Source organism: Anopheles ziemanni, chromosome 2, assembly GCF_943734765.1.
Source record: "Anopheles ziemanni chromosome 2, idAnoZiCoDA_A2_x.2, whole genome shotgun sequence".
Taxonomy (NCBI): domain Eukaryota; kingdom Metazoa; phylum Arthropoda; class Insecta; order Diptera; family Culicidae; genus Anopheles; species Anopheles ziemanni.
In genome coordinates, this window is record NC_080705.1 from 32900482 (window position 1) to 33038238 (window position 137757).

Here is a 137757-nt window from a genome sequence, read left to right on the forward strand (position 1 = left end):
TTTAACATGAAGATGGACCCACAGGGGGAAAAATGTCATTGAAAGGACATTACCATTACAACCCAAGCAAAGAGAATAAACAGATAACAGGACATAGAATTATGTCCCAGTATCCTGTAATTTCTATTGAACTTCTTCCTGTTTTGAACCTTTTAGAAGCAACATAAAACATCACCAGCTTCGGAGAAGTAATCCCTCCTACACATGGGTTTAACGGTTTATCTCGTCAAGCCAGTTGAGCGGGGTTTTCAATGTTCTTGCTCAACTGTCGAATTATTAACACTTGAAGTAATATCCAAGCATTTTGAAGCGCATTCTTGTGATCTTCATAATTTGCTAATGGATGAATTTCCATCATTTTGCCTTCGATCAAGATCCAACATGCTGAAGTTTACAACCATGGAGACGATACAAAATTAAAAGACCGTACAGACATACAGAGTTTGATCGACAATGTTATGCTGCTGTCGTTTTCTTGCTCATCCTTTAAGTCCGGCTTTAAGAGCAACATTCACACGCCTTTGTAAACTATATTGGTCTTTGTACACTGTTCCGTAAAATGATGAGCTCGCCATCCCGGCCGGATCTTCCCTGATGAGCCGCTCTAATCTTCGAACCCTCGTCAGTCAACCCACGGCTTCTATCGTCAAAGACGTAATCGTCGTCGTCGTTGGTGTCTTAAAGAATCAGTAAAAAATGTGCATGTCAAAAAAAAAACATAATCGAATGGCTGATAAGAGGCCAACGACGCATGGTCAAAATGGTTTCAACGACCAATCCAGTAAATTTGTGGAAGAAAAAAAAAGTTGCAACGTGGACATGTGACGTAATATGCGAAGCGCCCACTGAGGCACTGGGACTGGGGCTCGCTCAAAAAGAGTAAAAATCTACTCCAAAACTCGAGTTGACAATATCGAAACTTGTCAGTCAACTTCACCCGATGTTGGGATTTGAGCAGCTTGCTTCGAAGAAACTGACTCGTTTCGAAGCAGAAGAAATGCGACCCCAAGGGACGTGCTCGAAATTAAAATCACCGACAGCAAAATCCGATGGAGAATCGGATGGATTCTAGCGTGATCAAGAATTCGACCGCTCGTTATGTGCTCGAGAATGTAATAATAAGGCTGTGGCTGTCGATTATCATTTTTGTGTCTTCCACCCGTTTTCTAGAGAAAAAATACATGTCGTTGGATTCGCTTTCTGTTTTATGTTTCGATTGTTATAATCATTTGTTGAATGTTTGCTTAACTTTCAATCTTTCAGGATTCAGGACATGTTGAATCATTTGTTGTATGTTTGCTTAATTTTCAATTTCTCAGGATTCAGGACGTGCCAGATTTATCGCTTAGAACTGTTTTATAAATTTTTGAATCGGTTATCGTATCGTAAAGATCCGCTTCTCCTAAACTAAGGTTCTTTTATTGAGTTTGAAAACTGAAAGTTATGTCGGGAAAAGAAAACATCGAAAGGAGAACAAAACAAAATCAGAATCCACTGAAGGAACCATTTGGAGATTCTTCACAGTTCACGCTTCAAAATAAACCAATTTATATCCATTATTGAATTATTATCCGTTTTAAAGCGATTTCGTTAATTAAATCAAAATTCACCAGCAACCGGGCGGACTCAGCGATACACTTTGCTTCTCCTGACTCTCGCGTTGCTGCAGTTGATAAACAAGTTCACACTGGAGGGATAAAGAAAAACAAAAAACCTTCAGCGGACCACTCGCGAAGAAATCGTGGGAACTACGGAAAGCAACTCCCACCAGGGCCTACACGCGCCCCAACGGAACAAACTTATCAGCCCGGGACCATCGGTTTCCATTTTCCTCACCGTTTTTTTTTTGCAATAGAAATTTTCACGAAAATTTAACATCAAAGTTCCTGGAAAGCACAGATTGGTGTGTTAGGGTTTTTTTGTCAAACAAAAATGACTACAAGTCTTAGCCCTGGATCCCGAGGGACAGACTGTGCCACAAAAGTTGCGCAAAAGTCTCCCTCACGTTCGGCGAAAGTGACTGACTGGAGTCGTTAGTTTAATCTTGGCGATTCTTGCTGTGCCGAAAAGTAAAATAAAAACCAGAGGGGAAGCGTATTTTGTTATTTTTTTTCTTGAATGTATCAAGAGAACGTTCTCATTTTTACTTGTGTAGGTTTATGTTGGTTTATTTAAAGGAATGTAGCAATCTCGTTTCGCATAACTCATTTACTTTCATTTTCACAGATAAGATGGAAGCGTTGAAGCATTTGATGTGCTTTGAGGATGTGTTTCAGTTAATCTTGCCTTCATTTGAGTCTTGTTAAATTTCTATTGCCTGCTTTTAAACAGAATGAGTCAACTGCTGCAGGGAGGTTTCATTTACACTTCCATGGTCATCTTTCAAGCTTTAAAAATAAAAAAGAGGAAAATGTATGGTAAAATGTGGAGCCGCTTTAGTGAAAAAGTTGACCATTTGATTGAGTTTTTTCATCCCCGGGAAGTCGTGAAGTAATTGCGACTGTTTAGATATTGTATATCATCATGTATTTCCTCGGTGCTCTATGTAACTTTACCGAACTTTGTCGTCAGGATCCGGTTCACAGGCTAGTAGAGCGTGAAGCGGAAACTTAAAAAAATTAAAAAGAAGTCCGAAATATGTTAGCTTTTTTATCTGTTTGATATCAAAACAGATTGAAAACAAAAATAAGGAAGCGGTGGTTTGTGAACACTATTGAATTATTCATGCAAATTCCCGTGATTATTCGCGAATTCACTCGACGGCTTGGGAGAGATTAAAACGACTTGTTTTCCTTGCTGTCAGTTTGGGTTTCTGCGAGATGGAAAGAAAATTTATTTTCGTGATTTACCTTAATCTTGCCGATCTTTTGTTCGAGTGGTTTGGACTGTCTGCTAAAAGTACCAGATTGAATACATATTAGAAAGCTCATCTTAATTTACTCTTCTTATATATAGTATTGTTGGGTGTTGGTACTAAACAACATGAAAATAAAAGTAGTATGTCAGGTAAAGTTTTTATGGTAAAGGTAAAGTAATTCTACGAATTATCAATCAACTTTTAAAGCCTTTAAAATTCTCAAAATTAAGGACACGTGATTTTTCTTCAAGCACAATCACAAGTAAAAGATTTCGGACTGTGAAGAAAATTCAGCGCCCTCTTGCACCTGCCCAACAACGGTCATGATTGGATCAAAGAGATGGTTCACTCAAAATCGTCCCTTTCTATGATATTTTTTCCACTAAAAGATGGCGACTGTTTCTGGCAGTGGTGCCAAAATACCCTTTTTCTACCACAAATGCGTTTTGGGGTTTGATTACAGCTTGTTGCTAAATAGAGCACGCTTCGTGGGGTGTTTTGTTATAGAAAAAAGAGAAAGAGGGTTTAATCCCTTGTGAGTGAGCGAACTTTTTTTTCTCTAGAAATAAGAACTAGAGGCCAGCGAGCTGAAGTCAGCAGTGCATAAATGATGAAATGTAAAATTCAAAGGATCCGGTTCCTATCCCTGGACGATATATCGAGGATCGTATTTGTGATACCGGTCATCGGATCTATCTGAGCTATTCTGCTTCTGCAAAGTCGAAAACGAGAACCCGGGTTTAATAACGACCACGTGTGGTCAATCTGGTTTGGAATGTTTAGCAAAGAGAACAATGTAGTTTTGTTTTCGAGGAAGAAATAGGCCCAATTCAATTCGACCAGTGGCTGATCCCAAAGTGATTACCATAATAGTTTATTTATGTTAAGCATTTTAAATAAAGGCTACTACGAATTCAACCAGCTTTCAGTCATTTTAAATGTTGAACTTTTACTTTCTCTGTAGGTTCGAATGATATTTTATCCTTCCTGATATGATTGAACTTAGCTTAAAACAATGCGAATGATGCGATAAGCGTGCAGCGTATCTCTTTAAATAAACCTTGAAGTTTGTTTAAACTCTTTCAAATACAGTCCTTCGCCAAAGACGAGTTTTTGCTCCCTTTCCTTTTGACTGTGTGCAAAGAAACTAATTGAATGTTCTTTCATTACATCCTTAATGAAAGCCTTTATCGTCCATTATTGTGTTTGAGTTTGTTTTTGCAGCTTTATTTATCGTCACTTTACGCATCTTTTATTATTTCTTCTTCACTTCATTTACCCTCAAGGGGTCGTAGCAGAATGGACCTTCGTTCGTTTGCGAGACAAAGCAGCGCTATTTTAATAACTCCCTTTTTTACACCCCAGCCCACGCTGGCAAAGGCAACCGGTTCGTTTGGCTACGACGCTTCGTTATTAGGGGTGATTCGACCGTTCAGTCCTCGAGGGACGACTAACGGTTATTATTTCCAGCTTCCAGTTGAGGTGTTTTTTTTCTTTTCTGGAAAGCTTTGGACTGGCTTAGAACAACAGGCTGACCCTTTTAAGGAGGAGCTTGGCCAACCCAAATCATCAGCTCGGAGAAGATCTGGTCTGGGATGTGAAAAGTCGGGTCTTCGGCTGGACGAGCTCAAGCGATGGGTCGTTAAGCAGCATGTTGACATAACATTGTTTCAATAATTCCTTTCATTTGCAATTGGAACGAAAAAGAGGAAATGCTTGATAAAATTGAGAGGAAGTTTTCATTTTTTGCACAATTAAGTGTCTCTGAGTTTATTTGAAGCCTTACGAAAAACAGCCTAGCAGGTCAACCGGCTCTAGCGCGGGTTTGGATAGAACAGCGTTCAAGTTAATCGAATAAGAAAAAAAAACTGGGTTCTACAGTTTCCAGCACTTTTCTGTCTGCGCAACGAGGGCCCTCAGTCGGCGGTAATATTGTGGCCGGGCGGACTCGAGACACGCGGCCGAATATTCGGCATGCCCCTTGCAGGCGTAGGTGAACTTTGCATAAAATTTATTCTCATGCTGCCTCGCCTTGTCCACCATGCGGTTCAGGCAGTCGGAGGAAAGCTGGGGAATATTCGCGTACGTTTGTGCTTGGATTACTGAATTCACAGATCTAATCCCGACGAGTTAATAACATTTCGTACGTTTACTTACCTTTACTTCCTTCTTAAGACAGCCGGCCTTCGTGAGGAGTGGATTTCGCAGAACGTTGCGTACGCCGTATTTAACGTAGGACTTGTACACGCTGTTCTTCGTTTTGTCCAGCCGAATTCTTTTGAAGTACTCCAACACATCTTTGGCGTGCTGGAATGTGGCATCGGTGGGGCTCACCTGAAAGAACCACAAAGAAAATGTGTAAATAAACAAGGTTAAACTTTTCACATGCTTTCTGACCTGCAAAAAACATATAATGACTGAAATAACCAAAACCAGGGTTATTTTAAAGTGCATTTTTATATGGGAAACAACGAAGCTATCAATGATGGGGTTGAGAAACACATGGTTGCATTTATACGAGGAATGCGTGCGTGATAACGAGTATTTTAGTTTGGTCAGCTGATTTAAAGAAATAATGCATGTATTCATAATGGGTTTTCTATGTTTTTGAGTAAACTTTTTCTGACTTTGATTGATTCAAGCCAATACAATCAACCATAAAACAATCATGATGACGGGTAGTCGTATCTGGTACAGTTTTATTTGTCTAAAGCAGGGATGTCAAACATACGGCCCGCAAGAACATCGGATCCGGCCCGCGACCTCTTTGAAGCAATACATCGAAAGTTTGGATCTTTTAGTATTAGCTTTTGTTTGAATAGCAAAATTTCTTTTGTTGAATTGAATGATTTGCAAGAGAACTGAACGAACGTCAATTGCAACAATTTCTGTAAGAAAGTGATACATAACTTTGATCCACATCACGCCGATATATTGCGGTTGACAAGAGCAAAGATTTCACACAGATTTTCGAGACAAGCGACTAAATAGTGTTCATGCAAAACAAACGTCATGAACTATAAGAGCATTCTAAATAAAATAACAGATGTGGAGCAATAATTTAGCTGTAATAATTACGCTCATTTACTTTTTTTAAATCTTTACCAAAATGCACAATAGTGTTAAAGAAAATTTATCTTTTACTGAAAGTTGTAAATTTTATAAGAAGTAATATAATATTTAAAAAATTTGAAGGTGTTAAACACGATTGACTGTTTGGATCAAACAACACTGATAAGAACATATTTTCATCAATCCAATCAATTTAACGTTTTGGCCCGCGAACCTATTTTGGGGCGAAATGTGGCCCGCGAGGTCAAACGAGTTTGACACCACTGGTCTAAAACCTACATTATCAATATGCAAGTGTCATTTTTAACTTAGTGCAAGATACAAAATGTTGATAATTTGTTCCAATGTATTAAATTACTCTTATTTGTTTAAAAAATGCTATTGAAACTATGCTATCAATAATACGCCATGGCATATCACTGTATAATTGTAATTTTGTTTGTTATTCCTTCATTACAACTATCTTCGCCTCAAGACTACAACTAATTGGCTTTCCGAAGGTGCTGGTCTTGGAGCTTGTCCATACGGTACGTGAAGCTCATGTTTTTTTGACCATGAGATCACTGGGAACACTGTGTCTCGTTACTTGCGGTCATGCCATATCTTCAGCATAACTATATAAAACGAACAAAATAAATCAACACCTAAAGCAACGAATAAATCGTTTCAAATTGAATATCTGATTTAGTGGAGTGGATCGATAAGATAGTAACAAAACATTTTCTCAAATAATCTTCCAACTGTCTTAGCCAGCCCCCAATAAATTTATGCCAAACATTTGCCATTCGTTTCATGATTTATTTATTACTTCAGATACAAGTGCACGCAACACGGTCCAATTAGGAAAAGGGTAATTCGAAATAAACAGCGACCCTTTTGCGCAGTCCTGTTCACCGTCTTCACCTGTCGTTCACTTGGCCTCCAAGCACTTTTCGGTCTCGCTACGAAGCTCCTCCAGACCGCTCAAATAGTTGGGCTTGGCCGTCTCCAAACACTCCACCGTGTACTGTTGGTCGCGGTTCTCGCAGCCATAGCTGAATCCGGCGTAGAATGTGCCCTCCAGGTCGTGCACTTTGGTCACCATCTGGTCGAGGCATGGCGTGGAAAGCTGACGAAGGGCGAAAAGTACCACAGAGGTAGCGGTAGGTTATTTAAGAACGGTAGACGAGATCATGGAGAAATCTTGGCGACGACTTACGTTAACGTCGTCCGACAAACCGAGCGCCTTCTTCACCAACGGCTCCCGCAGCTGCACCTGCACGCCGAACTTGGCGCTCTGAAGATAGAAGCTCTTTTTCGTCCAATCGAACTGGATTCTTCGGAACGCCTTGAGCAGCTCGCCCGCGTGTTTGTTTGTGGCACTGATAGGGGTGGTCTGTGATGACAAGAAAGGGAGACCGTTATCCCGGTGCTCCGATGAACACAGCAACCCGAATCCAACTCACCTGAAGCAGACAGATCATCCCGAAAGCAATTAGAATAAAGCTCGTTTTGGATGCCATCTTCATCATTTCACTATCTAGCTGAAGGTACGATTGATAGGACTCACCCCGGCAGGTGATATTTATAGTTCGTAGTTACACTAGAGTTTGTGCAGTTGTTTGTCCAACTGCTGCTCGTGTGGACATTTACGGCAGGAGAAAAATGATATCCAAACAGAAATTTCCTGTTTGCACAATCAGTGTGTCGCTTTGTTAGGCTCCGACACCGGTCGGGTAAACTTGAGGTGACTTTGATGAATATGGCAATGCATAACAACGAGCTCCGGAATGCAGTTGTCTGCGCCATGTCGGTCCACCCCGGGGGCAACGGGGGAAAATGTAAATAGAATTACAACTCCCATAATCAGTCCGTGCTCTGTTGTTTTGGAGACTCTGAGAATGCCCCCAGGGTAACTCCATGTATGCACAATGTTGGCCTTAGTTGTGAGTACGCTTCGTTACTGGCCGGGTGGCTCCTTGCCAGGAGAACATTGGAAGCGGATGCGGTTCCTTGCCATTTTTTATTCTCGTAAAAGTCGGACAGTTGGGTTCCGCTTCGAAACGCTTCAGTGCCTCCCTCCGCTCCCTTCCGCTCCATTCTCCCAGTGTCCCTAAGATCGAAAACAAATAATGGCAGGATGTCCTTCCCTCTGCGCCCCCGTCAACCTCCCCGGTGATCCGGGCGTGGAGGATCCTGGATCTAGGCAAGACTTAATGCCTTTTCAGACTCAAACGAATCATGAATAAATTTGTACTTTATTGTCGTTACGTGCGAACCCCTCCGGTTGAAGGGGGGGTTGTTTGGGTTTGGGTGGGCACTGGAGTCGCCTCCGAATTCCCTGGTCTCGTAAATCTGGAATAATTTCGCCTGCCACAATCGACATTGCGACTCGCCGACGCATTTGGTTTGCCCTCGTGCCACCTCAGAACGCTTCGTTGAACCCTTTTCAGTCCCATTTCCAGGCCGTTCGGCCTTACAACCGGAGGCCAAAACAATCGACTGGAAAAGGGTCACCGTGGCCCTTTTTGGCAACGTTCGAGTACTCTCCCCCTTCCTCCATCCACCCTGTAATATCGTGTCTTTCTCTGTCGATCGTCGGAACATGAATGCCCTCTGCACTTGACAAGCTTTAGTTCCTGTCTCATACCGTTGTCACATCTGTCACACGTTGACATTAGTGCAGGGTTGATGCAGAATGATGCATGCACAAGGTTGATATACTACAACCCTCCCTTTGTATAAATAAATGTGTACGCTTCGGTTAGCTATCTTTATTTCTACTGTGTTAATTCAAAATTATTGTCCCTCTTAACTGAACGTTCTCGATAGAACTCTAATGTGCTATAAATTCGTGGTACTTTCTCGGTGGTTGTCTAACTCGTTTGTTCGGATTTGAATTTCTGTTATCTGTCGAACCTGTATCTACTAATTCCGTTGAAGAAAGCCCTTCTATCTTTTTGAGATGAGCTGAGCTTCTCCTGTACTCATTACCGGTTTCCTTTGACTGGATGATCGTATCCCTGCCCATTTTACGGCGGACAATAAATTTTTCATTTCTGAACTCCGTCTCTAGTTTGTTGGTTTTCCTCATATTTTTGGCTAACACGTGATCACCTTCCTCGATCTGGCTTCTCTTCGCCCCGCGCCGTTTATCGGCATACTGCTTTCCCTTCTCTTTTACCAATGCGTCCCTATCTCTTACTTCCACATCTTCCTGAAAAGAGGAAATGGTGGGCAATTTACTTTTGATGCGTCGACCAAACATTATTTCTCCTGGAGATTTTCCGGTGGCCGGATGTTTGGTTGCATGATAAGTTAACAAATAATGGTACAATTCCTGTCTCCAGTCTCGTCCCAGTTCTTGCGATATACGCAGGCGTTTCAGAATCGAGCGGTTCTGACGCTCTACTTCCCCGTTCGATTGAGGCTAATAAGGTATCGTATTCATAAGTTTCGCACCATTCGCTTCGCAAAACTCTTTTAATTCAAGACAATCGCCACTAAACTGGGGTGCATTATCAGCTTTCATCGCTGCTGGGATTCCATACCGACTGAATATTATCGATAACTCTCTGATTATGTCACTGGTAGTTGTCGATTCCATTTCACACACTTCCATGAATCGACTGTAACAATCAATTACTACCAACAAGTGTTGTCCCTCTGGTAAGGGACCTAGAAAATCTAACGAAATTTTGTGTCATGGCGAAACGGGTAGTTGACTTCGCTGCAATGGCTCAGGAGATTCTGGTGCTCCTACAAGCATACAACCACGACAATTCTTTACAAATTGTTCCACCTGCGCATCCATTTTTGGCCACCAAACATGAGACCTCAGATGGTTTTTCATCATTGTAATTCCTGGGTGACCGTCATGAGCTGTAGTCAGTACCTTGTTCCTTAACGAATTTGGAACAATTATTCTGTCTCCACGTAAGAGCACTCCTTTCAATTCACATAACTCATTCGCTATCACCCGATAAGTTATCGTCAATTTCTCGATCTCTCCACATGCTAATAGTCCTAACACTTCTTGTATTTCTAGATCTGCCTTGCTTTCTTCCTTGATACTATGCCAAATCAACGCTGTGGAACTTGTCGCGTACATAACAACCTCTCGAACAAATATTTCTTCTGATGGGTCGAACGGTACTGCTTCTTGTACTGGTAGACGAGATAGCACATCAGCTACATTGCTTTTCCCTGACATGAAAATAATCTTGTAGTCAAACGCTTGTAGTCGTAGTACCCACCTCTCTATGCGTGCACACGGTTTTGATCGCGGTGAGAAAAGAAAACTCAGTGCCTTGCAGTCCGTAAATATGTCGAAAGATTTCCCCAGGAGGTAATATTGAAATCGCTCCACACCCCAAACAATTGCCAGTGCTTCTTTTTCCGTCTGGCAGTAACGGCGCTCTGTATCAGTTAATGCTTTAGAAGCAAAACTAATAACCCGATGATTGTCAGCTTCATCGAACTGAATAAGAGTGGCTCCTAAACCGTACGGACTGGCATCCGTGATTACTGCTGTTCGGTCCTCTACTCGATAGAAACCCAGGTTATCTATCTTTCCCATAGCTTCTTTTATATCATTGAAAGCTTTTGCATGTTCTTCAGTCCATTCAAATTTGATATCTTTATGGAGCAATCGGTGCAATGGTTCATCTAGGGTAGCAAGCATTGGAACAAACTTATTCAAATAGTTTGCCAGCCCTAGGAAACTACGCTCTTCCGCTTCATTTTTTTGGTTCTCGAAATGATTGGATAACTAGGATTTTGCTATTTGCAGGCCTAATTCCTTCTTGACTCAGCTTGTGTCCTAAGAACTCTAATTCAAAAAGGCGTAACTGACATTTCTTCCAATTCAACTCGATTCCCCGTTTTTTCAATCGACTTAGAACCTTTTCCAATCGGATATCGTGTTCCTGCAAATGTTGTCCTTCAATCAACACGTCATCCAGATACCAAACTGTTCCATCACAACCGGTTAGGGTCTCATCCATTGCTTTTTGGAATAGCTCTGGGGCTGTTACCAACCCAAATGGCAGACGCTTGAATCGGTACAAACCACGTCGTGTTATAAAAGTTGTCGCGTCTCTCGAATCTTCCTCTAACTCTATCTGCAGGAATGCTTCTTTGATATCTAACTTGCTCCACAACCTCCCACGTCCTAACTTGGCCAAGTAATCATCTACTGAAGGCATTGGATGATGTTCCCTTAAGACTGCTTCTTTAACTCTGCGCAGATCGAGACACAAACGAGGCTCCCCATTCGACTTCCCAACTAGGACCAGTGGTGATACCCACGTTGTTGGTCCTCTCTTAATCTCAATTATATCTCGTTTTAATAAATCGTCCAACTTACGGTCGACTGCGGCTTCCAATGGCACAGGAATTCGTCGCATCGGCTGATACACTGGGGCCATTTGCGGGTTCATCTGGATCTTAGCTTTTATGCCATTCATTTTCGGGAACGGACATCCTTGCACGTTGTTTATATTAATTCCAACTTTCAGCACCCCCAGCTGCTTAGCAGTCTTATCTCCTAATAAACAACGCTGTCCTCCGTCTACAACCAGAAACTCTGCTTGGATCCGTTGTTCTCCAACCGCAATCTCCGCTACGAATGCTCCTAGAATTTTGAGTGGGGTTTGGCTTCCAACCAGCATTTCCTAAGAAATTCCTCCAATCACACACTTTATGACATTCGATTCATTCCCCGAGTAGAACGCGTAGTAAACTTTTGGGTCAGGCTCATCAGAATCTGCTTTCACTTGTTTCGCGTTTGGTGATAACTCAATTGTTCGGATGCGCCTCTTTGAGCCTTTTTCCGTCGGCTGTTTTGGCTTCTGGCACATCTGTTCGAAATGACCCAATTGCAGTTTTGACATTCCTTTCCCCGAGCCGGGCAAACAGGTGAGGCGGCAAAATGTTCAAGCTTACCACAGTTGTAACAAGCGTTTATATTTCGCTTGGCATTTGCTTGTCTTGTTCCCGCCAGATATGTGTCTCTTGATCTAGAGTTCTCCTTCGAGCGTCCTTGCTCTATTTTAAAAACTTTTTCAGCAGGTGGTCCCGTTTTCATCTCCACTATTTGCTGATCCACACTTTGTTGTGCGATTCCTAAAGCCTCGATTTCTGAGAAAGGCAAATCTCTCAGCAAAATTCTGCGTCGGACTTCATTTGAGGAGCATCCTTCAACCACCGCATGGATTAAGTAGATGTCACGCAAGACGGAACATACCTCGGAACCATACCTCTCAAATCCACACTGAGACACTTGTTGCTTTAGCCGGATCAAAAAAATCCGCGAACCGTTCTCCTGATTTTTGCTTCATCAAACGAAGATTTTGTCGTTCTGTTGTGGCTTGATGATGAGGTGCGAAAAACTCGTCTAGTTTTTCTATCGCGTCATCATACCATTGTGGGTCCAACATCACTAACGGAACGTGATCAGTCTTTCAAGTTTCGGAACACACGTTGCAGTGCAGGTCCTCCGAGATGTAGGAGCTTGGCTCTCTTTTCCGACTGGCCGTGTATGTCGTACGCCGCGAAAAAGCACTCTAATGCTTCCTTCCATTCTTTCCATTCCATGGCAAGTTTGCCGGTTTCGATCCGGTCACACCGGAATGCTGGCACTGGCCTTGCGTCTTGCAAACACAACAAAACAACTTAATTTTCTGTGGGGAATATGACCAACTATTTTCCCCAATACCAATTCCAACCAATAATCCACGAATTCCTTTCTCCGGTCTCCATTCCACTTGGCAACCTCTGATTCTCACAATGATGCATGTTCTGCGAACGCATGCCGAATCGACTACTAACCTCAATTTCTCGCAATTCCACGCTTTCTGGAGAAACACTAAAGTTTCCGCCAATCGACTACTCCAGCATAGAGAATTCCGCTTTTGAATTCTCTCAATCTCCTCTTCTGTGGAAACACGTTCGTTTCCGCCGAAATTTACTAATACATGGAGAATTCAATCTTCAATTCTCGCGTTCATTCTGGAGAAACACTTAAGTTTCCGCCGTTCAACTACCCAAACATGGAGAATCTCACTTCCGAATTCTCGCGATCTCCTCTTCTGGGGAAACACGTTCGTTTCCGCCGAAATCTACTAATACATGGAGAATTCTATCTTCAATTCTCGCGATTATTCTGGAGAAACACTTAAGTTTCCGCCGATCAACTACCCAAACATGGAGAATCTCACTTCCGAATTCTCGCGATCTCCTCTTCTGGGGAAACACGCTTGTTTCCGCCGAAATCTACTAATACATAGAGAATTCTATCTTCAATTCTCGCGATTATTCTGGAGAAACACTTAAGTTTCCGCCGATCAACTACCCAAACATGGAGAATCTCACTTCCGAATTCTCGCGATCTCCTTTTCTGGGGAAACACGCTCGTTTCCGCCGAAATCTACTAATACATGGAGAATTCTATCTTCAATTCTCGCAATTGTTCTGGAGAAACACCAAAGTTTCCGCCAATCCTCCCCTCCAGCGACTGAATTCTTGCCTTCACGACTGTTCTGAGAATCGTTTGAATAGCTTCCAGCTCTCGAACAGAACAGTGGAGCACACCTTTTTTTACAATTCACAGCCACTTCTTTCCACTGCGCTTGAACAATGCTGCGCTTGAATTTATCTCTATTCGCGTTACCACTGTCATTTCCGTGATGCCATAGACAACTTTTCTCTCTGGCTACTTCTATATTATCGTATACCTTCATTTTTCTATTCTCACCTTTCCAAAATCCTCGTCGCCAGATTGTAATATCGTGTCTTTCTCTGTCGATCGTCGGAACATGAATGCCCTCTGCACTTGACAAGCTTTAGTTCCTGTCTCATACCGTTGTCACATCTGTCACACGTTGACATTAGTGCAGGGTTGATGCAGAATGATGCATGCACAAGGTTGATATACTACACACCCCAACACATTCCCTGCCACACACTGCTATGGACAACGGACTGTATGGATTATGGAGTACCCATATTGCCAGTTGACGCTGGATTGGTCGAACTCGAGAATATCCAAAACGGAATATCCACCGAAAATGTCTCCTGACTGGTTCCAGCTCAGTAATGTTTGGTACTGGACCGGAGCCGCAGAGAAGGGTGCCTGGTTTGGCGACGGAGTATGCGTTCAAAATTTGAATTTAATGCCATCTACGTGATACTGGCGCAAAAATCTTGACAATGGCCCATCTATCCAACCTACTTTCGGCGACGATCCACCCGGGTGTAATGAGCGATGTAATAATATTCAACGATGCCGAAACGGGTTGGCAAATCAGCACGAGCGTCAATGTCTTAATATGTTACGCAAATCGGAACACGTGACTGGAAAATAATGGTACTAAGTCGAATTTATAATTTGAGGTTGGGTGATATGGTTCCTTCGGATGGTTGCATCAAATGGTATATGTTTTAGGATAAAAAGATTCCTTTGAGACTCCTAAATCAAAACGACTTTTCTTGGGACAGCGTACCAAACTCCGATGAATCGTGGATCGCGTGAAGGTCGAAGTTTTACTAGAATTTCGCGACGTGCACCATTTCTTGCGCACGGTGGTTTTCGCCATCGCAACGGTATAAATCAAATATAAACTTCAAATTAACTTTTGATTCGCTGCAAACCACACACCGAGGGCGCAGAATGTAGCAAACCATCGGAGGGAAAACAATGAAATATGCGAAACTCCTAAACAATGATGCTGTGAGGCTGAAGCGAGATTGATGCCGGTAAAGCCACACATGTTGCACGAACTGTGGGACGGTTGTTGTGGGTGAAGCATATTCCCACGAACTCCCGGTCGTATCGCAACGCAAAGCGCCATGGAACTTTCCGTTGGATCATTTCTCTTCGAAAACCCACCTGAATCGTAAACGAAGGGAGCGTGAGAAGAAAGCGTAGGGGGTGGGGCAATCGTCCAAGGGGTTTTGATTTTTTTAGATCCCCTGATCTGCAAGTGTAACGAGTGGTACCATCAATCCGGCTCCTTCGGTAGCGAACCATCGTGCCACGCTGGGTAAGAGTATGATTTATGGCTCGAAATGTTTTGGGTATAAATTTTAATATTTTCCACTTCGTGAAGAGTTTTCCCGTGAATGACCGATCCCCCCGATTCCAAACGCACGTCCCATTCCTTCGACTTGGCGCTCTTGGTAGAAGTACCTCATTGTAATTATTCACACAAAGAAACGAAAAATGAAAACGGTGATGAAAAATCGGCCCCTCCAACACCAGCACGAATGAGAAAAGTTTCAATGAGAAAATATGGATCGTAAAACGTGGCATCGGAATTCGAATTCGGTTCACGGACTTGGGCTCGGTAAGGCGGGGATTCCGATCGGTTTCACGCCGTCGATGGATCTGCGGCGGGTGTTTGTTGTCCGGGGGTAAAATTAATGAGCTGTTGATTAGCTTTGAACCACCCGGGCTGATAAAATAATGGCCACAGCTTGCTGGTGGTTGGGGAAAATATATTTTCTATTTACGTCGAGCTCGTCCACCGAACGGCCAAGCGTTGAGACGAACTTTAGCGAAGAGTCCTCGACGTAAACAAGTTTTGAAGGTTTTTGTTCGAACGGTTTATTCTTCCCTCCTGACGAAAACAGCACCGTGGATGACCAGGAAAAAGAGCACCGCCGGAAAATGAATCCATTGTGCGCTTGAAGAAGCTCTTCAAGCTGAAGGTTCTTAAAATGTTGCTTTAATTCGATGCCTCGTCTCTAGTTTTACTTGGAAACAAAACAAAAGCAGTTTGAAAGAAATGGCGCGTTTAAGAATTCACTCCATGTCACACCAAATGAACAGAGCTTTAAGTCGTGACAATGGAAAAACATCCTTACCTTTTTCATTTCGAGAGAGGCTTTTCCTTCAATTCACGTTTCTCGTCAAGAGCCGCTGGATCTGGCATCGTTTGCCCATGCGTTTTGCTTCACAAACCCCGTAGTGCGTCAAGAGAGAAAAGCTTTTCCAGCTGGCCAACGTAAGAGGTCCCCACCCTTCATCGGTTGATACGCTTTCCGCAGTGTGTAGGATGCCTGCTGGCCCCTCGGGCCGTTGTTTGTCAATAGGTCCGACCCGATCCGGGAGCGTACACTGGAGCGTACATTTTGAATTCATAATTTGCTCCTGTTCCTTCGGGCTATTATGTTGGGCCAGGTGGCAGTGGGCCAGCTTTTCCGAGCGCACCGAGCAAAAGATGTGAATAATAAAAGGTGCTTCATGATGATTGTTATTCTTCCGGCCGAGTGCGTGCGAGGTCCGCTGGCCCGGGCCCGCCACCGGGGAGGAAGCTATGGGTGAGCTGAGATATAGGATTTTGAGGATCAGGTGCCATTGTCTGCGGTGTGCCGTGATTGGCCGGTTTTTATGCTCAATGTTCACCCGCGGAAAACATTTCCCATTCGAGAACGTTGCGAAAAACCGGTCGGTCAACGCGGATCAGCTGAAAGTGTCTGGACGATGGCGATAAAAATTGATAGCGCTCGGTAATGGAACGTTCGCTAACTTTTTAATGGAAAGGATGGGGATGGCCACGAACCATAATCGGCAATACTGTTATTGAACAATGTTCCTTACGAAACTTATGAGCGGTTTGCTTAAGAATTTCAATTGAAAACCAGTGGAAACGAGTTCATTGTTTTTCAACAAAGTTTCCTGTATTCATTGTTTTGTTTTATTTTAAAAATCTTTTAAATTAACATTTAAATTGTTTACTGTTCAACAAATGGATTTTCGTGTATGTCGTGTTAACATTCTATGATTGTTATTTGTTCAATTTCCCTCTAAAACACAATTTTAATATGAAATGTTCAAATTCAATCAATACATACACCAATCTATAGCACTGTTCCTCGTTTGACAACTAACCCGATAACAGTTTAAGAACCATTTTTAAAATAATATAATAGTTTTTCAAGTTAAACCAACTCATCTTCTTGGCTTTCATCGTTGAAAAATGTTGATATCGATGTTGATCTCATTTCCTGTGCTGCGTCAGAGCAGCGAAATAAAATTCAAATTCCTCGATGACGATAAATGTTGTGCGAGAATCAATTTTACAGCGTATTTCTGGTAGAAAAACCATCATAAATCATTGATCGGAAAGCTTACGTGGGTAGTGCCGATACGACCGGAAATTGGAAGGAACTGTATCGTACACCGGAACCATTCCGATTGCCGCTCGCAGTTTTTGTTATCTGTGGTTTAGATACAAGCTTCGATTTGAATATATTCGACTTTATTTTTATCAAAGTTTGTTTTTGGCATACAAACTAAGAAAATATTCTTTGCCGACATTTTCAGTACCGCACCGAGCAGAAACATGTTTTCAAATTGAAGTAAATAGGAAATTCAACTGTATGGGCCTCTTTAAGCAGCGTTTCTCCAAATCATGTCTCTTACTGTCCGAAATGATAGATGCTTCTACTCGAAAAAGCTCGTTGCTCGAACCGGCTCAATCCGGCAGTTGGGAAAACTATGGGCACTCAATCATAAAGGATTAGGGCGCATTTTCATGCTGCAGGCTGCTAGTGTCGACGAATTTGTCATCGACGGCTGAGGGATGGCATTGTCCCCATTGGCATTCCTTTGGTCGGTGAAGGCAAGCGATCGCCTGAAGCACCTAGAACAAGTTCCTCCGAAAAGCTAGGAACAATAGCTCCAAGGACCAGAGACGACGATATGACGTTGCCCTACTAAACGACCGTAGCGACTTCCGTCTAGCAGTGGGGAAAGGTTTTTGCTAATGATTAATTTTTCAAACTCCTCCCATCGAGAAACACAATTCTCCTGTCTATCCTCTCCCCGTGCCAGACCTTCTAGTTTGATCTTTGTCTTGCTTCTGTCGAACATTGTGCCCGACGGGAGGTTATTTGCCTCGGGAATTGGGCTTGCTTCGACGGCACACGAGTAGCACAAAATAAATGTCAGCTGCGGGAAGTAAATATCACGGCAGACTTCCTCAGAACATGTTCATTTGGTTTCGCAGAACCCGTCCCGTCGCCTGAGCAACGTCCATGACGAAGACTATCCCTGTGTCATTATGAGTTGCTTTGTAGTAACAGTGTATCGCTCACAGTGGATGCACTTTGAAGTGGCCAAAATTTATGAGTTACATTCGAAAGTAAGCAATATAGGTCCGTGTATCTTGGGATGAAAATAATTATTATATTTTATATTTTTAATCACAAAACAGGAAAGATAACTGTTGGCGAAGTTGTGTTCAGCGTTTTTATCGTTATAAAGCGTCAAAAGAATTATTCACACAGTTGAAATAATCAATGTTTAAAAAAGCTGTAAAAATGTTTGCTTGAAGTTTTTTCATGTTTTGTTCAAATGTTCAGAGCAACACTTGAAGTATTCTTAAATTTTAACCAATCTCTGCCGCAATCCTTATCCGTAGTTCAGCTAGCTATAACGGAAGATCAGCGGATTTCTTGGAAGACGAATTGCAAAACTTCTTCTAGTAAATTATGTTTTATGGACGCATATCTACAAACACGACCAAACCCCAAGGCAGAATTTCCTTCCGAGGTCTTTCCTCGTGTAGCGTACGTATGCTAAGGGTTTTGGTTGCATACTGCAAGCTTCCGGACAGCGTACATTTAGCTCGACGGCACAATGATAAATATGTCAGCAAACAACATATGAGCTGACGGTGCGCTTCCTCCATCCAGACTTGTCGCCCCCTGTGTTGGTCGTTACAGCATTTTCACACTCACACTAATGAAGTCGGAAACATTTTTCCACCATTACATAATTAGCTTTCCCGGCCGGGACGAGGAATCTTTCGAACGGTTTACATCCGACCGCCCCGTCTGCCCTGAGGGTGGCACACTTTGGTAAACTTGGGAAAAGCCAAAGTCAAGCCCAAAACCGTTCGGTGCCCGAGGTGCTTTCGACGAAACCTCCGAACGATGGCACTAAAATGGGCGTCAGGGCAAACATTTCAAACCCTACAACGGTGGATCGCGAAACTCGTTAAACAATTTTCTTCCACCTTTCCATCAATCGCTCCAGTTTGGCTTCGGTGGGCTTTCCCCTTCCCGTACGAATGCCATTTTCAGCGTGTGCATGAAAAATGCCGAAACAACGTCACTGCCTGGGCAATTCAAGCCACGGAATCGTTGGGGAGACTGTTTGCGAGACGTAAACCTCGTTTTGTTCCCGTTTAGCAGTAGCTTTCCTTTCGCTTCATGCCTCGTTGGATTTGGATCTTAGCAGGCTAAGAAACAGCCGTATGTTTAACGTTTCATTTTGCTTTCCTTTTTGGCAGATTCTCCGGTGCAAACCATTTTCCGGTTCTCCTTGCGGCATTAAATTATATTTCATTTTCCACTTCACCTCGTTGCTGCATTGTGCTTCCTCTCGGTCTTTTTCTTTATTTCCCTAATAACTCTCACCGCCCTTTGGCGTTTACAACCGCGCCACAACGTCATATTTTATATTTGGTATTCCATCCTTCTCGTCTTCTCATCTCGACCACGAAAACCCGTAAATGCGGACCGCCTACAAAAGTCAAGTAAATTCTTTGAACTTTGTCTGATGCCGGCTGGGAATGGGAGTTTTCCATCAGCGGTGCATTGTGATTTCTCCCAGGATTGGCTTGATGGCAAGCGGTGTGAAATGAAGCAGGCATCCGTCTTGCTCTCAAGGTTTACATTCAGTGAAGATGTAACCAGAAGCCAAAGTGCGTACGAGCGAAACCGGTACGACGTCAAGACTGGCCACTCTCCAACACGCTAGGATGATGATTTAAGGAGGAAATTTGAGCTCATTTAAAATTTTTAGACCGATAACGCCTAACTTTTTTCCCCATTATTTCTCCGGTGCCTCCTGAAAGACATCTCCGGACCTTTACCGTTATGAAAAAATAGAGAATTCCGCCTCATCGTCTCTTGGTCTCGGTTCCGGAGGAGTAAAGATTTTGATTGCGCAGCTTTTCTCCACATTTTTTTTTCACTTTCTCGCATTGCCCTTTTCATTCCATCCGGGGAAACAGCGGGTAGCGACAACGAATGGTCCAAATTATGAGGTATTACAAGGAAGCACCCATCATTCGGACGATCCTTGTTCCGTCTTTCCCTTCCCTTGACTGGTTCTATTGACCGGTGTGTAAGGGTGTGTGTTAAAATGAATCTACGCTACGTGCGCCATTGGCACTTTGGCGACCGGAACAGGACGAGTGGAAATGTTTAGCAGGAAAATCCTCCTTTACCTCCGTCGTGGAATGTGTTGAGTGCGTACGACCGGGGAAATTTGTGCGGTTGCCGGAAATCGATCGGCGAATCGGTTTTGCCGGGTTTGATGGGAAGAATTTGTATGTATCGTTAGGCTTTCTTTTTCTGACGTACTTTGGCATAGGTCTGCTGATGTCAGGAGGAAAAGTTTATGAATTGTCTTTCCATTCCATTTCACAGTGATTGTTTCTTTGAATTGAGGGTTTTCCAAAAACTCGTCGGAGGGTAGCCTGGAGATGTAATCATTAGATATTGATATGACATTTTGACATGTCTTGCATGAACGCTTGCATGTCAGGAAGTAAACCTGCAGGCCAAGTTTGCGCGTTCAGGTGAAAAATAATGCCCGAAATGGTTCGGAAAATATATGTCTTCTACATGGGAAAAGATATTTGAACAGTACCCAAATCATGCCTTTCCATCGAAAACGATATCTCATCCTTTGATACGCTTAGATCTGAATTTTCAGTTTCGGAAAACCCATCTGTCAGTAATTGCGAACTTTTCCAGTGTTGGATGAACTGCTTCGCATCTAAATTCGTTAAAGAACGTTCACCAACACACGCTTCAGTTTTCTCGTGTAGAGGCTGTGGTCTACTCTGACATGTTCTTAAAGTTCATCTACGAGTGGGAAAATAGAATACAACAGTCACATCTTGGTTGCTTTTTTGATCGCCAGTGGACTTTAGGTCTAATTTTGGCATCTGAAATCGATCAGAAAAGTTGAAAACGTATGTTTATTGCTGTGATTGTTGTGAAAGGTCAAAAAGATTAGGTTATGTGTGTTTGTTGTGAGATGCGTCTCATAAAACGAGTTGGAAATTCTTTTTGCATCAATCGTGGTGATAAGACTTGAAATACACTTTTTGTCCACCCATTTTCGAATCAACTCACAAACACTTTCTTAATACTCTAGCAACTACTTGATAACGATTGGCAAGAGACAGTAAGCATACGCTACACGAGTAAACAATGACGAAATCATCAATCAGACTGGTAATCACAATGCACCGTGTTTCACTCTCACCACCTTCTGCGTGCAATGGGGTGTTATCTTAGGTCGAGGACGTTCTTGTATTGGCCAGTGTGCTATGAGTGTGCTACAACGGCAATGACTGGCATAAACTCGGTCCAAACCCGCCACTATGACTTGACAATTTTCTGCTTTTAAGCGAGTCATGATTTCTAGGTTCTTCGAAGTCATGCTTTCGGCGTGTGGCTAAATCAAGAGTAAGATAAGATAACCGAGATATGCGCATTTGTAGATGTTTACCGAAGAGGAGCTTAAATCTGGGTCTACAGCGATAATGAATCTTAATTTTATTTATTTATATGATTAGGAAGGCAATAAAATTTAAGCAAAAATATCAAGGCGGAGTTTTGCGAAAGGCTGGCTTCCAATTCATAGCATACCGTTCTATCACTGGTGAAAATAATTTTCCAACTTAGATGTAGTACCATTTAAGAAGTAGTGATAATAGATCCAATGCGTACTAATATACACGCGATCTTATTATTTCCAAGCCGTTCATAAAAAGTGACTTAACCTCCTCCAAATACAACTTTTATTTCAATAGTCAGCAAAAGGCAATAGTTGGTTGGTAAAACACAATATATTTATTTATTTAACGTACAGAGAGAGAGAAAATAAAGTTTGAAATAATATGATAGATCATTTTTTATTACTTTTATCATTCAATAATTATAACTATATCAGTACAACAGTCGATAACAGCTACAAATGCATAAGTAATATCTTACAAATTTACGGTTAAAGGCAAGACATATCACACGAGCTTCACCAATACGTTCAGATTCGGCGCTCTACCTTCATCGGTAAACCGTCTTCCGGAGCGAGAGGAACTGTAGCTGCTGCGAATTTGATCTTCGATGGTATGCTGGGACGGAAGTTGTACTTGGAAAGCAGTAGTATGATACCAATCTTCGCCACCAGAACGCCTTGTCGGAGACCTGTAAATATAGAGTGCGATAAGACTTAGATATCAAGGATTATTTTAGGTGCATCAGGGATTTCTTACCGATGCAATTACGTGGCCCAGCACCGAAAGGATAGTATGCGTCTGGATCGTGGTTCATCGTTTCCTCATCGAAGCGTTCCGGAGAGTAAAGCTCTGGATCCGGGAAGTATTTCTCGTTCATGCTGATTCCGAGCAATGGAATGATCACCTGCATGCCTTTTCGAATGACGACGTCACTGTCTGGAACTCGATAGTCTTGAGTGCACTCGCGATTAAGAATCGGCAAACCGGGGTATTTCCGAAGCGTTTCCTTGACGCAATGATCGAGATACTTCATGCCTTTTATGTTTTCGTACGTAATTTCACCACCGTTGCGTTCGAGCATCTCATCGATTTCCAGTTGCAGTTTCGCCATCACTTCCGGATTGTGTGAGAGTTCGTGGAGCGTAAATGAAATGGTGGCGGTAGACGTTTCGGCTCCGGCAACGTAGAAGAGGAACACATTGGCCGCACACTGCTCGATTGTCATCTTTTCTCCATTGTTCTGTGCTTCCTGACGCAGATCAATCAACAGCTGGATGAAGTCCTTCCGGGTGATCTTGTTGTTTTCTCGATGGTGGATCTGGTACGTGATCAGCTCCATCACGAATTTGATCAGTTCCGGAGGCAGTGAGCTCAATCCGGTGATCTTCAACAAGGCCGGACAGATAAATACACCAGCTGAGCGAATGTTATTTACGAAGCTAACCTGCCCGTTGACACGACGTAGCGTAGTTCGGAAGGGGTCGTCCGAGTTTTCAATGCAGTTCGCTTCGAAACCAAAAAACACGGAAGCCACTATTTCCAGCACAAACCGTGACGTCACATCACGCATTTCGAGCACCGTTTCTCGCTCCACAAGCTTCTCCATCTGGTTCATCAGCTTCTTGCCCACGTCCAGAAACGTCGGCATCATGTTGCGCAATTGCCCCGACGTGAAGGTCGGCGTGAGACGTGCACGCAGGTTCTTCCAGCGCTGGCCGGGTAGGGCGAACAGATTGGACGACAGTGGGTCACGCTCTTCGTTACAGTAGACGCCTCGATCGTGGAAGTACTGGAAATCGTTGAGCATTATCCGCTTGGCAAGATGTGGATCCCGGATGAGGATGGCCGGACGGAAGAACAAATATACACCGACCAACCTTTCGGTGGACCGAAGGTACAGGTTGTTGATGGCGATACCAAACGATTCCTTCTTCTCTGCCAGGGTGCGAAGGTTCCCGAACGGTATCTCAGGTTTGAGGTTTGGCAGTCCATTTCGATCCCAATACGAGTAGATGTATTTGAGGCCGAGGAAAAGCACTACCGCGACGAGACCGAGTGTGTAAACGAACATGTTATCACCGTTGATGCACGAGAAACACAAATTAGCACTGGATGTTTTGAAACGTCAGAATCTGGCAAGGTTGTTCTTGGCTTGCCAGAACAGGAATAAACTCAAGCGACGCCGGGCTCAACCTTTTATTGAATCTGACCAAATCATGGTGTGCGCGAACGAAAACCGGTTCGCTGATTATTTTGACACAGACCAGCACGCAATGGTTCCAGTTTGAACAACATCTGGAGGTGAGTGTGAAGCCATCGAAATTATCTCTATCTCGATGTGTACGTTCGTATACTTGCGGCACGTGGTGCTCTCTGGAATATTCCTTGATTCTTTTTTAGAATCTTCAATAACCGGTATCTGGGAGGAATAGCATTTGTTTTGAAACAGTTTTCTATTTTGAAGTAAGGAACTATTTGTTAAATATAACTCATTTCACTGACAGGTGCACCAGTACTTTAGTCATCTTTTCGGCGATCAAACGTTGACTGAATAATATTACTGCAGAGCAGCAGACGCGTTTAGCTCCATGTTTTGCCAATAAAGAATTGCAAGAATGCAATGAAGACACAGCACATCGTGTTAGAAGTTCGCATAAGTTGGCCATTAAACTGGCAGCGATAAAAGAAAGCGGGCAGTGAATTTTTGAAAGACAATTTGACAACTCTGTAGCGGGAAACGTAAGATAATATCTTGGCTAACCATGGCTTTCGCATGTTTAGCATACGAAATTGTGTTTGCATTGCTCAGATCGCAAATGTTAAAAATGATGACCGTTTAATTATATGCGATAAACCAACAATGGTAGTAAATTTGAAGTACGTCCAGAGACGCTGCTGCACACTTTGTTTCTAATTAGATATGCATAAAAGGCATTAGTAAAAGTCAAGTAAAGTCAAAGATAATTTTAACGTATCACATAAAATTGTTATATACAAATATTGTTTACTGCTGACTCCGATGAATTAACCGTTCGGCTAGCAATCCAAGGAATTAGATGCATCGATTATTGTCCCAGATTTTAACATTATCTGTTTTATTGTACATACGCTGTTCGTTGAAACCCTTTCAATTTCATCTTGCTTATAGACATTATAGTTTCTATTAACTAACGTTTCAAGATAGCAATTTCATATAAGACAACCTTAGTAACCATTCCTCCACCCGCTATATCACAGATTATTTCATTTTATCCTCCCGTAACTCGATCCTCATCGGAAGCCCACCTTTGGGAGCAAGCGAAATGGATACCGCTTCAAAAAGCACTTTCTGGGGATTTGTTGCGTGGAAGTTAAACTTGGAAAGCATAAGTGCTAGAGCTATTTTCGACAACAGAATACCCTGCCGAAGACCTGAGGATGAAAAGGAGATTTGTAATTGGTTTTTAATTTTTTCAGAGGTTTGAATTTTATAATCATACCAATGCAATTACGTGGTCCTACTCCGAAGGGATAATAAGCGTCTGAATCATGGTTTATCGTACTCTCATCGAACCGTTCTGGGGAGTACAGCTCTGGATCCGGGAAGTATTTCTCGTTCATACTTATTGCGAGCAAAGGAATAACCATTTGCATTCCTTTTCGAATGACAACATCACTATCTGGAACTCGATAGTCTTGAGTGCACTCGCGATTGAGGATCGGCAAACCGGGATATTTCCGAAGCGTTTCCTTGATGCACAGATCGAGATACTTCAGCTCCATGATGTTTTCGTACGTGATCTTACCGCCATGGCGCTCCAGTGTCTCATCGATCTCTTGCCTAGCCTTTGCCATCACTTCCGGATTGTGGGTGAACTCATGGAGTGTGTATGAGATCACCCCGGTGGAGGTGTCCACTCCTGCGGCGTAGAACAGAAACACATTGGCCGCACACTGCTCAATCGACATCGGCTCTTCGCCCTTGCTTCCGGCTTCACGGCGCAGATCGATTAGCAGCTGGATGAAGTCTTTGCGGCTAGTCTGGGTCTGTTCGCGTTGGTTAAGATGGTACGCGACTACGTCGGTCGCAAACTTGTGCATCGTAGGCGGCAATGAATTAAGTCCCGTCAATTTCAACAACCCCGGGCAGATGAACACGGCCGCATTTCGAATATTGTTCACGAAACTGTCCGGATTGTTAAGATCGCGAAGGGCATCGCGAAACGGATCATCGGGGTTGCGGATGCAATTCGCTTCGAAGCCGAAGAAAACGGACGCGATCACGTCCAGCACGTAGCGTGCGCTGATGTCACGCATGTCGACGATTTTTCCCTCCCCAACTAGCTCCTCCAGATAGCACTGCAGTTTACTGCTTACGTCCAAGAACGTCGGCATCATGTGGCGCAGTTGTCCTGAGGTGAATGTGGGGGTCAGCTTTCCCCGCAGCTGTTTCCATTTCTGCCCAGGCAATGCAAACAGGTGTGCCGACATGGGATCTTTCTGCTCGTCACAGAAGACACCACGATCGTGGAAGTGCTGGAAGTCGGTCCCCATTATCCGCTTCGCCAGGTGAGGATCACGGATAAGGATGGCCGGGCGGAAGAACAGATACACACCGACAAGCTGACCCGTTGTCCTCTGGTACAGTTCGTTTACCGCCACCCCGAATGATTCCTTTTTCTCCGCGAGCTTTCGGAGGTTGCCGAACGGAATTTCTGGTTTCAGGTTCGGCAGGCCATGACGATCCCAATAGGAGTAAACGTACCGTAGGCCGAGGAAAATAACCACCGCAAATAGGCCGAGCGTATAGACAAACATGTTGTCAGCCTGACAAACGATCGCTTATTACTTGCCGAACAACTAATCACCGGGTGTCCACTACAACGTCTGGCACCGTTCGAGTAAAACAAACCTTGAAAACGATTTCGGGCTCCTTTTATAGACATCTCTGCAGTGGTTTTGAACGAGAGAAGGGGAACTGTGTCAGTGTTTAAGAAATTACTTCACATTTCTTGTCATTGACTTCCCGCTTTCAAGAAGTTTATCTCTCACTGTCAAGGTTCTGTGCATGTCGATGCGGGATGGACCTGCGAAGAGCAGGCTGGCACACTATTTGATTAGCGGCGATGCAATCACGCGAATGGAAACTCCCCCTACGGAGCACCAACACATCGGAACACAAATATATGGGTTGTAAACAATCGCTTTCGGAAGTAACAATTTTGAAATTTTGTTCCGCCCTATATTTATTTCCTCCGTCATCAGAGATTAACCCATAACTGACCAAAACTATGTCAATGCGAGACTCGCGGAGATAAGGCGTGAAGACGTAATGTTCAATGGCTTTATCAACTGTTTTGTTTATTTTTGTAAATGTATATTAAGATTAAAATCATGAGTAGCATTTGGGTGACAAATCTTCATCAGAACGAATTATTAAAAAAAAAAATTTTTTTACCTTTTGACCTGTTCTGGTAGATCTAGTGTAGTAAAGCTTTACGCTTTAATATCGTATCACCACCACTACATTCATCACCCTAATGAAACAAAGTCCCGCAACGTATTTGTTCACAGGTTACATTTATCATTTTGTTATTGTTGATTCTAACTTAAAACAACAAGTCATTGGAGAGGAGTGCATCAAGTCACGTGGCTGTAAACCATTTTAATGCGATGATGGTTTAACATGTTTTCAATATCTCTAAGTTAAGTGGCTTCAATTAATTAGTTAAATATTCTTTTTGAGAACATAGGGTGCTCAGACAAATTATCAACAAAGCCTCATTCAGAATTCTCTTTCAAATCAATATGGCTTATCCGAGAATTAATTAACATATTACTATACCTTATTGGCTTGTCCTAAATTGGCAGAACGTTAACAAACGCAACATTTTTGTTGAGATGAAAAGGAGGAAATTTAAAAAAAATTCACATTTGCAGCATGGTTGCACACAGTGCAGTTCTTAAACTAATCTTGAAGTAACATGAAGGTCTATATTCCATTCTTTGAAACTCTTTGTCCATGCTGCATCTGAGCCGTGGTTTTACACTTTTTCAGTGTCGAATCAACTATTTCGATTCATATTTTCGATGTGTTAAACATCAAAACAAAAAGGTTCGTCCGTGGTAGTGGCTAACTTTCGAACACAATGAGGAATTCAATTATTTGAAATTTATAACAGACTCAACAGAAGAAAGCGTCTATTATTTGTTGTTGTTGTGTGTTGAAGGTTATTAGAAAAGATTGGATTATTTTGGCCTGTTATTAGAAGAAGATCTTAAATATTCTTTCGGAATCAATCCTGGTAATAGAGCCTCAATGGTTTTAAATCAATCAATTTTATGGAAAATGCAGTAACATTCAATGAGTGAATTATAATAAACGCACACTTTGCAAAAAGTTTAACAACACACCACAACACAACAACAAGTGACAGGAAACAGTAAGCAAACAATGTTGCCTTGAAATTCCGGAGTAGATAGGAAAATAAAGAAATTATAAGCTGGAGTGGGAATTGCAGTTGCTTTATTCCTACTATCTTCGGTGCAATCGAGGTACAATGGATCAAAATTTAGGTCTCGGGCATTCGAGATAAGACACTCAGGATGATGGCGTTGTTTAATCTCTTCTGAAACACATTATTTATTTTTTAAATAAAACCCAACTGAATGCTTCTACAATACAAAAATATCTTTTAAAGATTTTTTTGGGGTCCGCGACAGTTGAGCGGTAGCGCCGGTTAGAAAATCGGCCCATGAGCACCGGGGCTCACTGTACGAGAGGACTGACTATCCACGTACACATAGGGTAGAAAAAGTCTCGTAACCCCTTAACGGGGCAGGCATGACAAACAAGGTCGTTACGCCAAGAAGAAGAAGAATAAGAAGATCTTTTAAAGATTATAATATGGATAATTTGATTTAAGAAGTGTGTTAATCGCAATGGTATGAACTATACAATGGAATACATTTCAAACATTACTAATATTCACCCATTGCCAGTTGTTTATCATGTTATATTAGAAATTATGTTGTATTTATCCATTACATCATATCAAACATATGATCCACAGTATACATATCACACGAGCTTCAACAGTATGCTCAATACCGCCGCTTTACCTTCATCGGCAAGCCTCCATCTGGTGCTAGAGAAACTGTAGCTGCTGCGAATTTCACCTTTGATGGAATACTGGGTTGGAAGTTGTACTTGGAAAGCAGTAGTATGATACCAATCTTCGCCACCAGAACGCCTTGTCGGAGACCTTTATATATATTTAACGATAGAATGGTACTCTTTTAGATATCAACGGGAGCCAAAGCCGTGTGTTAAAGGCTTCTTACCGATGCAATTATGCGGCCCGGTTCCAAACGGGTAGTATGCGTCTGGATCGTGGTTCATCGTACTCTCATCGAAGCGTTCCGGGGAGTAAAGCTCTGGATCCGGGAAGTATTTCTCGTTCATGCTGATTCCGAGCAATGGAATGATCACCTGCATGCCTTTTCGAATGACGACGTCACTGTCTGGAACTCGATAGTCTTGAGTGCACTCGCGATTGAGGATCGGCAAACTGGGATACTTCCGAAGCGTTTCCTTGATACACAGGTCGAGATACTTCATGCCTTTTATGTTTTCGTACGTAATTTCACCAGAATTGCTTTCCAGCATCTCATCGATTTCCTGCTGAAGTTTCGCCATCACTTCCGGATTGTGTGAGAGTTCGTGGAGTGTAAACGAAATGGTGCCGGTGGATGACTCTGCTCCGGCAAAGTAAAACATGAACACATTGGCCGCACACTGCTCGATTGTCATATGTTCCGTGTTATCTTTTGCTTCGCGACGCAGATCAATCAACAGCTGGATGAAGTCCTTCCGAGTGATCTTGTTCCGTTCCCGATGGTCGATTTGATACTTAACCAAGTCCGTAACGAATTTGATCAGTGCAGGAGAGAGCGCACTCAATCCGGTGATCTTCAACAAGGCCGGACAGATAAATACACCCGCCGAGCGAATGTTATTTAAAAAACCTTTACTATTGGCACAACGTAAATTTATTCGGAAGGGATCATCCGAGTTTTCAATGCAGTCCGCTTCAAACCCGAAGTAAACGGAAGCCACTATTTCCAGCACGAATCGTGACGTTATGGTACGCATTTCGAGCACCGTTTCACGCTCCACAAGCTTCTCCATCTGGTTCATCAGCTTCTTGCCCACGTCCAGAAACGTTGGCATCATGTTGCGCAATTGCCCCGACGTGAAGGTCGGCGTGAGACGCGCACGCAGGTTCTTCCAGCGCTGGCCGGGTAGGGCGAACAGATTGGACGACAGTGGGTCACGCTCTTCGTTACAGTAGACGCCTCGATCGTGGAAGTACTGGAAATCGTTGAGCATTATCCGCTTGGCAAGATGTGGATCCCGGATGAGGATGGCCGGACGGAAGAACAAATATACACCGACCAACCTTTCGGTGGACCGAAGGTACAGGTTGTTGATGGCGATACCAAATGATTCCTTCTTTTCTGCCAGGGTGCGAAGGTTCCCGAACGGTATCTCAGGTTTGAGGTTTGGCAGTCCATTTCTGTCCCAATACGAGTAGACGTATTTTAGGCCGAGAAAAAGCACTACCGCGACGAGACCGAGTGTGTAAACGAACATTTTATCACCGACGATGCACGAGAAACACGAATGTAAGCTGTATGCTCCAAATTTTTGTAGACTTGCTTGGTTGTTCTTGTCTTGCCAAAGGTGGAATAAACTTGAGCTCAGCCAGGTCCAGTCTTTTATTGAATGCACCCACCTACTTCCGCTTGAATTGTTGAATAACACCAACCCTTTGATTACTAAACAAAGGTTTTTAACCTTACGTTTTGTTAGTAAACAGTTTGAAGGACACAATAATTGCAAAGATTATACATCGCGCTGAAAAGTTGTTATGAGATGTACGAAATGAACGTTGAACTATCAGCGCTGTACTAACGCGGTTAACATAGTACTGAATGATTCTTTGAAAACATCACATAGAGAATGTGAACAAATTATAATTTCATCAGAACTTCAACTGGAAAACAAAAGAAGAACGATTGCCAGACCAAATAAGTTCAATAGTTCATCTACATTAAACATTTGTAGTTTGTTTGGCTAGCGTCGATAGAAATTTAAAAATTTCTGAAAATGGCATGTCTTTGAGTTCAAAAGTTTAAAGTTAAATAAGTCTACAAACTAATTAAAATTAAAATTCCTTCGGAAACTACAGTTTATTTGTTTTAAGCCAATATTTAACTGGACTTTATCAAAACTTGTCGATCAACTACAGGTTATAAGGTAATCTTCTAAATAGGTAAACTGACTTGTTCTTGGAAGTAGTTAAATTGAACATAAAGTATTGGAATTGTAAAATGTACATCATTTACAATTAACGAGTTCAGAAATATTGCGAAGAAATATTTTTTTGTTTGTTTGTATTACTACATTCGAATAGAAAATTGGTAACTGGGAAATCAAAATGAATTAAATCAACACGATTGAAACTGTTTCATTTGTTTCTAACATCTTTGTATCATTGAAATGAACTGAATTCTAGTGGTCACGCGTCCCAGGAACTTCTGGCATCGACCGTAAATGTGCTCGAATTGACCATCATAACACCAGAAATCAAATTTTACGCAGATGCTGCCAGGGCCATATATCACCCATGGTGCTCTGATATTGTGGCCGGTTTGATGTTAGAACGTAGGAAGTCAGCGAACTATGTCTTGGGTGTTCGGTGAGTAGAGCGTTAATAACGACTCATTCGGAAGTTGATGATTGATGTAATGGCTTGTACGCACCGCTGTAAGTGGCAACAACGGATAAGATGAAGCACCGAGGGATTGCACGGTTGTTTGAGCGTCGTAAAACGTGCAAAGGTTTCGAACGAGCGCCTCTTTCGTCGAATTTCATTACTTCGGAGCTGATATGAGTTAGCAACAAATGCTGTTAGATACTTTAATTTGATTTGAAATAGCCAACAATAATATAAAATATTTCAACGATTCAAATCTATCTCATGTACCGCGTCATCAAATCTTGCGCCATACACTGTACCGCATACATAGTTACAAACAGGCGCGTGGCTGCACTGATAATGGCGTTACTAACGCCGCAGCTATGCGTTGGTCAACCGTTTGTGAATGAACGCGAGGCGACTGATAGGACGGAGCAGTCAAGTGCGAAGAAGCAACAAGCAGCATCGTTAGAAACGAGCGGACAAGAAGAGAGAGCGAAACATCGTTACTGACCATTAGCAGTTGTTCAAGCGGCATTGACGGCCTTGGCTTTGATAGCAAAGGCACCCGTTAGACACATAGTTCAACGTTAGAATCGCGACTCACACAAGGGTGCAAGGCAGATTGGGGCGGAAGTTTTGTTTTTGTTTACGTACCTGACCTTCGTTCCACCGACTTGTTCACGTGCATTATCCACATTTGTTCACACGAACTGGTGGTGGTGGTTATGTGTAAACCTTTGAACTATTACTTAATTATTGTTTACATCGTTCGATTGGTCAGATATGTTATATTTTAATAAGAGGAAGCGGTAAAAAAAACTTGATGGACTTTGTACGAAATAATTGATGCAATAAAGTGTAATATTGTTGAGGGCTGCAAAAAAAGATTCCGACCTGTTTTGACCCCGACGTGATTTGAACACGCAACCTTCTGATCTGGAGTCAGACGCGCTACCGTTGCGCCACGGAGTCTTCGACGTGAGGGTGGGTTGTAATGGGTCCGAATGGCATCAACCGGGGACAACTTATTGCAGCTGAAGTTATTTATACTTTTTCATTGATACCAAAAATAAACTTTTCTTCGCGCCTGCCACTGACATTTTATTTAAAGGAAATTAGATTAAAGGTGTTTTGTTCGTTCTCCCCTTTTCTGGTTTATTTTTACTTCCTCGGCGGGATACATTACCCAACCATTCGTTGCTTTAATTTTTCAAACTCTACAGTAATGGTTAGAAGACATCCTTTATCGTAAATTCAAGCAAGATCCGCGTGACGTACCCGAGATATTCAGAAGAAATGTAAATAAACTGCTTAATCTGGCGAGAAGAACGGTTGCAAAATGGTAAAATGTTTTCGCTTCCTAAATAATGTAGCATTTGTGTTTGTCGTCCGCCTGCAATCCTTTTACGCAAAGACCGAGCTCAAATGGGTCCATTTCTGTTGGAAGAAAAGAGCTGCGCGGGAAGTGTCACTGCTAAGTAGATACCATTAATTATAAGTGTTCGTTCCATACCCTTCGCGTTTACCTTCGGGGATTGCAGTTTTTTTTTTACTTTTTTCGTCTTTGGCTATTTTCCTCTACGGCCATGCTCCTAGCTTTAACTGCTTTCTCGTGGGTCTCTACTGGACGCTAGACATTTTTTCCCTCGTTATCGTAAACTTCAAGCCTTTTGTTGACATTTGGGAGCGAATTTCTGTGCGCATTCATTTACATCTTTTCCCCATGGAAATTTCTTTAATATCAATATCGCACAGCTGGAATGCGATGTAGCGGAAAAATACCACCCAGTCGTTGTTGCACGAAAAGCATACAATTTTTTTCAAAAAATTTCTCTTCCTTTTGGAGAATATGACTCTGAGCTCTTTTTGTGTATTTGAGATAAATTAATTCAATTAACCAGTTTATTCTATTCATTCATTGAAGGATTTTGTTGTATTATTCTATATTAAATTAAGAGGTTGAAATTTAATACCACTTTGAAGAAGCTTAAGTGAAACTATTTATTAAAAGAGGAAACATTTGAATTTTATAGCATGAACTTTTTTTCTTCAAGAAATTATTGTACCTTTTCTACCGATTCATTGAATCAATCTTGAGGGCAAACACCGACTATGTGTTTACAAAATCTATTAGCAGAAGCTGTTTGTACGAGCAGTAATGTTAAATGGTTTTCCCCATGTGAAGTGCCCGAAATCCAAGCGATGTGCCATACGGCCATATATTACTCTGCGCTATTACCGTAACATGAAACCAGTGTGGTTCCTAATGGACAGTGATTTGTGGAAGATTGGGTTTTATGTCATCGGCCAGAATGGCACGCAGCTGCGTGCAGATGTAAGGGAGCGCGTCCGGAAAACACATCCTAGGCGGTTTTAGGTGCAGAAAAAGGTAGCCGGAAGCACGGAATCACGGCAATCGGCACTTTTATTGATGACCATCCAGAACGTCCCTCACGCCGCTTCCCTTTGAAATGTCCAGTTCCAGCAAAATCACCGAAATGGATCGTGAAGTCGCGGTTGAGCGTAATGATGAAGCTTTCATTTTCGGGCGGGCCAAAATTTACTGCTCATAAACTGGCGATAGTGCCAAATGCATTGCTTGCTTAGGAGTGGGGCGCAGTTTAAACGGCCCCGAATCGGAAGGGAGGTTCTTAGGTCAAAACGGACGGTAAATATCCCGTAAATCGAGCACAACGGCCAAACAAAAGGAGGGATCCCTTGATGGGGAGCGTACGAATCGTAAGCGGTTCAACGAATGAACAGTTCTGGATCGAGAATTGAGTGTGTTCGTAATATTTGCTTCCCACCTCTCTGTCGATGAATGTGTTTTCATTGCGATGAATTCGATTCTATATTATTTATGCTCCAAGGATCAATATTACTACCAAATCCTGAACCATACTTTGCATTGATTGACTGTTAATAAAATCGTTTTCTTTTCCTTTCTTCCTTTTCCAACACAGCACCTTCGTCACTGGGATACAATAAAACAGCACCGGATCCCTTTTCATCCTTTATCCGACCAGAAAACGCAGGCAACAATAAGGATTTTTCTGGAAGCACAACGAGCACAGAAAAAGGGGGAGAAATCCAAACCCTACGGTTGGAGCTAAATAGTGTTGATAGCATAAAAACCGACACAAATCCAATTTTGTGTCCAGCGACCCAATCGTCCATCGAAAAAAGCAACAACAGCAAACATGGCGGCCACAATACGATCCGGAGGTAAGTGTAGACCGTACCGGTAGGGGAGAACGGGTTGGCTCGTTTGGTTTGAGGCTTCTTCGGAGGTGATTTCCTGTTTGCAAATGGTTTGTGTAAATATCGTTTGAAATGAAATGAAAACATGCAGCCGAAGGTGAAGCGATGGGAGAAGGTTTGAACGTGGTCCTTCATGTTTTTTTTTGTGTTAACTTTTGAAAATCCGATCCGTGAGGGGTTCGATTTCCGGCAATGGTCGGAAAGTCATTCCGGCGGAAGCACGACAGAAAATATTGATCCAACCATTGGAACAAACGTTTAAACGAGACTGGCCAGTCAAAGGATTTTTTCATGAAAAAAGGAGAGCTTTTGAAAATGGTTTTCAGCGTTTGAAGTGTGTAAGTATGCTCGTTTTGTTGCTCACCGGAAAACGGGACCCTGCCCGACGATGATGATGATGGTGATGATGATGGGTCCAGAAGGAATGCGAATCACGTTGAAAAGAGCGATGATAGAACATTTTCCTTGATAGCAGAGAGGTGGAAACGTTGTTTCTCGCGGTCGATTGAATGGTGTTTCTTCCATTGTTTACTCTCACAATTACATCATTAATTTTGCTGACGGTTAAGTGCTAAATTTTCCGCATTTCCGCCGTCCGGTGGAAGGAAAAATATTTCACACACGACCGTAGATGCGAGGCGGCTGTAGGGGACATGATTTTTTCCGCTGAGTAAGTGGGTTGTTTTCGAAGCGCTTACACGTACACGATGGCCAAGGGAAAATTTATTGCATCAGAACCGGCGCACGTACCTGGTTTTTCGTAGTTGAATTCCAGCCTTTCCTCGGTGGACATAAATTTGTGGTAAAAGGTGTTTTATTTCAAGCTGGGAAGAGTGGTTTAATCCTGTGAAAGGCATTCACCTTTTGGAAGACATATTTTTAATGGAACGTGAAAAAATTCGTAGGGCTTAGCTTAGTGGAAGCAGCTTTGAAAAAAGATAAAAGAAATAAATAAAAAACCTTGAGATATATTAGGGGAAAAAATTGCAGTAGTTTTGGTCTTGGGGGTGTGGATAGTGATGTTTCTTTATACTTTAATTAATTTAATTAAGCTACTTCCAAGGTTCTAGTTTATTGTTATTTGCTGCTCAATGAATACAGCCCACAAATCCTGTAGGTTTTGTTTTACAAACATTTTGTTTTCATTTGCACGAAGTTAACCAAAATGTTTTCCTCTCAAGGCTTACTTCCGTCCTGTGTCAACCCCAATCAAATCACGAACTGGTTCTAACCTACGCTTGTCACCAAACGATTTTTGTAAGGGACTCAACCGCAGGAGCGGTATTCGTGCTCTTTTCCAAAGGTTCCACTTTTCGTGGTCCCTATCTGTATTTTCCAGAGAAATGAAAGGATGTCACATTCAACTGGAAACAAGCTCACATGCCGTGTGCTGCTTTGACAGAAAGAGAATTCATGTAGCACAGGGTTCCCGTACGGCGTTGAACGAGGTGACGTACTTCGTTGATGCTAACGTCAAAACGCACTCATCGCGTCTGGTTGCCACTCCTGGTGGAAATGGGAAATTTTGAATCTTTCCAACGTCCTCCAGCGGGCGTCACGATGATAAACCGCACGCAACCCGAACGGCGGTACCCGTAATTGGGCTAATGAATGTTTCGCGTAGCGTGAAAAAATTAATTTCCCACCCCCCGGGGACAACTCTGTTCGAGGGTGTCAGGTACGGTCCAAAGCCATGCACGGTCCAAAGCCAAGTGTAGAGAACATCCGAGGGGGAACGAGTGTTTTTTCCCTCGTTTCGTACCTCTACGTCAGGTGAACCCATGTATTCGTTTCTTTTTCGACGATGTGTTAAAAATTGGCCCCAGCAGAAAAAAGGCACCACTGAGCAACATCATGAGCTACGCTACACACGGGAGAAGAGCTGCATAAATGAACTGCCTGAACGTGGTCGGAAAATACACCGGATGGAGTACACAGAGCAAAACGGAGACTTCCGTCGGACGTACTGCCAGCTTCCGGGTTAAATGTAGTTTTTGGCATATTTTCGGGCCCTTGAACTTTGCACCGGAGTGCAGGAGGGATAATTAGCCGAATGAAGAGTGGAGCCAACCACAAGAACGAATCGTGCTTTGGCTTAAATCAGCTTAAAGGTCAGCCGATGCAACATTTACCATGCTGTACATAGTTCTGTCTAATTGCCACTTAATATGTTTAATAACTCTCCTAACTAACCTTTTAGCCCCAAAAAGGGAGCCCATCGAAATAATTTAAATTGCTATAGCCTTTGTAGCAGTTTTACGATACTTTAATCGCTTCGTTGAAAACACCCTCGAATGGAAACGAAATGTGATGGTTGAAAACAAACCGACGATGCTAGTTGTTGTGTGCAGAGTTAGTTGCTACTTTTACGAGCTTTCCCATAAATGTAGTGGAATGCATAAACCGTTAAAATCTTTTTATTACTCGCATTTCATTCCCTCGCTTGGTTCGTTCGGAAGTGTGTAGTTTCCTGGATGACGGTTAGTTTGGAGTTCAACAAGTGTTAATTGGGAACTATCATTATTTTCAACTGTGTAAGTTTTAATCACTTGCTCGAATTACCTTTTTCCGTCAGATGTTTAACTCCCATTAAGTGGTTTGTTATCGAGTTTGTTAATGGCCAGTAATTTTACTTGAAATTTGAACTTTTTTAACATGGGATTTGTTAGAGTTAAAATAAAGCAAAGCGTGTCATTTTTTTTTCAGCACAACTTTTATCAATTTATCAGCTATTAATTATCTATTCATTTAAAATACCATATGAGCCTCTACCTATGGCTGGCTTTATGCAATCAATACTAAACCGGATAATGCAATTGATCCTGGGTTGTAACAGATTCCTGACCACCTGCTCGCTCACTGTTGCTTCTTCCACCTCGCCCGCCTTGTCCTTCTTCACCCAGCCCTGTTTGCGTTTCGAATCTCATCTACACAACCACGTGAAATGAAAATGCTTCCCGCAGGAAATTAATTGCGCACACAGCATGCGAAGCCACGTTCCGGCCTCGGGTGATAATTAGGGTCGGGCTAGTTTTCCCACTGCCGGCCCGGACAAACATATGCTCCGTTGGGGGTGACAACAATTTTACGCTCTGTTTGCACCATTCAGATGCAGCACCGCGTGTCTGGTGAACATTGCGTTGGGCAATGCGCTGCCATGAACGTTAGTGGCGATCCAGATACTTACGTGTTTGTGTGTTGTGATATAGTACGAAATAGCTTTGGAGTTTAGTGCAGCGATAATCATTATTAACCCATGGGCCGAATTATTGTTATTTTAACTACATATCTCTAGAAACCAAAAACTGTGAGCTTCTAAAACCATTCAGTTGTATTTAAGTAGTAAATTGGGGCTTCTTAAAAGGATTCTACAGTATTACAAATAATCAACACTTTAAGAATGCAAATAATTTCCACACGATAAGTGACCGTATCAGACCAGCATGTTTGTGTTGATAAGGAACTGAAGAAAAAATAAACTTCGCTTCGTATTACACAATCTCCATCACCATCGCCATTTTCTCTTCCTTTTTAAAAGTGTTGGCTTTCTTCGGAAGAAATCTGTATTATCAAAAAAATTGCGAACGTCCCCCACCAGAAACGTCGGTTTACTGCAGCTCGTCACCCTGCAGGTGGAGATCGAACGAACATTAAATGGAGTTCCGCCACGTGCAGGGCTGTGAAAGTGTTGATTATGCATCCATGGTTCGATTTTTCCGGCCGTGATAAAGCGAGATTTTCGGGTGGCTTTGCGTCCGTTTTCAACCGAAGACGAATCGAGCGACGTATGGGTCGTAATGGTGCCGATTTTATGGGAACGGGTAGTTCGAGAAGCTTTCAGCAGATCTTTTTAAAGCACGATCCAGAAACTCAACGAAAGCGCAATGACGATTCATTCACGTACTCTGCCGGTGGGGGAATACATTTTCTACTCCTTCTTGTTATCTCTTTTTTGTATTCTACGTCTTTCAATCGACTTTCGAATGAAAGTATTTTACCAACCGAGCCACCATTTCTAGCTTCAGTTTGTCTGCAATCGATATTGCGGTTATGTATTGCGATTTTACCATCAATGCAGTATCATTGCAGTCGGACTCAAAGTTACGCATAGTTCAGAGGTGCAAGGGGTATGTTTTGTTACCCTCACACAGGGCGGGAGACTGTTGAGTTGTCTGTAGTTGGTCAAACAGTCGAACGGGTTGCGATGGGTTACACACAATGGCATCGGTATGCCGATCGGAAAATGCCTCTCGAAGAGACTGCATTGTGCATTTAGTCCCTATTCTTCCTCCTATCGGAGCGAACGGCTCGTTTGGCAAGCGTTTGCCTTTTAAATGCGTCGGGTGAAAGGGTGTTAAATGGTTTTGACTCGGTGTAGTGTGAATACAAAATGGCTTGGTCGTGATGAGCACGTGATGAGCTCGCGGTGCTCCGATGAAGGAGCGCAGCGTTGTCGATTGAGTGTTTTCCAAATGGATGCCTTCTGTGGGGAAACTCTTCAGGTACTTGATAGTAGAGCGAATCAATAACAGTTTCCTTATACCATTGGATCAAACCCAGCGTAGTGCAGTCAATCTAATCAAATTTGCTTTGAAGTTTATTTGATTGAAAAATACATTCGGTTATGTGGTGTAACGAATTAGTGAATTAAACATATGGAGACGCCTGGTAGTTCACATAAATTAGTTTCTCAGTATCCGGTGAAGTAAACCGAATTGAACAGATGGAGACGCCTGGTAGTTCACATAAAATATTTTTTAAGTTCAAGTTTTTACAGAAAATTCTAAGAAGCAGAATTAAATAAAAAGTTTATACATTTTAATAATACAAACATTTATGTAGTTTTTTCAAAAACTCATCTATTCAGCACTTCATCTGAAAGGAAGTATTAAAAAAATATGCTTTTTTAATGGACCATTCACTAACCAGCCTTGCGCGGTCCACATGCAGGAGGAAGCTGTTTAGCAACATTCGCTTGCCTGTGTTGGTGTCATATTTTTCCGATCCGTTCCGGCTGCTGCAAACAGCGTCGGTGTGCAGTGTACGTGTGCTCGATTTCGGCCGCTCGTACCGCTGTTCATTGAGGCGGCGTTCGAGTTCGTCTTCAGCGCACGTCTAGCAGAAAACAACATCCCACGCATCCCGGTGCACGCACACCAGCGAAACCATCGTATGTCACCCGGTTGACCCGGTTCTTCCCTTATAACTTGCGCCCTTCTGGAAGCTTAGCACCGTGGCCGAGAGGGGGCAGTTTGGGGAAGAAACGGAGAGTGAAACGAACCGAAACCGAGCCGAACCCGAAATAGCCCATCTGTTTTGTGGTGAGTTTCGTCAGGCGATGGATGCTGGCCGGTGGTGAAAATGAGTCATGGTGAGACACACCACCAGCTCTCACTGGCTGTTGCAGTGGTGGTGTTGGTGTGCTTTTGCCATCCCCAGGTTTTCACTGCTCGCCGTTTGCACGTCGCGTCCTGCGCTTTCCCAGGCAGCCCTGCAAGCTTTTCGTTGACAGCAGTGACGGATGACAGTTGTTTTGGTTGCGTTTTGGCAGAGTTTTTGATTGTGATTACAATCAAAACAATCCCTTATTGACTGTCCTCTGCAACTCTCGCTCTTGTATACGAAGCTGTATGTTTTTCTAACATTTTTTTTACCGAATATTCATTAATTATTTGGAGGTAAAATACATTTCCTAAAAATATTTACGGTTCCTTGAAGCAACGCCTTCGATAGTATTGGTGTAGCCACGCATCATCACCATTATCGTCATCGGCATCGGTCCATCGTATGTCATTTCATCAATCGCAAGTGTTCCGAGGCTAGGTTCAGTGTTGCGTGTGGTGTGAAGGAAAACAAACGCAGAAAAATCATCTTGAATATAGCTTTTGTTTACGCGCAATCTTACTTCGTATACGAGGAAAGTTTTCACGGTCATAGTAAATAAACATTTGAGTTTACGGTTAATGCTACCATTACATCCCTCCAAACATCTGGAGGCTAATATCCGATGATGTTCAAAACTACCGCCAGCCCTCCGAGAGCGGACGGTAACCACGGCGAGAGCAGCGTGTCCTTGTGTTAGATAAACATCCTTCCGCTTTCGAGAAAGCGGAGAGTGCGATGATTGAAGCTGCGATCCGTTTCTCTCGCCGCCCATCCTAAGTGAGACGTACGCTTCTCACGCCCTGCTCACGGTCGCGTACGGTTGTGTCTGTCTCGGCGCGTGACTTTTGCTCACCCCTAAATTGAATTGATAGCAAAGAAGGAAAACAACTAGTTCACTGCTTGATTTTCTCCCAGCTCACTACGAGCATCATCAGCGTTTCCGACCAGCTCACACTCACGTTACTCCGAAAAACGGAAACTCTGCAGGCCATCCAACGCGGAAGCAAAAGAAGGGCGCACGTTTATGTCGCTCGTTCGTATGCCGTCCGTCGGCGTGCATGTGGTTCTAGTTTTCCTCTTCCGCTGCCTCGTTGTTTGTGTGTGTGTGTGGGAGTGCGTTTGTTGTGTCTTCAGGCGATCCTCACACTAGCTGTGCTCCCGCTGGAAGACTTTAGTGAGTGACGTCACGGCGGTCCGTAAACACGTACCACGGTCGGACCGCACTGTCGGACTCGATTTCGATTGTTCCGTGCCGTCGTCGTCCTGTGAAACCCAAGAGAAGAAGAAACGGTCACGCGGACGACCAAATCCACAAGCAACCGGTAGTGAGTTGAAACGCGACCAGTTTTCTGTGCGAACATTTTCTTGGCACCGATTTGGTGACCGCCTGTTTGCGCCCACACTGGCCGGAAGCTGGCTGCATGCCAGGGTGAAACAAGAAGTTCTTCTCTCGACCCGTGGGGACATCCGGCCCTCCCCTCCGGGGCAGTGAAATCTGTTGCCGTACGTGAAGAGTGCACGTGAAAAGGCGAACACATACGCGAGAAGGTGAAACGATAACGGTGGCTATTATTTTTACAAGCACCATCGCGGTGAAGAGGATGCAAGAAAACCCGATTCGTTCAGGCTGGTTTTACCAAGATTTGTCCCAAATATTTTTCCAGATAAGGCATGGCAAAGGGGGCTGGAAAAGGTTGTTTTCACGGGTCATCTGAGCACAAGTTCGGTTCAGTGCTATGTACAATCACCTGCTCGGTTTGTAGTCGAAAGCAGAATAAGACACAACGATAAGGTCACAGGGGAAGAGAAAATGCTTTCCATTGTGAATCACCTACAACCACTTTTCCCCCTGAGAAGGTATTGTCTGGCAATGGTTCGTTAGTTCTAGTGTTGGACCTTACTTTTGTTTGTCGTACTGCATACTTTTCCATTAATACATATTAAACCAAACTGGCTGACCACCACGAAGGGCGGCGGGTCCGTGGCGTTGGTGGGTGGCGGGCGGGAAAATAGGCTAGGATGCTGCAGCTGTTGTAGTGTTGGTTGCTCTCGCCAAGCCAGCCCAACCAACTCGGCTGTTCGTGTTCGTGTACGGGACCCGAGTGCGCACCGTTTCGGTGGATAATGTTTCGGAATGTTGGTGCGAAGCGAAAAACGGTGTGCTCGCTGTTGGGTTTGCGCGTGTAATTCGAAGCACCGTACGATTGCCATTTGGTGCGGGAGTTTTCCTCGACCACCGGGCAAACCCCGAGGTGTACGCTGTGTGGCTTTTCCGTTCCATTGGCCAACGCGTAAGGCCAGAGTGCATCGTGTCTCCGGTTGACGGCGCAAAGTATTCAAAGTAAGTTTAAAGCGTTACCGAAAGTTCCGCTCGGCGAGTTGTTTGCAGCAGAACCGACGAATATAGTCCCATCGCATCGGTTGATTGAGGGAAAACTTTTTCCCATTCCCAACAGACCGCACCGAACCGCACTCGTGAAAAACATCTAGGAAAAAAGACGAACCCGTTAACTTTTTGATTCCTTTCGTTCGCCCACCCCCCCCCCCCCCCCCCAGCCTCAATTATTTTCGCCCGCAAAGGCCTTCGCTACCGTTTCGAAAGCCCTTCAAGCTCGATCAATTTCCCTATCGTTCCACCGCGTGTTGGAAAACTACGGTCGAGTGACACATCCTTCGTCGGTCGTGGGACGTGCACGCACGCGGAGACTTGTGTGTGTGTGTGTGGCGATGAATTATTCATAAAAGTTACCGGAACATTGAGTGTCAAATATCTCGTTACCCTGCCAGCAGTTCTCTTTCGACCTGCGTTGAAGGATGCAGCTGACGAGAGGCGATAAAGAGTGGACGCCTTGGGTGTGGGGGAGTGTGCAGAGGGTCTCGCAGACGAACGGAAAGTGTTGGAGGGCTTTTGTTATTTTTGTTCTCTAAGAAAAAAAATAAAGCGACTCTTTGGAACTGGAAACGATAACTGGAAGGAAGAGCGTTCGCTAGCGCGATTGCTAATCAAGTGTGTTGGTGTGTGTCTGTAAGTGTGCAGCTGGTGTGTTTCATCTTCAACCCAAGCAAGGTGGGGGGAAATTCCTTTGGGAAGGTTTTTGTTCTAGCGATGATGATGGTGAATTTCCATTAGGATTATTGAAATCATTAGAGCGTCGGTTCTTCTCCGTCGACGAACTTACGGCACAGCATCGAACCTGCTCCATTGTAAGGCCTACCGAAAACCATCCACACAAACATAGACATAGACAAAGCTACGACGCGCCAGAAACATCATCCCTCCGGTCCCGGAACAGAACGATGGGCTAGAGGCGCTCGAGGTGACGAATCCTAGGCGACAGACGGTGAGTGACATTCGGTAAATTGCTTTCAACACTCGGCTCGCAAACCCACCTTTCCGATTCGGGTGCAAGCAAATGTTGGCGTGGGTACGATTGGGCAGGGTCAGGGGCAATCTAATAAAACTTCAATTTCTCGTTCAACCACGGGTGTCAGGGGGAGGGAAAAACTGAAACACTGGAAAACGCTCTACACGAGGACTTCGACTCGCGAAGCGAAAAGGTTCGAATAGGATAAGAGTTGTACAACATTGAACCCTTTTTGTAGGGGCCTTTTCTTGGGAGATACAACGGTTAGGATTATTGAATCGATGTAAGAACCGGAATTTAATTTGTTCTCAATGTATGATAGGAAATGTTGTTGCTTTAAAAACCCCATGACAAGCATCCATGAAGCACACCGAACAATCAAACGCAACATGGTCCGGGATCAATACAACCTTGAAATATTTTAAATCAACATTATTTATGATGCCCTGCATAAACTGTTTCATTATTTGCACACTGGCGCAATGCAATGCGATTAATTTATGCGCAAACCGTATGTGCTTAAAATTAATTTGCATCATTCGTGTGCAAACACAGAAGGATTAATAATGCTCCACGAGTCATAATTTAGACAGCGAAATTACACCACCGCCTTGGCATATATAATTTTGCCCGCGGAAAACCCACCGTCAAATTCCGGGACCCTCCTCCGGTCCCGTGAGCCGAAGAGCCATCATGCCACAATAAACGCGCTTTATTTCATAGCGCTGCTCCTTCCCCCAAAGAGTTGCTGCCCGACCCTTCGTTCCCTTTCCTCACCCTGGAGTGCGTATTGTTGCAAACGGTTGTTGCGTGATGTTTTATGGTGCAATACATAATCGGTTACATCGTACATCATGGTGAGCTGCTGGGGTTCATTTTATTTTTTTCCTCTTTCCATTTCGAATAACAACCGATCTGTGGCGAACGGGCCGGGGTTTTAACCGGTGTGCCTTTGGGCGCGGGGTTCCGCTTTTCTGCCGCATTTGGTTGAAGGACAATAAGCAAAATTACGACCCTCCCGGGAGCCATTCGCTGTCCCCAAAAAGAAGAGGAAAAAAAACACAAGCAAGGAAACTCGCATGTGTGCGCGTGTTGTTGTTTCCTTTTTTTCAATTCACATACTGCAGTGAAAATATACATCTTTAGTCACCCTAATGATCACTCGCTTTCACCGGAGCAACATAAACGAGGCATCAAGCGAACGTATGAAGGTTTGCCCCGTTCCCGTGTGTTTCGGGTTGGGGTTTTTATTGCTACGGGTACTTGTTACGGGTTTGTGACGGGTTACTTTTACTTGAAACAAAAATAAATACAAACAAACAAAAACCTTCCACTGGGCATGCGAAAGAAAGGGCTGCAAAAATTCGCACCGATCACCGGTTGAGTGATGAATTTACGGGTCAAAGGTGCTGGGGAAGTTTATTTTTAACACATTTGACGTGGACGGATATTTTTCTTGGCCAGAAAACCCGGGACGGTCACTCGAGAGGTAGGTTGTAAAAGCTGCCAACGGTCAGCGTGGGGCTTTGCGGTTTCGATCGATCATAAAAATAAACGGACATTCGAGCATGACAGAGTTGATCGAAATGAAGTTCTGCAGACATAAAAAAAACCCTATTACTGCTGGTGAAGGTGTCCTTTAACTGCCCTTTAACTTCCCACGGTGGGCAGAAATCGTTGATGAGAAGATGCTCAAAATGTCATCCACTTATTTGTTCAAGGTTTTACCAAATCTTCTCACGGAGGAGAGATAACCGCGAGTCCTTGACGCTACAGATTAGCAATTTCTCTACTGTCTGCTTTAGGTCTGCGTTAAATGTCATAAAGGTCCCCCACCCTCCCCCATCCAAGGGGTTAGCTGGAGCCGGGTGTTAATGACCGAAACCACAAACCACCCTCACGACGCTGCAAAAAGTGCAGCATTGACTAATTGATTCAATTGATTGTCATTGCACTCAACCGTCGGGCGAGGTTGGTTCAAGGCTAAGAGAAAAGGGACGGGGACGGTGCGAGTGTGATTTACGGCAGCCATACGAAGCCAACGCACTAGGGTTAGAAAGGGAAGCGTCGGCTCGTTCACTAAATCATTGCAACGGCCACTTCAGCTCAACAAGTGACGTACATAGATGGGGCTCTGGTAAGCTTTCCGATGAAGTCGATGGGGCAAAAATAAAGCATGTTAGGCTTTTCGACGTTAGCTAAGCCTGTTCAAGAGCTATCGATCAGCCGAAGTTACACAGTAGTATCATCAGCATCATCAGCAGCAGTAGAATCATTCAGCTCCTAATCGTACCAAGAATGGTTTCGGCTGCTTCGAAATGCCATTTGCAGTAAATTTCTTCCCCCCACAGGCTTCGTAAAAATTAATTGAAGTTTATAGAAGAACCAACCAGGGTTTGCAGATTGCTTGTGCCGGGTACAATGCCATTTGGATGAAGATATATATATTTATTGAAAGATAAAAGAATGGTCAGCACAAGCACCCCAGTATAATACCAATATTAATTGAGCTTTTCTTGTGCGATTCTTGGAAGCGTTTAATATCGTATAGAAACAAGAAGAAAAAGTTTCAGTAGGTAAGCAAGTTTGGTAACATAGCAACCCCCCCTAGGTTTCATCGAATTCATCGAATTTCCAATATTCGCTCTGATATTGCATTTATCGGCAGTTGATCACAAACTTTCCAATACGGAGAAGGATTTTGCGCTCATAAATAGGGATTAGAACAAAAGACTTCCGTTGTCCGGATGCAGGGCGTCGTAATTTTCAGTTTCCCCCCCCCACACGAAAAGCTGTCGCATTCCGTTCGGGCGATTATTATTAGCTATTTTTTCTTCTGTTTCGCTCTACAAAAATGTTTTAATGCTCCGAGAAACGAGGGCAGCAAAGCTCTTCGAAGAGAGTAATCACACGCTTCCGGACGGCGCTCGGTAGGACTGTGGCCCGGTAAGGGGCACGCCTTCGGTCTCCGGGTGCAAATATTTCCGCCACTACTGCAGCCCCAGACATCGCTAGGCAGCATTCCTTCGCAGGCCGGTTGAGAGTTGTCGAATGGAAACACGGGTAGGTTATCAAATATTTTCGCCAACAAAAATGTGAAGTGGCTAAAATCCATCCCTGTGGAGCCCGGGGAGACCATGATGGATTATTGCTTTTTTTTGTTTGCACGTTCTTTGGCAACGACACACCAGCGCAGAACGAGTTGTTTGTCAGTAGGAACGGGAATGGCAGCTAATCCTACTTTGGGCTGTCGTGCCAGTCTATTGACCGAAAGGATCGTACGTGGATGCTGATTTTCAGTTCGAAAGATTTAATGTTGCATCGGAGGAACAACCGAGAGATAGCAGGGCGGCTAGGGGTGAGGACATGTGTGAGCGTACTGTTTCTCTCCGAGGCATATTTGTATCACGTTTCATAGAGCTGTTGGACGATGGAGATGAAGCCGTTGTCACGCTGTTGTCTAGACTCAACGCCATAGAGATGCTGTGTATAAATAGTAAACGCGGGTATTGATAGTTCATCGCGTATTTTCCATCGAGCCAGATGAAATCCATTTCAAATGAAGCAAGGGAAAATTTATCGATTAACCTGGATTTAGATTCCTGTTTTGTAATCCCGGTATGTGTGTGAATTATTGATCGCATCATCCAATATGAAAGTTTGAGGTTATGTTTTGAAAAAAATAAATACAAAGAGTTTTTTGTTTTTAAATCATACGACATCTATCTTATATTTGCACAAAGATGATGAAAATATATGTTTATTTTCATTTTGTTAGGTTGATATTTTAAAATGCAACATTGATTATTGCTTGCGTGAATGCTTGAACAATAGCAACAACAAAGGAGTTTTCAACGAGAGCAAATATATATCCCCAAATAAAAAAGCTACCATTAATCATAATTTATTGGAAAATGATTCATGGGAAGCACTATGCAAACATATGGCGCCACTCGGCTTCCTGTTTTTTTCCCGCCTCTCATTCACGGGCACAATACTGCACGACGGATCCACAGACCGCCGGGATGAGGTTGCAAATTTGAGGTTAATTTAAAAACCAGATTAGATAAGCCACGCAACCAACGCCCGCAACCGGAGCGAGGAGGAGAACTTGAGAATGCTTCGCGACTGTCAAAATGTGAAAAAAAGGGAAATATAGTAAAGAAACAAACCATAAGGATGGTTTTAAGTAACATTAATGCTTGCACCGGGGGATGATTTTGGGTTCGTCCATATGAACTGATTTATGGGGAAAGCTGTATCCATTCCGCTTCGGGCTGGTGGTTTAACAGTTTTTGCACCACCCCGTGGGAGCCGTTGCCTTGCGGCGCTATAATTTATCATAAACTCCATTTTCAAGGGACTGTGACGACCAGTGCGTCGATCCATCATCCGTTTGATTTCTTACTCTCGCGTCCCGCCCAAGGACATATGGGATGAGTCCGGCATGATGGAGCACAAAACACTATGGTGATGCCACGGCAGGATCCATGGGAAGAAAAATATCAGTTTACGACCAGCTTTCAAAGGGTAGAGTTCCAGGGCGTTTAAACTTTCCCCGGGGGGCCGGGGGATGCGTTTACATAAAGTGGTGCCCTCAGGCATTGGGGTTGGGTTCGAGAGTCGAGGCTTGCAATTGGCAACCGAGCGACCCGAACCGCTTGCTCGTTAGTGAAAACACTTTGCGTACCCCGGAACGCTTGACCCAACTTTCAACGGTTTAGTGGGAGGGAGAGGAAAGTTTTTCCCAAATAATGATGCCCTCCGGTAATGACACCCTTAAGGGAAATCTTCCACATCGATTGCGCAGGACTCATTATTGTCTGTTACAGTAGCCTTTTTATGTAATTTGAATATGCATCAAATACGTCCTCTTTGGTGCACATTTTTCGATTTTGCAAAGGTTTGAGTATAAGAAGAGTTCGCTCAAGAGAAGGCAAACTTAATCCACGTTTTCTATTAACAAACCCATAAGAGGGTTGACATGGAAAAATACCAAACCACAGTTATATTCAATCCGCCTTCGGATCAGCTTATCGTATCCAACGTGAAAGGCCCATCCTGGAAGGCAACCGAGCCAACGAGGTCGAAATAATAACAATAATTAAACGGCAATAAACCTCTCCTCTGGCGTAAGGTTGAGTTGGTCCTTCGCCTTCGAGTGACAAGGGTGAACGTTTGGGTTGACGTTTCCTGTGTTTTTTTTTTAAACTTCATATTATAATCTCTTCATGAAGGGACTCACCACTGTCACTGGCGCTTTTTTTTCTGAAAGCTTTTCCTCCCAGTGAAGCTCAATAAAGCAAGCAGTTGAAAGATAATTTGAATAGCGCAAAGCTGAGGCATAAAAAAATAAGTAAATGGAACCGCACATTTTATGCGAGTTGTTTTTAGGTTCACAATGCCCGTGAAAACACGCGGAGCGAAGCCGCGTTAACTCTATTAAAGCCGCACAATACGGCTCAGCTCACGACCCATAAGAAGACATAGAAAAAAAGAGGGCGAGCGCTTTTCACCATCAACAGAAAGTACAATTAAACGCAAATGTAGCGGAACCGATGGAGTTTGTTCATTTGCCGTAAATTTGAATGCCGAGCACGTTTTTCGATTGGAAGAGAGCGCCCGGTCAGTTTATGTTTTTCTCTTGTTTTGAAGTGAATGTTTTTGTGCGTTTGCGCTTCAGCACTGATTTCGATTTTGTTGGTTTTTTCTTTCCGATTGATATACCGTCAAACTGTTTTTGTACTTGTACTTTATACATTATCTGTACCATGTCGAAAACCTTTCCATTATTCGACGCAGGACAAAAGATTGAAAAAGGGATATTCGTCGTAAAATGAAATTTATCGAATTTGCGATGTTATAAAGCATTTCAAAGTGAGGAAAACAAATGTTTCCCTGAGTCTTCCTGATCCGGAATCTTCTCTAGCGCTTCGTGGTTGAGGTTTTTCTAGTAATTCAATATTTTCTCCATTATCAATCAATTTGCTCGACTTCAGGCTGGCATCGCTGGGCAAATACAGCAGTTGCGTTTAATAGTTTGATGAATTTAATTTCTCCATCAATCAGAACGCCGGTACGCTTAACGATAGCAAAGTCTTACCGTGCATTCTGCGGACAGTCGAGAAGAAGCGGAAGGCCTGCTAGAAATTGATTATTTTCTAAAGTTCTTTGAAGGGAGTGAGAGAACCGATATAGAGGAGGGTGGATAATGTCCTTTGTGCGATTCGGGAGGGATAAAATCCTGAAACCATTTAAAAGCTTTACGGATACAGTTTCGTGACCATTTCAGTCGACGATTATGGCTCAATCATCGACGGTCTTCTCGAATTCTGCTACCGAGCGTCCGGTTGTAATCGCTCCAAAGGATAACAGATTTTATAGATCAGGTTTCTTCCCTTGCTTCCCGAACGCTGGTCCGGTGAATTGATGGATGTGCCAATGGCTAACGAGAAGCCCATTATTACCGGACACTTTTGGGGCCGGTACCGTTTGCTACGACTTTTCCTGGGTTTCCATTCACCCGAATGAAGTCACCCAGATTGATGACGGTGCCGGGTGGGGATTTAAAGTTTCCATCAAAATGCTATAGAAAATAAAGATGGTTCTGTTTTAAGCAGCTCGCATTTGGTGTAGTCTAGCCCACTTAGTGAAATTTGGCAACGATTTCGGTTTAAACGTCATCCAAACGAGTGCTTTCGTTTCATCAGTATGCAAGTCGTTTGATTCAATTAGTTCCATTTAGTATTTTGATGGACTACAAGCTTCAATCAGCCAATTGTAGGAACCATCTCTCATCATGCCATCATCATCATCATGATCAGTGGAAGAATCCTTGCCAATTGGCAAATCTTTGCACTTCTTAACAACATGGTTCATCAGTGAACCGACGAAGTAGTGCGCTGCAATGGCATTCACTTTTAATTACTCCCTAATTCGGTTTAATTTCATTTTCTTCGCCCACCACCGGTGAATTGAAGCACTCTACCGGAGCGATTGAGTCGGCACTGAGAAGTTCTGAAACCGGCTGGGACCAGGTACTGGCAAACATTGCCAACCTGTTTTGCTCACGCTTTTCCCAGGAAATTGCGGCACATCCTCCAGAACAATCTCCTCTGGGTTTCGTGAGGACCAATCAAGTGGAGCAAAGAAGAGGTGGATGCTTTAATCCTCGTACCCGCTGGGGAACGGTTTTCACCGTGTTCTACAAACATCGTTGGATTCCATGGTACACCCTGCTCCCTTCCCTTCCCAGTGCGACCGGAGGGAAGCCCACCTATTCCGTGAGTATTCCAAAGAAGGTCGTGGCTTCAGGCACCGAACGAGTTCTCGCACACGAGATTCATTAATATGCACGAAGCGTTACAATGGCGATGGCTCTGATTTGGGGCCAAACGGGCCGAACGCATTAGCATCCAATCGACGAACCCGGTCCGACGAGCTCCGAACTCGTCCACAGGAGCTTATCTTTCCTCCCGGCAGCAACAGCAACAAGAGAAGGGAGCTTGTTCTTGTGATAATCTTACCAGAATTAATAACTCCACATCGGAGAAGAAAGGGAGGGAACGAACGCTTAGAATCGTACGAGGGTGAGTGTCCTTTAGAAGTAGTCGTTTCTTCGTTCCTCCGTCAACTGCTCCGCTTGATGAAAACATTCCATGGAAAGCCTTTCTTCTACGGGTTCTGCTCGCCAGAGCAAACAACCAACCTTCTCCTGTCCCAAGCCAAAGCCCGGGCGGTGTGTAAATGGAGGTCCTTTAATAATGCACACCCGAGAGCACCGAAAGCAAACATTAAAGGATTACGGACGAATGCACACCCCGACTGCCTTCGTCAGCTTCGGTTTCCCAGCCTGTCTGAGCCATCGAAACGCGGTTCATAGTTCTCCTCGCCTTCGAGCGAGGCGTTGCTTTGCACGACGTGATGGCAAGAAAATTGGTCGTATGTATTCCACCCCGGAGGTCGAGTTGTTCACGCGACGCGCGCCCCAGAAGATGCGCTTCGCAGACGTTCAACGACACTCCGCGGGCCACACCTCACGTCATCCGCACCGAACCATCCCGCTCCTTCGAGTGCATGATAAATAAGCGTTGCGACTCACGATAGATGAGCCACCAGGCGCCTCCATTCAGCCAGAAATTTCGAGCACGACGCTCGAGTTCGGCCACGGGAGAGTAATCGAGGAACGCCGCGATGTGCGGATGTGTCCGTTAGTACGAGACGTTTGACAAAGGGGAACAAAGGTAGGGCAGTTTGTGTGCAAACGCATTGAACCGAAAGCACGTGCAGCATGATTGACGCACGGAAGCACGTAAACCAATCGATCCACGGGTGTCCGCCAGGCACGGAAAGGCTTCGCGTTGATTTGTGTGGTTAAATAGGTGCATAGTGAATTAATTTGGTGTCGATAATCGACGAGGTTGTATATATTGTATTGGAAAACAATTTGTGTGTTTGGTAAAGCGTGAGAGCTCCGGTTAGGATCACCCCTTATGTAGCACGATTATGCATGGACACCATTAATTATAACTTAATTAGCTATAGTCCATAATGCCTTTAGTTATCTACTTAAATTAGCAATTATTAGTACATGCATCAAATATTTTGGAAGCACCATAGCATGTTGCATTAATTGTACAATATTCAAAATAAAACCTTAGTTTGTTTTCAAATTTTAAATATGTTATTTAAATTTAAAATTCTTTTAAAATAATTTAATTATGATACAACTAAGACAGAAGTTATGGAGAAGAAAAATGCTTAACACCGTGAGGTGTTAAAGATGTACAAAATTATGTTGAAATACCATATATTTGATTTCATTTTAAAAGATATTTATTTAACCATATCAACAAATAAACACATATCTTTTATCACAGTTGTGGTACCATTATATCCCATGTTTAAGGTTTCCCATTCCGGGAAATAAAACAATGGCTGAGTTTTCTATGTAGTAAACATAGGAAATCAAAAATCTCAGCAGGACTGTTTAGAAGAGCATTGAGCTCGGTTTACATGAAGCTCAAAAGATTGCATATACATACGTAAATAACAGTATTGTTATCGTTATTTTTCAAACAACCAATAGATAAGTTAAAAATTGCAAATTGAAGTAAACAAGAAGAAACGTTGGTCCCAAAGTGAATCGCACCAACATACAACTGATCAGAAAAAGGCTTTTATACCAATTTCACCCCTATATTTAACATTGTCATATCGAAACTTGACAGATGTCGTAATCTACGATCATTCCCCAGAAAAAATCTGTTTCTCTCGCTAGTAATATTAGTAAAACTTGATTAACACATAATTAAAACTTTGTACTCAATCAATCTAAATTAGTCAACTTTTGCAGCGCATGGATTTTGAGAGTTGAAACGAATCGTTTAATTCTAGAACTAGAAATATTTTTCTTTTCAATTGTGAACGCTATGGAGTCGAACATATTCACCCTACACAAAAATCGCGCAAAATGACTTAGAAACTCTAACCCAAAGATCCATAATAACCCCTGTTGACATGTGTTTGCGGCCCGTGCACTGGTTCGTGCCGTCGGGTCTTGTTGCACATTAATGCTCGCCCAAACGTTGCACCGGTGGCGCTTGGATCTTCTCCGCTTGCGTCCAAGAAAGGTCAAGAGAACCGGCAACAGTGTGCACCGGAGTTTTTACGAGTGTGTGCGTTGGTGCAGCACACCGCTTTCAATGGGGAACATTTTTATGACTCGCAAACACACGACACGCCAAGCACATGGGGCACCTGGTCGAGACACGAAATGGGTGCAATTTAAGGGATGCACGTGCGCTAACCGGCACCGGGAGCGTCTGCGGGTGGGTGGGGTAATGAAGAAAAACTACCCCCACACCTCCAACTCCCAACAGTGGTGCCGTGACTTGTGGAGTTTGTCGTTGTGGTCGACCCCGGTGGGTGCCGTCGTTTAGATAGACGCCGACGCGTTGTCTTGTGCAACGGTAACATTCAACAAGAGTACGTGCCAGATGGTCGGGGTCGTGGTTTGGCATAATTTATACATTGCAGTAATTACCGTTGGCAAGCCAGGGCGGTCAGGAGTTGCGAAAAGGCCTACAGCATCGTTGCAGCAGATGAGAGAAGTTTAACGATTGCCATAAAGCACCACCACTGCTCACGTAACGCTGCCAGCTCGTTGTGACATTTATTTTCCATAACTGTGGACACCGGTGGCCAAGGGAAATAATTTATGCTGGAATAAACTAAGGTCAAGTCAATATTTTTGCAATATTTATTCAATTTGCCAGCAAAATAATGAACCGAACAATATTCAATGCCGTTGATCAGTTTATCCATGCAAGCGGAAAAGATCGATTGATTCATCAAATATGAAAATCAATATCGCAAGTAGTTTCAATCGCCCAGCGCATTACAAAGGATCGCCCTTGGATCTTCCAGCAGCCCAAGGACACAAGGCGACTCCACTCTTGTTCGTGTGTTGCGGAAAAGATGAAACATTCAACATGGCTTTGTGTGCTACGAACATATCGCGCATAAAATCATGTCCCTTCCTTCTCTCCCCTTCGCACGGTGGTCGATGTCTAGGGTGAAGAAGTGAAATTTGATTCCATTTCGTAAACCCATCGCCCCCAAGTCCACTCGGGGACCAGAAAAGCGTGGAAAGCGGTGCCACTTTTGCCAGATGTGCCTGCCACGCGGAGTGTCATTTTTCGCTCGAAACCGTGCACCAACCCACCAGCGCTGCCAGTTCATCATCTTCCACTTGGGAGGGTTTTAGATTGCGATTCGGATGTGATTACCGGAGACTAGGTCACGACAGGGTCACGAAGCTGCTCGGCAAGTTTCAAGAAGGGTGGAGGACGCAAGTTGCTCGCTTTCTCTGTCCGACGCGACTGGCAGCGTTTCTAATAAGCACTTCGTTACGTCCATAAAGTGTCCCGAGGTCGAGACAAAGTGCACTGGAAGCCTGCAATTGCAGCAGAAGCTGCAGCGTTGAGCTACAGAATAACCTTCGGCACGATTCTCTGCAGCACTAAAATCGTTCCCCGTCCTTTCCATCCTGCTGTATTTACTCTGTCCCATCTTTGTGCCGAATGCATCGCAGGGTCAATGATGGACACACAGTGCCGTGCAACTTCGCCATCGGAAGGTCGAGAAGGCAAACCATAATTTATAGTTTCTCTGCCTCGGCTACTTTTGCCAGCGCACCGAAATGGACCATCAAGTGTTGTAAGCTTGCGATGCCCATTCGGCAATTGAGCAATCGTGTCCGTTTACGTTCAAGCGTCAGTTAAATTTTGCGGAATGGAAAGACACGGAACTCAATGTAGCACGAGAGAGGTACGTTGCTTTAACGGCCTTTTTTGTAAAGAAAATAAAATAAACCATAATGCAGCAAAGGGGGTTCGGTTTCTTTTTCTTCGAAGCTCCGAAATAAAACAAAAAATAAATAAATCGAATCGAATCAGTTTTGTTGCTCGCCGCAAAAGGAAAAAGAAAAACACTGGGTCGTAAAAAAAACCAGCAATGTGCGGGTTGAAAATAAAACACCCGTTTTGCTGCAGCACGAAACGTTCGTTGAAAAATGATACAATTGAAAGCGGCGAGAGTGAGGGGGAAATGGGAAAAAGAAATGGGTTTCCTTTGCTGCGTTGTTCTTTATGGCTGTGAAGGGGGAAAGATTTCGTTTTCGTAAACCCTATACATACACAAACACACATACATGCACACGTACACAACGTAAGCTTCTTGAAACATCCTTGCTTCAGGATTTGTTAGATTCAATCCGACTTCAGACTCCGTTTTCCCAGGAGCTCTGATGGCCCCAGTGTTTGCAGTTCGTAGTTTCGAGGGAATGCTACATGCTGGAAAACGTTCCGTTCGATGCAAGAGAGATGGGTTTTTATTCGCTCCAACTCCTGCAAACCTGGGGGGAACATAAATTGGTTTCAACCGTCAGAAACAGAAAAAGAAACAAGACAGATGTGCTTCGATTTGCACATGCAGTTTGCAGTTCTCAAATCCCTGGGCAGAGTTTGAAGGGTTCGAACCATTAGCAACACCCGTACCTGAGTGGAATGGAACAGAGGCAGGTTTGCGTGTTAAATCAATGGAGTTTTTTCTATCTTGTAACTTAATTTACTACACATTCAGGGGCTTCCGAACGGATTAGTCTTACGAAGAACATTTCCGGCTGCAAAACAACCCTCACGCCCCCTTCGTACGCTTCTGAAAGGAGCATTCTAAATTGTGAAATCCATTTTGATGGGTATGAAAGCCGCCCCAACAATGCCTTTTTCACAATTCCATCTGAGCAAATTACTTCCCAAGGGACTTTTCCAACCCGGCCATCCGGAAGTGCACGCCGACGCTGGCACCAAACCGGGTATGATTTATTGCAGCAGTGCTGCATCTACTTGCAAAACCCGATTTCAACGATCAAAAGCTCTTAATTTGTCGAGGACCTGCTCCGGGGGCTTCGGTTTGCGGGGAAATTCACTACGGTCGTCGCACTGTGTTGCACATTTCGTGCGATATTAAACTGTCCTGCCGGGCAGAAAGGAGCGCACCGTGGAGTTATGAATTTTCCAACACAAACCATCCCTCCCAGACGGCGGATGGTTTCATAAACGAAGCTGCAAATATACTTATATTATTATTATTATTATTAACAACCAAATTGAATCCCGTCTGAAGCTTCCCCACGTTGCCCACGGCGGGTGGTGGAAAGTTTTTTTTTGGTGGTTTGGAAAGCTCGAGCGCACGAACAGAAACTGGGACAAAATTATCATCAACATCTTTGCTCCTACTTCCAACCGAAGGCAACCGAGGGCCACACGGATCGACACAACACAGCGGGCACACCAACAGCACACACACAGACACACACACACACGCTTACCTTGGATCGGACTTGAAGCGAGCGGTTTTATTAGTCTTGCCGCCCGATGGGGCGCCGAACGGATGGCTTGAGGCGAATCCTGTGGGATGCTTTTTGAAGATGGCGATGATGATGGTGATCAGGACGGTGTGAAGGTCGGTTGGTGGTGTTGGGGCTGGAACGTGCATTCCCACGAACACACGTACAACACACAAATAAGCTTCTTTCACTGGGCTCCACATTCGAACAGTGCTTCCGCGAAGGATATTCCATTAGCTTCAACTCCACGGGAACGTTCCTGCCCATGCTTCCAGGCTTCTTGACCTACGCGTGGTTGTGTTGGCCACACTAATGCCACCACATACCACCCCGACAACAGCGCGAGCACGTGGTGTTTGGGGAGTAATTTAAATTTTATGCAAACACGGAATGGTCGGAAAATTGCAAGCACGCTACGGGAATGCTTCGATTTGGGCTGGAGATTCGATGACATGGAATTTAACAAGGATGTTCCAACCGTACACGACCGAACCGTTCGTTGTTTGCATTCCCGCAGGATGAAATCAGTCGAATGCGCCTTCGATGAATGATTGGTTTAGCTCCCACAAGTCTTTCCCGCTTCCCGTTCAGGGAAATTTTAATGGTAGTTGGTCGGAAATTTGGGCTAAATTTATCCAGCTAAAGTAGAAACACAAATAAAGCCCACAATTTAAGGTTCGTTGTTTGGTGCGTGTTAGTATTCAACGGAACGGAGGTAACTTTAGCGGAAATAGAAGTAAATGTTTGATAGAGCCAACTATCCCTCCATGGGTTCGATATAGATGGGAAGGTCTATTTGATTTAATGTTGGGTCGTGTGCTACTGTGCTACCCAACACACACAGCACAGTAAAGTGTGGCACCACACACGATACAGAAAAAAATTGTGATACCACAGTATATTTTTATGCTAATAAACTGTATGAACCGTTCTTTGGTTCCTTGGTATATCTATTTCATAGCTACCATTTCTGTGGTCAGCCGTTCGTAATATCGGAGGGTGCCAGACTAAAGATTCGTTTCCATAACTACCAAAGTATAGGAATAAAGAACATAAACCAGTCTTTGGAATTTTGAACATCGTTATCACATAATTTTACATTAATATTTGTATAAAAATACTACCAGCATACGATACGATACGATACGAAAAGGCTACGATAGAACCGCGATAGGAATAAATCCAAGAAGAAAGCAATTCCGCCACGCAATTCAAACTAAACGCATATATTTGCCATACAAATGCCACTATTCTTAAATTACAAAAACAGGATTTTTGAATGGACTAGCTTTTTACGACTAATAATTTCTTAAAAGGAATACATTTTAAACACTGGCTCTAATTTCTTATGGGTTATACATTAAGTGTTGAATGGGGCCTAAAGCCCTTATCGAGCAAACATAATATGAAGCAAAATTATGCAGCTTATCCGAGTTGTTCCTTAAAAACTGTGTACCAATTTTGTATTGTTCAATCCTGGGATACTTGAGGTTATTATGATTGGAAGGGCCGAAACTGTCAGTTTCCTCGTCGCTGTGCCATACAAAAGGTAAACAACACTTTGGAAAAAGTAACAACATGGCTGCACACACTGTCCATTTTGTATCGAAAAGGTGTTTCTGAATAAATAGAGATATTATATGAATGTATGACACTTTACTATGGTACGACAAATGCACAGTACAGTAAACTGTGAGTGGTACTACAGTACGGCACATCAAAAAGTCTTACTTGACCCAACACTAATTTGATTACAGTATACCATTCTCTTCTACTTATTTGGGAGTTAACTTTGTCAAACATCAAATTTGTTCTTATTTGTCAAACAGAAGCATGCTACTTTACACTGTTTTCAGGGCCAATTCGTCGGCATCAAGCTGCTCTTTGTTGGTAGTAGGCAGTCAATTGCACGCGCACGGTTTTTGTTTGGTTTCGTTAGAAAGCACTTTGGGTTTGTTAAGTTTAACTTTGCCATTATCGGTAACAACATTGGCGCGACAACAACGCGACATTTTCTCGTCGCGCCAATGTTGCTACCGATAATGGCAAAGTTAAACTTAATAAGCCCAAACTGGTTCCTAACGATGCCAAACAAAAACCTTGCGCGTGCAATTCACTGCCTACTACCAACAAAGAGCAGCTTGATGCCGACGAATTGGCCCTGAAAACAGTGTAAAATTTCGTTTAAAAACTAAATCAATAGAATCCTTTAAACAAACACCTAGTTATCTTCAATTCAATTTATGCACTTTTTATGCTGTTACTTTTTATACTAAAAAAAAAAAATTCAGCGCTCATTGGACGCAACCATTTAAGGCTGTCGCTGCAAACAGCAAACAACCTGTGATGGTAGGAAGCAGCACATGACGCAGTAATAACGCTGTTAACATGCTAATGTAACCGTTGCATAAGCACTCTGTGCAGCACACGCTCGCTCGGTGCTTCCGGTGCTCGTTCACAAAGGGATGCACCGTACCGTGGCGCAAACCCGCCGATAATTGCATGTTACCGACATTCGAAGGTGGAGCTGCCTGCCAGCGACGTGCACCATATGGTTGAACAGCGTAATTTGAATTGCGTTAATATTGACATTCCCATGCGCGATGTGTGCGCTCTTGTGGCGCGAATATAGATCGTCGAACACTTGCTGGGTGCTGAATTGCGTATGAGGTAGCAGCGCCGTTCGTTAGTGGCCAATAGAAAACTAATAACTGATGAAAGGGACCGGTTTGTGTGTGTTTGCGCCAGGAGGGAAAATGCACCGTATTTGATGATGGTTGATAAACATTGATTTCAAAAGGGAGGACCTCATTAGCTCTTCAGTTCATGGAAGCACATTTGAATAGTTTACGTCAGTTCGAAAGCAGCTTTTTTAGTTTAAAAAATATGGAAACACGTTCGTTGTACACGTATTTCCTGCCTGTCTTGGTAGAAATAAAATAAAAACGCTCTTTACCATCGACGTTGACACTGCCGTTGCTAAGCAGTTTATACCATCAAACGTCAGCTAACAAAGCAACAGTTTCGCCACCGCCATGGACGGCGAGCAAGTTCAAATTGCTAGTGTTACGTTCGAGGACATTCTTCGCACGTCCCTTCCCTCGCCGGTCGACCATATGCCCTGGTACATTCCGAAGTGCTTCTGGCACTCGCTGATAGCCACCGAACGAATCCCTTCCTGTGAAAGCGCGCCTCTGGACGCAATCAAGGGCACCGGCCGGCAAGGCGACGGTGAACACGGCCCGGCCCAGCCTACGCGCGACATCCTGCTCCGGTGTACGGGCGCCCTGGTCCGCCTCCACAACATCCGGCACATTGTCGTCGTCAGCCGAAACGGTGGAACCGTGCGGCGGTTGCTGCAATTGACAAACGCGTCCCGTCCGGCCCGGCTGCTCGTGCTTACCGACCGGATTTCCACCGTGGAGGAGCTGTTGGCTGCGCGGGGCGAGGGGAACCTCACCATCGTCCGCTACGGCAGGGCGGCGCTGGTGGGCGATGGTGAGTTGGCGAAACTTCCCGCCAGCTACAGTATCGAGTCGGACGAGGATATCATCGCCGGCATCGGGACGCCGGCTGGGATGAAGCTGTCGCCCGAGGAACGGTACGAGCTGAAGCTCGAGAAGCTGTTCCAGAGTGCTCGGATGATTGTCGAGCAGCAGGAGCAAGGTGAAGCTCCCCGAACTGGCGACGGGAGGAAGCTGCTCTTTCTTTATCGTTCGTTTGTTCGCTCAACTTTTGTAAACTGTTTCCAAATTAAGCATCTTCGCGAATAATCTATTACCTGATTGCGGTAAGCATTTTATGTGGTTCGTTTTTTTGTCGAATTGAATTCGAAGTTCCAAGAAACTGAAAGAAGATTATTATCTGCTGAACTTCTGTTACATTTCTTTCCAATTTTGAAATCACTTCTCAATCCTCTGATGAACTCTCGACTTTTCTAGTTTTTCTAATTTTTAAAGAGAAATTTTCTTTCAAAAACGCTCATGTTGCGAATATTTTTATGACACATTTATTGCTTATATTTCCTAATACAATCTTTCCAGACTGTAGCGGAAATACATTATAGAACAAAAAAGAGAGTAAAAAAACAAAATTAAACTGTGATAATGGTAAAGATAATAACGAGGACGGTAAAGGAAGTTTGTCGATGAGGAGATCCGAACAATGTCTTCACTCATCGAGTTTTCACTTTTCCCTTACATTATGCAGGCGATCTTTACTTCCGCCCTTGCCTCCTTCGTAAGAACGGGACCGTAAACCCATTGTCCAAAATGAATATTACCGAACTCTTCCAGCAACAAACCGTGGGTCGCTTTCCGTTCGTCTCTCCTTTTATCGCACACCACAGTGCGGGAAGGTTTCTTTCAATTACCGTCGAGCAAACGCACGAATCAATTCTTTTTGAAGGATCGTGCGGGACGTTGAACGTGGAAGAAAAAATCGATAAACGAAAGAGATAAGGGATGAAAATTCCGTACCGCACTAGTTCCTCGACGCTGGTCCCTCAAAGTCCGTGCCTTTCTTTGCTTCGGGAGTCGCACTGGTCGAGCGAAGGAATTTTCATTACACTTTGTCCGCCTCCCGCACGCGACGTGCTTGTCCTGCATTTTTAATCGGTGGTTAGACTAGAACCGAAGCCGAGAAAAAAAGTGCTGCAAAATGGAAAGCTTTTCCGAATCGTTCGGTCAACAATGGCGAATCGATATCTGGTGCTCTCCAGCAAATTGAATTATTGTTCTGATCCAGACCACACCGGTGGACACCGGACGGAACGACGGTGACAGTTGGATGGGAGGAGTTATTTCTTAGAAAGTAAATTTCCTGGACTGTCTTCTGCGAAAGTAAATCACAATCAGCCTGTGGAGTGGGGCAGACATCTAGGTTCAAGGCTAATTTGTTTTGTGGAGCAAACAAAATGCGGGGGAAATAATAAGCAGAACATTGTATTGCCCAAAGCAAACACTATCGAGTTATAAATTATTATCTCAAGTCATTCCATCATCTTCTTTAGAAAGGTAATAAATAATCCTCACAGTGGCACAAATCGTGCTGGAATTGTCGATATCTCAGCCGCTCGCACTCGGTACATCAAATACAACCGATATCAAACGATCTGTTTCGAACAAATTTCCCGATAGAGGAAGGAAAAAACGGTACACTTTGGTACAAACACTCTCTAACCGGACGAGTGTGCTTGTTTTTCGCACGTACCGAACAAACACTGGCATACCGAACGGCACGACGCCACAGTTGCATGTGTATGTTTGTGTCCATGCGTCACTTCCACCGGCCGATTAAGAGCGTAATCTAATTTTCCGGTCACGCACATCCGCGTTTTTCCGCGTATTATTGTTTCTCTTTGTATATTGGTTTTGTTTGTCCGATTGGCACCGATTACTGTTGGGCCACGGGCTCCACGGCGAAGCTAGTCCGTCCCGGGCAACAAAGACGATGGAGAAAAAGTAGGCCACAATTGCGCAAGTAAACGTCTGCGATAGCAGCCATCCGTTCGCTGACGCTCTTTGATGACGAAGGTTACACACTTTCCGATGAAATACATCCACGGGACGTGCACAGTGGGAAACCCGAATAGGGGCTTGAGGGGGGGAGGAGTTTGGGGTACAGAAAATTGTCGTTTTCATACGTAATACGTCTCGTTCAACTGGCGGATTACGAGCGGTACGTGACTGTTTCCGAGGGCTTGAGGGCACCCCCTGGTTCTGGCACGTGGAGATTCGTGAAATTACATCCATTCTCTTTCCTTTTTGCTGCTGTTACCGTCACCGTCGTCGTCTTCACGTCGAACGTAAACGCAATCCGTTAAATTTCTTACACCTTGGGATATCGCAAAGCGAAACATATATCCTTTGCCGGCTTGAGATATTTTGTGCAGAATTTTCAACAAAAAAAAAAAAGAGAAGCTATAAAATGCAGCTAAGAAGCAGCAAACCCAGCGCCAGCTGCTACAAAACGAGGATCAGCACTCGCTGCCGGTCATAAAATAATGCTAAGCCGGGTCAGAATCCATCCAGTGTGGCGCTTTCTTCGCACCGTATTCAGGTGAAATATTATTACACGCTCTTATCTTGCCGAATAAAATACATTGTTTTACATCGCGCTGGTGGCGGGTTTTTTTTTCCAACCCGTATGCTTTTCTCGAACGACGTTACCTTTTCCGTTTTTATTTCTCGACTCAAGAAGGTTCCCGCCTCCTCTACCGGGAAGGTGTCGAACCTGTATCGACTGCCTGCGAATCGTTTCCATCGCGACAAATGGTCCGGGCACGTCCGGTGGGAGGATCAATGCTTTGCAATGGACGCGATATGCATGTTCCTAAACTCGCAACAAGCAACGAGTCAACGACGTAAGGGCGTGTTTAAAACCCGACAAAAAGAATCAGCATCACATTTCATGGGTTTTACATGAAAAGGCCTAAAACATGGCGCACGGCTTTGCTTTTAGTGGCGCATTGCAATAAATAAAAGCGAAATAATAAAATAAGACAAAACAGGGCACAGGTATCACACGGCGTTGTAGGCTCATCGTTCTCGCCGTGCCTAAGGTGCCTTTTGGCATGTTTTCGCATGTGTGTACCTTTCGTTCGCATTTTTCACCATATTGTGTTCACCTCTCCATCCCCTTAAGCCGTAACGGTGGGCCGTTATCGGTCCGAAAAGGAACCTCCTTTCGAAAGCTTAACAAACCATCTCCAAGCGGCAAACCGATCGATTCTGCTTATAACAGAAGTAACAGACGGTGGTGCAGGAGATACGCCCGGAGAACATGTATTTATTGCAGCAAACAAATAGCCCAAATGGGCTACAGATTCTGTAAGGTTGGGTGGATTATGGGTCCCTTCGTATAGCAGCACGTGTCCCGCTCGGTGAAAACATTCGGTCCCGAAAATGGTCGCATGGTAACAAATCTGACCAATTCTCGGTATTGCGAAAATAGGCGATGCTCCGCCTTGGCGTGTGCCGAATCAAGCCACGCCACGGTCGTTGTACGCCGCAAACGATATCTTTCGCTATCAGTCGGGCATTGCTTTGCCCGCTCGCTCCATCTAATGATGTTGCCATTTATGCGGAGGTTGTTAATGGCAGCAACTGGTAGGAAAATGGTCTGGTTCCATGTTTTTGACACCGTGCGCCGGGTTGGGCTGGGCTGTTGTTGATTTGATTTTTCATCGCCGAAAGTGCTTGTGTTTTGATGGCTTTCTTTTTCGTCCTTCCGTTTTGTTTCGTTTCGCAGGTCTACACCACGCGTCCTCGCTGGGCAACATTGACACATCGTCTCAGGTGAGTTGATTGTAGCGAAATAAATTTGCTCAAAGCCGAACCATCATCATGACGGTGGTGATGGTATTTTATTTTCCCTCCCCGAACAGGAAGAAAAACACTCGCGGACAAACGTTACATTGACGTTTCCTTTTCTTCCAGGCGAAGGTAAACTTAGCGGCGCGCAGTTACGACTCCGAAGATGAAAATATGGGCCGGAAGAAGGGACGGCCGTTCGAAACGGGGCCTTGCTCGAGGGCCCCCGTCTACTCGAAGGGAGACATTCGGGAGCAGGTAAGCACATTTTGCCTCCCATTATTAGCCCTGTAAATTGTAGACCACCATCGAAGGCAGGCCTTAGACCGAGGAACACTGTTGACCGAAGGGGGATACCGGCTGCTGTGGTCGAGGGAAAACTTCTTTTGTCACTTTTTGCCTCGCGTGGGAGGCTTTTCAACTTTAATTCGATTATACGGCTCCCTAACCTGAAGTTGATCATCATTTCCCGCGGGCTGGAACTCACGAATCCCAGTCGTGCCATTGTTAAATTTTGAGCCAGTCCTGTGATTACCGGTGGAAAATGAGCAGCACTCTCCGATCCCTGAGGGACTATTGCATTAATATTCATCCCGCCCCTTCACAGCTGCAACTGAGAATGAAAATTGTTATGATGGTTTGCACACTTTAGTGCTGACAGGTTTTTTTACCTCCCTCTTTTTCTAACAGCTCGATAGGAGGAAGTTCAGTGTTGTCCTTAAATTGTTCACCAGGGGCTGTCCCCTGAATAGAGCAGCTCTTTAATTAGATTGGCGCCCTCTAGGCAACATTTTTCATCGAAAACTTTCTCCACGCTCCTGTGGGTGACAGGAAGGTGATTAGACTTTTCGGACTCACCGAACGCAGTATTCTGCAGTTTTATTCCCAAAGTCATTGCTTTCTAGCTTTCTAGTTTCTACTTGGCAGTTTTATATTGCGAGGAGAGCGAAAAACAGGAAGTTTGTAGATGGAAAATGTTTAAAAGCATGTTGAACTATAATTGATTAGGGAACGAAAATGCAAACAAGGTTGCTTAAGTAAGTTTGTTTGCAATTATTAAAAGATTTTCCAAAAAGGAACTAGTGTAGTTTAGATCGAAGTATGATTCATCAGTGTTTTCTCTAGTTTTTTTTTTAATGTTGAAAAGGATATAAATTCGAAAAATAACGATACAAAACCTTCTAAACTAATGCAAATGGTAAGACGTTGCAATGAATAAACGCACAAAGTCTCTCACGATGGTGACAATCGAGAAAAATTACAGACAAAACTCATCGACGGAGAAAACGACGGTAGTAGATGGAAAAACGTGGTTGCGCAAAGTTTTCCCACCCTCAACCCCCGGCGGTTTTGGGGCAAAAGTTTCGTTAGCGATAGGATGAATCATTTTGCCAAGCGCTTTTCATTGTCACCCCGCCGGTACCAACCTAAGGCACCGAGTTCGCAAATACGTACGCAAAGATCACTCGGATTCGAAGTTGGCCCACCGGCTCCTGGCAAGCTTTCCTCATCCCCCGGGGGAAATTAATAGCTTCTTCACGTTGTTGTACCACCCGGAGGGTGAGGAGAGTTTTGCTGCACTGTGCGCGCCAAGTTACGCAGCCATTAATCATGGGGGACGTGCGGAAGATCCCCAGACAATCCGTGGGCTGGCGGCGATGGAGGCGCCCGGTGGCTCGTAAAGGTTTGATTGTTTGTAGATTCCCGAAGATTACCGGAACAAAGCGGGGGTACAGCACGGCGGGGCGTTCCAAGTGGTTCGGCGCACCCAAGTGTGGTGGTTTGCGGTGGGTTTTGATGGGAGCCACGCGTTTGCCAGCAAGTTTTCCACCGACAGCGAGACAAACGGTTCGATCATTTCTCAATCGAAACGCTCGCGTGATTGATGAGTGGTGTTTTGGCAGGCCGTTTCTGGAGGGCTCGTCCGAAGAGCGTAAATTGTCCTAGGCGAACGTTATCGCACAACTTTGTTTGATGTTGGTGTTTGTGAACGAGGCACCCGTCATGTTTCGAGCATGCCGTCGTTTTGGGCCGCAACGGATTCCGGTATTGCGAGAAGGCTAAGTGGCGGTTCTTGTTTTGACATAACAATATGATAAGTGAAACTTTTGCCCTTTGGTGTAACCGACGGGAGCTTGTGAGCAAATTTCTGGAAGGTTGTAACGAGTCCCAGGTGAGCTTGAAATCTGTAGGAACTAATTCCAATCGGATACGTATGGCTCAACAATCCGAATTATTCTGTCTCAAACGAAATTCAGAACATCGTCAGTTGAGGTGAAAGTATCTGCTAGTGAAGGATACGGTTTAACATGACAGTTGGAACGATTAAGAATTCATTATCAACTGAACCACACAAAGACAGGTGGGAAGGCAGCTTGACATGTAACATCTTCATAAACTATGCATGCAATAAACTTGGCAAGTCATATGAATTTATGAGGGATTTTCATACAATATTGAGTTAGTTAGAAGATTCCGCCTGGATTTGAATACTGACTTCACGAACTTTCAAACTTTATTTAAAAGTAATTCTTTTAAAATTTTAAAGCAAAGTTTCTCAACACTTCGATAGCACGTGGAAAATCATTTTTCCATCAAACTCGACATTCAATACCACGATATTGATTACACGGAGCGCATTGTTGGCCCGCCAAGTTTGTGCAGGAAAATTTGAAAATCTATTCAATTTCCTGGAAAAAAAGATCATTTCATCGACCCGAAATGTGAACCCATCGAAGCTTGCCGACTGCCGACGGCAGGGTTTGTTGTATTTCTTCGCCTCAACAATATCGCTATCGCGAGCGTATTACCGCTCGGAATCGGTATCGAATTTTCCCGCCCCGCAAATGTGCGGATTGTGGACATGGCGGGGCCGTGATTGAATTTCACCAACGCGCAATTGAAGAGAAAATTCAGCCGAATAGCACGTGCACCGCAAATCGAACGCCTCGCCGTCTCGGCACTGGGCCCGTTCGTCATTTTCTCTTGCCCGTAGGATAAACAGATGAGTGGAAACCCAAAGTAAACAAATCACGGCCGGAGTTGCTGATGGAAAATGGAAACTGTCAACAGTTTGATATCAATACGTTCCCGGCGCGGCCACGCTCGAGTTGCTTTATTTTTTGAAGATCCACATGTCCGCTCTCGGGCCTTTCTTTCGGGCTGACACGATTTTGAGCGTCTTAAGGATGGCGGCAAATAATAGGTTAGGGTTTTTTTTGTGGAGGGTGTGTAAGGGTCCTCCACAAAAAATTGTGTGCCAATATTTGAACACACTTGAGCGAACATACCGAACAAACACTTCGGCGCGGCTACTGAGCTAATGTGTAACAGGGTTCATTTGCGCCGTAGGGTGAACCCTTCGGGCCAATCGATCTCCTTTCGCTCCGACAACGGTCATTGTTGATTTTTCATCGTGACTTTTCTTTCCCATTTCCAGTACTGCCTGACGGATCGACAGCTCAGCTCGATAGAGCAGCCACGTCGGGAGCGATTCTTCGGCTGCTGGTCCGGACGCAATGCACCGCAATCGTTCCTGGGCGTCTGCGTGGGCCGCCGCGCGCCCTCCGATGAAAACCTCGCCGATTACGCACCGATGCAGCGCTATCCTAGGTAAGTAAGGCAGCTGGAAGCTTGAAAAATTTCTAGAATAATATTTCAGCATCAACGTGCTTTCAATAACACGGTTCCTCCACAAACACTCTGTTCATGAATCCCGCCGGGAAGCTCAATCTTTGGTTCAAACTCCAACCTCAAAATCCTAGCGTTGACCAGACTCGGTATCCAACCGTACTGACAGGATTGGTATAACTCTTCATTAGGGGCTCTTCGTCCTATGTTCGGATCCTCTCAGCGAACAAGGCGAAGGAAGTCTTGCCCGCTGGACATGATTCGTCCCATACCCCGAAACAGTGTTTTCCATCGGTGGGTTGCGTTCCGGGTGGATCATTTTTATTCATTACCGGTTGAATAATGCAGACTCATTTTGCACCGGCAGGGATTTGCCGCCTCTCCGAGGGAACGACAATGTTCTTTTTCTCCAACACAACCCACGCAAGATACATCGAGCTATAAATAGTTCCCCGGAGATCACGGCATGTTCGCACTCGAGCTTGCAGTAAAAATTTAGCTGGCCAGTTTTGCTCGCTATAACATTATTTGGAGAAAAAGTGCACTTAAAAAGGGAAAACTTTTTCCCGACCCGTACCATATGCAAGTCATCCCCGGATCTCCCGAGCTTGCAGAAAACATGCATTCTCTCTGCGCTGGACGGACGCCAAGGAAGATAAATTGAAGTTCAATAGGTACGCGGTTGGTGAAATCATAAATTCTGCCAGCTCCAGCCAGCAACAACCTTTCACGTCATCCTGCTCCAGCATGGCCATCGGATGATGCTCTAAGTGAAAGCCATTATCAGTGAAATGGATTGCACCAGCTCCTACCGAGCGCTTCCCTCTGACATGAGTCTGCACGACTTTGGGCTGGGCGTTCCTTGGCACTCGATAGCGAAGGACCGTCAGCATTACGCGCTGAATCTGGTCCGAATCTCCGGACCTCACTCCGGTCAGCCATTATTCGGGTGATAACATCAGCTGGAATGTGCTGCCGCTTTCCACTATCAACAATGTCCCGTGCACTCGTCCACGGTTTGCCTCCCGATGGTTGAGTTGGTCCGTGGTGTATGTGGTCTCCCCGTTCAATCCCCGTGCAGCCAACGGACATGGTCATGTCCCAGGGCCACAGACAATGAAGACCGATAACAAGTAACTTCGTACGGTGTCGCCGGGTGGGATGTTGTCACGCCACAACAACGTGTGCGACGAGGACGAGGCAAGGCTCCAAGTTCACTCGATTCGATTGGCATCTTCCAACTCTGGCGTGGCCTGGCGTGAGTTTATGTAGGTGAAGGTTCCCCGGACGAACTCGGGATCCGAACGGTGGTCTCGGTTGGATGCCGGTGTGAATTCTCACTCGACGCTGGTGCGCAATGCGTGTCCATTCGGTCGAAATGTCATCACGGTGAAAGCACGAGCTGGAAGGCTGGGCTGTTTTCGCCAGCGAAACGCTCCAGATCCATCGTCTGATAAAAGGTTGCCCTTCAACGGGAGTAATGGGAAAAGGAGCAACATCACACACACAAACACACACATACACAGCCGTCTGTGGAGCGTGATGTTGCAGTAAACTGTTTTCGTTTCTCTACCTCGTGCGATAATGCTGCACTTAAACGCGGCTCCAGCTACACCGATCTCGAGGTCCATACAGGAGCAAAGGAATTGGGTCAAAGGATGATGTAGTGACCACCATATCGGTGCGTGTGCCTTGTCTTGTGTCGATCCATTAGTGAACTGAAACTGCTAACGAATGGGAATAATTTATGTTCACGGTTGATTTTGGGATTAGCAGGGCATTGGTTTTTGGACTCGATAATTGGTATAGTTGTCTCAACACAAAAGACCAAACGCTATTTTATTTAAGGTAATCCAAAATGCACACAAACATCTTAATGGTGTGTAGTTGTAGGTGCATGTAAAAACTCATTATAATTAGGTGAAGGTACCTTTAGTGGCGCAGTTAGTCACAAAGCTAACAGACGATGGTATAGTTTATAATCGTCAAGAACACAATAGTTTACACATTTATACCAATTTTGCAGTGATTTAAAGCAAAGATCAATGGATAAGAGGTCGTAGCATACCGTGTAACGAGCCAGATTCGTGGGATTATTTTTGACAGTTGGTTGGAAAACTGCAAATTTGGTATGTTTCATCAACCGAGTTAGCAATTGAGACTTTCGGCGTGGCGACCAACAGGATCCATATCCCATGACTTCACACAGAAAAGCAGTTACTTTAGAATTTCCAATTACCTATTTCGTGTAAGATATTTTAGCGAAGATCTCTCACATACTGCAAGTATGTTTGTGAACGCTTTTTCAGCCAACTGTCAAAACAATGGCGGAGCAAAAAATAGCGTTAACCCAACCACTCTTTTTACTGATCTTGTTAATAACCTTAAGGAAATCATCGCATACATGATAAATTCCTAAGCAATCCAGCGTATTAGTACAACCTGTTATGAATAAAAATATGAATTTTGGAGCCTTAATTTATTACGGAATAAGAAGGATCAAAGATCATACTAGAATAAATATCTAAAATATTATATTTACTGCGTTGTACAGTTCGGATTTTGTTCCACTACAACTACTATGAGAGCACTTACCATATTAATAGAAAAGGTGAATATTTTCAACGTTTTACTGAACAAACCATACTTCGAATTGAAAATGATTACTTTATTTGGTATGGAGTTCGGGATTCATTTGATTAAGTTGTGATCAAAATTGAAAACTGCAACAAACAATTTACAAAACTACCCCACTGGGTTGTGATTGAATTCCCCCTCATAATGGAAACCATTTTATTCTCTTTTTGTGCCGAACAGTTGCTGTTATTGCGCCCGAAGCTTGAAATATGATTTTATTCACGTTTCCATGCATTGAACGAGCGACATTTGTTTCATTTTTATTCGTGACGTGATAAGCTATGCAAAACGATTCCATTAAAATAAATGATTTCAATGTAGCTGCAACCGTACCGAGGTCATGAATAGCAAAAACGGGGGAGCACCAACCGCCCAAACTGCAGGATTGCAAAAAAGGTATTAGCATTGTGGAACCGTAATCCACTGTCCCATAACCATTCCCCGTGTCCCACCCTCCCACGCACCGACCTTCAATCACCATCGGGACCATGTTTGTAAAAATATTAACCTCCCCATCCTGCCATTTTCATCATCGTGAGTTGGTCGTGAACAACAAAAGGAAAACACAGCAGGATACAGCGTTATGATTCTTTTATCCGTCATTTCTACCGCTTCCATACAGGTAATCTCATCTCAGCCGGGCTAATTCAATTCAAAGCACCTTTTCTCGACACCTCCCGGCGAAAGGGGCGGCTTTTCTATCCCTTCTGTTTCTAACGGGTGCCTTTTGTTTTTTCGGGCACGGGTTCTTTACATTCCCGGTTTTCCCGGCCGCCAGTTGGAACATAAGCGATGAAATATTTGTCACGGAAGTGTGCGTTGGCACCCCATCGGGTTTCGGCACGTACGAGTGGCCGTGGGAATGCATGAACATTCAGTGAAAGCCCTAAGCCTTCCTTCGTCAGCTTATGTTCCGGTGTTCCGGACGTACATCTGGGTGGGAATGAAATGGAAAATAAAGAAACGAAAAGAAAAACAGGTAAAAGACGAACGGATACATGCATAAAATATACTTTTTATGATAATTCGACCTATGGTGAAAGAGAATGATGACAACCGCCACCAGAGGCCGCTGTTGGGGTACAGAATTGTCATGAAAAAAAGAAATCCATTCCTCCTCCATCCTTCCCTCCACAATATGGGATTTGCAAGACGGCACGATTAAAGGTTGACCTAAATCTCAAAGACAGAGCCACCGAGAGCCGGGGCTGTTGTAAACTGGGGAACGAAAAAGAAAAAGATCCTATCCAAGGGATGGGGAAAAAGGGGCCTACCGAAAAAGGGACCAGCAGATGGCAATTTTTTCCAATCCCATATTCATGGCCATCATCTGGAACGGTGTACGTGGAGTCGTTGAGCCCCATCCGCCCCCAAAAATACACCCTGCCTGAGGAAGTGGTGCCGGTCGGATTTGTTTTGTTTCGCCCGTTACTTCATAAATGGAGCCCCACTAAGGTCACCGGGAGAACCCCGGTAGTGTCGGAGGCCACCTCCACCAGGAAAGGGAACCTGCTACCGGTGCTGCTAATGGAATTCGGAGCTTATTCCGAACCCCATACAGCTACCTTCTTTGCGAGTTCGAGGGCTTTTGGAGCATAATCATTTTCCATCAAGCGGGAAAAAGCAAACGAAAGAAAAATGAACCCCGCCACGACGGGCTACGGAATGATTATTATACAGCGCACAAATTACAACAAACTTCGGAGCGGCACGGTTCGACAGATTGGAACATTCGCATATCACTGGCTCGAGGAGAAGGAGAGGCACCGTAGTGGCAGAATGGCAAACATGCAGGTGTGAAATTTTAATTTAGTCTTCGGGTTCGGGAATCGCACGATGTTCCCGAGCATAATAGTGCCGTACCTTACTTGTCATGGATCCTAGGATTCGAGGGTCGGGTACGCTTTTTCGGTGAATTGAATGTGTTAATTTAGTTGGAACGTACCGTTCCACAAGAGGGGTGGCATTGCTTTTTCCAAGGCCGTGGTGGGGGGGAATCCTAAATAAACTATGACCTGGAGAGTGAGATTGTTGGATCGTTTCATATCAAATATTCTACGCAGGTTCACTAGGAATTTGTTATAAAACGTAAAATTCAAACACTTTGTAACGTGCAAATGTGAAGCTTACTGATTGTATAGCTTTTAGTTTTTAAGAAAACCGATTAGAATGAACTTAAAACCATAAATAAATGTCAATTTCTCAGACCTCCTTCTCGCCTCCTGATGCCCTCAAGGTTAACAAGCACAAGACAAATTTATGGAATCTGTGAAATCTTCACAAAGTAATTATTGCTACAATCGTTACCAAGATCTCGCAAACTAGAATGATGCCCTCCTTATTCTGCAGTGGAGGGCATCACTCCATCCATTGCCCTCGAGAAAACAACACGACGAAGAAGATGAGCTCAATTCCATCCCAGACGCTTTTCCGAGAGTAAATTAAAACGTCCCGAAGCTTGGCAAAGTTTCAACTCGCTTCCAACGATCGTATCACTTAGGCTACTGTTTAACTGCTGTTTTGGCTCATCTTGTCTGGGTTTGTCTCTCTCTCCCTCTCTCACTCTCTATTTGCACTCTTTCTTTCCTTTCCGGTCACTGTAGGTACATCAACTCCTCCGGTCCGATAACGAAATCCATCCTGCAGCAGTACGATGACGACGTGGAGAGCTCGTACTTTCGCCGAAAACCGACCTCTTTTTTATCGAACAGCAGTGGCGCATCGGGCGGCGGCAGCGGAGGCGGAGGCGGTGGTCCCGGGCACGGTGGGGCGGGATTAATTATAGGAAGCAGCGCAACACTGCCGGCCGGTGATGGCAAGCGGTACGGTGGCTCCTGGCTGCCGGCCGAAGACGAAGCGGTCCGGTTAGAGGGTCCAAGGTAAGGTGGCCGACCTCCTGCAACATTAGTTGTGCTTCCACCCTCTGTTAAACCCCCTTCCCCCCCTTTTTTGTCACGCCATTGCTAAACTTGGTAGTAGTAGATGTGGTTGCCACGGGTTCACGGCGGAACCGCAGCGGTTCAAAGACAAATACCAAACAATCATAATTTTCTACTTGTGAAAGTTTCTGTGAGATAACAAATTCCATTCACTGCGACCTTTCGGCTTTTGCCTGCCTTGTCCCTCGTTGTCACTCCCCCCCACTTTCAATGTCCCCCGTTTATGTCCAGTAGAATTATTCCATTTCGGTTGTGGATTGTACAGCTTCCCTTGACCCCGTTACCTTCCACGCTCCAAGTTGGCAGTGTTTTGTCCTGTATTTGGATTGTGTACCGTAGATTTCCCGCAGTTTGTCCCCCAGTTAATCTACACATTTTTGAATGTTCTCCTTCCCCCTCAGAAGTACCATTTCCGTAAATCTATGTACAAATTCCTATTGTTGGTTCGTTCGTTTATCGGTTCGGTCAAGGCTGTGAGAAAATTAAAGGCAGCAGGAACAAAGAAACGAAACCCGGACTACCAGAAATGATGTAATTTCATAGAATAATGTCTTGTAGCATTAAACTGCTTGTTTGTATGTGTGTTTTTTGTTTATATTTATCCACCCCGGATGCAACACGACAATAGCAACCCCTCCCAAGGGAGGAGGCTTTTATTGCGAAGTGTACAGATGATAACTCCTTCGAATGCCCGGGGCCAGTTTATTACTGTCAAAGCGTTCACGCAGCAGAACAACCATTTGGACGTGTATTTGCATCGTTTGCCTGTTCATGAACGGGTTGGGAAGAGATAAAAAAAGGGATTACGAAGAAACCGACAGCCTTCCCCAGATGGAGGATGCATCTGGTGACACGGAACAGAATGGTTTGATCTTGAGCTTCATTCACTCGCGTATGAATGGAACATTTAGCGTTCGCAGCAACAAAAACCGTCACCCTTGGAGTGATGCCAGCGTGCAGCGGTTTAATGGAGGCGCCTGGTCGCTCACACGAATCCAGCAGCATCCATGGGCCTTTCGCCCGAATTGCGATGTCTTTGCGTTGGGACATGTGAAGTCATGTCAGACTGTTTATTGTCCCACTGTACGACGTCATTTCTTTGTTGTGCCGGACATTTTTCCAGCGCTACGGTCGGGGCCCGGTCGAGTGTGCAAACGTTGGCCCCGCTTCAAGACAAGGGCAGGCACGTTAAGGAAAGCCATTCTATGCAAAGGCTACAATACAGCTTACAACGACTACCCTCTAGATGTCGGCTCTTTCCATCCGGAGCCTTCCCGTTTAAAGGCTGTCGCCCCCTCCCGGGGGCACTTTTCCGCAAAACGAACATGCCCGCTGCTCAACGTGATGTGAGCCAATGCAATGTCACATTCCACATTTGATGGGGCGCCCTCCGGCAGCGGGTTAGAGCGGCTCTTGGTTGGAAAACCGGTCCAATGGTTACGTCGCAAGTTGGCCAAGGCTAGAGAAAATTGCTCGTCGTGGAACAAGGAAGACGCTCGCTCCCGGGAAGGCTTGGTTAGCAAGTCAAGGATAACACGGATCCTAGGTCGTGGGATTACGATGAGCTGCCCTGAATGTCTTCGGCGTAAGAACACCGTACCCAGGGTTTCGCTTCCAACCGACGGCTCCCCAGAGAAGATTTAAGGAAAAATTGTGCAAGCAGCTCTTCTGGGGCTGAAAAGTCACTAAAAGGCAAAACATTTTGCGCGAAAGAGATAAAGTGAACCGCAGGGAAAGGGAGAAGGAAAACCGTTCAATGCAAGTGGAAATTTTCGCTTGAGTAAACTTCATTCAAATGACTTTTACTTACCAGTCGAAAGCCGTACACACTTCAGTTAGCTTCTTCCCCGTGCTTATGCGAGCAAAGAACAAATTAAATGGGCTTAGGGCGTGAAAAATGAGCCAATCTAGTAAATGTATGCACCGGCAATGGGGGCCGACGGGAAAACCAGCCTAACGGCCTAGAGGAAACAAATGGGGGAGCATTATGTATTTGCCATAGATACAATCACCATAAGATCGTAAGAATGAGTGCATATTTTAACAATAATGACCTGGTAGTTGAAATTCGTTTTAAGTCCTTTCCGCTGTTATATTTATTTTAAATTGTTTGTATGATAATTAGTTAAATTGTTATAAACTTCTTGTTGCGAAAGATTAACAGAAACATTTTTGTCACATTTCAGTTAAACTTAGCTTCATTTATTTATTTATATATTTAATTTTTTCTATTCTCTTGGGTCTGAAGGTTTCCTGACATCTATTTGACAAAAAGAATTTTAGGCAAATGAGTGCCAATTTTAGTAATTTCTTGTTACGTGGATTGTTTTGCTTGAAAAAGTTCACTGAATTGGGAATTGTTATTGAGCTCGAGTTTGTAGCTTCAATTGAACGAAATCATTCGCATCATTCATTCAATTGATCAATCGTGAAAGATTGGTTTCCGCGAAAGGAAACTTTTCTCGCCATCGAAGCTGCCAAATGCTGCTGGCAAAAGTTCACGATACGCATTGAATGAGCTTCCTAATGAAGCGTGAAATTAATCGCTAACTAAACTCACTGCTTCATCCTAGCGCCGGCCAGCAAACTTGTTCAACCTTCAGCAGTATTCCATTTCACGTCCATCTCAATGCCATGGCGCTTGAAATTCGGCGTCGAAAACTCGGCGTTAAATTGATTTCCCTCCACGCTGCTGTACGCACCGATTCCCGCGTTTAATTTGACCCGAGGTTCCCAAAGGGATGTGTGTGAGTAGCATGATCAATTCAAGTGCCAGCGGCTTCGGTCGATTGCTGAATCGCTCTCAGGAGGGGTAGAGCTCAACTTCAACTAGTGCTTCGATTAACAGCCAAAGGCCAGAGTGCACACCGAAACGGGAAACGCCAAGCTGCTCGCCTATCAATCGGCATGGCGCCAAGCGAAACCGCACTGAGAATCGAACTGACGCTGGGGGCAAACCGGAGCTTAACTCAACTGACAGCCGGAAATGGTGCCACCCGAGCCCGATGGACTATCGGCACCGTTTTAGCACTAATTGAAAGATAATACTAAGCTGTCAGTCGACCAAATCTCCTCCTGGGACGCTTGCTCGTGGGAATTCCTTTTTCGTCCACTACAATGTTTGGTGTTGAGGTTAATCGGAGGCCTATTGTCAAGAAACAGACCAACTTCGCGGGAAGAAACATTCCCACGGGATGGAAATGTGTTCTGTTCTCTAGTCGCAAATTTGAATAATTTTCGTGATAGTTAAGGTTCTGTATATTTAATTTATATTGTGTAAAAAACTTACTTGTACGAAATATCTTAAGCTAATATTATTTTAAATTAAAAATATTTGTTTTGCTGTATGCTGTAAAAATTACATTGAAATTGCATACTGTTAAAACATATTTTTAATGTATATGTAAATTTATATTCGTTTAAATATTTGGTAATGTGCTTTATACTTTTAACGTTATTCAACATTGCAGTCTGTACATATGTTTGTGATGTAAATATGTTACCTTTTTCTTGTTACACCTTTGCTAACATTTTCTATATAACTCATACCACTCTTCAGCCATACCTTGACACATCTCATTGTTTATTGATGTCTTCACTTCTTCCTCACCCGAAGTTTGTTAATTTTAACATGCAATGATGTTGTCTTCTCCGAACTGATGCTCATGTCAAATTCAGTGAAACGTCGCCTCGTTACAATTTCGGAAATTTGTTTCTCTTGGTGGTTTGAAGTTATTTCGATGGTATACTGCATGTTTCATGATAGCAGGATGTCATATGCGTGTTTCAGTGTTCTTACATAGCTTTCGTCACACTCTTTCTACGTGGTTTTGTACATTATTTATTTGAATTGGCAAAACAAATGCCTCAAACAGGCACACTGGTACAATTTTCCAGAGCTCTAACTCCATATCTTCTCTCTTACTCTTGTTTTATCTGCGTTGAAGAAAAATATTATGCAATAACGTTCAAACGCTGAATCGGAAAAAAATGCCTTTATAACACATACCCTTCCCCTTTTCTAAATGTCTTCGTTTTTTGCTTCCTGCACCAAATGGTTATGCTACCGCTGCTGCTATCTTCCTTTGCGCTTCGATTGTGCAACGCAAAATAAAAAAAAAAAAAATGCACGAACAACATGCATACGGTCACCGTGGCTTGTCTCGCAGCCTTTATCGATGTCCTGCACACAACGATCTGCTACCGCCACCGCCCCCACCACCAAACGTTGGCCTTATCGATGGCATTCCGGGCGGACCACCAAGGTTTGTGATAACATATTGCAGCAGTCTGGCTAAACACACTAGCTCACAGACACACACACACACAAATACATGAAACTCTTTTGCCTCCATTACGTCCCATGGACCATTTCCGTTGAATGGTTTGTGTTCTGCTTCAAATTTATGTGTCATTTACAAATAACGCTCGAAATATGCGGATGCAGAAATTTATCAAAGTAATAAACCTGTCAAAGGAGGATTCAACAGCGCCGTCTACGAAACCCACTTATATATTGATCGCATTCTTCCACCGCCGTAAGCGGCAGCTTTCCACACACTTCATTACGCAATGGCAATTATTGTCGGTACATCCTCGACGACAATCGATACCCGATAAAGCACATCGTCGTGCCTGCACCCACGTCCAACCCCCGACGGAGCTCCCGGAGTTGCCGGACAAACTCAACAAGCTGTCTTTCTTCGACTCTTGAGACATGCGCTTTCCTCCGTGACCCCGATCCCTTCGCCTTACCAAGCAGAACTAATGCGCCGGATGGATGCTGACTGGAACGAACGTTGCAAAAACGATATTGCGCAACCAATACCGGTCCATAAACGGTTTTTTCACCTCCCTTCTTGCCCTCTTTCGTATGCTACTCCTTTCTTTCCATCGTTTTGGTAGCCGCTGGCGCGTGTTGTGCATCGCCGATGCAGTGCAGTTGCAGTGCACTCCGATGTTGAGATGTGTTTGAGAAATTGAAATCAATTATTTTCCCCATCCAGGGGAAACCACCCGTTTGTAGGGCATCCCGCACACTGTTTCGCTTCCTCATCATGTTCATTAGAAACATTTCCTCCCAATGCATCGAACTGGCGAGGAAAAGGAAAACAGAACTCCTCCCGATGGCAAAGATAATCCCACGCCTCGCTGGCAAGCGAAGGAAATATCCACCTAATGAGGCCGGCCTTTATTGCCCGTAGGTTGAAGGCTTCGTTTCAGTCGAATGTTTATTCAATTAATGGCTTTGGATTGATCGGGCCGCTGAAATGATGGTTGTTCCGTTATCTTTCCATCTCTCGTTGCGGAGGTGTTTTCCAGACGGCTCGATAGCAACATTTTCTCGTTGCTCATTGCCGAACCGTTTTGCGATTGCATGATGAACGAACTAGTTTGATAATTAAGTTTGGCTATCGAGACGATTGGCTCGCTTTCCTGGAACGGCCGTCCGATGGTGATGAAGACGTGGAAATGTGATCATTAATTAATATCGAGTATCATGGGGACACAAATGGCAAATGCTTGACACTCAGAAACATCGATTAAATTGTCCTTCGTTTCTTAAAGTCTTTGTTGGGAATTTTGTGGTTCTTATAATAAATGGTTACTTTATTGCAAATTGTTCTGGATAAGCTTAAGCTCATAGAAAACTGAAATAATTTTATAAAACTATCATACAACATTTAGTTGATAAACAAATGTTTTTTCTAATTAATAAAAGTTACTATAAGCTAGGAATTTTACCTACGATACCCCGCCGTCAATTTGAGCAATTATTTCCTTCCAATCCATAAAACAACACTTCCCGAAACATCCACTCGACCCGTTTAGCAGCTGGTCTGATTTATCGCCACTTTATGCCAACGGTGCCATTCACAAACAAATAGAAACGACCCGCTTTAGAGCCATTCCCCAACACGCGGACATTCCAATAAATTGCCAACCCTGCACAGTCAAGCGTCCGATGCAATGAAAAGCTCTCCGAGTGCCAAGCGCAAAAACAAACGGAAACACGGTCGGGCGAGGAAATTCCCGATCCCAGCCCGGGAGTGGGAGCTTTCAAGACCAATATTTTTTATTGCCAATCTGCCATTTTGAACAAACTGCTTGAAACCATTACCAACTGCCACCGAAAGTTAAGGGATGAGTTTTGAGTGCTTCATGAATGTTGTTTTTTTTGCAGTGGTGCTGTTTGTTCACGCGGCGAGGTAACACTGGAAACCCCGGAAAAACATACCAAAAAGGACCCGCTAGAGCTGTCGGTTCCTGCGGGTCTCCGGAACGCTTTGAAGCTTCTTTTCATACATTTTTAAACCAGTTCTGTGGCGTGGTGCGCTTTCATCTTCGGATTTTCCTCCCTGACAGGCAAGACGTCATCCGTCTTCGAGACTTCCACCGCGCGATGTACCTTTAGTCTTTCGACTTTGCTTGACGGACTTTCGTTTGTTTTCGTCGCGGGGCGGGGAGATCAAACATCTTGCGGAGGAGCAAACCATCCGGTTTGGCTGGACGATGGAAAGAAAACAGACATCCGTTGTCTAATCTGGGACTGGTGGTAATTTTTCATCCGTCTTTCAGGCGCTTCTACGCTTGACGTGGATTGTGATGGTGGATGAAGGAAATAGGCAAGAGAGATTTGAGGAGAGTGATTGAGGATTTTCGGTGAAAAACAAAACCCAAAACGAAAAGAGCCTCAGCCAACATTCGGATTGCGCAATAGGCTAAACAATACGCTGGTCATCGTTTTACCGAGCAAATCAGACGAACGAAGCTTTTTGAAATGTTTATGCTTTTATCGTCGAGCTGGAGATCAAAATGCAGCTCTGATTTTATATGGATTCAAACACTCCTGAAAAACATGCACTTAATATCCCGTGACACTTCTCTGATGCCCTCTAAAGCAGGGGTCGGCAAAGTCCGGCCCACCAACTGATTTTACCCGGCCCGTAAGAAAATGTATGTGTCTCATACAAAAAAAACCTACCTCAATTTCTATCGGATTTGTTCGTGATATGAGGTTTTTGCTTTTCAAAAATGAAGATTAAATTTTGCAATACCAGGTGACTTCCTCGAATCCTTTTTATTCAACTTTTGCTACTAGAAACTAGAAAATGTCCTAGTCTCGTGAGTCTCGTCCAAAATGCGGCAGTAATATTTTGTTTACTTTGCATCAAAAATATCCACATTCAATTAATACAATTTCCATACCCATAACGAAATAAAATAAAGCTCGCAATACTAATAACTTCTCAAAGCTGAGTACTGAGAGCACGGTAGTAAAACCAGGATACTTTAAAATAATTTGAATAGAAGAATAATTTCAAATCCATTCAAAATAAAAATGAACAGTACAACACACTACAATGCACAAATAGGAAAAAGTCAAAAGTCCCTGAAAATAAATATGTAAATTATTAAAAACGTGTAACGATATAATATTATAACTTGTTTATGTAACTTTACTATCTATAAACTTGAAACTACATTCAAAATGGCAAGGAAATATAAGCCAACCCCTGCTATAAAGTATCATCTTATAGCTACTAGACAAATTGTGATGTTCAGCTTTTTCAACCACCAGTTTCGTTTGAAATTTTCATTCTCTCAAAGAGAAGAACGAGATCTGATAGAATAAGCTTTATTTGTTGAAGTTAGTTTTATTATGGAAGGTTTTATCTTTTCGTAAAAAAGCTGCAGAAAGTTTTATCTTGTAAAAAACATAAAGCATTTAAATTATCTGCATTTAACCATGCCAACAGCTCGACCTCTTTTCATGAATTAAAACTATAGAGACGTCAGAAAACCGCACCTCAACAGCAATTTACGTACAATACCATGCAAACATTACGGAGTATTGCACTCAAATCGCGGATTTTCATGTTTCCAGGCGTCAGACGAGGCAGCTGTTTGTGTTGATCACTGCCAAAAATTCCTCTACCATCCCTATCAAGTGCTCTGCATCCCCCTTCGGATATGCCTTTTGTTCGGGAAAACGTTTGCTTTAAACAAAGGCAATGATTGCTCGCCGTTGGCAGTGGAAAACTCAAGTGGCTCTGTCGTGTCAGGTGCTTACGTTTCGCTGCACTAACACAACGCGAAGGAAACTCTTTCGCACTGATAGGGCAAAGAGTGAGAAACAATCCTCAACCATCACTTTCTACAACGAGGGTTTCCTCGATAGTGAATTTCGGGCGGTGAATAGTTGAAGAGTTTGTGAGGATTTTTTGGGAAAAACCGGTGACGCCACGAAGATGAACGGTGGTGGTAGTCGTTATCGTTTTTCGGTCCCGTGTTGCACCATCATCGTCATCATCATCATCAGTTTTCTTGCCAAGATAGTCGCGATGATCATGTTCGGGGAAAGGTTCGCTGGTATGTTGCTTCTCAAGCTTTCATCTCAACGAGGCTTATCTTTTTTTTCGGTACAAAGGATAATGATAAGAGCCAGGGAGTGAGGGAAGTGTTTCGTAGTTGTTTATCCGCGGCGCAGTATTTATAGTTTAATAACTTTTCTACGGGAACGGTTATTGTTTTACAGCTCTTACCATCCTCAATGGTAGACTTTCTTGCTCCGTTTTTCGGTTAATTTTGCTGCTTGTTACAAGAGAGAGTTTTCTAGAGTACTTCAATTTGCACGACCGTTGTGTATAAAACGAACACGAAAGCAACAATAGGTGCTTTGAAAAAGGAAACTCAGAACAGATTCGAGAACATGTTTGAGTTTGCTTGAAAGATCACCATTGGTCGTTATGGGTTTTAAAGTACCTCAACACTTTTGAGAAAATCAATCAAAGATTGTAATTGATTCGTATACAGTTCGCGCAGCGGATGTACTCTCACTGGTTTCTACTTCAAATCAAGCGCCCACAAGCAAGCTCAACATCCGATGAGCTGTTTAATTACTTTGCTCTGCTTCGACTTTCTCTGCCACTGGGTGGAAAATCATCAACCATTAAATGAACCAGCACCAGCGGGTGGGGTAGAAACGCTTTTAATTTGTTACCCAGCGCAACGGTTCGACGGTGTCTTCCTCAAGTTCCTCCCTTCAGTTGAGCTTCAGGTCCACCGGACAAGTTTGCGACCGTGAAATTATTGATCTACCAAGTCGCGACAGACTTCACCAACGACATTTGCTCGCGCTACATTCGCGAAGAAATCGATGGCGGGAAAGGAAGAATAGTGCACGCGATCGCAAAGAAAATTGGTAAATTTTATCGCTCTTTTACGAGTTTTTCCATCCGTGAAATTTAAATCCGTTTCAATCATCCGGCAGTAATGAGCTTTGCCGGCAGGTGCCTCCTGTGCTGCCGACATTACCAACCATGAAGCGTAGGTGATGGTTGCGTGTAAAACTAATAAGAGTTAGACAATATTTTGAAGAAAAACGCGCACGTGTAGAAAACTTACGAAGTAGTTAAAAATAAAACCAAAAAGTAAACGAAAACAAGCCAACAAAAAGGGAAATCCCTCCCTGACTCTTGAGGACGATGTTCAAACGTATCGGATCGTTGAGATGTCAGCGAGAAAACAAGAAGAAAAGCTTTCAATTTCGTTTCGCTGAAATGAACGCGAATGACACTGGTTGAAGGGAATGGAAAATTCAATTAAAATCGCTCTGTTCTCCATCCAGCATTCTTTGCCGAAGTCTTTCATGCGCGGAGGCACTCAATTAATAGCATGTGTCACCGAAGCTGTGTTGATCAAGCCAAGATCCGTACGATACCCTTGGCCAAAATTATAAAAAAAAGTAAAAACAACTAGTCTACTAGCCTGAGGGTGCCAAATTTTCTTCAAATATTCTTCTGCTTGCGTTGATTGCAAGCAAGTATAAGGAAGTCAGAGGGTCGTACAACGAGATGGAAAACAATTTGCAGCTCTGTTAAACCCTAATTTGATTTTATCTCTCACTTGACAGAAGCAAACGTTACTTTTTGAAAAATGTCACAGATTATACACAAGATTCTTATTTTCGTTTGGGCAAGACAAGTAATAACATTTTATTTCTGGCCTATTTTTCCACACACATCCCAGGACGAAACATGTCAGCTTCGCCCGCTCCTACACTCTCACCTCGTTCGACGAAGCGATGGGCAGCCGGCCATTGTCGCGCCTGGCGGCGGCCCGCAGCCAAGAAAGACTGATCGGTGGCAAGAAGCCCACCATAACGTTGGCCCAGCACACGACCACCCAGTACACCCCGGGCGCACCGCTCCATTCCATCCTCACGCAACCCACCGCCCAGCAGCAGCAGCAGCAGCCTCTGATGCCGCAAGCCCTCCAAAAGCAACCACTGTCCATACAACAGAGCCCGTCGGGGCAGCTGCAGGTCCAGCCCCAACAGACGCAGCATGTGCTGATCCAGCAGCAGCCAACGACCGCGCACCTACACCAGCATCTTCACCAGCAGCATTTGCAACACCTCCAGCACCAACAGGCGGCCCTCCTCGCCCATCAAGCCCACGTCCAGCATCAGCAGCAACAGCATCAAGCGGCTCAACTGGCCGCCCACCAGCAGCAACACCAACAACAGCATCAGCAACATCAGCAGCACCAGCAGCACCAGCATCAACATCAGCAGCAGCAGCAGCAGCAACATCAACACCAGCAGCAGGAGATGGTAGTGCTCGAGAAGGTGAAACGAAGTGCCATGAAGACGCAGGCGACTCAAACGGAAGTATACTTGAGCAAGAAACCATTGGCACAGCACAACCTTTCGCTAAGTCCACGAACGATTCATCGGGTAAGTAACAACTATTAAAAGCCCTTGCAACACATGGAATGAATAACTTCCAGAATGCGTTCATTACAACATACTTTCTCTTGGATTGTAGTTAATTATTGACTCGATAACTTGATACTTTCTCTACAATCAAAAGATAATAGGTAAATTTTATGGATAAACGTATTTGAATTTCTTTGTACGGAAAAGGGTTTTAATATAATTTGAAGTTTGCACATTACCATTTCTCAACAAATTGCTGTAAACAAAATTTTCGAAAACTCATGCAGAAACTGAGAAGCTTTAACTAAGTTAATATGAAGCATAATAATTGTTATTAGGATTTACAAATTGTCACTCAGAAAAGTGTTTACTTTAAAGTTTGATGTTGCCCTTTCAAACATTTTCTTGAAATGACACTATTTAAACATTCAAATATTAGTTCATGCTTCAACGCGCTGCCTTCAATCGGACAAAGCCCATCCGCAAACATGCTCCGAGAGGTGATTTTATTTTATGGAAGGGTTGAAAATATAAAACGCTCTTTACTCGCTCGGGCATGTCGAGAGCGTCACTTCAAAAAAGCTTTGTACACGACGGTAAAATCCGGCAGCACTACACGTAAACCAAAGTGGCATAAAATGGTACGGCACCCTTTCCGAAGCCGGGACGACACGGACGCCCGGAGTGACTACAACGTCAAGAACTGGCGACTTTCGGTTGGATGGGGGGTATTTTTCGGGGGGTCGTACCAATTTCCTTCAACCAGCACCATAACAATTACGTCGGAAAACTAAAGTGCTCTTCTGGCGCACGAAATTATTTATCCTCCAACGCTTGGGTGGAAAATCTCCAGCGGTTTGGCAACAAGGGTAAGCGCAGGGAAAGTTTGAAAACCTCACCGATCAGCTACGGGAAACTTTCCTGCCGAAGGGCTCGAGCACACCCGCATGGGAAAACAAGCGTCGTCCTTCAGCAAACAACGCCCCACGCCAGTATGGCTTTTCCCGGCTGGACGGTAGGTGTAGGCAAGCGACGTAATAATTTCCTTGGGAATTTTGCGCATTTTCGTCCACGTCCTCCGGGGTTTCCAGGAGACGGAAGGGAACCGATTGAGACAAAATGTTTCGAATACCTGTCTATTAGCGTTAACGAGCTGCGATGGATTAAGCACGGCTGGTAAATGCTCCACACTATCCCATCGGATTTTCCACCCCAACCCCGTGGCGTAGGTGGATTTTCCACTCCCCCGCTTTCGCACGTGCATACCGCAAGGCTGGTGAAGCAAGGTGCTGATTACATCGTCTCCAAGGGCAGAAAGTTGCCCATTTACAAGCGCCCAACTCCCTCCCAAAGCTGCGGACGTCTGTGTTGACTTTTCAGCCGGCAAACAACCCGTGATCGTGGCGGAAACGATAATGATTACCGTGCCAAATAATAAGGACCCGTTGCGTAGGGATTAGCTTGTCAGGCTGGGTTGACTCGGGAGCCACCCGAAAACCGGAGGAATTAAGTTGAACGGCTCGGTTAAATGGTGTCACTGATACTGTGATTTGTAGTGATAAATTTAAAGTGCCCTGATTTTGTCCAGCGAAGTTGAGATAACTCAGGCCCTCGTGAAGAAATTAAAAGAAAAATACTTAAAAGAACTGAGTTAATCATTTCGCTTATTAAAACCTTTTTTAAGACTTTTCACGGCTTTGAGTAAATAAAAATTGACTCGTCTATCATCCCTGCGCAAACGTTAACACTCCATTCCGAGCGATGTGTATATTCATGGGGTTCTAAAACCTCGAAACTCCCGACGAAGATGCACCCGATACGAACACTCCCGTCTGCTAAGCCGCCAAATATGGCGGGCTATAAATCATGCCGCCCAAAAATTTATGACCCACCGGTTATGACCGTTAAAGTAATGGATTAAAAATGCGAAACCGAGCTGATCCTTTCTTGAACAGCGTGCGGGGGCAGTTTTGCGATCGAACAAAAAACGAAACAAAAAATAAAACATCCACCAGCACTCCATTATTTATACCGAAAACCGAACCCGCTTCATTCAGTTCGAATCCGCTCCGGCTGGAACCATTAACGGTTGTCGATACGGTTTTATGATTTTAATCACCTTAAAACCGAACCGATGGCCCTGCGCTAATGGAACTGCCGAGCATCCGGTTGTTACTTTGAATCGAGCTAGGCTTACGATGCGAGTAAAAAATCAATAACACAACACTGCGTATAACAACCTGCTGAAAACAAAACTAGTTCCAATTTTCGACCGGACTGCAAATGGCCGAATATTCAAGCACCGAAATGAATGTGCAAGGATTTATTTTACTCGCAATTTTTCCAATCAATGCGCGACTCTGCATACTACCAACAAGTTTCCGCGCTACTTCAACTCTCAACTTTTTCCGAAAGCGATGGTTTTTATTTCCCCAAATTGAACCGCTTTGAACATAAAATTCGTGTTCGAGTTTAGAGCCATGTTTTTTCAGTTTTCGACTACACTTTCCCGGAATGGCATGTTGAAAATCTGTTTTTTTGCAATCCCGATTGCAAAACATTCTGTTAGGTAAACAATGGTGATCGCAGAATAGGCTCGAGAAATTGTTATTTTTGCTTAAGCTCGCGTTCAACGGGGGGTTAAAATGGTTCATGAATAAATTTCACAAATAAAAAAAGTAAACGAACAGCTTCACCGATCAACTGAACGGTTGAATGGTTATTAAAATGTTGATTTGTAGTTCAAGCGAAACTTTGCCACAATTGGCTGACCTTTTGAGCTCGAGTGTCTGAATCCGATGGCTTTCCATTGTTTCTCGGAAAAAACGCTTTCCGATGTTTAATTTGACGGAAACATGAATGTCCTCGAAACTATGCTTCACAACGCGTGGCATCCCACCACTAGTTTTAGGAATTATTTGCAACCTTTCGGTTCTCGTTCACCATTTGCCTCGCATTCTTCAGGCAATTGTACATCCGTTGGTATCAGTGGATTAAAAAACAGTAAACTCCGATTTACCACTCGGTTGAAGCTGAGAAGACTAAAATGGCAGAAGAGCAAAACCCGAAACCTCCGATTCCGCATCAGTTCCAGGGCATAGTTTCTTTTTTTCCTCCTTCCAAGTGGATACCCTGGGTTTAAGGTTTTGTATCTTTCCATCTCTTCTACATTCCGGAACATGGTTGGGAAAAAAATATCTTCAAGCGTTACTTCAAACATTCTTTGATTTCCTCCCCGAGTATTCGTGGAAAACCAACTAAGGGAAAAAAGAACCGTCCAAAATGGAACGGGTAAAAGTAGCACAAGTATCTGCATCTTCCACCACCACCACCACCATCGCCATCCGGGTCTGCACTTTACGGATAAATGGATAAACTTGCCTCTAATTATGTTGAAAACTTCAAACGGGGAAAGCAAAAACCACCCCAGCCCGTGGGTGGGCAGGGAACGGAGGACACTCGGGACAGCGCGTTGCCAAAGGAAATTTTCATTAAAGCACAGCGCATGGAAAACACTTCCAGCGTGGAGTGGCGAGTAATAAAACGGTGTTAATTTAAGACCCCGCCTGGTTTGAAGGAGGTAAAAGAGTAGTAGCGCTTCCCGAAACCAGCGTCAAGCTGGTGTGTGCGTGAAAGTTGTGCCGCGGTATTTGCTAACCCGTGGCTCGGTAATGCGATGCGCAAATAAGACACAAAGTGGATGGAACGGATGGGGAAAACAGGGGCTAAAGAAGCGGTGGGTTGGAGTGAAAAGTTTCCATGAAATCATTTCCACTCAGCAATTTCATTTCTCAAACTGGAGGGTATGCGAAATTTCCCAGCCAGCTTCCGGGCGGTGGTCTTTTGCAGGGTGACGACTGTAAGAAAGTGGCATTTTAATTTCTGTGGGCTGAGATTAATTCACCTCCGACTTCCTGGGCATACACCGCACAGTCGAATAATATTATGAGAGACATATTTTATCACGCATGTGAATTAGGAAAATTAATGTTGACACGAGAGTTGATATCCTGTTTGTGAAGTGAAGAAAATTGCAGATAAAAAAAACATTCACACCCACCAAATAAAAGAGTAAAAACAACTTCTTCATTAAAACATTCACAACAAAGTTCCCATTTAAAGTAGGCGACGAGGTTAACCGACACCTCCAACGACGTTTGGTTTAACATATTTGAGCGTTTTCGTTTTATTTTCTCCTTTATTTTACTACACTCCTTAAATTTCACTTTCATCACAGCAACAAGACAAGAGTTCATTGGTGTTTTCCGACCGCCCAACCGGGTTACGACCTTCCCACTTTGAACGGTGCGTAAACTGGGTCACCCCGGGGTGTCTATTGGTCTCAAATCGGCCAGCTGGTGACAGTTTCAATCTCGCCGAAAGCCGTAAAGCGTAGAAACGACCCTGTCCTCCCCTGCCCTGAACCTGCACGAACCTCAACAGTTGTGGCCCAATTTCGTGACCATCGCTTCACGCCATTGACCACTGTTTCCTTTGACCCGATGTATGCGATTGACTTCTGCGAGCTCTAAGAGACAAACCGGACCGAAGAAAAGCGAGCGCCTCGGTCACGAATTAGTATCCCCTGCTTGGTTCTACGCTTTGCTAGACGCACTGTCACTTCCAGCTCGTCGGTTTGAGGGGCATAAAATCTCCATAAATTTCACCCAGATTTATTACAACGGAAAGCTGCCACACGGAGCACCCCGAGCATCGACCGCAAGCACATAAGAAGCCTTCCGTAGAGTACGGTTCACTTATCCCATTCGTCGGTTAGTATCGTATCAGTTTTTCTGCCGTGAACCATGTGATTGAATGTTGCTGCGGATGAGTAGAGTTGATGATAAACATAAAAATGACGTAAAAAGGCACAAGGAAAGACTGTTTTTGTTCTTTCACTTATTCCTCAGGAGTTTTTCTTCGTTCAAGATTCGTTGATATGTTCCATGTTTTGGCCTCAACTTTATCTACGAAAAAGGCTGTAGAGTAGTTTTTCGAACCAATCCCTAACTAAGTTGTATTTTCTTGTTACCGATTCCACAGACCATGAGCACATCATTTGATCCCGTCATGTATTTACGTTTACAATCTCAAACGAATTAGTTTTTCCCACTTCCTCCGGGATTTTCTCACACACCCTTACCCGATGGCCAACGGTCCATAGACCAGACTTCTGCAATTACGGTTTATCTCGGTGTCAAAAGATGCCACAAAACTCAATTACGCCTCAATTTCTGAACCATCGCCGCCGGGGGAGTTCGTTTCGTCCGACACGAGGAATACGTCCGAGTAGTCATTTACCTTACGTTTGTGGTTGTTTTATTTGTCTTTCCATCTGCCGCGTGTATGTGTGTGTTGGGGCTTGTTTGTCGACGATCGCACCGGTTCCGGGTAATGGAAATAGGTGAAAATGGTTTCCCAAGGCGCCCAGACGAACGGTGGACTGAGCGGGGGCGCAGGTGGAGCGATTGCTGGAGGCCGGAAGCTCACCAAGAGCCTCTCGGAGGCTGGCGACCGGATACAGGAGAACGGCATCGACCCGGGCGGACTGGCGCCACCGGAATCGGGCACGTAAGTAGCGTTCGTCGGATCGTGTTTCGTGTGTCCTTGGACTATTTTCCGTATCATAGTTCGTTTCTTTTCCCCCCGCAAGTTTGGTTTGCTTTGCAGATTTTCCATCAGTTCTTTTGTGTTGTCCCCTGACGTGTGTGTTATGGTTTAGTTGATCTGTTTTCACGGATGGGATTTCTCGTCCTAATTCGTTCCGGCGTGCCATAATATCATCTCACTCTTCATTCCATATACTCACCGCCATCGCAGCAGTCCCTGTGCAGGCTTCGACCACGAGCTGCTGCATCGCACGCAGTCGGAAGAGCCGCCCAAATCACCCTTCACCATCACCTCACCGCCCTCATCGCATGTCACGCAGCATTTCGAGCTGCCGCCGTCGCGCGCCTCCTCGCAGCTCAGCCACTCGGACGCGACCGGGCACTCGCGCAACCACTCGCAGGACAGCGCCACGTCCTACCGCTCGACGGACGGCTCGCGGACGTCCTACGAAACCGCCTCCTACCCGTACGACGCGTACGACAGCATCGTGCTGCCCCGGCGCGCCAGCTCTCACACGGCGGCCGAGCCGACCTTCCAGTTCCTGCGCAAGCAGGACTTCGAGCAGGTCCACCATCATCACCACCAGCAGCACCAGCAGCCAATTCCGAGCCACCAGCAGTACGTGCACGGCTACGAAAACGGTTACGTGCCGTTCGAGACGCACAGCTTGCCGCGGCGCACCTGCATCCACCATAAGCCGGAGGAGTTTCACACGCACACGCTGCCCCGGCGCGACCATCACGCACACCACCATCACGACATCCCGGTGTACCAGTCGGACCCGGCCCATCAGCCCCATCCACCGCTGCCCGCCCCGGAGCATCTGATCCTTTCGAACGGGAGCGTTAATCAAGATATTCGATCTTTCGACAGCTCCACCACCGCCGCGTCGCAGCACCTCGCCCGCCGGATGTCGGCCCACGCGATCGTCCTGCAGCCGGAAAAGCAGCTGTCCGGTGGCCAACCGCTGCTCCAAGGGCTTCAGCAGTCGCAGCGGCGTGCCTCGTACGCGTTCGTCACCCCGGACTCGCACTCGCTCGGTTCGAAGCGCCACTCCGTTCCTCATCAGCAGATTCAGAAGGTTCAGCCGATCATGCAAACGCCACCGCAACCCGCCAACCAGCCGCCTCAGCAAGTGCAGCCGGTTCCCGTGAAGGCTCAATCGTTCCAACCCCTGGTGAAGCCACAACCACCGACCTACCCCCAGCACTACACCGCCCAGCCGACCCCCTCGTGCCCGGTGACGCCACCAAACATCCAACCGCTCGACATGCAGGACGACACGAAGTCCTCCTCGGAGGGCAGCTGCTCGACGTGCGACTCCGACAGCGAGCCGGAGCTGCTCGACGCGACGGTCCACGGCGAGGAGCGTGAGATTTTCATCGACTTCAAGCCGCGCGTCTCGCCCGTACCGTCGCCCGGTGCCGTCAAGAAGAAGAAGCTCGCGAAGACGCAGTCCGAGGGGGAGCTGATGCACGCGTCCGACTCCGGTAAGGGCCGCAAAGGAAGCGCCGAGGCGGAGGAAAGCTCGACCGGGCAGACGGCGAGTGACGACGAAGGAGTGCGTGGCAGCTCGAAGCCTAAGGTTCCCTTCGAGATCCAGGCCATCCCACCCCCTCCCCGGGACTATCACGATGCGAGCGAAAGTTCCGTTCCGGATGACGACGAGATCGACGAGGGCTCGAAGGAGGTGCGCGATCGACGCAAGGAGTCCTTCCGCAAGCGCTCGGTAAGTCTCGATCAGCCGACGAGCGGTGAGCAGGAGGAGGAGGAGGAGGCGATCCAGCAGCAACAGCAGCGCGAGGCGGCGAAGGCACACGGACGCAACCGTCGCGCTTCCTCGCGCTCCAACGTCCTGCCGAAGGGCTCAGAGCGGCCGACCGCAGGACGCCATCTGTCCGCGCCACCCTCGCCACAGAAAGAACTCGACCGTGGCGGCCCGAAGCTTCCCTCCTCCCCGTTCCAGTCGTCCGACTCGCTGGCCAACGATGCCACCCGGGACACGTCCGATGGAAACTGGAACGAATCGCAGGCGACGATAATGACCACCAGGTGGGTTTTCCCTCGAACGGCAGCTCAGGTGGTTCTTTCCGATCGAAAAACTTTGTGAAAACAGAACCCAAAATGAACAGAATCACTTGGGAAAAAGTTTGTGCATCTCCCATCAAACTTTGCACATTTCGAACCTCCCGCTTTCTTCTTCCTTTTGCAGTTTGACGGACAATGGAAAGCTGACGCCATCGTCCAGGAGGAAAAATCTGCTCCTGCAGCACCAGCAGCGCAGCTCGATGGACACGGACGTGCTCGACATGGAGGACATTGCTGACCAGGTGAGTTGGCAAAGAAAAGCAACTTCAGGCGCATTTTTCGCCGGAGACATCTTAATAGAAGACAGTGCAAACCCAGTTCGTGGAACATTGTTGACAAAAGTTATCTCTGAAACGAAACGCAATGAGCGTTATTTTATTTCTTTTTGATCAAAAACGTATAGTAAACTTAAAAACTTTAAAATGCACTTTGAGGATTCTTAAACACTTTGGATTTTAATTTTATATTTGATAAACTGGAAAATTGCTCAAATTTCTTAACAAAACTCCATTAGGAGAAACATCAGTCTTCGCTCCACAGTATTCCACAACACTAATTGAGTACTTCCTATATAAAAATAACAAACTACTAAAAAAGAGTCAGTTAAGAAAACAACATTTTTCATGCTTTTGAAATCATTTTCCATTTCAATATACTATAGTCAGCAGTTTATTTAATTAGGCTAAATGGTCAAAATTTTAGCTTGACTTGAGTGAGTAAAATGTGGGATTGCAGCATTTATACCTTTCGTTTATGGACGATTTACTTTATTACAGTTCATGTAAACTTTCAAAGCTAGATAAATGATTTTATCAACTTTCTTGAACCCTTACGTTCCTAGAATCAAACGCTGAATGGTTTGTTCAGCATTGGATACTTAAAAGATTTATTGTGAAGGCTTAAGTTTAGTTTCATTTAATACACTGAAAATACTGTAAGAGATCCCAGGTGCAAACAACCGGCAAAAGAATGTTAATTAATTTGAGTTATTCTTAATTATAAATCATCACGACAAGTTTTAAGCTTACGACATTCGATTGATTTCGATTTGCTTCACTTGTCACGTACCAACGGTGAACTTCACCAAACAACTGTCAATAAAATCTTAAGTTACTCCCTTCGGCCCCTGAACCGCCCACGGTTTTCCACAATTCCAGCATTTTTCACATTTTCATTCCCATAGCAGCATAATTAACGCCTTCCCGTGCGAACTTAATCCCGCGGAAAAGTATCATCTGCCGCTAGTTCGACTCGTTTCCCGCGTGATGGTGATGAACCGATGATCCGAGGCGGTGGAAAATGTGGTGGGCGGATGATGAAATCAAATACTTTTCTCAGTATCCCTCGAGGCATCGTGGCCCTTTTTCGCACCTGAAGAGGAAAAATATCTCGCATTCCGTCGTGAAACATCAGTTCTCCCGGGACGAGAAGAAATTGATTTCCATTTCACTTCGCGCTCGACTCTGGAAGGGTTTTAGTTGAAGCATTTGGTGGGAGGAGGTGTGTCTGTAGGGACGAAACATCTTGGAAGTTGTTTGCAGATATTGAAGAGAGATAAAAAAAAGCAGTGATGGTGATGAAATTGATAAGTTCAACACCTTCCAGATGCCTGAGGGAAAATATTATTTGCCTTTGCGGTAAGATACACAAACAGCTTTAATTGAAGCCTTATCTCTGCTTGATTTAAAGGGAAAATATTAATAAAAATTGAAATATTATTTTGATAGCTTCTTATGGACTTGCAAAGCTAGCTTAAAAGTATAACCAAATCTGCAATTACAAATGATATCCACGATTCAAAATTGAAATCCAGTGTTGAAGGCTACCAAACACGATAATGGATTAAGAACTCTACTGGTCTTTCCTGACTAAACCGAATTTCCGAGCAAAATCAAATTTGCGATTCGTAATTTATAAACGGAACATCGTTCGCCAGAAAGCTGCTCCCAAATACACAACAAACAGATACAGCTAAATTGAATTGAACATTGCCCGGCTCGACGCTGCTAGTTTCCCTCGTCCAACGAAACCCACCATTGCAGGATCGACAACGATCCTCGTGCTGTTAAAAGCAGGCATAAAATACGTGGCACAATCAGAACCGCGACTACACAAAACGCTGAATCGCTGCACGCGCGCACGGGAGCTTCTGTTTAATTAAATTCGCATACATAATCCCCGAGTTTCGGAACGCGGATTTCGATGCGCTTTGCAGCTGCTCCCTGACAGCATGGCGACGATAGTGGTCGCGACACAAAAGGACGTTGTTCGATGATGCAATGCAGGACTGCATCGGTGGCGAAAACCAGAACCTGACCCGAGCTCACCCGGCTTAAAAGGGGAGGGATTTGGGAAAAGCGAAAATTTAATTTTATTCCACGACAACAAAACGCCGCAGCGCAGCACGAAAGCGTCGCATCATCACGCGGTTCGTTGTCCGTTTTATCCCGCACGGCGGGTGCACGTGCCCGTTTTTCACGACGACAGTTATAGGTTTTCCCCCCCTAGGCGTTTGTTTGTTTTGCTTTCCTTTTTTAACTTTTCGGTATCATTTTGAGATGTTTCGGTTTATCACATCATTTTCCGACGCTGATGTCTTTTCGCTTGATTTTCCAGCCCCTTCCACCACTGCCCGTGACGGTAGCACCGTCGTCCGCACTGCAGTCGTCCACACCGACCATGTCGCTCGCGCCGACCGCAGCCTCCACCACGTCCGCCAGCAGCCCGGGTCAACAACCGAACGGCACGGCCGGCATTGGCATCGTGAAACCGACGACCCCATCGATCGCCGTTATCCCTTCGCTAAGCATCGAACGCGAGGAGCGAGACAGCCAGCAGTGGCAAAAGTCGGCCACCCTTCGCCGTCCTTCCCGGCCCCGCTCGCCCTCGAAACGGACGACCAAAGTTGACCAACCGCAGCAGCATCAGCAACAAAAGATGCAGAAAATCGAACCACTAATTCACCGGTACACTTTGTTTTCTGCTCCTTTCGATGTCTTTTTGAGGTTTACTTTTATTTTTCCTTAAGCAGCATTGCTCTTTTGATGTTTTATATTTCATTTTTAACTTTACTTTTCTCACAGGACCCCGGATTCCCTGGAACGTGCCGGAAAAATGGATCCAAACTCCGCGGTTCCTCCAACAACGCCCCAACAAACTCTTCCGCCCTCTTCTAAACTGTCCCACCATCAACCAATGTCCGCTTCCTCCCCAATGACCCCCCGGTTCGGGGTCAAAGTCGCTTCCCCTGGAAACGGCATCGATCTGCTCAAGGACCATCCAACGGCGGATTCGATCGGTGGTACTGGTGGCGGTGGTGGTGGTGGTGGTGGTGGTGCAGGATCGGAGGGTAGCACTACCGAGGACTACGTCACGTGCACCGACAACTCGAAGCGGGGCGCTTCGGGAGCTAAAGGTACATACAAAACGATCCACGCCACTAGACCGACCAAACCAGTAACAGGTTCGAACGCCCAGTTCTTTCTCACTACCGCACGCTCTGTTCGTTCCGTTCTCTCATGTTCATGTGTTCAATGTGTTCCACTGTGTTGGTTGTGTTACGTTCCCCAGCCCATGTACCACCTCCCCTCCTTTCCACGTTCGTTGATTGTTAAACTTGTGGCTATTTTTCTATAATTTCCATGACGCGTGTGTTTATCAATGATGTTTCATTCGCCGTATCATCTATTTCTGTTCCATTCAATGGCGCACATGCGGGAACCAAATGGTGTATTATGCAAAAAAAACCCTCTGTGTATTTATCGCATATCGATTGAAAGGTTACAAATATTGCAAAATTGCAATGGAGCTCCAGCACGATTAAAAGAATACTTTCATAATTTATGTGTGCAGCCTCAGGTAAATTGAATGACGTTGCGTTTACCTTTAATTAATAACGGGCTAATGGAGACTGCCTCGCTCATTAGGGTGCCCTCGAACGGTCGTTAGCTGAGTAGCTGTGGATGAGCGTAAACATTGCCCATCCATTACATTACAGTTATGACACCTGTTTATGGAAATAACCGTCATGTGGAAAATGGGAAAATAGTGCCTATCGCCGATCGTAAGTTAATTATCGAAATTAATCTCTTCAATGATTCCCCGCCACAATACGTCCATGTAGGAGGTGGTGTAATTTAAAAGTTGTTTTCCAGTGAATTTCTCCTCTTAACCATTGGTGTAATAATATCAATGGGTTTTCTTGTTGGGTAAAAATCATCCTCTTTAAGGTTTCAACCCAAGGAGCCTTTGAAAAAGGTCTGGGAAAAACGGTTGGCCAAAACATTGGATAAAGATGTTATCCGATCGTGTGAGGAAAGTTGTTGCTGTCTTGCTAACGTCCATGGCAGCATTTTAAACCTGGACAATACTGCACAAACTGACAATTTACGTTTTTCCACCAATTCTTCCTTGTCATATGTTCTGCAGCAAACTCCAATCTAGCGACTTTCTGCGGAGGTTTGAGCGCTGGAACTTTCTTCATGGATTCTCTAACAATATCAGAACAAGAGTTCTGCGCTCGCAACACCGTTACTTTGTTTACATTCAACCCCAAACCGTTATTTATCCTACGGCATCCTTTGGTTCAATAGAAAGCAACTCTAAAAAATCTCCGTTTATCACGCGAGGGAATTTTTTGAGGACGACCAGGAGACTTCTGAAGCCCATAGATTTTGGATCTTCTACATAATTATTAAAAACTTTTGCGCATCTATTTATTAGGACACCAATCTTACGATTAGACTTGCCATTAAAGCGATAAACATCAATTTGACCTTTTTCTCATTCCGTGAGTTGCTAGGAATTGGGTTTGTTTATAATGAGGCTATCATTACGGGACACTTAAGTATTTTTAGTTTTTGCCTTAATGATGTTATACATAATTTTTCTGAAAAAAAAACAGAACGGAAACACATTTATATTCTCTTAAGAAATAAGTTTCTGCTGTTTATTTTTCCTTGCAATTATTTAAAATAGCATATGAATGAAAAAACTAGGTGAGGCTACCATTTTGGGACGCAGTGTGAATTAAAAAGGGATCTCTGGGTATAGTCTAGGAATTCACGTCAATTATATAAACAAGCCACTTATCGATCGAGCTTTTGTTATTATGTGTTAATCTCCAATTAAACCGCGCTATCAATATTATCGCTCGTGTATCTGTGTATTGCGTCCTTTGTTAATTAGTTATGTTTGTGTTGCTCCTCCCAACCTACTTATTACTTCCCGACCCATTTCCGTTCAATGTGTTTACATGCCGTTACTATGTTACGCCCAGAAGTGTCCTTAGTTCTCCTCCTCCTCCTCCTCCTCCATTCACCAACTGATGGTAATTGGTTTGAGGACGTCAAGCATTATTGATGGTTCGGTTTGGGGATTAATATACAAAGATGAATAGCCTCTCCATCACACTCCACTGCTGTTAGATGTTTTATTACCCACACATCTTAAGGATTTTGGTTCGCGTTAGTTGCCAATTTTTTTGTTTATGAATTTCGCTCCGAATGCTATCAACATGCCAATCCAGACTAAAAAATAAATCCCCCCCAACTTGAATGGCTACTGCTTTGCGCGCTTTGTAAATAACGTGTTTGTTTCGATTTCGATTTTTGTCCAATGTGGCTACGACTCTCCTTCTTCCGCTCAAACCCTCCCTCCAACGATTCTTTGAAAAAGCAGCCACCACGCAGGACGGCTCGTCGTTCGAGAGCGCGTCCTCCATCTACAGCCTCGCGCGGGTCGATGCGGTTTGCGAGGAGACGCCACCGATCGAGGAGCAGCCCTGCTCGCCACAGATTCCGCCCCCGCCCATCCCGAAACCCTCGCCGACGCACTCCGTCAGCAGCAGTTCGAGCGATAGTTTCGGCATCGGCAAGAAAAGTTCGCCCTCCCGGCCCACGCTGCCCAAGTCGATCGTCGGCAAACCGAAGCCACCGAAACCGCACTCGCTGTCGGATGACGAGCGGAGCGAGAAGCGCTACTCCTCATCGCACGACGAGAAGGACACCGTCCCGAAGGGGGTTGGTGGTGCGACGATGGTGGGCGCGTCGGGGCCATCGGCTTCGACGACCGGAACCATTGCCCGAAGCGCTCGACGGGGTCGCGATTGGAACGAGGAGGAACGGCGCAGGAAAAAGAGCACCTTCAAGCTGGAGTTCGACAAGGACTCGATCAAGACGTACACGACGCCGATGTTGCGCCAGCCGAGTCCGGGCTTCAAGAAGCTCTCACCGGATGACAAGAGCGCCTTGAACGTGCTGGATGGTGCGAGTCCGAGTAGCAAGCAGAAGCGATTCCGGCCGAAGACACGCAAGTCCCCGAGAGCTCGCAGCGTCGTGGCGGAGGAGACAAGTACCGGAGGGAGCGTCGGTGGAGGAGCGACCCTACCCCGGCGTAGTAAGACACCCTTGGTTCGTTCGCCGGATAAACCCACGACTGCAGTTCCGGCAACGGCCGTCATTCCCGCATCCGTAATCCTACCTCCGACTCCTCAGCCGACGGTGGCCGTAACGGCAAGTAAGCTAAGTCCCTCGCAGTACTACTCGCAGATACGCAGCCCTCCCTCCGGTGGATCGCCTCGAAAGCAGAAGATCTCCCCGGAGAAGCGTCTGCAGGCGATCTCCACCGAATCACTGCGATCGGTTTCGCCCGGATCGGACTCGGTTTTCTACAGCGAGGCGGATGCCTTATCGCACTGTGAGCAACATGTAGGTAGCCCTCGCCAACACATCAACTCCAACTATTAACTCTAACTGATTCTCATGTTCGTGATCTTCAACAAAAGGTTCATTGTTCCCACTGTGGCAAAGAGGTGGAGGTTGCAAACCTACCCGGTGAGTCGGAGGAATCGATCCTCACACTCGATTCAACCGACGGGGATCGACCAGACATCGTTCAGCCACCAGAAGGGTTCGCTGACTCGCCCGACTGTACGAAGACGCCGCACCACACGCGACTCTACAAGAAGATGGACAAGCGATTTCGCTCCGAAGATCGGCACGTCGATCGGCGCCATTTCAAAAGCCGCCAGGAGTACCGAGCCAAGGTGAGTGGTTAGTGAGATCCATAGCGATGTTGTACTTGTGGCTGTAGTAGAATGTGGTAGATTTTGAGATTTTGCAGAGGAGTTTCCGTTTAGGATCTCTGTAAACCCAGAAACAACTGTACATTTTAGCAGGGAGACTTCGCCTTGTGTGTTTCAAGTAGAAGTAACAGAAGGTTCTTCCTATTATCCAATTCGGAACATCAGGATGAGAAAGGAATCTCATACTTACCTTTTCTACTTTTATCATGCAGAGTGAAGAACGTGGCAAGGAAGAGGTCGAGCAGAACAACTTGCGACCGGCCGGCTCTTCACCTTGTGTCGCTCCGGCCGGGCAGGCGTACGTCGACACCACGTCCGAGCCGGAGCAGGGAATCTACCACGGCAACTACAAGGCCGGCCTGTGGATCTGCATCGCCGACCGGGACGTTTGGAGGCGGCACGAGCTGGCGGACGGGAGCTTCGATCGCCCGAAGGAGGCGACGCTAGAGCGACGCGGATCGACCGACTCCGAGCGGGACTTCCGCAAGAAGTACCAGGCGATCACGCATCGTCTCGTACATCGGAAATCATGCGTCGAGATGTACCGACGACAGAATAGCAACAGTTTTGGTAAGTACTCCACTATCGATTATCATTGAGAACTGGATCATGTGACTTCTGATGTTTGTTCCTTCCCAGACACCGATAAGACGGTGGTCGTGTGCCGGAAGTCCGGCGAGTTTGGGTTCCGAATTCACGGCTCGAAGCCGGTGGTGGTGTCCGCGATCGAACCGGACACGCCGGCCGAAACTTCGGGCCTGGAGGTCGGTGATATTGTACTGTCGGTCAACGGGATATCGGTGATCGACAAGAGTCACTCGGAGGTTGTGAAAATTGCCCACGCCGGCAGCGATACGTTGGAGCTGGAGGTAGGCTAAACCTTTGTAGGGCGCATTGCGTGAGGTGATGACATATTGAAATCCTGACGTTTCGCTAGGTTGCCCGCACGATTGGAGTTCTTTCACCGCTAGAGGATAGCTCATCGCATCCCTCGATCTACACCGGGTTCCTATGGCGATACTGTGCCAGTGGTGGCAAGTGGGTTCGCCGGTGGTTCTGTCTACGACCGGATCACTGCCTTTACTACTACCGAACAGACTCGGTGAGCTCCCGGACCATCTTCCTGCGTTCAGTGTAAGATAATTAACGTAGGAACTATCTCTCACTCCACAGGACAACCAACCGATCGGTGCGATCATGCTGACGAATCATAAGATCGAACGGATCCCGATGGAACCGGTGACCCGTCCGTTTAGTTTCGCGATCGACACCGAAGAGGGCACCACCGTGCAGCTGGCAGCGGACTCCGATGAGGCGGTAAATCGTTGGATCGCCATCATCAGTCACGCGGCGCAGCAGTGCGATCCATGGTTGGAAAACAGGTACATCGTGGAGTTGACTATAGAGTTGAGAGCTTTTTACTTAATTGCCGTATGTTTTCACCTTTTCTTAGTGCCAGAAACTTACGCCTCGCTCCTACTGCCATCTCCAAGCCGGACTGCAGTGGACCGCTAGCCAAGCTGGGCAGCAAATGGCGCTCGTGGACCAAACGCTACTGCGTGCTGAAGGACGCCGTTCTCTACTTCTACCATGACGGAACAAGCAAGACTGCTTTTGGTGAGTTCCATTTTATGGCTTCTTATTCCACTCTGCCTTTATAGCGTGTGCGTTAAAAAAATGGACAAATTTTAACGACTATACATGCAAAAACGGAAGAACTTTACATTTTTCTTTTGATAGCTAAATTTAAAGAAAAGTGTTTCTTTTAAATTCAGAACAAGTTTGACAACTTTATCATTTAAATTGATTCCTCCGTGGGAAAAAACATTAAACCAACTACGTTTGATTATATGCCGGAAGTCCACCTTTATCGCCGAACAAACTTGTATGACGTTGTGAGACATTTTCTGTCCGCGGAATTCAACTAATTTGGACTTTTGGCTATTTGGATTCCAATAGATAAAGGTTTAAAACCAGCCTTAGTCCGGCTATGGACCACGCTGCGGGGTTTCAAATAACAACAAAGGGTATAACGACAGAAAGAAGTGACTTAACCATTCCGTTCTTTGGGCCAGAAAACCGCTTCAACTGATGCCCACAGATCATCGGAGGAGTTGAATCGGTCAAATGTAATTAATATACCCAGTGCTGCCAACCCTCCATATGGCTCCCGACTATAACCATTCGAAAAAAAAATTCACAATTCTTAAAGGTATGACCTATTCCAATATTTTAAAGTCCAAACATGTAGGAGTTAAAAACTGGCTCACATGACTGGTTTTGTCGGTTATGGCTAAATTTTCGGCCAAATTTCAAGTAAGGCGATCAGTTTTATAGCGTGTCTATGTGATGTAACTTTACAATAAAATTTGCTCATTCAATTAGCAATCATTTTTAATCCAAACGTTATCCTTAGAATTTTCAAACATCTTATTGATACTCTCGACATCTCTTCTTTTTGTTTTGATTCCTTTGGTAGGAATGGCCTGCTTACAAGGCTATCGTGTGCAACCGTCGTCGGCCGGGGGAAAGAAGTACGCATTTGAAATTGTACCACCGGAGCTCAGTTTGAGACACTACTATTTCCATACCGAGACGGAGATGGACAAGAAGCGGTAAGTACATGGTTACGACATTGAGTTCTCTATAAAACAGTGCTTTTAAAGTGTGTAACATAAAAGATAAAAAACAGAAAAGATCAAATTTTCATGCACCATTCCTACCATTTTCCATTTGAACTCGAGCATGCTTCATCGGTCCATCTGAAATGACAATGATTCCATTTTATGCCACGTACGTTGCAAACAGATCATTTCGTTACACCTTCGGGTGCAAATACGAAACCAGTGTATGCACAGAATGACAGGAAAGCCATTCCGGTTCCTGTCCTTCCCGATGTTTTCCACTTTCAGCGCATGCAAATAGTGCCGTTTTTGATTGAAATTATTGCAACATTTCCTGACGCTGCCATGCGTTCCAATGTGGCTCATGCTGGTGAAGCGAAATGAAAATCCTCACCCCTCAATTTGTCACCCCGTCCAAATGTCCAGCGTTCGTGCAAATCGGACGCAAAGGGCGTTGCAATAAAGCTATGAATTGGAAATTTAATTTACTTTTCTCGTTCTTTCTTTCTTTTTTCTCCCTGTTAATATCCGTTTCGGTGATGTTTTTTCCCACCTTTCGCCACGTATCGCACCGATCGACCCTCGTAATACGTCCCATTTTTGTTGCTTTCTTCCGCCCCGTGGAAAAACAAACTACCGCGAATGAAAATGACCGTAAAAACACGCACCACCAGCTGGGTTGCCGCCCTAGAATACTCGATAGATCGGTGGATGAGGGCCGGCTGAAATAACCTGAAACGCTACGAGCAGCTCGTATAGTACAGGCCCGCGTCGGGTCGCCCACCATCACCACCCGCCCAGCCTTCGGTTGCATCCTTCTCGTTACTGTTTTTCCACCGGATAATGCCCTGCGGTACGGTGGCAGCATAAACCAAGCGCACGGACATAAACAACAGCCTCCGTGTCCCTGTGGGCTTGCGCTAGGTAGATCAGCATAAAACAAAACACCCCTACCCACCACTGACCCATCGCCCAAGGCGGAAAGACGAGGAAAACAACAACGTCATCGTCCAGCCGTGATTGCGGTGTGCCTACCTTTCAGGCGCGTTCACCAACAGAAAGGGATCGATCTCGATCCCGCTGGGACACGGCACGTTGTTCGCGGCGGGCAAATTGATGCTGACAATTTGTGCATGGCGACGGGACGGGCTGGTCATCTCCATACACACACACACCAAACGCCCCTCGGTCACGCTTCAATTACGCTCGCTGTAACGGACATTGTGGGCGGAAGCTGGGAGCAACAGCTGTGTGGAGCAGAACGGTCAACAAATCAACCACGTCCGAGCCAGCGACTTGGTCTCGATGCTGGAAAACTGTCGCCTCAAGCTGCAACGTCCACCATAATGTGAGTGTCCCGGGTCCAGGTATGTATGCGAGCAAACGGTTCGTCGTATAAGTTAAGCACAATATTGCTGCCACTATTTCGTCGTGATTTGCTGCCAGAGCCTTGCACACACGGTAGTGGAAAAAGGCAGGCCATTTCTTTTCGTGTCCTTCGTGCCCGCCAGGAGTTGTCGCTCCACGCTCCTGCCTCCCAACAGCAGCGATTGCACACCGACCCGGCTCGGTGTCTTTTGTTATTGACGTACCTACACAATTTATGCTACTTTGCCATAAACACCGGGCGCCTCCACACGAATACAAGCGGCTTATGCTTTCGAGCGGAGGCGCTGGAAGCTAAAATCGGACGCCAAAGGAAGTGTTAAAAAGCACACCCTCACACACACATACGTCTACGTGGCTTATGTGCTATTTTGTTCTCATGACAGGTTATTTTTTGCTATAACATATTCCACACAATCGAGTCGGGAAGGTGGATATATATATGTTTTTTGTTTCATCCTTTTTGGAGCAATCGACACCGTGTCTGCACGACGCTAGACCATGGCGCAGATGGCACTGCAGGAAAATTGATGAAAATCTTTCCCATCCGACGCGCCAGCACTTCGGTGGAATTGTTATGCTCCCCGAGTGGGACGTCAAGCGTGGGGGTGGGCGACGGGACAAGACTGAAGGACCGAAAGAAAAACATCCGCACACAGCAAAACAACGTAGTTTTTTTTTTTTTTTGGAATACCAACGAGACCAGGGGAAACGGACGATGGAAAACGGAAGATGGGCGAAAAAAAAAAATCGAAGGGCCAGAGGGAGCTGTAGCGTAGCGTTGTTTCGGGGAGGGAGTTTGGGAAAAGTATATTACTCACTAGTGTTAGAGCAGACGTAGCATTAAGTAATCGTATTCAAAAAAGGACACTAGAGCGTATTTATCATCAACTGTAGGCACCGGGTAGGGTAGAATACACCGAGGGAAAAACAAAACTGGCACCGGAAACTTACGAAGAAAAGTGAAAACGATAGCTTTAAGAGTCCCCGATTCACCGATGGCTGAATCGATTGTTCCCTTCTTGGTCCGGGTTGGTCCGCACAGGAGAAAAAAGGTCGCCAGACTGAAGCGAAATTATCGAAGTCACTTTCGTTCGCCCTTTTGAATGATAAACTATCGGCATAAGCACACACCCGCCTGGAAGGCCGGTTGAAGGCCGAAAAAGCAACAAACGCACACATGTTTGCCAGGTTTGATGGGCTAGTGTTAGGTAAACGCTTGCCTCCCTACCCGTATCCAGCCCGCGAGCAATTTATTTGAAAGGTAGAAACCCCTCAAAACCGTATGGCGTTTGGGAAAGTTTCCGATTGGAAAATTTCTATGAAAACCGAAGGGGCTTAGAGGGAAACTTTTCAAAGTTCGGGCCATAAATCACGGCCATATTGATTTAAATTATGGCCTACGGTGTTGGAAAAGCCTGCCAAAACAGTTTCGAACTGAATCCTGAAAACGGTGGTGTTTCAACAAAATGAGAAACTTTCTGTTCTAAACTGATCCAATTTCGTTGCCATCCTTGAAATATTGCTGTAGGTATACGTCAGCGAACGAAAATAATTAAACAAGGATGATAGCATCTCAAACTGACAAGCTGAGAGTTTTCAATGGGGGAAACTTGGACCTGTCGGTGCAACAGGGTTTTGAAAGGGTTTATTCTTGTATCGTGTAAACTTATTTTTTATTTACAAAATTGTTTTACAAAACAGTTTCCAATTCTGTCGTCTAATACTAGATAGGCCAGATGATTTAGCAACATTCGTTTTGACGATGAATCTGTATCAGAAATCCAATCGCCATGAAACACGAACATTGAAATTATACTGAAGAGTGTTTACTAGTACTGTTGTAAAACACACCGACACTTTTTTTATACACTATGTTGTAGCTACCTGTTATTTTCAATTCGTTCACCACTGTTGGGTTTTTTTATGCTTCGACCACATCGATCGATGTACCAGTACGATAGGAAAAACGAATAAAAAACATACAAAGCATCATATAGTGCAGCAATGATATCTAGTGGAACCAAAACGAGTTAAGCAGAAGGTAATGTAATATAGAATGGCTGGAAAAACAACCATATACACACCTACACTGTAGCATTACAAACCTAGAGCAGAGTAATCCCTATAGAATGAGATTAATGTTAGAGCTTTAAAAGTTTATCTTACTGTTTCTGTCGATGGCAACAGTGTAAAAGCGCCGGAGCAAGCTGTAACTCACGCGGCACGTGTAGAAAAAAAGAGGTCTTGGGGATGCTTCGATTGGGAAAGAAAATTCATGAAGCATTTCCTAACCCTTGAAAACAACTCGAGCCAGAGCCTTGCGTTGGCGGTGACGAGAAACGGCTCTCGAAACAGAGAAAGCTAGGGCGTAGAACGAAATCGTTAGAGTAAACCATATCAGTATATTTGTCGGCAGTAGTCTATTGAATCTAACCATCGAGAATACATTAACAGTTAGGAAGAGAATGGAACATGTGAAGACTGGAGTGGCGTTTGAGCCAGCCAAGCCAGCACTATTTTGCGGTTGATTGGATTAGCGTTTGTTCATTATGTTTGTTATAGTTTGAAAGCGATACTTTATGGTGCAAAAACGACAAAACAAAATAAAAAGTGGAGCGAATGGCCCAGATAAATGGTCGGGCAGTTGATGATCGGTAGTTAAAATCGGAAATAAAACTTTAAACGTAAGCGATTAAATTACAATTTAAAAAAGAGTGAACAGTAAACTAAACAAAACCAAACAAAATACAGCGCGAAGCTAATGATAAAATATAAAAACGAAATCCCAGTGCCAAACAGACTCGAACCACATCGGTGCCGCAATCCGGGAAGGAAAGGGTAACCAGCAAACTACTTTTAAAATTTTCGTAAGAGAAAACATAATGTCTCTTTAAATATGTGAAGTTCATGTAGCACTTGGCTTTAAACAATTCTTCAAGAAACTTTGGTTCAAAGAAGGTCTATCACTTCTTCCCGTCTATCGCTGTCTCCCTCCATTAACCTAATTGTAAAGACCCAGAACTGATATCGATACGGGTATAGAGACGACGCTGAACGAATCTGAATTTAATCTTTGTTGACACAACCTTCTTTTCACCTTTCACACCGAAATGGTTCACTTCGCGTGTTCCTTGTTCCATGATCTCGTGGACATGAATGGGATGCGAAGATTCACATTTAATTGAATTGGATTCTTTTTCATATTGGTCGCCACAAGACACAAGGAAAAACAAAACAAAAAAGCTTTCCTCCCAGAAGGAGATCCTTGTTATGATACCGCCTACACTAAACCAATAGCAAAACCCCCCAAAGAGAAAAAGTACAGACACGAAACACAAAAAAAAAAAATAAACAAACGAACAAACAAACTTTACCTTGGGAGGACCGTTGGCGCATACAAATACGCGACACGACGACTCGCGAGAAAGTAAGTGTAACTTTATAAGTGCTTTGGTCAATGCGGCAAACGAAAGCAGGAAACAGTCATGGTTTTCCACCATCTCACCCAACCATCACCAGTCGGGAGGAGGGAAATATTTTGAGCCGGAAAAGCTGGATGGTAAACGTGCCGTTCAGTTTGGAGCCTTTCCAGTTAAACGAAGAGGAAATGTACTGCATATGTTCTGGTTGTCCCGCACCATGGACGCATGGAGTTTACTCCCGCGGAATGGTGAGCGAGGCATGATATAATGGTGGTAGAAAATTGTTTTGTAGGTAGCATTTTTAAAATTCACAAACGTTACGGAACGATACATTGCATTGGACATATATTGAACTGCGCATTGTTTATATGCGGGACGTAAAAGATTCCATTTTCTAAAAACAACTTGAAACTTTGTGTTATTTTTCCCATCAAGAAACTGCAATCCATATCTCCAAAATCTTCCACACGGCAACATTGATAGACACACCGGATGTAAAAGCTAAACCCCTCTCTGCTAAACATACTCAATGTTGGCCAATTCTAAACACAAAAGAACCAATTTTCAAACGTCACCGAAAGCAACCAATTCCTAATGGATAGCGACAATAACGATCCTTTCCGGAACCGGAACCACTCGTTTCCTCGAGCAGTTTGCCTAACTAACCCCGGGGCATTCGTAACAAGGTTTCGTGCAGACATTTTCCTACCAACTCCCGGGGGTGAAGTCGTCTGAAAAGAACATTACAAACACCATCATTCGAGCCGCTCACTGCGCAGAACCTCACGACGCGTAATAGATTTGTTTGTTAAATTATTAACGTCCCAAACGCCACAAAACCCTTTGCAAAGAAATATACAACACAGACTAACGGATGCTATCGCGCCGGTACCCGAATAACTGGCGAGATGTTGAATAAAAGAAAATATTTAAAACGAAACGTTTTATAAATGAACGCATTAAATAAGCACGCAAGTGTTAAACGAACGAGTGAAAGGATAGACGATTACGTAGTATAGTGTACAACCAAATTTATAATGATATTGTCAGGAGCAAGATTAAGTTTGTAATTGCATTATTGTTTCGCGCTGCGCTGTTGTGGACCAGTTTCTCGTGGGAGGGAAAAAGAGCGGTGATTACAGCCCCCGACGTGCAGCCGAAATGTAGTTGAAGATGAATGGGTGAGCGAAAGTAATTCAAAGTTTTATTTGAATGTTGCTTTACGTTCCAATGTAAGGGTTTTCCCGTGGCAGGATGTCACGATGTGCCCAAATGCATTGGAAGTTGTACGAACGCTTGAGTTTTGGAAACTAATGGGATATAGTAACTGCTCGGATAATGCTCGAAGCACTGCCACGATATACTTTCCTCTCTTACACCAACAATGAAAGCGCTGAGAACGTAGAAACCGAAACCTTTTCTTCAGTTTTCACCCTTAACAACTACCAAAACGAACTAAACGTGATGTTGATTTCCACGACGATGGAAACGCTTCAATTCAGTGTAAGTGTTTAGAGGAACAAATAGATAAACTGCGTCTAGCCTTCCCCCCACAGTGCGTGCAGGGAAGGAACCTTGTTGGATACTGAATTTACGGTGAGGTAGAATGGAATAAGAAATACTATATCTCTGAAGCTGGTTAACGATCGCTGAGTAACGTATCAAGGCACAAGCAGCATTTCGGAAACCATTTTGCGAGGCGAAACGTTTAATAGCGATGCAAATTATATAAACCTATACACATTCATGTTCACCCACTCAGTCACATCGGGATGATGGAAGACAAAATTTGCGAAAAACTAGAAATCCGATGTTTCCGAAACACCGAATCACCGACCGGCAGAAAGAATACATCATGTTGTAGACCAAAAAACCCCACACGGAATTTTTCAGGCAGGATTTTGCACGGACAGTCGGGAAAAAAGCGAGCAGCTCCCAGTGAGGGAAATTGATGCGTTTGCCGACGCGAAAGCGGAGGATCAGATAAACCAATTATCGGTACGAACGGCAAAGAGGAGGAAATTATGTGGCATACTTTAGCGGAGAATAAAGCAAACGATCGGATCGATTGTAATGTAATACAGACAAGTTGTTATGTCTTTCATTAAAAATTATCTTCAGATATCACAATATTTCCTAACTTTCAAAACTTTTAAGAAGAAATGGTCTGCAAATTTGAAATTTCACGAGCGAGCTACGCAGGAACGATTACAGCGTTTTACATCTCACCTAGCAACCGCGGCAGTGTATGCAGCACATCAAGAATGATAGCCTACTGTAGAGTATTTGATGTTGAATCGCAAAACCCATAAGTGGCAACAGAAACGCGTAAGTAGAAAAATCATCACTTTCTAGGATCTACCAGAATGAAAGTTGTCTCATGGATGTTTGAAGTAGAGACGACCAGTTGAAAGGTACAGGATAAGGTAGGCTATGATCGCTTTTTCGCATCAGAAAACGAGGCGAATCACAACAATCCTCGCAAAAGTATGTTTTCGATCGGAAAGCGATTTTCCCCTACTTTTCCTGCACCCCTCGACTGGTCGTGCCTACTTCGAACATCCACGCGACAACTTTCATCCTGGTAGATCCTAGAAAGTGATGATTTTTCTACTTACCCGTTTGTGTTGCCACTTGTGGGTTTTGCGATTCAACATCAAATACTCTGCAGTAGGCTATCATTCTTGATGTTCTACATCAAAGTCAATTAACAGACAGGTCGCAGCATACCATGTAACGAGCCGAAAACCGTGGGAAAATTTTTGACAGTTGGTTAAAATTTTGTTTACTTCTCACGAACAGCGAAGAAAGTGGGGTAAAACTGCAAATTTGGTATGTTTCATTAATAGAACAAAGAGTTGAGGCGTTCGAAATATGTTCTTGAGGAAGGCTCCGTATAAAGCAGACCAACACACTTAATTTCGGCAATCACGGAGGGCAAAAGGATCCATATCCCATGATTTCACACAGAAGAGCAGTTTATATCCGCAAAACCATGGATACTGTGATCTAGAATTACCAACTACCTATTTCGCAAAGATTTTGGAAGAGATCTCCTACAAGTATGCTTGGAATTTTTGTAAACACTTTTTTAACCAACTGTCACAACAATGGCGGAGCAAAAAACAGCTTTGACCCGACCTGTCTGTTGATTGTCTTTGTTCTACATACACTGCCGCGGTTGCTAGGTGAGATGTAAAACGCTGTATTAGTTCAGCCTGTTTGTATGCAACTGTAAAGGCATCATAACATTGCATTGAACAGATGTAAGGGAGTTGTTGACAACGAAACAAACAACAAGTTTTTATTTTATTTTTTTTTCAAAAATTTATAATTGAGTTTAAAATCCTTTACCTTCCTTTTCTATTCGTTTCGAATATTTAAAATAAACAGAAGAAATTTGCAATACATTTATGAATTCTCTATTCTTTCATCTACACGATCTTTAAGATTGCAACACTTTTAAAATATAAAAGAATGCTATAAATATAAATATATATAAATATATAAAATACATATTTCCTTCCACAAGAGCAATATGTCCTTTCATTTAGGTTCATTATTTATTGCAAACACATGTTCAAATACCGGCTCTTCCTTCCTGCATTGACCTTTCGTGCTTCTTACCAGTGCACGTGTTCACCAGCATTCGAGCAACGCAACAAGACGCCACACTGGCGATCCATCCAGTGGTAAGCAAAACGTAAAACCAATGCATAATACCCGCAGCTTCCCATCATTCGTCATCATTCGCCGAGCTTCCTTTCTTCTATCTGAATAATCCGTACCGAGTGCCGCCGATGCGTTCCCAAAAGTCGCCCACCCTGCGTCGGTCGGGCTTCTGCTGTCATGTCCGCTCGCAATCATCCTTGAGATGCAATTCCTTAACCTTCACCTCGATCGCCCACACGCTGTGAGGTCAGTCGCCCTTGCTGGCTCCCTTTGCCGAGCAGGCGAAAACCCCGACCCGAAACACGCACACATGGACTCCGCTTCCCGTCAGCTTCTCGGTTCAGCAAAGCAAAACCCTGTGCAGAAAACGCATAAATCATGGTCCATCTCGGTTGTCCTTCTGCCGCCCTTCCGATGCTGCACTGCAATCGGTCCGGTGATCGGCCAACGGCAAACCCACATATCCTCTCCAGTTTGCGAAACGAACACTGCGGACGACCGAAGGAATCTCAAATCCCCTCACCCTGGTGCGACCTTTGCACACAGATTGGGAATAAAGATGTAATCCGCTTAAAAAATCAACTTGCCTTAATCGTCCGAACGGCCGGGTGGAACGGGGGAAGGGCTAGCGGGCCTTGGTGTCCAGTGGAATATCTTACGGTAACCAACTTTTCGACTACCATTTCTTCGAGGCCGGAGAAAGCGGAGATGCGGAAACCTTATCACGGTCCGACCATTCTGCAGCCCCACGCCGAAGGAAAACTGAGCTCCGTGTGCCATCGACGAATGTGGACGAATTGAAACGCAATCGTGAACGGTGGAAAACCCGTTGCGTCTTACCTCGCCCCCCAGAGACGGTAGCCGAGAAATTAATCCCTTCCAGCATGAATATATTTAATTTCTGGCATCTCGGAACGCTCGTTCGTTCTCGATTAAAAGACTCCCTCTACTCCGGTGCAATGGAGCCCGGTCCGGTTCGATTTAGCGTCTTATCGAACCCGTTCAACCTGACTACGCGCTTCGAATGGGCATTCCGCATGGCTTAAGCCCCACTCCATTCCTCCTTCCTCCACGAACGGGAGGGAAATAAAAGGAATAGAAAGAAAAATCCCTCCACTGCAGCGATTCGATTGAGCTTCGAACTGAACTAGTGGGAGATAAACACACACGCCGTCCGCGGACGAACAGGTTATTCGAGCCATAAAGTAAGTGCTTTGCCCGTGAGCAGCCTGGCTTAAACTGCCCCTCAATCCGCTCGGTGCCACCCTTTGTCCCCGTTGCCGACCCGCTTTCAGTCGTTTCCAATTATTAGATCTGCACTGACTCTACGGATGATAAAATTAAGATTATGCAAATGCTGGACGGAGCTTAACGGCGCTCGGTAGCGTTTCGGAATCGATCGGCAATCGGGTCCCGCCTGCGTGCTGGTCAACGAACCTCCCGATAATCCCCCTCCTTCCGCCGTGGATCGATTTCTGATTCATCTACGCGCCCCGATACATGACAGCAGCAGGATCCGAGTTCGAGATGATGAGATCATTTATCCGGTAGCCAACCTGTCCGCCCGTTACGCTCGATGGAAATGGACACTTTAGAGCGATGTCCGCCGAGACATTTCGCCCTCGGGGCAACTGGACGGAGAACCGATATCGGGTTGCAGCCGGAAATGCATCGAAACAGACCGATGGACGGACGGACCGATCTCTCCGATGACTCCGACGAGATGGTCTAGTGTGTAACACAATCTACACGCGTGCGCGCGTTTGTCCGGGGAATGACATGGAAATATATTATTTACACGTCATCCGGTAGCGCTGCAGTAGCGCTTGTAGACGCTCGCTTTGGAAGCTTTACACGAAGTGAGTGAGGTCAGCGAGCACCTTGACAGATGATGCATAAGTGCATTAAGGAGAATTTGCAGCTCACCGTATCCGTTTGTACACCAACGTTCATTAGTGTCTTTTTTTCGATTATCATAAACCGTAAGCATTATTTAAACCACCGAAGACTTGTTTGGAAGATGATATCATTTATTGATTCATTCTCTTCGATTTACAAATGGATCGGAACGAACAGTGGCGGATTTAACCGAGCTTGCATGCGGCCCCGAACCTTCAAGTTACCTGAAGTGAATTGTTTTACTGTATCTTATAAAAATGAATGCCTATATTTTATAATACCCTATAAAAATGAGGAACCATAACGAAATATTGAAAGGTTGGTCTAGTACACAATCAGAGTTGAAAAGTAACAGAACAAAAATGTTAACCAATTGAAATCAAGCATATATTTGCAACAAAACAACAAGGTTTGGATTATATCAACCTTTTAACAAAAATAATGCGTTGAAAATCATAAAAAGTTTTATCAAACTGATATGAAGCAATGTAATTTTGACATTCATTTTAAAGAGCAGCAGAGTATTCTAAATAAAAATCGTGATTCCTTCTAATACGAGATACGTGTTTAAACGAATACTTTATGCAAATCTTAATGGGGAAAGATAAATTGTTACATTTTTCTACTCTATTTATTAGGAAAACAATTCGAATCAAACTTGGAACCAGGAAACTTACTGATTGTAGTGTAAAAATAAAAGCTTACAATGATTTTGTTGAAAACCATATATACCAGACGAAAATTTAAATATGTTTGTAGTGTATTGCGTGGGGGCCCCGTTCATTTTACCGCTTAGAGCTCCCATAAATGTAAGCCCGCCACTAGGAACAAAAGGGACTTTGTCAGGAAGCGTGCTCAAATGTGTTATCACAATCTGTTTTTACGGTAATGGTTGAGCTTCACATATATAAACCGTATTTTTGATTATCATCTTCAATTACTTGTTATTGAAATCAAATGGTGTTATGGACAGAAATTAGTTTTGCAGTTATTTTTCTTCACCAATTTTATCATTCATGTTGATAGAAATGAAGGTAGCTTTAGCATCCTAAAGTTTCTTCAATAAATAAAATAATCATTAATATTAGTTTTAACCAATCGTTCTTTGCGAAACTGCTTGTTAATAATTTCAATGTGTTCATATTTTTCAAACAAAACTCACGATGCATCAAAGGGATCAATTAAACATCCAACAACTGTATAACAATAGATAATTTTTCAAAAAGGATGCAGGTTTTCAGGAGAATGTAAACGATGCAACTATTAGTGAAAATATTATGTAAAACTTGTTAAAACTTTTTCCTTGGTCGAGTCAACCAGATAGGCGACATCCGTTCTATTTTAATCCCTCTAGAGGCACCTCGTAGGGGATCTTCCTTTCTAAGGAAGTGTAGTTTTTTAAATAAATGACCGCCTTCAACTCATGTTTCTCCTTCTTGACTAGCAATAGATCACTCCTCGTTTCGGCACGTACGTTCTCAAAAGAGGAAAGACGCTTAAATTGTACAAAAGAGCAACATCATAAGCAATGTTTGGTTTCTAAAAACGAAACTTCGGAAACGATTCTTTGTTTTCCTTTAGAAAGACGGTTCGGATTTCCTACACAGAAGCTCACATATCCTTTGTTCAATGTTTCGTTCTAGCATCACCTACTGAAAATTGCACCATAAACCATACTGCCCCTAGCTTTCCTTTTCCCATTTTTCCTTATTTTTGCTTCTGTTACTGGGGCGAGAAGTTTCTTTTTAAAGTTTAAAATTCTTATTTCATCGATGGAAGCAACCTATAAAACTTTGTAAAGTTCACACTGTGTCAGGTTTGATAGCTGGTCGGCTTCCAAACCATGTGCGTCACTGCCCACCTCCCGGTTGTAGGTTCATCCCTTCGTCCGGGCACCCCCTGGATGCACTCCGCGGGGGAGCGAAGCGGCGAGAGTGATTTTTCAACCCAAGCCCTTTTTTCGACCATCATTGGTAGGCTTTTTCGGAGAGACGTGTGTTCGTTTTTTTTCCATTTTCCACCTCGGACCACCATTTCCCCCGTGCTATCGCCGTGATCCGATCACATCACCGCGGGGGAATGATTACTTTGTTCTGTTTGAAAAGGACCAGCTAATGGACGTATCCGCAGGTAGCACTAAAAGCCCCGTAAAATGTGAGAAATGGACAGGTTATGCCGGCGGTAGCCGCAAACCCGCCCCGTGAAACTATGAATCCTGAGGTGTGCGTGCGAGTGTATGTGTGTGTGTTTGGATAGGAAAGGAAAGATTTTAGGAAACTATCCTCTACTGCGCTCCGGACTGTCGGTTTCAGCTTTCAATCTCGATCCACTGCACCCAGTTGCGTTTCGTTTGAAGCGATCGAGATGGGATTTGAAAGGCAATCAAAGGATTATGAAGCACTACGAAAGTCCAGGAGAGGATATCAAAAAGGAATCATTCGGGGTGCTTTTTTTCTGATACTTTAGGATGCATGATTTTGATGTTCAAATTTGAAATTATCAAAGTAATTTCGGATTCAAAACTGTGGTTTTCCATCAATTTCGTTATATTTTAAAATTTCCCATTACCTGAGAACGATGCAATTAGGAAAAAGAAAAGTCCCTTTTTTATCACATCCACTGTTTATTTGTATGCCCGTTTGTTTTTTTTCCCTCCGTCGTCCTTCCATTATCGATGCTCGTTAAAGCCGAAAAATTATCGCAAGAACACCACTTACTGTCCTCCGCATGTCCTGTCGAATGCATCCGCACTTGCTGGAATGGACCCCGGACCCATCTCAGCATCCACTTTCACTCGCTTTCCCGCCCCGAAGCAACCCGGGACTACGACGAAGGTTAAAGGATGTCCACCATTCCGGTGAGGTGGTGAGAAAGGGAAGGGAATTAGCTTAGAATCGAAAGCATAGAAGGGACAAACCCGAAAACAACGACGGCAGGCCACCGATAACAGGCGCAAAGTGAAACAAATTGAACGAGAGCCAGCTCCGATCCGGATCCGGGGGCAATGTCGGATAGGAAATGACTTTTTCGCTTTTGTTCGCCCACTCGAGGATGCGGCGGGGAGGGAGTGTGTGAGTGGCTTAGGTTCGATTGAACAAAAACCCGTACAACGAAGGAAGCTTCTGGCAACTATCCGTTTCCTTTTGTTCGTCCTCGGGAAACACTGTCATCATTGTCGCCTTTTCGAAGCTTGTGCTGTCTGGTCGTAAATTAAACATGTCATACTTTTTATGGTATGTGTTTCAGTGTGTTTTATGTTCTTATTTTCGAACAACTTGTTTTGTTTTAATTAAGGGATGTTGCTATTTTGTGTTTTGCTTCGTAAACGCCTGAATGGAGCGTGAAGAATGTGAAATCTGAAGATATTGATAGGAATTTTGTTTTTGTTTTGATACATTTGATTTAACTATTGTCGTTCATCAACTCAATACATCATTGACATATCTTTTTCAAAATCCTTGTCAATAAATTATATTCATTTGGATTCCCTTACGGTCTTAATCAAAACATTAGCTTCCATCGCCACGAACTATGAAGATGATATAATGTTACGGTCAAGTCAAACTCAAACAGTCCACAAAAGCGCCCGCGGGTCAGAAGATCATCCGTTTCCAGATACCGACAGCAAAAAAGCTACATTTCATGGAGACATTTTGGACATTTGGCTTCCACGTAGGATCAAAGGAGGAGTGGAAAAAAGAAATGGAAATCCCCGAACAAAGACAAACAGATTGCCGAGGCAAGAGGGGAGGAGTTGAAGAAAGCAGATGAAAAACTCGGCGACTAGTACCGACCAGCGATACAATTCTTCTATTCCATTACGAAGTGCGCAAAGAACGTGCTGAAAGGAAAGCTCGACTTACGGAGAGGAAGAAGATATGAACTGGACATCGATGGTAAGCAAAAAAAGGCAACACACATAACCCAGCAAACAAACGGCCATCCAGAAGAACCTACACACCAGCGCGAGACAGATGGAAGCAAAAGATGTTTTCCAGTCTTTGATCCTTGTGGTCGCTATCTTTTCTCCCAGTCCGTCCTTATCCTCTCCCAAGCCGATACGATCGTGTCGTCCCTTTCACCACCAGATTCAGCTCGAGAAACCTTAAATCTCTTTTATCTTTTCTTCGCCGTTGCTTTCGCGTCCGTACTTCTGTCTGCCCGGCTTAAGGGTGCCCTAAGATCTGGTGTCTTCTTCTCGTGCCCTCCAATCCTCGCCTTCGTTGCCGCTTCCACAACATGCACGCCGTCTCCTGCTGTTCCTTTACTGCTGCCGGTCGGTGCTGCCGTGGATGCTGCCGCTTCAGAAACTTTTCCCTTTGCAACCCGGGACCAACGGTCCGCTGTTGGTCCGGTGCAGCTAGCGGCGCAAAAGCTGAGAAAATAACTTTTATAAATACATTACCGACCAACACCAGCACCGCGCGCCGTCGCTTCGGGGAGATATTTCACGTTACCTCACGCGGTCTTGTTCGTTCGCTTCGTTCACTCCGCCTTTGCCTCACATCGATCGGTTGTTGTTGTTTGCTTTTTTACGTCACCGTCGCGAACTCCTCCGAACGGTCGTTCGATTCAAAAGCTCCACATCCCCATCTTTTTTTTCTCTCCGAGCGTCCACAGCATCCCAAAGCAAAGGCACAGAAGAAAAAAAGAAACGGAACGTCGGCGTAAACGTCGCCCCTAATGATCGAACGGAGGCAAACGGTGTGTGCTTGATCACCGACCAACCACCGCGTCCAACCAACACCAACGTGCCGGCCCGAGCTGCAAGCCTCGAGGACAGACCTCCCCAACCACCCCGTTTGCTCGCCTCCCCCATGAAAACCGTCTCGCAAGGGATGGGCCGGATCGTGCTAGCGCGAAGCCTAACCTCACCGAACGACGATCGACGGTCGACGTCGGTGAGGTTCGTGGTCGCCGGTATCGTTGAAGTCTTTCCCTCACGCGATCCTCGTCCAGCTTCCAGCGTGACCCCCAACCGTCTCGGGATCACCCAGAGGCAGGGGAAGGGGACGGTGACGGTGGTTGTGAATAGCCAGAGTCGGTTGCTGAAGTAGCCCGCTGGCAGCCGGAGACCACTTTCCTACTACATGCAAGCGACATACCTACCAGACGCTGAAGCCGCCTCACCGTATTCGCTACGCTCCGTACGATCGTGGTTTTTGTTGTTTTGTTTTGTTTTTTTTTTTCGCGTCAGCGTTTCGTCGTCCAACATCGGACCGACAGCTGGCGGACAAACGCACAATGGGAGGAATTTTTCTACAACTCGTTAAAGTCGAGTATTAGTTTGGCAAATCAAAATCACAGAACAACTTTCGGGGAAATAAAAGATGTGATATCAAAATGTTCCATAAACGAAAGGAAATATAATATGTTTAAAAAAATTATTTAATTTATCTTATTCAATGACTAAAATTTTAAATGTTTTAATCGTTCTTAACCAAAAGCAAAATTACAATTTGAATATTAAAAAATTAAATTAAAATTTAAAAGAAAAACTCAACCACTGTGCAAACGTCCGCATGGACGGCGACGATCACGCTGGCGATCGAAGCTGTCAGTGGGTTGAAAGAGTATTTTGTTCGCGTTCCTTCCCCATCCCCCCATCACCTCCACTCCCCTCTCTTGCTCAGCATCCAGCAGCTCGTTGCAGCCAACGTCTTCGGTCAGCGACGTCGATCTGCATGTTACTACGTTTATGCTGTGGTCGTTTTAGTTTTACTCCGGTATCGTTTTATTTTCTCTTCTTCTTCCTCTGTTCGCCACACCTCGCACCGTCCACTTTGACCGTCCATCCATCCTGGTGCATGGAAATGGTGAAGTTTTGCTTTGCAGGATTGTTTCGAACGTTTTTTTTTTCTTTCTTCCGTTGCCAAGGAAGGTGGCCGTCTCTTTTGGGCTCGTCACTCCGCACATTGCAAAGCGCTGCCATTAGACTGCTGTCTAGCCTCAAAACTACGCTCTATTATCGTCGAGCTCAGCGTAAACCCTCGGAGGGGTTTCTTCTTTTTTTATCTCTTTTTGCGGTAAGTATTTCCACGCGCCCTGGAATGCCCTTGTCCTGGCGAGAGGAACCATTCCGAGGGAAGAAAATCTCCTCCTCCTCCCGCCCGAGGGCTCGGTTGGGTGGGGTTTTGCGATGTCGATGCCGATGACGTTCCCTTCGAACAGCCTGTTCCCCGGGCTGCTCTTATTAGGAAGTCCTCAGCACTCCGTCGAACTCCGTGACCTCCTCCTCCTGGACGGGTGCGGGTGGAAACCATCAAATGGTACACATTTCTTCGGCGGGGAGGCAAGGCACTGAGCCCACTTTACCCGGAACCCGCGACGGATGGATGGATGGATTAGGGAACAGGGCTGAGCGCAACAACAAAAGCCCTGGCCAAGGCAGCACGAAAGGAGAGCAAGAGTTCACTAACCGACGAAACATGCGCGCGCGCGCTACTCGGGAACCCGTTTTATGCTGCTGCTGCTCCCGGGTACTGATGTGCGTGTATGTGCGATCTGCATGAACTCACCCCGGGTGCGGCTGAATGTGGATTAGATCGAGCGTCAGGGTTTTAATCGAGATCGAATCGGAGATCGCCCTAGGAAAGCGGATCAGGTTATGCTGCTTATACAGTGTTGGAAGACGAAAGAAAACAGACACACACACGAACACGGGGATGCTGTTACTGTGGATTAAAAATGCATTAAAAACCTATTGCGCTAATGAACAGTGAAGACATGCCTAATTGTAATAGCGTCTGGCAGCAAATTAAAAGATCGGTCGCGGGAATGAATTACTAGTTGATGTATTCATAGGAAAAGTAATGTAACCGTAATTGAACCGGTCTATATTTGTTTGCAGTTATAAATTCAAGTAGAAACATCAGCAGACTTTCTATTTTGTGTACCTTTTTATCATCTTATAGAGCATTCCAGACCTCCTTGGAGATAAGATCGCCCGCTTTGCAGGTACGACTACGATAAGAAACTTATCACGCAACGCCGCAATGGTCGAGCCAGACGAGACCTTACCTTTCGTACGCTCGTGATAGCACTGCACAACAAGGCAATCAAGGGTATGGTGCTACACGCCGATAGGGTGTGATTTTTATTCCTACAAGTTGAATGTCTCCCATGCACTAAAAAAAAGGTACTCTTCCATACGACGATCGCGTCGAACGGAAGGCGGAAAAGATATGGCACGCAGTTAATGTTTATGTTATCAATGCAAATTTTCACACCTCACCGATTTTTTCTTCCCCTTCCGCACTGTCCGATGGTCGTAAAAAGGAATAAAACCATAAGAAAAAATATTTATTGCACTCAACATCACCCATTGCATTGCGATGTGGATCGTACTTCGGTAGCCGCAGCATCCCGCGCTGGACTTTAAATCTCCCCGGCGTGCCTGCACACACGTACGACACGTTCCCTTGCGAGCGAGGGCCTATGTGTGTGAGTGTGCATCAAAGCAAAAGAAAGCCCGATGGAGTTTTGGAAACGGGAAAAACGACGGGTCGAAAGGAGCAGGGAACGAACGTCCAGAACATACAAAGGAAAGCATAGGGGGTTTGAACTTCCACTCGAGGCGAAAGATAAAATTGTTAGCTTCCAAACACATACACACCCAACCGTATCAAAAGCTCAAGAAACCGGCTTTTCTCGTTTCCTCGACGACGGATCGCGCGGCGCAAAGGGTTCGCGTGAAGCTTTTCGTCGCGATCGCGCTGCTTCTTCTGGGGGGTTCGTTAGTGTGAGTATGCGGGCAACATTCTTTGGTGCGAGGGGTTGAAGCACCTGCAAAAGGGCTTGGAACGTGAAGGTGTGTAGGTACGTTCCGGGAAAGCGCCTTTGGAGTGTGAGTGAAAAGTGATCAGTGCCAAACAACAGAAACTTAGCCCAAGCCAGTGTGTGCGTTCTCGCGATCAAGGCAAGGGCTTCGCGCTTCGAAACGTCTTGTAGACAGACGGCTTCACACTGTTCGAAGAAAAAGCTCGCGCAAGGCAACCATCTCACATACACACACATCCACACACATCCACTGGTACGGGTTGTTGTACAACAACGCGATCCGGACGCGGTTGGCTTCGTCAGTCTGTCAGAGTGAGCCGTGGCCGAAAGACGCTACGTAACCTGTGCGCCGCCGCGTTTCTCAAGTGGAAGTTCCAAAGCGTCTTATTTCAACGCTCTGTTGTGTTTTTTTTATCTCCTTTTCTTTGCGTTCGAGGTTGTTGGCGAGACTTTGATCGCCGCCAAATGCCGTCGGGAGTGTTTCGCGTTCGATGCAAACGATTGATGAAGTGTTCAGTAGAACACGGCTTTGAATTTCAAGTGAAAATAACAAAGAGAGTGCTAAAGTGACCAACATTGAATATGTGATATATTCTTTGCGAAACCAGGAATCACTCCCGACAAATGGTGCTTTCGCAACGATTAGACCGTTTGCGCTGGAGTAAGCCGTAAAAGTGGTGCAGGTTGTCTTTGTGACTCGAAATGCGATAAAGCAGCAAAAGATAAAAGTGAACCAAACCCCGTGCATCTCGGGCAGAAGGAGGGTAAAGATTAAAAAGTTAAGTGCATTTGTCCGGTGGAGACGACAACAGCAGCAACACGGGAATCGAAAAGCGGTAAAAGGATAAAAATGTGCACACAACAGTGAAAAAGAAAGGCTAAAGAAGGCAAAACGGAAAAGTCAAAAGAATAACAAACAAAACAAAATAAAAAGAGTGGCGAAGATGCTGTTGTTGATGGTGATGATGAAGATCGAGCTTATTGCTGCCGGTGGTAGGGGAGGAGGAGAAGAAAATAAGCCTTGAAAGAATGGAATGGTTGAAAAAGATAAAGAAAAACGAGCACCAAGTAAGGGGAGGAGTGGAAAGGAGCACGGTAGAGGAGTAGTGTGAAACAAGGAATGTGCTGTGACGTTACGACGGTGTTGGCTTAAGCCGGACCGGTATTTTGGGGATTAGGAGTTGATCCCGGTGACCGTGGGCCATCAAGGGAGGAGTGCGATCTTTATGGAAAAGTTCTAGCTGGTAAGGCAGCCTCATCCGAAGTGTCAGAAAAGGGTAGTGGAATAGTGCTTTTGTGACCGATCATAGTGACCCAATATTAAAACCTCCCACGATCAAAGGAATCCCTGAAAATTCGACCGAGAAATTGCTTACGTAAACTGAGATAAACCATTTCAACTGTAAGTGAAGTGAAACAAATTACTGGAAATCGTCTCGACAATAAAGGGCGAAAGAAGTTAGTAGCTGATTGTTGCATACGACATTGGATCATATTGCTCCAGCAGCTTTAAATTACACGGAAACAGAATTAACCTACGAGCCTTTTCATCTTTCAGTTTGACTTTTATTATAAGGTAAGTCACGGCACGTAAATTGTTAACAAATTATTACAGAAGGTGTGTATTAACATGGGATATTTTACAAGGAGAAAACAAATCGTTGATTGACGTGTAAGCTATGGGTTGAAATAGTTCAAAAAACAATCCGAAAACAAAAAAACGCTGCCAATTTTTAATTATGAAGCGTTACAATTTGTACCTCTTGAAAAAAAGGATTAAAGGATTTTGCTAACAACTGGTGATTAAGTGGAAAGTACAAACCGATGAATTGGGTTCTTTAATGCTCTTCGGCACTGCTGGTCGATTTATTGTCGCTTTTATCGGTGTACCCGCTATTGTATGGGAATTTCATCGGCAAGCAGCTTAACCCATTGTTGAAGTAAATTTATGATTATCAATAATTCATCTCGATGCCATTTTCCGGTTCAATGAGAACCGATTCCTGGAAGCGGCAGTGTTTAATTTCTCTGTTTTACTCGCGGTTGAACACGCAGCGGTTGATTATGGCGTACGAGTATGTGGTGAACGGCGCTCGTTGGTGTGGATGGATCGTTTGATTTAAAAATCGTTTCAATGAAGAGCAATAAAATGAGCATTGCCTGTTTTATGAGGTTGGTGAGCGAAATTGCACATTAATTATGTTAACCGACCGGGCAGATAAAACCACTACAAACTCTGCTTCGTAGCAACGGAAATGATAGTTCAATACTTTATTTCGTTACGGACCAAGTAGCATTACATTTAATGTATCATATACATTTTTCCAAGAAAATTGTTTCGTGTCAAAACAGTTAAATACGTGTACAGGACCTCCCTAGAAAATATGAATGATTGATTGAATGAAAAATAATGTACAAAACTCCTATCTTATCGTTTGGATTAGTAAGGCATCCTAAATTAATCATCATCGTGATGTGAATTATGCAAAAGAAAGACGGGAAACGAACGGCAAAAGGAAAACCATACTTGTGCATCTCTGCACGAGTAACAAAACGTTTAATACGTGACAAGTGGGAAATGAACTTTGGTGGCCATAGGGGAAGGGGAGAGGGAATAAGAAAATAAAACTGGTAGCCAACGGATGCTACTCATCCGAAAGCTGCCGACCGTCAGGAGACAGGCCGCGGGCCGGCCTCCCCTAAAAAAATACACACCCGTAACACCCAAAACAAAAAGCGCACCGTCTGGCGAAAGAAAACCGGAGGCCTACACACCTTTATTTACAAAATGGACACAATTTCATTAGCATCGGAAAGCCATAACTCAAAAACTCGAAAAGTTTTCGGCCCACCACGAACAACCCGCACCAACGGCCCCGCGATCGTCTCCTGTTTCGGTGCGTTTTTGTTTTTTTTTTTGTTGTTGTATCTTTTCCCTTTCCGTAAGTGAATGAAACGACCGCAGAAGCGACGAACGCGATCGGGCGCGCGCGCGCGCTCACCGTCAAGAGATGCCGAAATGCGGGAGTGGCATTTTATTTCACTGCGAATGGACAATTTAAACCACTTTCCAAATTCGCGACTCCTCGGAGTGTCGGCGGCTATAAAGACTGTGCCAAATGTACGCCCACTTGAGTGAGGGTTATTTCTTTGTGGAGCAGCGAGCAGCAAAAATGAAACCAACTTGTCTTTCACCTGAAACAAGCGCACCATCGAGGACCCATCGCACTGGTCCCTCCGTTTGGAGTGGAGTGTTGGGCCATGGACTCGCACTCGACTCGCCGAAGTCGAAGGTTTCGTCGCTTGCCGATCGCTCCATCAAACGGCCATCTTTGGAACCTGTCGTCGTATCGAACGGACGATCATCTGCCACATTTGAAAAAGCTAACAAGAGCTACCACTACCATACTGGGGGCCCCCGGACTGGTCACCGGTACAAGGGCTCCGTTCGATCGTACTGGTGGTAGTGGAGACGATTATTAATGACGTTTCGAGGCGCGTCGTCGTCGTAGATCCGCGAGCCTTCCTGTTCACCAGGCGGCCCCCTGGTAAAGGCCCGCGCGATCTCACGATCACGAGGCGCATTTGGAAATACGCAGGAGGCGAAACAATCATTTAATTTATTGAAAACGAATAAAACTAACAATAAAAACGATCGTAACGTGCTGCGCTCCATCCGCCGATCCTGCTGTTCGGTGGGATTTTTATCGGTTCGTGATGTTGAGGCGATCTGTATTTTATTTTTCTCTTCGCTCCCTCCGATTACCTATTTTATAGCCACGTTCGGATGAAGTATCGTGATCGGATTGGAGTCAGTGGGTTTTATTTTGTAAAAATCTCAGACTCTTTCGGAAACTATTTTATTATTATTCAAAATGAAACACATGGATTAGGTTCATGATCTTGATAAGTTCCTTTAAGGCGATCTTTGTTTGTGAGTAGCTCAAACTAGGCATACCTAAAACTGCCCACCGTGACGCAATTCTCATCCAAAAGCCTGCTGAAGGGGCCACATTCGAGCGGTTCTCGAACGCGTCCATAATCAGATCGGGATGGTTTGAATATTCGAATTCATTCATGGACTAACGTTCATGTAATGGCCATATTTTAAGCATTTTTATTAGCCAAACCCGTCAATGGGTCGTTTGTGGCGGAAGGAAAAAATCCGATCACTTGCCTCCCGCTGGGCCAATGCGGACCATTACTCATTTCTTCCCTATCAGCAAGATCGAACCGTGTTGGACCACGGATTGGCAAGCGGCAGTGGCCAAACATCATCACAAATGGACATGGGAAAAGGGGAGCTGGAAATGGAGCGAATTAAAAGGATGGGAAATTGTTCCGGCATGAGAAAATAAACCGAACGCAGGAAGCAGGTCGGAGAGAGAAGACGGGGGGTCGAATGGAAAACACGTTCAACTCTGCACCCTAAAATCGAAAACGATACGGCGGAAGATAAACGGCAGCCAAAAATCGCTAATTTAATCAGCAGCATAATGCTTCTCTTTTCCGGTCATCATTTTTCTTCGGCCATCGCCGTTGTCGTCGACGACGTCGTCGTTTTTCCTTCCGTCATCAGTTTTTAGGCTTGGAAATGGGTGTGTATGTGTGTGTGCGTTAATTTTAGTTTTTCGTTCCTACTCGCTGATGGTGAGATCGCTTTTTCTCTTCCGTTTGCGCTCGCGCGTCTCCATCGGGATCGGTCTCGAAAGTGTGGACGTCTGAATTCTTTGTTTATACTCTGCCAAGTTGCCAGCCAGTACCCCTTCCCTCCGGTGCTGCCCTCGCCAATGAGCACGTCCTTTAATCATTCCACTGTCAGCCAGATCATTTCTGCTGGCACTGCAGTATTTTACTCCGGAAGATCTTCGCTCCCGGGCTGAAGTTTTTGTTTTTTTCCTCCACTCCGCTCCGGCTTGTCAGGGATTTTGAGCACGGATTTTTCTTATTTTGGGTCCGCTGTTAGCCGTGTGCTAACGACTACTAATTCTACGGCTCAGTGGCTTGTTTTGCTCCGTCCAGACCCGTTTGTCGAGCGGTTTTTTTCTCCACATTTTCGTTCTGCTTTCCTCTCGACATCGTGAGAAAAAGCGGTGACCGAACGCGAGCAGAAGCAGCAGCAGTAGCCACATCCGGCCGGTTTTACTAATGAAATCCGACGGACCATCGTCGCATCGTCGGGGAAAACCCGGACGAAAACAAATGATGTCCAAGATGGACCGCGCTGGTAGAGGCAAACAAAAATAACACATCTCACCTGCCACTCGCCATACAAGCCCACGCTAATGTTTTGCAGCGTTCCGTTGCTTCCAGAGGCAGAGGAAGACCGACACTGTCCGGAGCTACCGTTTTGAGCCCCCGGGACCAGTCTCGTGTGTGTGTGTACGTGCGTGCGTCACGGTGAGACGTTATGGTTTGTAGCTTCTGTTTCCTGCCGAGCAACGAGTTTTGCCACATTGTGTCCGTCTGGCAACCCTCGAGGAGCTCGTTCGGTTGTTGAAGGTGGAGAAGATGAAAAGAAAACTCTCAAAGAAAACCAAAAAACACAGTAGTGGAAAAGCGTGGAAAAAGCACTATACCCTCCATCTCTTCTGGACTCATTAACACAACGTTGTGGCTGTGTGTATGTTTTCCCCGGGATCCACTCATGCTGATTAATTACTGGCGAGAAGATGAAGATGGGCTTTATTTTATTGGTATTTTATGCCGTTTTGCCGGTTTCGGGGATGCTTGACATCGAATTCATGATGTTTATTGATTTTGAAGCACCATTTTCGGTTCGCCTCGCCTGTTCATCTCCGTGCGATGATGGAGTCGTACCAGGAGTCGCTTCCTAGAGGCGGACAGAAGCTATACGTGAAATCTTCTGAACAAGACGAAAAGTTGTGGCTAATCAGCTTACACGCTTTTTTCTCCCTCCCGCGCCGTCATTTGTTGGACATTTTATCTTCATTAAATGAAGCCTACAGTTTTTCGTCGGTACCAAAAACAACCGACCAGCCGGGTTATTGATTGAAAGCATTCTCCTGTAGCTCGTTTAAATACATCCTACCGTAAACACCGAGCGTAACAAATCACGCCGGCTTAAAGAAACTCATCTTCAACTCCAACGCGTGAGTCACTTGTTTGTTTGGAGAGGGGGAACTAGTTGGGCAGCATAGTATATTTCGCTGTTATTTTCAAGACGCCCACCAAAAATCAGCCTTGCCAGAAAGTCGGACCAGCGAATCGATAGTAAAACGGGCAAAAAAGAAATGGATTTGGAAAGGGAGAGATAGAGAACGAAGGAACAGCCGAGATAAAGCCGGAGACGGAGCGATTCACTTCAACCCAGATGGTCAGAAACGGAAAAGGCTATAACAATAATTTTACAGGGTCGTAAAATTTACCATAAAATTATATGAATTGAATTTGATTTAAAATATATTCTTGTTCGTGTTTGCTTTGACCGGAGCCCCCTCTACAAATTTGGTCCCTCTTTGGTCGATCCATCCTTCGAACCGTGTATGTAGTTTAGCTTTACGACACAAGGCCCGCAGCTCCGTTCGTTCAAAGTCCGGCCTCCCGCTTCGCAGGACAGAACTTTCTTCCCGTTCGAACCCCGGAGCCGACCTTTAATGGATGTGTGTATGTGCTTGCGAGCACCTTCACACGTCGAGACACGTCCACCCGGTAGTTCGGTCCGCTGCATCGCGTCTACCGTAGGGCCAAGCGAGGCCAAGCAAGGGTGTGGGTAAACCAGCATCTCCACCGAACCGGAACGGAACAGCTTCTGACAGGGCAGCTCGAACATCGTCGCATCGAGGAGTTGTTGTCTTGCGGGATGGAAAAACTTGTGCACTCTACAATTGGGGGGAGAGGGAGGAGACACTGTGTCCGGTGGAATGTCCGGCACCATGTCCACGAGCGCGACATGTACCTTGAAATGGCAAAGTGCCGTTGCGACTTTACGTCGCACTGGAGGAACTTTTCATGTGGAAATTCACGACCAGCAGGAGGGCTCCACCGTAGTGCTGGAACATTTTCCGCGCGGTTTACTACGGTGCCAACATTCGCAACACTGCCTGTGATCCCTGCAGAATTACCCCTCCGAATACCCCCGAATGCCCCCCCGGAGGTCATAAGGAATCGCAATGCTGCTTCATGTTTTATTCATCAACGTCTCGTCCGATGATTTACGCATCGCCTCGGTTGGCAGCCCTTATGGTCTTCGCAGTGCGCGGTTCGGTTCCAGGCGACACCGACACTCCCGGTGGACACTCCAATTTGAATGTAAATTTTAATTAATGGCTCCAGAGGCGAGGTTAATTTGCTACACTCTCCTAAGTTTCCCAACGCAGCGTGTTCACGCGTGAGGCGCGTCCAGCATCCGGACGGTAAGGTAAACAGAACCGGTAGCAGGCAGATCACCTCAGGTCGCAGCCCGATCCAGGTGGCTACTTAGAGGTTCTTACACGCACCATCCAACCATCCCTTGAGTGGATCTCACTCGTCCCGACGTGCACTCATTAGGGCTCGGAACAGTGCCCACCGCGCGTCGGTGTTGACGCCGTAAGCGATGTGAAGTGTCTCGTAAACTGTCTTCACCCAGGGTCTGGCCGTCTCGGGGCAATCAGCAATCAAGGCGAAGTGTTACTGCGCCTATCAATCTTAATTAATCTGGCCGGTGGCTGTAAAGGGGAGGAAATTAATCACCAATTTTTACGGCCGAGCATCGCCATCTATGAATAACGAATGAGAAGAGGTTTTTTCACCGATGGGTGCGAGATGTGTCTCTAGCCATCCCGAGCTCTAGGACGCTCTGGAGAGGTTTTTTTTTTATAATTTTACAATCGGCTCTTCAATAAAAAGTCCTTTTATTACCCCAAACGGTCAAAACGGCTCGATATCACCGCGTTGGCATCGGAGGATTGAGTTGCTTTGGATTTGGAACTCTCCACCTCGAAAAACGATGACCACCGGCCGTAAAACCTAATTCCAACCGAAACGACTCCGGGATGGAAGATAGCCAGAGAGTACCCATCCAATCAAACTCCCTCACCCTAACGAAGCTGGGTGTCCATATAGAAAGCGCTTCCTCCTAGATCACTAATTCCCGGGCGAGACCTGGCTTCTCCTGGCGTACCTGGTGAAGCGTACAAGGGGTCTTCTTGGGAGTTTTTGAAATAAAACCCGGAGTATGTCCCGTCATAAATTGGCTCGATAAGGCCTGAAGAAGTTGGTCGCGACATTGCGCTGATCGGTGCTTCGATCGCGAGTTTTGCAAACTCCATGTATCTGTTTCTTTTAGGTAGTGGGAACGTTTTGCTTTCGAGGTGTCTATAAAAGTTGGGACGTCATTACTCGATCTATTCACTTTTTGCCAACTCACGCTTAAAAGTTGCTAGGGAAACCGCCTACTATTTGTTGATAGCCTCACAGGGTAAACTAGAATGTAAACCTATTCCTGGGCCAAACTGAGCAGCAATTGTTTGTGTTGAAATTTTAACTTTGATACGCTGTAACCTGCATACCAAACGATCCACCAAACGTGGCTGGGACTATGAACCTCGGAGGGTCGATTCCTCGCCGTTTGCCATAAAGACCTGTTTGGCATTCGCGAACGGAGTGAAAATTTACGACCGTAAGCACATTAAAAACGACTGAAAACTGCAATCTACACGATCTCCGTTTGGCACACGTGCATCGCAACACGTCGCCGGCTCCTGAGGAATAGACCTGGAATCTAGTCGGCGGGCTCCACGATCGGCTTCTGCGACGGCTAACGAGCAAACGTTCCACCGGTCGGAGATTATCTCTCAGATTGACGGCTGGCTCTACCGGTAGTCCCCTTGTTTCCGTTTCTTGTATTAGTCTTCTTACCCTCACCCGGCCAAAAGGGGTGGAGGAGTCTCTGTACGGCAACGATATGCGGTATTAAAAATTCATGCAATTCCTCCTACCGTTCGCCATTAAAATCACTTCACGTGTAATCCGCCCGTAGTTGCTTGTAGTTTTGTGTTGCGATGGAATCTGTTTTCTTGAAACAACCAGGTACCTCTCCGTACCTGCCTCCCTCTTGACCCTCCGCAACTGAGACAAAGTACGATGCCGGTGTGCAATCTCGGATCCCTTCCACTCCACCGCCCCTTGCCTAACGAGGGCGCGAAAGGTCCGTCAGTGTTTGTAATTAAAACTTCACATTTTCCCGAAACCTCCCCCCGATCACCCCGGTGAGTGAAACGGATTGAGGTCGCAAACCGTTGGGGAGGACTATAATTTTTATGACCCGCAAGACGCGGAGCGAGAGCTCCGTAACCATCGTCGAAGAAATCGCGCGGGGGCGGTGGACTAGGTTGGCTTGGCTTTTCCTACTTTAATTTTTATGGTATCGTAAAATTATAAAAATTATACTGTTTTTCATTCTCCCCTCCCCTCTCCCGCCTCCCGGTAAGTGGGTGGTGACTTGGGGGAACGCGGCTAACGCGCCAGCTTGCTGTGCACGGTCGGTTACTTTTCGGGAGTAGCCCGAAGTTTTGGGAATGTTTTGGGGGAGGTGGATAGTTTTTAGTTTTCAAACTCCCAACCTTTTTGCCCCAGTTCTCCATTCTTATCGTGTTGCTCATTACGAATCACGGGCACTTGCAGATGTTGATTAGTGTTTTATAGGTCCATTCCTTTTCCCTTCGAAGCAGTCCTCTTTTCTTTCGCTCTCCCCCCGTTTTGTGGAGCAGGGGGAGGAATGGCTCTAAATCTTTCCTGAAACGATGCGCAACCAACAGGTAGTCAGGTGGTGAGGCAAAACCGAAATCATTTCGGTGACTTCCAACCCCCTACCGGTGGGCCCATAAGACATGTCGGACCTAGTTTAAATTAATTTATTTCCGAAACTATTAAATTACCGCTTTTACGACACTGCGCAGTGCGCCCCCGCGACCGGTGAATGCCAGGGATGCCGTACGAGTAATCGACGTGCTTTTGAAGGCGTTTTTACCCTCCAGTCTTTTACTGGCTTTATGTCAGCGACTTCTGGTTAGGGGGTTTTGCATTAGATGCAGGTGGTTAACCGGGCAGGACCGGAATTAAAAGTGTCGGCCGGATGTCGGTAACCGTCAGCGAAATGTGTTACTTTGACATCCGGAGTGTTTTGGGTTTTTGGAACTCCGTGCTAAGGTCGTCGTAAAAGAAGATGGTCTTGAACCGCAGTTCAACTGCAAAAAAATAAAGCCACAGTTTTTGCCAACAAAACGAACCTGAAAGGGAGGTATTTTAATGTAGTAAGAAAGGCACACCTTGGCAGCTGGATCTATTCGAGCGCTCTCGAACCTCGGGCCTATCATTTTCCATCGCACCCTCAATCGTTGATTTCGTCCCCAGCTTCGCCATCTTAACGGTGGATGCCAAATTGTGGGGTTGCGACGATGGCAGCGACGACCCAGCAAGACGAGGAACGGAGCGATCCGTCCGTTTTCGTCCGCATACCAATCAAGCGGTAATAAATTGAAAAAATGTTAAGATAACAATCAGTTTTATTTTACTTCCATATCACCACACCACCGTGTGCGAGAAGGAAGAGGAAAACGACGGGCGAAGGAACGTCGCTACGTCTTATAGCTTTGGCTGAAAAGAGAGAAAGAGAGAGAGGGGGCAACTTTGAAGGAAAGACTCAAACACAAACGATGAAGATACGCGTGAGGAGAACGGGAGGGCATAACAAAGTATCAGCATCATCCACATCAGCAGGGAGCAGGAGCTGCGGCAGCGATCGGAGGCAACTCCTGAGGTACCGTCCGGAGGCTGTCTCCGCTTCTGCCCGGTCCGCTGGGATGGGAAGATGGAGTTTGGAGCCTCAAGAAAGGCGCGCCATAGTGTTTTGTCTTCCCACCCGCTCTGGCGAGCGCGATCGAGTGAGAGATCAAGCGCGCATGTTGTTGTCCGTTTTGGTTTCGTTGAACTTTTCGACCGATCCGGAGTTTCCCTCCAGATTTCTGCTGACGCATTCCAAGTACTGCGTCTCAGGCCACCTCTCCGCCTCGCCTTACTAACACTCTTTTCTTCTCCGTTCGAGGTTAAGAAGATTGTTTGAAGCTTCCAACGGCAAACGCAGACTCCAGTTTTCGAAGGCGATCAAGCCACTCCACGGAGGACTCCACCGAGGAGGACCTTTCCGAGCCCATTTATTTCTACCGAACCGAAAAAGGTTGGGAGGGGCGGAGGCTCTTATCGCATCGGGCGCATCTCGCCATCGTTCCATAACAAATGCTCTGCCGTTTGCGCCGAGCTCCAGAAGTGTGTGTGTACGAGAGGCTTCAAACCGGGATTTAAATCGGATTGAGATCGCGCGGCGAGGGCGAGCCAAAACAAAAAAAAAAAGAAAAAAAGCGAGAAAGAATGAACGGGACACGCCGGGCGCGAGAGAACAAAAAACCGAAAATATTTTAATTGTAATTTATGATTTTCCACAATCGAATTAATTGTTTGCTCATACGCCCTGGACTCGTCCGGCTCTGGTCTTTGGATGCTGTGGTGTCCGGGAGTGGAATATTCGGGATTTTCGTGCTTCAGCTTCAGGGAAGGTTCGTTTGGGAGGATTTTCGTTATCATTCCCAACTTTCGTGGGGTGAAAGCACGCGATGGCGATTAATTTTATCCAAATTGAATTATCGCTGCAAATGAGATCCCGTTCGAGCGACGATTCATCAGGTGGTGCTGCTTTCTGCTGGCCAATTATTTCCAGAACATTGGCAAAGAAAGGCTGTTTTATTGGTTGTGGTTTTAGACAACAAACATGAGATGGATATCGCAAATTGAATTCTCTTCAAACGCAAGAGCTATTTGTCTGTCGGCAAGTGCGACTTTCATCTTCCCTTTTAGCGTTTGTGTGTCAACCGTGTCGTTATCACGTCTGAGAAACACTTTTACACCGTGCGCTTCCTATCAGCGCTCGGTGGAAGTCGACAATGTTCGTCGAGTGAAAATTAATGCAAAAAGCCCTTCCGCACCAGACACACGTTAAGTTGACGGGTGAAGGTCACGCAGTAGACGAACTACAATAAATAATCAAAACGAACGACATAAACGGTAGTAAACGGGTATTCCCATTCCGCTTCCGTATTGAACGGCCATCCATCAAACCGGTGGCGCACAGGACGGCCCGGAATCGGTTAAGCTGCCCCGCGGGCCCGCCGGTGAGTTATGGCACCCACTCCGACCGGGACTATCCCGACTCGGGCGCCATTAAAGGCTTATGTAAAATCAGACATATTTCTAGAGGTAGAGGGCGTGCTGCAAAGAAAAAGAAAAACAAATCGCCAAATGAATGAATTCCGCACATTTGGCATGAGGGTTCGTAACGAACAGCTTCGTGCTGTACAAAAGCTATACAGCAAAAGTCATTTTTTACTTACCTACGAATCGATGTTCGATCCCACCGTCGTTGAGATTCCGAGTCCGGAGGTGTTTTGAGAGGTTTCTTTGCCGAAGGTCCCTGTTCGGCATCTCGCGTGGAGATTTATTTCATGCGACCCGTCCGACGTCGTATGCTGGACACATTAAAAGCACTTTACAGCACTGCTCTTTGCTGCCTGTTGTTTGCTGCTGATTTTACGGTTTTTCAAGTGACAAGCCTTCACTACCACTACCGCCAGCAGCAGGAGGAAGAGGAGAATGAAAGGGTCTACCAAATGAGTTCATGGTGACGGACGAACAACGGAACCGAGTGAGTGAGTAAGATGGATAACCGAGGAAATAAAAACAAAACAAAAATAATGCCGCTCGAAGGAAGACGGACGGATGCTGGACGGACCTTCGATCCGGCATGGAACCATTCTTGAAGCCACACACAAGTGGCGCACAGCCACAAACACCCTCCGAGCATTGTCACTGCGAGGAAGGTTAATTGCAAACTTGTATCAAATGTCGGCCACGGTTCCTTTTTGGAAAGGGGTCTAGGTCTGTGAGACGCAACTTTGCGCGCCGAATGTACGGAAGGGATGCTGGAGCATTCATGTTTGTACCGAATTAAATTGTTATTGGTAAACATAATCGTCCAATTAAAACAACCGCGCTTAAAAGAGGTTTGTGTGAAACGAAAAAAAAACGAACTCATAAAAACCTTGGCAACAAAGTGAGCAACAACACTACAAGTTGAGTAGAGTGTAAAACCAGCAGAAACAGGTCCGGAAGCAGATGCCAGATACGGTAGTGCGTTTGAGTAATATTCCGGAAGCGGTGAAACCGGGCAGAAAAATATTGAAACCCTTAACATGTGTTTTCCTTTCGTTTGTTTATGCTTCCAGCTGAAGCACAGAAGCAGCTGTGAACAATCGGTCCAATTGATTGGAAGATTTTATGCTCGCCACATTTTCTTCTCGGCACATCATATTTGTGCACTTGTTGTTGCCAATGCTAGAAACAATGTTGAGTTCATTATGGTTGAGTTTTGAAGTCACATTCGTGTGCTTCAAATCCTTTCGTTCAAGCAGGGTTGATGCCATTGATGGCATTGCGCCTCGCCACTAAACGATGCAACAGGTCTGGAGCCCCCGTTGAGCTTCCCTCCAGAAGGGAAAAGATTGATGGATGGGAAACCATTCCAGCGGAAAGGAAGTTCGTGCGCCTCCCAGCGAGATTTTAACATCCCAACCGTTCGGGGGCCTTAGAATGAAGTCATCACGAGAAACCCTACCGGGAGCCAACGGACCGTTGATCCGTTGAATCGATGGCATTGTTTCTTGCTTCACCATCGACCTCAGTCTGTTTTCTTGCCAGTTATCTGTTCGTGTTTTTTCCTCTCCACTTTGCACATTTCATAACTCCACCGTAAATCGTGGTTTCGCGGTTAGTGAGTATTTTTTTTCTGTTACATTCCAGTGACATCATAACTTTGTGCGAGTGATTTTGTATCGAACGGTTAACCGAAGAGCACGCAAAAAAACTGTACAAAACTGTGCGGGAAAAAGAAGGCACTTTAATTTATCATTTGTTTGGCTTGGGTGGTTTCCGAACGATCGTCGAGCAAAAATAAATAAGGGTTAGCAATGTGCGAGTGATGTTTGCACACAGTTGCGAACCTTCCCCCGGGACGATTGATAAACGATAAAAAAGGGGAGGGATTTATGATTTATCCCTTCCTTTTTGCATAAACAATTGATCATCTTTGAGACCTCAGTGTGCGGTTTATGGACCGTACCAAAATTGATTCTTCAAAGATCTGCATCTCCAACAGTTCGGAGAGTTCGGAACCGAGTGAAAGTTTCACTTCCCGAACGCGCAAACGCCCGTTTGCGTACAATGTATCCGCCCGCAAATATCATATTTCAAAGCCCGCTTTTGGCACCCGTCGCTGGTGGTGGATGTAAATACTTCAAAAGTGCTGCCATAAATTCGAAGATTGGCTGTAAAAATTTAAAGCCAAGCCCGGCGCGACTCGTGGACCCATCCGGATGGGGGCCGCCGGATCGTTTCTTCCTTTTGGCAATCAAGCGAATCAGATGGTGTAATTAAGAAAAGAGGGGTTCTTTTAATTTCGACTTTGTGGCACCGAATGTAAAAAAAAACCAACCACCCCGATGGCCCGCCAGCGTTGCCCATCTGTGCGCGGAACGGCAGGCACAGGTTCCCCAGCGGACGGCTTCGCCTCTGATGGATTGGTTCACCGGGCCCAAGAGGTCGCGCGGAGAACCTGACACGGCCTGGGTAAAGGCACACACGAAAAAAAGCATAGGCCACAGACAGGTATTAAACTGGGAGATACAGAGAGAGAGAGATCGGATTGTAGCCGGGACGGACGGACCACCAAGCGTGCGCCGGACGCCCAGTGAGGTGGAAAATTTACCATCAGTTTGATTGAATCGCCGAGATCGCGCTAGGTGCGTTGATTTATCGGAATTTATCGGCTTTGAGGCTCCGGTCAAGCAGGCATGGACGACAGATGGTCGGGGCCAACACGCACCGAAGAACTCGCGGGGCGACGAAGAAGGTTCATCGTTCGCGAACGCTGATCTCGCTGATCTGGCCGGTTCTTCGCGGGGTGCGTGTTTGATCAAAACCATGCTGACCATAAATCACCAACGAAAAGTAAAACAAAAATGAAGAGCTCGATCTAGGATTTTGTTCTTGGCCTGCGATTGAAGCAATAAGAAAGGCTCGAAGTTAAAATGAAAGATGAATTTTTGAGTCTCTATCAAGTGAATGTAGCATAGATGAACTGATAAATTTAAGTTACTTTCAACGAAGTTTAGAAGAAGGTATTTTTTGGGGTACATTAAAAAATTCAAGGTAGTACGGTATTCAATTTCGTAAAATACAATTTTGGAAAGACATTTATCAACAAGAAACTCAATCAGAAAAGTATAGTTCACAATCACATAACATCATAGAACAAAAAACTTTAAAAATCTAAAAGCAATACAAAATAAAAATGTGAAAAAACATATGAACACTGCGGCGGAGGCAATATAAGACGTGAGAATAGATATTCTGAAAACTCAGCTAGAGCTCCCTTCAACAATTAGGTTAACGTGCTGACTGTGGCATTCTGCCTTCGTAATCGAAATCCTCGAGACAACACGAGTCAAGGTTGGCAAAAACTAACTCCAACCCAACCGCCAACAGTTTCTTGATATTAGATGCCTACAAAAAAAAAACATTTCGCTTCAAAAGTGCTATTGAGACGCGTTTTCGGTAAAGCATCGCATGTGGAACTGAAAAAGACCAACCATAAAAGAAAAAACCGGAATTGTGAGAATAGAAACCAGCACACGTATCGGCTCGTAAAGAACGTAAATGAGTTCGTTTTAGTCAAGTGCAATAAAACAGATAAAGTCGTGTGAACAAAAACCACCACCAAACAGTCTTTCTGAGACGAAGGTGCGTGTGTAGCTTGGCAGAAAATTGGGCACCATAAGTGCTTGTTCGCAAAAGGATTCTTTGTGGGGTTTCTTTGACGAACGTGTCTTTTAAGTAACATTCACTTGTCAAGTGAGCAGCAAGGGTTAATTTAATACGTTATTTATACGGATTCGAGTGTTAGTATTGTTCTTTGTTTTGAATTCGTTAAGCACAGCACGAATACTTTGTTAATTTGAAAAATTTAAAAATGACTGTGGGATTAAATACTCTCGGAGAAAAGAGGATTATGATTCGCCATTCAAACACTCGGGATTTCATGACGAAGTACGAAAGCTTCCAACAAAATGATTACCAACATATGATCTCCCAGCGGGTTATGAACTTTCTACCCATTCATGGGGGGGAAATCATCCAAAGTGTAATGAAACTACCGATCGCGTGAAACCCCTGATTCGAGGTCCCGCTTTCCCCCGAAGCAGCGTTCTAATCAGCAGCAACAGCAGAAGCAGCAGAAGCCCATGCGTTATCAGCACTTCCCCCACGGGGTTGCCGTGGGTAAACACTCCGTCCGTCAAAGTGCGCAGCGCAGACGTGTTTAAATAAGATAAGAAAAGCACGATGGTGCTCTGGAATACGTTCCTTTTTTCCTTTGCTCTCTCTCTCTCTCTGCTTTCCTTGGTTTGTTTTTCCACGCAACGCAACGCCATCGTGGCCAAACAAACGTGGCGTAAACGGTAGGGAAGATGGTTCCTGGTGTGTTGCTGCACACCATCCAGGGCATGCAACCGCACATGCACATGCACATTGGCCGGCTGTTGCCCATTTTAGCCCCTTATCGAACGTGGGTGGTGGATTGAAAAATAAAAAATACAGAACCCGGAAAATGGAACACGCCAGCAAACAACCGAACGAGGCGAACAAAAACCAGGCTCCGACAGCGTTAGGTTTGCCAAATCGGATGGAATGATTTTGGCAACGGTGCAGAAGTCCTGGTGCATGAAGCGGCTTAAGGGTTTTCCACCTTGCTTGTCTTTTTTCCGTTTCGTACACTTTCCCCATTTTCCTCCTGTCAGAGGAATAACAAAAGAACCCGCGGTGAAAGTTCTCCGAACGATAGTGCAACATGATGATGCCCGGTAGCATTCGAATGCAACGGGTAAGTGCAATTGAGCATCCACTTCGCCACTGCACTTCGCTGGATGCATGCAAGCGCGGACCATTTCAGTTTCCCCGTTCGTTACGTATCGCTTCCCGTCCACTGCTCCCGTCGTTGCTCCGTTCTGGCGTGTTCTCCATTTGTTATTGGTTTGCGTTTTTTTTTTTTGTTTGGCGTGCGGCCTCATCCTTTTGTTATTTGTTAACCTACGGCTCGATGGATGGGTTCGAGCCGTTTCCCTCGATTAAATGAGAAAAGCTTACCCATTTTCCCAGCACCCAGTCTTTATTTTTCATGTCGCGCCCGCTGGGGCTCGACACACGCGGTGCGTGTTTTCTTTGGCGCGGCTTATCCGGCGTATAAATTTTAATAAATAAATAATGAAATGAGAAATTTCTCGCCTCGCTTGGAACTTTCCGGCCACCCCCCCCGGGGAGGGTTCCCTCCCTTGGGTGTGTCACAAGCATGACAGTGGCTTACCCATCCCTCCTCCCCATGAGGGATGGAAAATGTATGTGTTGATAACAACAAAACCGGGCGAAACAGAAAGAAAACTGCGAAGGCTTTAATCAGGTTCTACTTTACTGCAGCGAACTCCATCAGCCTCCCGGGGAAAATTGGGTGGAAAGACACATGAGCGCGTTACACGCGTCTCACGGTTGAGCTGGGAAATGATTTATTGGAAGATTGGAAGAAATTGTTGTTTCTCGGCCGGCGGCTCGTGCTCTCGGCGGCTTGTGTTGTTTTCTTCGTTCCTAGCTAATTACTAATTCATTCGCCATGCGACGACACGGAGGTGGCATGGAACGGCCCGAGGGGCCCCGGAACACACGGGAGGTGTTGGCCGTAAATTTGTTTCCATTTTTATTATTTCCCTTTGCTCGCGGTGGCGATATGAAGACGTCGCTTCGTGCTGTCTTTCATTTAAGCCGGGGAGTGTGAGGGTGTGTTGATGCTTTCCGACACCACCACCAACAAAAACAACAACAACAACAACAGGTGGCAATGTATAAAAATGATATATGAAAAATATGCGCCATGCTTTTGCAAGCCTCTGTGTATTTTTTCGCTCCCCGTTGAAGGCCGGAAACGAAGACGGGTCGACCGGTAGCCGGTTGTTGGATGTTGCTCCGCTAACGTTAATGAGGCGTGAGGCAGCTAACAGGTTGATTTATTCCTTAGCCACCGTTTGGCGGGAAGGGTAGGGGACGCGCCGGACGGGCCTGCCCCATTACCCGGCGGCTTGTAACTAATTAAAGATTTTAATTTCACCACTCCGAACGAGCCGCAGCCGAGTACCGTATGGTTTTCGTTTCGCATTTTTATGGCAAACGCTCATGAGATGTTTGCTTTTTCGAATGCTACATGAATGGGTCTGATGGGTGGCCGGGAAACAATTGAAATCCTAATTACACTACTTTGTGGCACAATCGATCGACATGAATTCCCAACTACCAGGTTCGGGTTTCGGGGAGCCGTTTCGAACAAGTTTTACATCATTCTTTAGCACGCAGAGCCGAGAAGTGGGTTCGGATTCAGCAGTTCACGAAGCATAAAAAGATGCCTTTTGGTGTTTTGTTTCGGTTCTCGGTGTGTAACAAAATACGCAAACAATCCAACGTGTTCGCCGGTCCTGCCGCATCGGGTCACGTTTGTTTGCAGAAGTATAGGCTCCGACGCGGACGTTTCTAGCGTGCCATTCGCACCGACACTTCGTCTCCCGGTTGCTTGGCATTAATTCTTGCCCAATTCCTCGTGCCCCTCGAACCTGGTGGAAAAAAATGCATATACATACACACACACAAAAAAACCCACCATATCCAGAACATTCGTCCCGG

At 45.0% G+C, this 137757-nt stretch overlaps 6 protein-coding genes and 1 non-coding gene across 7 annotated transcripts; 1 reads left to right on the forward strand and 6 right to left on the reverse strand.

The window, feature by feature from the left end:
* Positions 1 to 4732: 4732 nt before the first annotated feature.
* LOC131293449 (uncharacterized) lies at positions 4733 to 5311 on the reverse strand. Its single transcript, XM_058321526.1, has 3 exons — positions 5291 to 5311; positions 5015 to 5191; positions 4733 to 4924 (listed from the first exon to the last, which is right to left on the reverse strand). The coding sequence occupies exons 1-3, from the start codon at positions 5309 to 5311 to the stop codon at positions 4733 to 4735; spliced, it is 390 nt and encodes a 129-aa protein (XP_058177509.1).
* Positions 5312 to 6721: 1410 nt separating this feature from the next.
* On the reverse strand, positions 6722 to 7451 carry LOC131281023 (uncharacterized). Its single transcript, XM_058310274.1, has 3 exons — positions 7375 to 7451; positions 7128 to 7304; positions 6722 to 7037 (listed from the first exon to the last, which is right to left on the reverse strand). Exons 1-3 carry the CDS (start codon positions 7438 to 7440, stop codon positions 6840 to 6842), a joined length of 441 nt encoding a protein of 146 aa, XP_058166257.1. The 5' UTR covers positions 7441 to 7451; the 3' UTR covers positions 6722 to 6839.
* A 14532-nt stretch (positions 7452 to 21983) lies between these two features.
* Positions 21984 to 23527, reverse strand: LOC131281022 (cytochrome P450 6d3-like). Its single transcript, XM_058310273.1, has 2 exons — positions 22213 to 23527; positions 21984 to 22144 (listed from the first exon to the last, which is right to left on the reverse strand). Exons 1-2 carry the CDS (start codon positions 23525 to 23527, stop codon positions 21984 to 21986), a joined length of 1476 nt encoding a protein of 491 aa, XP_058166256.1.
* Positions 23528 to 24694: 1167 nt separating this feature from the next.
* Positions 24695 to 26256, reverse strand: LOC131293450 (cytochrome P450 6d3-like). Its single transcript, XM_058321527.1, has 2 exons — positions 24936 to 26256; positions 24695 to 24867 (listed from the first exon to the last, which is right to left on the reverse strand). The coding sequence occupies exons 1-2, from the start codon at positions 26251 to 26253 to the stop codon at positions 24695 to 24697; spliced, it is 1491 nt and encodes a 496-aa protein (XP_058177510.1). The 5' UTR covers positions 26254 to 26256.
* A 2283-nt stretch (positions 26257 to 28539) lies between these two features.
* Positions 28540 to 30091, reverse strand: LOC131293451 (cytochrome P450 6d3-like). The gene is made up of 2 exons (XM_058321529.1): positions 28780 to 30091; positions 28540 to 28700 (listed from the first exon to the last, which is right to left on the reverse strand). Exons 1-2 carry the CDS (start codon positions 30089 to 30091, stop codon positions 28540 to 28542), a joined length of 1473 nt encoding a protein of 490 aa, XP_058177512.1.
* A 1092-nt stretch (positions 30092 to 31183) lies between these two features.
* On the forward strand, positions 31184 to 101497 carry LOC131293452 (uncharacterized). The gene is made up of 23 exons (XM_058321530.1): positions 31184 to 31199; positions 34166 to 34427; positions 53838 to 53974; positions 63375 to 63421; positions 63563 to 63694; positions 66876 to 67048; positions 72307 to 72582; positions 76812 to 76907; positions 82675 to 83383; positions 88770 to 88936; positions 89186 to 91027; positions 91188 to 91305; positions 93680 to 94029; positions 94147 to 94526; positions 96743 to 97770; positions 97848 to 98108; positions 98360 to 98717; positions 98787 to 99016; positions 99085 to 99249; positions 99321 to 99529; positions 99601 to 99764; positions 100627 to 100762; positions 101446 to 101497. Exons 1-23 carry the CDS (start codon positions 31184 to 31186, stop codon positions 101495 to 101497), a joined length of 7308 nt encoding a protein of 2435 aa, XP_058177513.1.
* Positions 32103 to 32174, reverse strand: Trnaw-cca (transfer RNA tryptophan (anticodon CCA)). The gene has a single exon. It is a non-coding gene; the product is annotated as a tRNA-Trp (tRNA).
* Positions 101498 to 137757: the final 36260 nt, after the last annotated feature.

Coding starts and splice junctions, on each gene's coding strand:
- LOC131293449 (XM_058321526.1), bottom strand. CDS start 5,311: ATGCACTTTAAAATAACCCTG. Junction 5,192..5,290: donor TGCACTTTAAAATAACCCTG/GTTTTGGTTATT, acceptor TGGTTCTTTCAG/GTGAGCCCCACCGATGCCAC. Junction 4,925..5,014: donor GTCTTAAGAAGGAAGTAAAG/GTAAGTAAACGT, acceptor AATATTCCCCAG/CTTTCCTCCGACTGCCTGAA.
- LOC131293452 (XM_058321530.1), top strand. Junction 76,908..82,674: donor ATTCCGGGCGGACCACCAAG/GTTTGTGATAAC, acceptor CACACATCCCAG/GACGAAACATGTCAGCTTCG. Junction 98,109..98,359: donor GCCAGGAGTACCGAGCCAAG/GTGAGTGGTTAG, acceptor TTTATCATGCAG/AGTGAAGAACGTGGCAAGGA.
- LOC131281022 (XM_058310273.1), bottom strand. CDS start 23,527: ATGTTCGTTTACACACTCGGTCTCGTCGCGGTAGTGCTTTTCCTCGGC. Junction 22,145..22,212: donor TGGGCCACGTAATTGCATCG/GTAAGAAATCCC, acceptor CTATATTTACAG/GTCTCCGACAAGGCGTTCTG.
- LOC131293451 (XM_058321529.1), bottom strand. CDS start 30,091: ATGTTCGTTTACACACTCGGTCTCGTCGCGGTAGTGCTTTTTCTCGGC. Junction 28,701..28,779: donor CGGGCCGCATAATTGCATCG/GTAAGAAGCCTT, acceptor ATATATATAAAG/GTCTCCGACAAGGCGTTCTG.
- LOC131281023 (XM_058310274.1), bottom strand. CDS start 7,440: ATGATGAAGATGGCATCCAAAACGAGCTTTATTCTAATTGCTTTCGGG. Junction 7,305..7,374: donor GGATGATCTGTCTGCTTCAG/GTGAGTTGGATT, acceptor TTGTCATCACAG/ACCACCCCTATCAGTGCCAC. Junction 7,038..7,127: donor GTTTGTCGGACGACGTTAAC/GTAAGTCGTCGC, acceptor GCCCTTCGTCAG/CTTTCCACGCCATGCCTCGA.
- LOC131293450 (XM_058321527.1), bottom strand. CDS start 26,253: ATGTTTGTCTATACGCTCGGCCTATTTGCGGTGGTTATTTTCCTCGGC. Junction 24,868..24,935: donor AGGACCACGTAATTGCATTG/GTATGATTATAA, acceptor TTTCATCCTCAG/GTCTTCGGCAGGGTATTCTG.